This window comes from Nicotiana tabacum, chromosome 22 (genome assembly GCF_000715075.1).
Source record: "Nicotiana tabacum cultivar K326 chromosome 22, ASM71507v2, whole genome shotgun sequence".
Taxonomy (NCBI): Eukaryota; Viridiplantae; Streptophyta; class Magnoliopsida; order Solanales; family Solanaceae; genus Nicotiana; species Nicotiana tabacum.
The window spans coordinates 180,061,815-180,205,993 of record NC_134101.1 but is presented as its reverse complement, the minus strand read 5'-3'; the positions used below and the strand labels follow the sequence as shown (position 1 = coordinate 180,205,993).

Here is a 144,179-nt window from a genome sequence, read left to right as displayed (position 1 = left end):
GCCGAGGGAGGGGAGAAGTGGGCTCTCTCTGAACCCACCCAGCATGGACCACACTGATTTGGTGCGCGGCCGCGCTGGTCGACCCTCTGAACCCCACCACGCGGACCGCACAGAAAAGCACCGCGGCTGCGTGGCTGCCAGTGCGGACCGCGCGGAAATGGCCGCGACCGTGCTGGGCCTGCAACATCTGAACCTGTATATTTTTTTTCTAAGTCTAAGACCTCCCGGGCCCCATTCAAAACTCACCCGAGCTCTCGGGGTTCCAAACCCAACATGCACACAACCTTAAAAACATCTTACGGACTTACTCGTGCGATCAAATCGCCAAAATAACATCTTATACATAGGATCAAGCCTCAAACACATGATTTTCTTTCTTCAACTTTCATAACTCAAATTCTCCATTTTTAGTCCAAAACACGTCATATGACGTCCGTTTTTAGCCAAACTTTACAGATAGTGCTTAACACATGTTTAAGATTTGTACCGGGAGTCAGAACTCAGAACCAAAATACGAGCCCGATACCTATATTTTCTAACCCCTTTTTCATTTCAAATTTTCATATCAAATTTCAGAAAAACAATTTCTTTCAAAAATTCATTTCTCGGGCTTGGGACCTCAGAATTTGATTCTGGGCACACGCCCAAGTCCCATATTTTTCTACGGACCCTCCGAGACCATCGAATCACAGGTCCGGGTCCGTTTACCCAAAATGTTGACCGAAGTCAACATTATGCATATTAATACCAAAATTCATCAAATGTTTCACATAATTCACATATTCTAACATAAAAACTTTTTGGCTACGCGCCCGAACTGCGCACGCCAATCGAGGAAACTAAAAGCAAGGTTTTCAAGGCCTCGAAAGCGCGGAACAAGGAAGAACTACGGTGATGACCCTTCGGGTCGTCACATTCTCCACCTCTAAAACAACCGTTCGTCCTTGAACGGATAAAAGAAAGAAGTACCTGAGTCGGGAAATAAATGAGGATAACGGCTCCGCATATCGGACTCGGACTCCCAGGTCGATGCCTCAGGAGGCTGACCTCTCCACTGAACACGCACCGAAGGGAAACTCTTCGACCTCAACTGTCGAACCTGCCGGTCTAGAATAGCCACCGGCTCCTCCTCATATGACAGATCCTTGTCCAATTGGACAGTGCTGAAATCCAACACGTGCGATGGATCTCCGCGATACTTCCGGAGCATAGATACATGAAACACGGGATGCACAGCTGACAAGCTAGATGGCAAGGCAAGTCTATAAGCCACCTCTCCCACACGATCAAGAATCTCAAATGGACCGATGAACCTAGGGCTGAGCTTGCCCTTCTTCCCAAATCTCATCACGCCCTTCATAGGCAATACACGGAGCAATACCCGCTCACCAACCATGAAAGCAACATCTCTGACCTTGCGGTCTACATAACTCTTCTGTCTGGACTGAGCTGTACGAAGTCTATCCTGAATAATCCTGACCTTGTCCAAGGCTTCCTAAACCAGATCCGTACCCAAAAATCGAGCCTCTCCCGGCTCAAACCATCCAACTGTAGACCGACATCGCCTACCATACAACGCCTCATACGGAGCCATCTGAATGCTGGACTGGTAGCTGTTGTTGTAGGCGAACTCTGCTAAAGGCAAAAACTGGTCCCACGAGCCTCCAAAATCAATGACACAGGCTCGGAGCATGTCCTCAAGAATCTGAATAGTCCTCTCGGACTGACCGTCCGTCTGGGGATGAAATGTTGTACTCAACTCAACCTCGGTGCCCAACTCTCGCTGAACCGCTCTCCAGAAATGCAAGGTAAACTGCGTACCCCGATCCGAAATGATAGATAGCGGCACCCCATGAAGGCGAACAATCTCCCTAATATAAATCTCGGCTAACCTTTCGGACGAATAGGTGGCTGCAACAGGAACAAAATGCACTGACTTGGTCAGCCTATCAACAATGACCCAAACTACATCAAACTTTTTCCGAGTCATCGGGAGTCCAGTAACGAAATCCATCGTAATCCTCTCCCACTTCCACTCGGGAAGTGCAATCCTCTGAAATAGACCACCGGGTCTTTGATGCTCGTACTTAACCTGCTGACAATTCAAACACCGATCCACGTGCGCAACAATGTCTTTCTTCATCTTATGCCACCAATAGTGCTGCCTCAGATCCTGATACATCTTCGCGGCGCCCGGGTGAATAGAATACCGAGAACTGTGGGCCTCCACTAAGATCAACTCTCGAATCCCATCAACATTGGGCACACAAACTCGTCTCTGCCATCTCAATACACCATCATCATCTAAGGTTACTTTCTTAGCACCTCCACGCTGCACTGTGTCTCTCAAGACACACAAATGGGGATCCTCAAACTGTCGCTCGCGGATACGCTCTAATAGTGAGGAACGAGCAACCGTGCAAGCTAACACTCTGCTGGGCTCAGAAATATCCAACCTCACAAGACGATTGGCCAAGGCCTGAACATCCAAAGCAAGCAATCTCTGGCTGACTGGAATATAAGCAAGACTACCCATGCGGGCAGACTTCCTGCTCAATGCATCAGCCACCACATTGGCCTTCCCCGGGTGGTATAAGATAGTAACATCATAATCCTTTAGCAACTCTAACCACCTCCTCTGCCTCAAATTCAACTCTTTCTGCTTGAACAGATACTGAAGACTCTTGTGATCAGTGTAAACCTCACACGTCACGCCATATAAGTAATGCCTCCAGATCTTCAGGGCATGAACAATGGCTGCCAACTCGAGATCATGAACCGGATAATTCTTCTCGTGGATCTTCAACTGCCTCGAAGCATAAGCAATGACTTTGCCTTCCTGCATCAACACTGCACCAAGCCCAATACGAGACGCATCACAATAGACCGTATATGGCCCTGAACCTGTGGGCAAAACCAATACTGGTGCCGTAGTCAGAGCCGTCTTAAGCTTCTAAAAGCTAGCCTCACACTCGTCCGACCACCTGAACTGGGCACCCTTCTGGGTCAATCTGGTCATAGGGGCTGCAATGGATGAAAACCCCTCTACGAACCGACGGTAGTAACCTGCTAACCCCAGGAAACTCCGAATATCCGTAGCTGAAGTTGGTCGAGGCCAGTTCTTGACTGCCTCTATCTTCTTCGGGTCTACCTGAATACCTGCTGCTGATACGACATGACCCAGGAATGCGACCGAACTCAACCAAAACTCGCACTTTGAGAACTTAGCATACAACTGACTATCCTTTAGGGTTTGAAGGACCACTATGAGGTGCTGCTCATGCTCCACCTGACTGCGGGAGTATATAAGAATATCGTCAATAAAGACTATCACGAACAAGTCCAAATAAGGTCTGAACACTCGGTTCATCAACTCCATGAATGCTGCTGGGGCATTAGTCAATCCAAATGACATGACCAAAAACTCATAGTGCCCATACCGAGTGCGAAATGCTGTCTTGGGGACATCAGACGCCCTAATCCTCAATTGATGATAACCAGATCTTAAATCTATCTTCGAGAACACCCTCGCACCCTGAAGTTGGTCGAATAAATCATCAATCCTCGGCAGTGGATACTTATTCTTAATTGTAACCTTGTTCAATTGTCGGTAATCGATGCACATTCTCATCGAACCATCCTTTTTCTTAACAAACAACACTGGCGCACCCCAAGGTGAAACACTGGGTCTAATGAAACCTTTCTCAAGCAAATCCTGTAGCTGTTCCTTTAACTCTTTCAACTCCGGTGGGGCCATACGATATGGCGGGATAGAAATGGACTGAGTGCCCGGGGCCAAATCAATACAAAAGTCGATATCCCTATCGGGCGGCATACCCGACAAATTTGAAGGGAAAACCTCAGGAAACTCCCGAACAACGGGCACAAAATCAATAGAAGGGCCTCCGCGCTAGAATCGCGAACATACGCCAAGTAGGCCAAACATCCCTTCTCGACCATACGTCGTGCTTTCACATACGAGATAACACTGCGGGTACAATGAACAGAAGTCCCCCTCCACTCTAAACGGGGTAAATCCGATAAGGCTAAGGTTACGGTCTTGGCATGGCAATCCAAGATAGCATGGTACGGGGATAACCAGTCCATCCCCAATATAACATCGAAGTCGACCATGTCCAAAATCAACAAATCAACACGGGTCTCAAGACCCCCAAACACTACGATACAAGAACGATGAACTTGGTCAACCACAATAGAATCACCCACCGGTGTTGACACATAAACAGGAATACTCAACGAGTCACTAGGCATAACCAAATAGGGTGCAAAATAGGACGACACATATGAATACGTAGATTTGGGATCAAATAGCACAGAAGCATCCCTATTACAGACCAGAATAGTACCTGTAATCACAGCATCTGATGACTCAGCCTCTGGCCTGGCTGGCAAATCATAACAATGGGGCTGGGCCCCACCTCCCTGAATCATATCCCTGGGATGATCTGCTGCTGGTTGACCCCTACCTCTAGCGGTCTGAGCTCCACCTCTAAGACCTCTACCTCCACCTCTATGTCCTCTACCCCCACCTCTAGCTGGCTGGGCAAGCTGTGGGGCAACTGGTGCATGAATCATCGGGCGAGGACCCTGCTGCTACGAGCTACTTGAAGCTCGAGGGCAATATCTGGCAATGTGACTCACATCGCCGCAAGTATAACAAGCCATCGGCTGCTGAGAATAACGAAGTGGTGGTGCACTGATAGGTGCTGATGGTGAACTGAAGAGCTGCTGGTCAGAATACTGCGGCTGAGAACCACGACCACCTGGTGTACCATGAGAAGCCTGGAGAGCTGACTGAAAGGGCCTCGAAGGATGGCCTCTACCATAAGAATCCCTACCTCCAGACGAGGTACCACTGAATCTACCAGAATGACGGGGCCTCTTATCAGACCCATGACCACCTCCCTGAGCAAGTGCCATCTCTATCCGGCGGGCACCATCTGCCGCCTCCTGAAATGAAATCTCACTACCGGCACTCATGGCCATCTGAACACGGATCGGCTGGGCCAACCCATCAATAAACCTCTGCACCCTCTCTTTATCGGTGGGGAGTATCATAATGGCATGACGAGCAAGATCAATGAACCGGGTCCCATACTGGGTGACCGTCATAGGACCCTGCTGGAGACGCTCAAACTGCCTGCGAAGAGCATCTCGCTGAGTAACTGGAAGAAACTTCCCTAGAAATAACTCTGAAAAATGATCCCAGGTCAATGATGGCGACCCTGCTAGCTTGGCTAAACAGAAATCCCTCCACCAAGTCTTGGCGGATCCTGCCAGGCGAAAAGTGGCGAAGTCGACCCCATTGGTCTCTACAATGCCCATAGTCCGTAGAACCTCATGACATATGAATATGAAATCCTGAGCATCCTCTGAGGGGGTGCCACTATATGTGGTTGAGAAGAGCTTGGTGAAACGATCAAGACTCCACAATGTATCCGCGGACATAGCCGCACCATCGCTGGACTGAGCCGCAATACCTGGCTGGGCTGCCACAGCTGGCTGAACTGCCACGGCTGGCTAAACTGCTGGAACATGAGCTTGAGGAGCTACCGGCTCTGGAGTACGAGTATCGGGAGTCTGAACTCCTCCCCCAGCCTGAGATGTGGCTGGAGCTACGGGAAGAAAACCCGCTCTAGAAATGCCCTCCATAAAGCCTACCAGTCGGACCAAAGCGTCCTGAAGCACTGGAGTGGCTATGAAACCCTCTGGGACCTGAGCTGGGCCCACTGAAACAGCGGGGGCCGGAACCTCCTCCTCAAAATCGACCTGAGGCTCCGTCGCTGGAAATGCTGCTCGGGGCTGAGCTCTGCCCCGGCCTCGGCCTCGCCCTCTGCGAGAGAACAGAGTGGAAAGACAATCAGTACTTGAGAAACAGAATCGCATGACAAGAATGAACAAGGTGAAGTTTTCCTAACTCAGTAGCCTCTGCGGGATAAATACAGACGTCTCCGTACCAATCCCTCAGACTCTACTGAGCTTGTCCGTGAGTTGTGGGACCTGAGTAACCTAGTGCTCTAATACCAACTTGTCACGACCCGTATTTCCCACCATCGGGTGTTGTGATGGCGCCTACTATCGGAGCTAGGCAAGCCAAATATTTAAAACACCTTTCTTGCTTTCTTTCAAACAATATAATAAACGACACAAAATTTAAGCGGAAGACTTTAAATCTAAAGCAACTGAAAACCAAAAGTGCGGAAGTTTAATACACATCACTACCCAAGGTCTGGTGTCACTAGCTCACGGACTACTACAGAATACTACAAACAATGTCTGAAAGGAAATACATCATGTTTGTCTGATACAAGATGAACAAACGAAATACATGGAAAGGGACTTCGGCCTGCGAACGCCAGCTAGGCTACCTCGAGAGTCCCTGGACTAAAGACAGCTCCCAGAAATCCTACTGCTGAGGTCCGTAAGCTGCTCCCTGATCTGTGCACAAAAATGCACAGAGTGTAGCATCAGCACAACCGACCCCATGTGCTAGTAAGTGTCTGGCCTAACCCCGACGAAGTAGTGACGAGGCTAGACAGTACCTACCACAATTAACCTGTACAGATATATATACAACAAGTGCAAGAAAACAATAACAAGATAATAAAAAGTAAAACTGGGAGGGGACATGCTATCGGGGAGTAACAGATAAAAATCATAATATCATATATAAGTGGACGGCGTGCCACACGATCCCATAATATCATATATAAGTGGACGGCGTGCCACACGATCCCATAATATCATATATAAGTGGACGGCGTGCCACACGATCCCATAATATCATATATAAGTGGACGGCGTGCCACACGATCCCATAATATCATATATAAGTGGACGGCGTGCCACACGATCCCATAATATCATATATAAGTGGACGGCGTGCCACACGATCCCATAATATCATATATAAGTGGACGGCGTGCCACACGATCCCATAATATCATATATAAGTGGACGACGTGCCACACGATCCCATAATATCATATATAAGTGGACGGCGTGCCACACGATCCCATAATATCATATATAAGTGGACGGCGTGCCACACGATCCCATAATATCATATATAAGTGGACGGCGTGCCACACGATCCCATAATATCATATATAAGTGGACGGCGTGCCACACGATCCCATAATATCATATATAAGTGGACGGCATGCCACACGATCCCATAATATAGTTCATAATATCTGACTTCATATAGTAGACCCCTTCAGGGGAGAATAACAACTCAATACCTTTAACCCGGCAAGGGTACAACTAACAGCCCAAAATATCCCGACAAGGGAGAATATATATATCAGTCTACACATCCCAGCAAGGGAGTATTCACAACACATTCTCCTTTTTAAATCCATTCTTCCTCAACTAACACATTCATGTTCGAGCTAACGCTCCAAAAGTACACCAATCACAATTTTACCTCAACCGTTCACATTATATGAAACTCATCAAATAAACAAGGAGCTTGTGTCACATTATTCGAATTAAAAGCAATCAAGACTCACGGTCATGCTAGACTCCGGTGCATAGATAACCGTCACCATGTCTATACACCGTACTCCACATTAGCAAGTAGCAAATATCATCCTAATCCTATTCCCTCAAGCCAAAGTTAGAACAAACACTTACCTCGAATGCTCCAAACTCAACTCACGCTTCTAGTATAGCTTTACCTCTTGATTCCACCACCAATACGCTCGAATCTAGTCATAAGTTACTTAATCACATTAATAATTACTAAATGAATCATCCCCAATGCATGAAAATACATTTTTTCAAGGTTTTTCCCAAAAAGGTCAAAAATACCCCCGGACCCACGTGGTCGAAACTCGAGGTTCAGACCAAAACCCGGTTACTCATTTCCCCATGAATCCAAATATATGATTTGTTTTTAAATCTGACCCCAAATTGAGGTCCAACTTCTCAATTTGTAGAAAACCTAGGTTCTACCCAAAACACCCAATTTTCCCCATGAAAATCTTTGATTTGAAGTTGAAATTATTTTAAAAGATATTAAGGAATAAAGAAATTAAGTTAGAAATCACTTACCAATCGTTTTGAAGGAGAAAAGTTGTTTGGAAAATCGTCTCTTAGGTTTTGGGTTTTTGAAAAGTGGAAAAATGACTAAAAATCCTGAATTTATACATTTTTCTGGGGGCCGGCGCGGACCGCACAGAAATGCACCGCGGCCGCGCCGAGGGAGGGGAGAAGTGGGCTCTCTCTGAACCCACCCAGCGCGGACCGCACTGATTTGGTGCGCGGCCGCGCTGGTCGACCCTCTGAACCCCACCACGTGGACCGCACAGAAAAGCACCGCGGCCGCGTGGCTGCCAGCGTGGACCGCGCGGAAATGGCCATGGCCGCGCTGGGCCTGCAACATCTGAACCTGTATATTTTTTTTTCTAAGTCTAAGACCTCCCGGGCCCCATTCAAAACTCACCCGAGCCCTCGGGGCTCCAAACCCAACATCCACACAACCTTAAAAACATCTTACGGACTTACTCGTGCGATCAAATCGCCAAAATAACATCAAATACATAGGATCAAGCCTCAAACACATGATTTTCATTCTTCAACTTTCATAACTCAAATTCTCCATTTTTAGTCCGAAACACGTCATATGACGTCCGTTTTTAGCCAAACTTTACAGATAGTGCTTAACACATATTTAAGACTTGTACCATGCATCGGAACCAAAATACGAGCCCGATACATATATTTTCTTACCCCTTTTTCATTTCAAATTTTCATATCAAATTTCAGAAAAATAATTTCTTTCAAAAAATCATTTCTCGGGCTTGGGACCTCAGAATTTGATTCCAGGCACACGCCCAAGTCCCATATTTTTCTACGGACCCTCCGGGACCGTCGAATCACAGGTCCGGGTCCGTTTACCCAAAATGTTGACCGAAGTCAACATTATGCATATTAATACCAAAATTCATCAAATGTTTCACATAATTCACATATTCTAACATAAAAACTTTCCGGCTACGCGCCCAAACTGCGCACGCCAATCGAGGCAACTAAAAGCGAGGTTTTCAAGGCCTCGAAAGCGCGGAACAAGGAAGAACTACGGTGATGACCCTTCGGGTCGTCACAATTATAAATATGATTGTTTTAAATGTAGAGAGATTTTGCTACAGATACTCAGCTTCAAGTAAAAGTCGTATATAGATTTTAGAAAATGTCCCCCCCCCCCCAGAGTGTTCGGTCCCTTTTTATAGGGGACAATCTCCCTTCTTAATCTCAAAAGAAAAAGGTACAACTTAAAGAATATTCCAAAGGCATATTCCATTGTTTCCTATCATGCTAACATAACTACAAACGTCGAGCATTCACTAGCCACTATCGATCGTCGTTCATCAGGACGATCCTTAAGAAGTGACATCACTAGGACCTCGCTCTCTGCTACACTTGGTTTTGGTCATGGTCGTCTAAATTTTGACCCATACAGTTAGTCCTTCCGCTTGTCGAGGTCGCAGCTTGGGGCGTCCTTGATAAGCGGACGTCATCCACGCATACAAAAAAATAGAATCTGCAAACCATGTCGGTTTCGGTTGATGACGGAAGAATGAAGCATTTCGCCATACCTTGGGTGGTGTGTGCTATATTTGGAGTGACGTCACTTCCACGTGCGTCATCATGGCGCGTCTTCCCGAGGGACAATATGATGGCATGTTGCTTCGATTTCGCTGCCAGGGAAGTCTTTTCGCTTCGATTCTGGCGTCAACCAACCCTATAAATAGGGGAAGGGTTTGTTTTTTCAAAAAGTTTTGGCCATTTCTCTTCCGATCATTTCCTTTCATATTTCTAGCTCTGCTTCTGCGTTTTTCTTCATCTCCTCTTTCTCGTTCATTATTCTTGGTATTTCTTGTTGCATTAGCACATCTCCCTTCATAGACATGCCTAGAACACACCGATCACATGAGGGGGGTTTCTGACACCACCCCGCTATCCATGGCGCCCCCTCCCGGTGGCAAGGACTTGACGATGGAGGAAGGGGATAGCCTTCCCACCATGGATGAGCTACTGCCAAGACACCTTATGTCTCGAAGTAACTTTCTCAAAGATCCTCCTCTTACTCCCGTCCCAGTATTTTCTGAAACTAAGCAAGTCCACATCAATGCCCTCCGTGCAAAATATAACATTCTTGCTCATATTGAAATGGTTCCAGCGGGAAGAGACTTCGTAGAAGTCCATAGACCGGGGTATTGTGCTTTTTATGAGTACCCCTTTCTGATCGGTATTTCCTTCCCCCTTCTCCCATTAGCGGAAGAGTTTTGTCGATTTTATCAGGTTTGCCCGGCGCAACTTTCAACGTACATGCTCAAAATACTCCTGTTGTTAACGAAGTATGCAGAGTTGGCGGGGTGTGAAGTTACCATTCACCACCTCCTACATTTGTTTTCACCCAGCTTTCACAGGGGTACTATGGTGCATCTGAGGCACCGTGGGACAAAAGAGCTGGTGGTCGGAACTGATGATCGGGCGAGCCGCAAATTTTGGCATAAATACTTCTTTGTCAGAACTGACTGTCAAGCCCCCTTTTTTCCCTTCTTGATGGGGAAGTACAGGTTTCGACATTCCATGGGGTGTGATAACTCATTTCCTTTTGGGAATTGGGTATTTGAAGAGTCGCTACCTAACGAGTTTATGGTGCATTAGGGCACCTAGAGTTATTAACTCTTGGATTGGTTTGCGTTACCAGAGATTAGGGTAAGGGCTCAAAATAACCTCGAGAGGAAGGTGTTAGGAACCCCACTTGGTCCACAAATATGGGTCTCGGCTGAACTTATATTCACAAATTAGTCCTGTACAAATAAACAATTGAATCAAATAGGTTGCAAGTAAGGCACATTGGATAACTCAAATAATAATATAAAAGTTTTTGAACAAGTTGTAAGACAAAGGTTTTAAATAGAAAAAGGAAATTTGGTAAAGGAGGAGTCCTAGGTTGGTTAGCCTATAGTATCACCCCACACAATGTCCGGTAAACACTCCTCAATGAGGGGCTACACGTGACATTAGCGTGTAGTCATCATATCCCATATCTACCCTTCCCATCCCCTTAGTGGTCATGCAAAGCGAGTGTTTGGTCAGCGATCTCTATTGTGTGTTGTTACCCGCCCCTTATAGGTGGTTCTAGACAGACCCCTAAGGTTTTAAAGGTGAAAATTCTAAGGCGACAGGCAAAATAATTAGGACTTTTAGCACATAAGATAGAAGGGAGAAAATAAAGGCTCAAAGTTTCCTCCTCAAACAAGGCACATAAACAGCACGACTCAAGCACAATTAAGGGTTTTTTATTAAATAGTATCCTAAGGCAGGATATCTAGGTGAATATGCAGAAGACACACAATTTGTTTTTATAATCTCAGGAGTAATGACTTCAGTAGTTGCCTATTGGTTTCTTAAAGCCTGTTAGGATCAGAAAAAATTAATTCATAGAAACAGTTTCAAAATCGTAGTTTTGAAAACGCCCTATAGGTTTGCCTATACGCGGAATACTAATGACTACATTTTATAGTGAAACAAAGCAGATTTTGAAACGAACTTTTGAAAATCCTATGGGCATGCTGTCTAATAAAATATTAAGGTAGTTTTAAAAAACTTATTTTAGAAATATAAATTACTTATTTAAACCAATTCAGAAGCGAATCAAATGTTAACCGGATTGAGTTATTTAAACTAAACTTAGGCAAAATCCATAGGCAGGATTTGATATAGTTCTCTATAGGCATGATTTCTAAGTTTAACACTGATTTTAAAGATTTGCAGGTATGGAAACATACATAAACACTAATTAAAACAGAATTTGGATTAGATCATTGTGAGCACATGATTTTTACCTCACGAAAATTACTCCAAAAGAAATCGAAAAATAAAACAAATATCCTTCGGGTACAATTTCGAGAATTTGCATGACATCTTGGTAATTATTTTTGTCCGTCAGTATTTACCTTGTTGTAGTTAATTAAAAAAAATACAAAAAAGAATACATGTTGCATGCATATTTACGATTTAATTGTGCATTTAGAAATTGATTAAACCTTAATCTGATTTTAAAAGGAAAATCACAAAGTATGCATTTTTATTCTATTTTGTTGTCATGGTGTGATTTTATTTCAATTAAATGTTCTAAATTAAGTGTTAATTGTTGTGATGTGTTAATTAATAGTTTAATTTTGGTTACAATTTATTTTTAGAATTTTTGGTAACTAGGAATTAAAAAGGAAAGGGAAGAAAAAGAAGAAAAGAGTGAAAATACAGAAATTGGAGTTGGGCCACCCTAGTTGGACCCAAAATCAGGCCCAAAACAACCCCCCAAGATCCGGTCCAATTTGGTCAAACTTTGAGACGCCTCAAACAGCGTCATATTGGCCCCTTTTAATCGGAGCCGTTGGATTAAATCGATCCAACGGCCAGGATTTCATCTCCCTACCCATTCCAAACCCGACCCATTACCCGGTTCGAATCGACTCCCAACCAAAGCCAAACGACACCGTTCCCCTTAGGTGAATTGATCTGGGCCATTGATCTCACCAGATCGAACGGCCCAGGATCAATTCCCTCCCCACTATATAAGCCTAAAACACCTACCCAGCCCCCCATGCCAACCCCCCTTCTCTCACTCCATCGTCTCTCTCAAGCTTAGAGATCGACTCCCATGAAAACCCTAGCCGCCACCCCGCCCCTTCGCTTGAAAGCCGGCGGCAACAATGCCGTTGGACATGAAACCAACCCCCCTGAGCCTCCTAACCACCCTCATCACGAATCCAGGCTCCCTTTGCTTCGAATCTCAACGGAACGTTTCGAATATCAAATCAAAGAACCAGCCTGAAACCTTACCTCCTCCGATGACCACCAAAATCACACCCCTGAATCTCCTAACCACCCTCGTTACAAATCTGCTAGCCGCTTGTCTCGAATCAACCTCCAGCTTCTCGAATCTTCAATCGAAGATTCGAGTGAAACCCAAACCTACCCCAACCAGCCCCAAACTCACACCATGTCACCCCCTGACCTCCCTTATGCCCTAAACACACTTGGTTTGGTTCGAATCTAGGTAGAGACCTTCGAGCCCCAAATCGAGCCCTCAAGAACCATAGAAATCCAGAACCTGGTGGTCTGTCCAATTAAACGAAGGGTTGGAGTCTGTTCAACCTCAAAGAGGTCGAGTCCGGTTCGAGACTGGGTCATTTTTGTTCTTAAGATTCAGAGGTATGTTTTTCCTTTCCTTCGGTTCATGTGTTCTATTTGTATCTTTGTGCATGTTTTAGTAGTTGGTTTGATTTCTCTACTTTTCTTTTAATTAATTCTGTTCATATTCAGTAGACCTTTTACTTGGTCATTTTTCTACTGTTTGTTCATATCATGAGTTGTGTGTTCGACCATGTTAGAGTTGTCAAATAATTAGTTCATATAGGTCTGTTGTGCACAAAGGCGTCGAAATACTCCGATACCTATTTTGTCTATGCCTGTTTATCGATTGTTGGCTACCCGTTGTATTTTGTTAGTCAGTTGAATAAGTGTCGTCAACTGAACTCGCTTAAAAACTATAAAAAGCACGAGTTGCTCATTTCAGTGTGATTACTAGCCTGTTCCTCTTATCTATGTAAGACTTGTATCAACATGCCTGTTCATTACTGCTTTGATCTTAGCCTGTAATGGTTGTTGCCTGTTTGCATTTGGCTTTGAGTTGGTCAGGTTTGGCTCCCAATATGACCAACTCATTTCGTCTGATGACACCCCTTTATGATCTGATTTTGAGTTAAACTTAGGCTGAGAATTGGATATAGCTGTAGAAATCTAACAGGTCAACTTGAAATCAGTGTTGAGTTTAAGCTTATATAGTTAGTAATCAGTGATTAGCTAAATTTAGAGGGGTTTATATACTGGCTATTAAAAGTTAGGGTAATACAGTAATATGCAAGGGTTAAGGGTAATTTTGGCATTTGACAGAGTTTAATTAGGGATTAACTTAAGAACATGTCAAGTGGTATTTAAAATACTATTAATCTAATGACAATGGGGAACAAGACATAAGAGCATGGGAGTTTAAAATGAATACTTTAATAAACCCATAACTCTTGATTAGAGCAATAGGACAAGCATGGGGAGCAAAATAGTTTACATCAAGAAAAGGCACTTAGGCATGGGAAGTTAAGGGGCAGGGGCAGACTTAGGATCTGTTTTGTTCAAGGCAGACCTTAGAGGTCTCTTGTGGGTTATAAATAGGCTCATTTAGAACAAAAAAGGGGCTGGGATTAAGATTTCGGAGTTGGAAAAGGCAAAAAATAGTGCTGGCTTTTAATCTTCATAAGTCAGAGTATATCGAGTGTAAGATAGGTTTTTTTTCCTGAAAAGTTCAGTACTAAGAGAAAAACTGGCTGGTTTTGATCCTCAAAGCCAGAGAAAAACAAGGGTGTTTAAGGCTAAGGTTTACATCAAAGAGCTTCAGCTTGTCTTTTCTTTGAGTGTTTGACAAATCAGAAACTACTGTTTCTTGCATCTGTCTGTGTTTTGGTACTATGGGATTTCAGCTTGGTATTTCCTAGTTTTCTATTGGTTGAGCACTGTTCCATTGGGTTACTGCTTGGTTTGCTGCTTGGTTTTAAAAATCTGTCACTGGTTTTTGTTGCTGTTGATTGCTGGTTTTTGTTGCTGTTGACTGCTGGTTTCTGTTGTTGCTGTTGTTGTGAATGCTACTGCTGCACTGATCATTCCTTTTCTTCTTTTGGCTTTCCCAATACCAGGTACACAACTGATACACTGTCAATGTAAGCTGAAAGTTGAAACATGAATATAGAAATGAAGAGCTGAAGTTGCCTCTTTCGAATTTGCTTTGGTTGTATATTGAACATTAAGTTGTATATATAATAGTTCATGTCTTCTATTAGGATAATGAAGGTAGTTATCATGTATAACTAGACATCCACATATGGCAACTTAATGGCTCATTATCTATGTATGCCGGTAGCTAGAAAAGAAGTGATGGTGTAGTAAGCAATATCCTGATTATTTCAGTTGTGTCTGTTGAGTAGCATATCTTCCAAACGTACGTTAGGTACTAAACTGTCCATTGCTAGATAATCTCACCTCATTTAGCAGGCTGCCTCGTTATAACTTGCAACAATACCGTTAGAGTAGATAGCACAAGTTTACATTTCAGCCTTATAAATGTCGAGCCTGAGTCGAATGAACTAACCAGGCCCCTATTGGAAGAGAAGTGGCCCAGGTCCAGTCAATACTGTGTGCGTTGGACCTGGGCCCATAATATCCAAACGACTGCCCATATACGCGTTCATGTTTCGGCTTTTGCGAATCATATTCAGAACCCAACTATAACTAACTCGTAAGCATGTAAATAAAGTTGGACCCTTTTCTTCTTTCATTTTTAGAGATGAACTTAATAGAAAACATAGCCATTATAGGACGACCTTTAAAATAAAATGAGGCGCGCCTCGCCAAATAAATTACAAATCACGAGGGCCCTCAACAAACACATATAACCATTGGTTAGACTTTGGAGTTGGCCGTTTAGTGAATTTTAACGGCCTTTTTCTAAAATAGCAATACGCTAGTCTCTTTAGGACGCGTCTTAATTAATCTTACCTTCTTAAATACGGGTGTGCATTTATGTAACCCAAATCCAAATTCCAACGGAGTCTAGATGTGTCAACAACCACGGGTGTATTGATGTGACGTGGTTCGAGATGTGTTTTCACGATGTTGCAATTTTCATTGAAGAATAATAATAAAAATAATAAAAGCGGTAAAAAGTTAAAATTTGCACATAGGTTCAATATGAATTAAAATCAGATAAATGAGCCGAATATGACAGTTGAGCGACCATGCTAGAACCACGGAACTTGGGAATGCCTAACACCTTCTCCCAGGTTAACAGAATTCCTTATCCGGATTTCTGGTTCGCGGACTGTTAACAGAGTCATTCTTTTCCTCGATTCGGGATTAAACTGGTGACTTGGGACACCCTAAATCTCCCAAGTAGCGACTCTGAAATAAATAAACAAATCCCGTTTCGATTGTCCTTTAATTGGAAAAACTCCTTCACCCCTCGGGGGGGCGAAAAAAGGAGGTGTGACAATCATATAGGCATGACATCTATTTGTTATGCTGATTTTAAGACCTTGCAGACATGATTTTATTACGGAATTATTTGAAACCTATAGGCATGGTTTCTAGCATGGCGAGATGACAAGATGTAAAGCCCTATAAGCATAATTTCTACTTGGTAAAGCAATCAGATTAACATGTAAATTCCTATGAGCATGATTTCTACCGGTATTACCCCATAAACATGTAGCTACCTATCCCTTTCACTAGTTACCCCAATATTTATTTAAAAGTTATTACAGACCATATGAATGAATCACATAATTAAATAAGAAATACGAAGCTAGTCTATAGGGAGCCTTGAATTAGGCCCAGATTTCCAAAGCCTCCAATAGCCTCAAATGCCTCAATTCCATAGATAAAATCATAGTCTAGGTGCATCAAAGTTCCCTAAGGATCTCAAGGATCCCGAGCAATGCTTACACCTAGACTTGGTAACCAAAATTGAATAAGTGCAGTGTAGAAGGGCGAGCCTCGGTATGCTAGAGTTCAGAGGGTTCTCAAGAGGATCCCAAGACAGTACACATACTGGAGGGGGCAGAACTTATTGACTTAGGAGTAGAGTGAAAGTGCTTGACACAAGTTGAAAGGTTTTAATGAAAAACTGTATTAAAAAGGAAGTTTATTTGAAAATGATTAAGTAACACAACAGGGGCAGTTTGAAAGAGAGTGGAGTAGTCAGCAAAAGTCTAAACACAACACCTTTAAGGCAGGTTCATACACAGCCAGTAGTCACAGAACCAAAACAAGTTCAGTGGTCAAGCAGGGGTCAAGGGATTTGGGGATACATAATACACAAACAAAGGTCTAGGAATTGGTATAGACATGCTCAGAAACAGCTGACCATACATAGTCACAGAATCAGACATAAAAAACAAACTCACATACATGGGTGATAGGGATTTGGGGATACATGGAGCATATGGTGGTAAACATATAGAGATAATTGGTGCAGACATGTTCAGAAACAACACAGAGGGGTAATACATTGTTCTTAAGGAAGGGGAGTGCATAATAATGTAAACATCAACTACAAGTTTCACAACAAAATCATAAATAGAAGCAAACTAGAAACAGGATGAACTGAAACAATAAAAGAATTATATTGTTGTTGGAACTTTGAATTGAAACTAGAACATACCAGTAAAGAGGACAGTAAGCAATGAAAGAGCAGGAGAACACAATGGTTAGTCTTGCTTACAACCGGCTAACTTAGAGTAGTAGCAAGTAGCATAAAAGAGAGCAGAAAATTTTAAGTGTGAGAGAGAGAGTTTTGAACCAAGGGTGTTCATGTTTTTGTGCTAATAAGAGAATGTGTATATATAGTTTGAAAGCATGGAGCAAAATAAGATAAAAATCAAAGTCCATCAGTAATTGTGGAACTCAGAACCAGTCAGTGAGGAAATCAAGGTAAGTATTTCCTTTAATTGAGGAGTTAACTTCAAATGGTAATAGACATATAACAAATAAGGAAGGAAATCGTATAAGGCTGAACATGACAAATAAGGAAATATTTTTTGCATAATACAAGTACATAACATGTAATAGAGGCTAGGTTAAGCATATTTCAATCAAGGAAAGACTTAAGAAATAAATTAATAGCATAACTGACCATAGAATAAGGTCAGAAGACATTCTACAAGGTAAAAATCAGTAGAGATATCATGCGGAATCAGTGAAGGATCAATCACAAAGATTCAGAGATTCAAAAATAAAAGATAGTATTGATTTAGCACCACTTTATAAGAACAAACACATGGTAAGCAAAACCAGAACCCTAAGAGGTCGAGTAGGACAAGAATCATATATATAAAATTAGGGATTCATGTAGAGCATAGTCTTAATTAGTAAGCTAAGCATGATACAGGTAGGAGAAGTGAAGAATCAAAACATTGGTGAACAAAATAGTGCAAAATCATACAATAGGCAGGGATAACCACAATTAGGAACCCTAACAAGCAAACATAGGGCAAAAATCACAAAATCATAGAAACATACAGATTAACTGAACACGTTATCAAATAAAACTCAGAAATCCAAGATTGGAACTAAGAAATTAGGGTTTTCAACATAAGCGAGTTGAAAAGGAGTAAAATTATAGAATCAATCGAAATATGCAAGGGATAGAAGTTTAAACATAAAGAATCGGTTTAAACAAAGTGTAGAAGAAGTTCCGAAAACCCTAGTTTGAGAAGAAGGTAAAAATACTTAAAATTGATGATTTTTGTAAAAGAGATTCAAGAACAGTGTAAAACATCAAAAGAACAGACTCAAATTGTTTAAAAATCATACAGATCTAGGAGTTGTAAACAAAAATTAGGTTTTCAGAAGAAACCCAAGTAGAGATGGAAGAACCTGTTTAGAAACTCAAAGATCGTAACAAATACAGTGTGATTTTGCTCAAAATCACACCGGAGTAGCCATGAACAGCCAAATAGCAAACCCTAGATACAAGCCGGCATGGCTCAGGGCCCTTGAAAGTCTCAAAGAAGATGAGCTTGGCAATAGAGGAGTCATTGGAGGCTTAGGAGTTGAAGGTTGGTCAACAGAGAAGACCAGAGAAAGAGGCGGCAGTTGAAGGGAGCTAGGGTTAGGTTGGGCGGTTGAGAGAAGAGAGGATACAAAGGCGACGGTATTTGTAAATGAGGTAGGGTTAGGGTGTAGTTAGAATTAAAAAAAGGAAAGGAATTATGAGGGCCGTTGATCATTTAGATCAACGGCTAGGATTTAACGGGTCTTGGGCCGGGTGTTTTAATTTGAAATTGGGCTGGGGTTAGTGTTCGATTTGGGCTACAATTGAAATCCAATCTTGCTATATTTTAGATAGCCACTTTCCCCCTATATAATTTATAATTTCTGGAAAATAATTTTATGTACCAAAATGATTTAAAATAGGTATTTAACATTTTAAAAATATCGCATATAAAATGTAATTATACATTAAATGGGCAAATATTGCAATTATATGCAATTTAGCTTGAAAAAATATCAAATGCAATTATAAAAATGCATAAAAAATATATTAACCATATTTTGGCATAAATATAGAAATTAATGACTAAATCATCATAACAATAATTTGGGGAATAATTATTGGAGTTTTATGAATAAAAGGGAAGGAAATAAATCAATTTAAATCCTTAAAATTATGGAAACAATTATAAAAACCTTTTGCACACTTATATATGCATGTATATACTATTTTGAAAGGTATCTATGCATATTAAAAATATAGGAAAAAATTGGGTATCAACACTGACCACATGGTATCTGACCCCGCTAGATTTCCTGAGCGGTGGAATGAGAATCGTAAGTGCCACCACTTGTTGACTCTTTCTTTTCTCTTCATTCACCTTAGTATTTATTTGTGGTTTTCTTTTGCAGCTGTGAGGCATCCACCCCCATCCTATTGCAGCCATAAGGGATTGGGTAGCCCGTCTGCTTCCCCATGCAGCGAAGACTCGAGACTGGACCGCCTTCGTGAAATGCTTAGGGCCGAAAGTTTCATTTAGTGAGTGTTTTCCTCTATATCATTCTTCGTCCATATATCATTGTCTATTAATACAACTCTTTATGACGACAGGTCGTGGAGCTTCTAGGAGGGGGGCCCAGTCCCTGCATTTCGTAAGGTCGTCGCCTCTGCAAGGATGCAATTCACTTTGGGTGAGTCCGCCCGAGAGGGTCATGCCTAATCGTTACATGCTAGGGACTCCTCTCGAGACATGGTTATGAGGGAGGAGATCCCTTATTTACTAGTTCAACACCCCGTGGATGAGTTCTCTAATGGGGACGAGTCTTCATTGAGAAAGAAGATGAGGATGGAGCTTGGGAAGAGCGTGGTCGTTGAGACCGGCAAGAGCAGGATGGGTACATCGGAGACGGCACCGGTGCCTATGTTTATGGCCGACGCCATCTTGGGAAGAAGATCTCCCCAAATAGAAGGGGTTTATCAAGGAGGGGTGTCTACGCATTCCACCGAGGGCGGCGCATCATCTACTGTTGGCGGGTGTTTGCATGCTGAGGGTGACGGTTTGGGTTCAAACGTCGACCCTGAGGACGTTCGCAAATTTGTAGAGCGTCATACTCACGTGGAGGTCAGAATGGAGGGGTCTGATCGACACAAAGTCATTCCTAAGAATTACGACTTATTGTCGGATTGTGATCGGGTGGCATCTGTTTTTTCCCCTTTGTGTGCTGACCCTGAGAGCGAGGCACTTAAAGAGATGAGTGTTACTTCTCGAGCTAGACCCTCATAATGGAGATCGAGCGTGAGCAACAGGAAAGGAGAAGGACGACCCTTTATGGGAAGATGTTTTCCAAGTACCAAATATATAGCACCAAGCATCATATGATGGTCGACATCTACAATCAAGATCGTGATTTCCAACTGCTCCGTGAAGGGCTCAAGTAGCGGGAGGATCAACTGGCGCGTAAGGTTGAGGAGTTGAAGGAACGAGATGAGGACCTTATGAGGGCCATTGCCCGTAGTAGTGAGCTTGAGGCAGCCCTTAGAGCCAAGAAAGATGAGCTTGAGCTAAGTAGGGGAGTAGTGTCTGAAAATGCCAATCTTCAAGCGAAAGTAGCCAGTTTGTTGATGAACTGGACATGAAGACGACTGAGGTTGACAAGCTTAAGGGTGAATTGAGTGCGAATACTGATAAATTGGCCCATGCTGAGAGGGGGAGGGCAGCGGTCGTTTCTGAGGTGGCGATTTTAGAGGACGCTCTCCATGTTTGTAAGTTAGAGCGGACTATGGAGATGGAGGCGTCTGCGCTTAGGACGACGAAACTTGAGGGGTGTATTCAAGGGTTGGAGGTGGAACTGTCCGCACTGAGCAAGCAAGTGGATTCTTTGAAAGTGGAGGACGTACGACGACAGTCGCAGCCTTCTACATCTTATGCCCCAGCTAATCCTGTCGTGCCTCGACATTTATATGAGTTGTGGGTTCACTCCGAGGCTTAGCTCAATGTATACAAAGCCCTTCATGTTGATGGTAGGGCGTCTGAAGCAAAACTTCGGGATGTACGTGCTAGGGCTCATGCGACTCATGAGGCATGTGGGTACGATCCTCTCACGCCTGGTGGAGATGATATTAATTCTGATGATGCGAACAAACTTACCTCCGACTCTTGGTACGAAGATGTGTATGCCACCGAAAATGATATGTAGTACTTGTTTTGTGCTTTTTGCTTCGCGATTTTTGTAAAGGTGTTTTTGAACCCTTTGTAAGGATCAATATTTGTAATATATTTGCTGTAAATGAAGGTCGTTTTGGGCATGCACCTCTGAGTCATTTTCTTTCTTTGGTTTGTTTGACGACGACTTCTGCCGCAATCACGTCGCTCTTGGGCTTTATTGAAATGCTAAACTTATTGCATTTAGTTGAACTATATTTGTTAGCAACGGCCTTGGGCGTAGGGATATTGCTTTCGAGCTGGCGCTGAAGTAATATCCCGTCGTGGTTCGAATGATGTCTAACCCACTTTTTGTCGATGGCCTTAACCATTGGGATGATAATTTTGAGCTGGTGCCGAAGTAATATCCCATCATGGTTTGAGTGATGTCAAACCCATTCTTTTGTCGATGGCCTTAGCCATTGGGATGTTACGTTCGAGCTGGTGCTGAAGTAATATCCCGTCGTGGTTTGAGTGATGTCGAACCCATTCTTTTGTCGATGGCCTTAGCCATTGGGATGTTACTTTCGAGCTGGTGCCGAAGTAATATCCCGTAGTGGTTCGAGTGATGTCGAACCTATTCTTTTGTCAATGGCCTTAGCCATTGGGATGTTACTTTCAATCTAGTGCCGAAGTAATATCCCATCGTGGTTCGAGTGATGTCGAACCCATTCTTTTATCAATGGCCTTAGCCATTGGGATGTTACTTTCGATCTGGTGCCGAAGTAATATCCCGTTGTGATTTGAGTGATGTCGAACCCATTATTTTGGCGATGTCCTTAGCCATTGGGATGTTGTAGGTGTCGGTTTTATTCATGCATTGGAGACGCGTGTTGATTTCGTGTACATAGTGGAGTGATTTTATTCATATGTTGGGGATACATGTCAACTTTGCTCGTACAATGGCGATACATGTCGATTTTGTACATATAATGGAGATTCCTTATATCTAGTCCCTTCATTGTTTGGACTGGAGATTTAGTCAGCAGGCGGGGCAATGAACAATACCTCACACCTTGAGGCACCCTCCTTGTCACCTCATTAAAAACTTCCCCGAGAAAACCCGATTGGGATAAAACCCGGGTGGGGGAAGGCGTCTCTTTTTAGAAGTGGAAGTATTTTAGGTGGGGGACGTTCCAATTATTTTTTAGTAGCTTTCCTTCCATTGTTTCTTGTTGAAATGCTCCTTTGCTTGCTGTTGCTGTGATTTTGTATGGCCCGTCCCAGTTTGTTCCTAATTTCCCTTCATTCGAGTCTTTCGCTGCTTGCGTTTTGGCTTTTAGCACGTAGTCCCCAACTTTGAGTGGTCGTATTTTGGCCTTCTTGTTATAATATCTTCCTGCTTATTGTTTTTGGTCCACCATTCTTACGTGTGCCATATACCTTCATTCTTCGACCTCATCTAGGTCTAGTAACCTGCTCTCGTCGTTGCTTGATCCTCTCTCATTTGAGTATCTCAGGCTGGGTTCCCCGACCTCAACGAGTATGACTGAATCGGTGTCGTAGACTAGTGAATATGGCGTCTCGCCTGTGTTGGTCTTCACCGTTGTACGATAGGCCCATAGCACCTCCGGTAGTAGTTTTGGCCATATCCCTTTGGCATCTTCAAGCTTTTTCTTTAGTATGTTTAATATTGTTTTATTGGAGGATTCCGCTTGACCATTGCCGGCGGGATTATATGGCATGGAGAGTATCCGCTTGATGTGCCATTTTTTGAAGAATTAAGTCGTCTTCTTCCTGATGAACTAGGGTCCGTTGTCGCAACTGATTTCTTTGGGAATGCCGAAGTGGCATATGATGTTTTTCTAGATGAACATGATGACTTCTTGTTCGCTTATTTGAGCGAATGCACCTTCCTCCACCTATTTGGAAAAATAGTCAGTTAAAACCAAAAGGAAGCGTATCTTACCTCGCCCTGCTGGGAGGGGCCCGACGATGTCCATCCCCCATTTTATAAACGACCATGGAAAGGTGACGAAATGTAGGAGTTCTCCCGCTTGGTGTATCATAGGGGCATATTTCTGGCATTGCTCACATTTCTTGACGTACTCTATGGCCTCCTTCTTCATAGTGGGCCAGTAGTATCCTGCACGAATAAGACACCTGACGAGGCCCTAGTTACCCGTATGGGCACCGCAGTGACTTTCGTGTACCTCTTCGAGCACACACCTTGTCTGATTTGGTTCAAGGCATTTGGCTAAGAGGCCGCCGAACATCCTTTTGTAAAGGTCGTGGTTAATAAGGTTGTACCTCGCCGCTTGTATTTGGAGCTTTTTGGCTTCTTTTTTATCTTGCGGGAGTCTTCGTTCCTGTAGATATGATATGATGCGATTACGCCAGTTCCAAGTTAAATTTATAGAATGTACCTCGATTTGGTCTATTGATGAGTGGAGCAGGGTGACCACGTTCTCCTTCGTGATGTTTTTAGTTGTTGCTGCCATTTTGGCGAGACCATCCACTTCGATGTATTGCGCTCGGGGAATTTGGTCGAATCGGTATTCGTAGAATTCAGGTAGCAGTTTGTGGATTTCGGTCTGGTATTTCTGTAGCCTTTGTTCCTTTATCTAGAAAGTTCCAGTGACTTGATTTACAATGAGCTGTGAGTCGCAGCGGAGGATGATCCACCGAGCACCATACTTGAGATCCAACTTTAATCCTGCAATTACAACCTTATACTCGGCCTCATTGTTAGTCATTTTGGGGCATCGTACAGATTGACAAATCACTTCGCCCGTCGGGACTTCGAGTACGAGTCCTAGTCCCGATATCGAGGCATTAGATGCGCCATCGGTGTAGAGGACCGAGAGGTTAGATCGGTCATGTGAAGTGCGAAGTGCTTCTTGTTCGACTTCGGGCAATATTTCCTCACTGAAGTCAGCGACGAAGTCAGCAAGTACTTGCGACTTTATCGCGGTTCGAGGTTGATATGTTATATCATGCTCGCTTAATTCTATGGCCCACTTGGTCAACCTTCCCGATAGTTCGAGTTTATGTAGGATACTCCTGAGGGGAAATGTTGTTACTACCTTTATGGGGTGGCATTAGAAATACGGTCTAAACTTTCGTGAAGCTATGACTAATGCTAGGGCCAGTTTCTCGAGGTGGGGGTACCTCATTTCGACGTCAATTAAGGTTTTGTTGATATAGTAAATTGGAGATTGCGTACCTTTGTCTTCTCGGACTAGGACTACACTTACCGCGACTTCGAACACAGCCAGGTAGACTAGGAGGCATTCTCCTGGATCTGCCTTGGCGAGTAAGGGTGGTGAGGACAAGTATGCCTTTAGTTTCCTTAAGGCGTCAACATATTCCGAATTGTATTAAAGTCCATAGTCTTTCCTTAATACATTAAAGAATTTGTGGCATCTATCCGATGACCGTGAGATGAACCTTGATAAGGCGGCTATCCGCCCTGTCAGCTTCTGCACCTACATTTTGCTGGTCAGCATTTTGGGTATTCCTTTGATTGCCTTAATCTGTTCTGGGTTGACCTCAATGCCTCTTTGGGATACCAGGAAACCGAGGAACTTACCCGAACTTACACTGAAGGCGTATTTTTCGGGGTTTAGCTTCATGACGTACCGTGTTAGTATATCGAAGGCTTCCTTCAGATGATCAATATAATCTTCTTTCCTTTTCGACTTAACCAGCATATCATCGATGAATACTTATATTGTTCTACCCAGTTGGTTTTTGAACATTTTGGTGACCAATCTCTGATATGTCGCCCCCGCATTCTTTAGCCCGAACGACATCACTTTATAGCAATATGTTCCTTGGTGAGTGATGAAAGTGGTTTTCTCCTGGTCCTCTTCTTCCATGAGGATCTAATTGTAACCCGAATAGGCATCTAAGAAGCTTAGCAACTCGTGCCCTGTTGTTACGTCGATGAGCTGGTCGATATGTGGTAATGGAAAAGAGTCTTTCGGGCATGCCTTGTTTAGATCAGTGAAATCTACACACATCCACCACTTTTCGTTCTTCTTTTTCACCATGACCACATTGGCGACCCATTGAGGATATTTTGATTCCTGGACCGAACCATTCGCGAGCAGCTTATCGACCTCTTCGCTAATGGCTTCGTTAATAGCAACATTGAACTTCCTTCTCATTTGCTGCACCGCCGAGTAGAGGGGGTCCGCATTTAGCTTATGGGTGGCGATATCTTTTGGTATGCCCGTCATATCTACGTGGGAAAAGGCAAACAGATCGGCATGATCAGTCAAGAACTTATGAAACTTACCTGGTTCCCAGAGGTTGTGCCCGATATAAGCCTTTTTTGTGTTGTCGTTATCGTCTAGCAGGATGGGATCAAGATTTTCTATCGTTGATTCTGATGCTTCCACGATGTTGGGTTTCTTGATAATGTCTGTCCGCACATCAAGTCTGACTCTCCATTGTCACGCCCCCTTTTTTACGGGGAAGAAAGGTTCGGGTTTCGACATTCATGGGGGTAATAACTCATTTCCTTTTGGGAATTGGGTATTTTGAAGAGTCGTTACCTAATGGGTTATGGTGCGCTAGGGCACTTAGATCGATTAACTCTTGGATTGGTTTGCATTACCAGAGATTTAGGGTAAGGGCTCGAAATAACCTTTAGGAGAAGGTGTTAGGCACCCCTCTTGGTCCACAACTATGGGTCCCGACGAAACTTGTACTTATGAATTAGTCCTTTAACATGTAATTGAAATACATAATTGCAGATAAAGCATGTTGGACATTGTATGACTCAAATAATAAGACAAAGGATTTGAACAAGTTATATAGAAAAGTAGAGTTTTAGGCAATGGGAACTTGGGAAGGAAGGGTCCTAGGTTGGTTAGCCTATAGGATCACCCCACGCAATACCCGGTAAACACTTTTCAATGAGGGGCTACATGTGACATTAGCGCGTAGTCATAATATCCATATCTACCCATTCACACCCCTTGGTCATAGCCTAAAGTGTTCTAATTACCTTGATAGTGTCTTATGCGTGCACTACCCGTCCATTCATTATAGTCCTGAAGGTATTTTAGGACCTCTAAATCTGGGCAGTTCTAGACAACCTCTACGGTGTTTAAAATGAGGAAATTCTAGGCGACAGGCAAGAACACGTAGGATTCAACATATAAAGACAGGAAAGAAGCAGTTAAGAGGCCCATGTTTATCTCCACAAATGACGCACATAAGCAACACGTATCAAACACAAACAAGAGGCATTTTATTAGACAGGGTCCTACGGCATGATGTTTGAGTGAATATCATAACACATCAGATATGCAGCTTTGTTTTATAAACACAAAAGCAGGGGCTCTAATCAGTTTGCCTACTAATTTTTTAAAGACCGTTAATCATTAAGCAGTACACATAGAGACGCAGTATCTAGTTTTATAAGAAATTGAATTACCTAAGGCTTACCTAGGCGTAGGATAATGCACAATTATTACCAGAACCATTAGAACAATGAAGGAGTTATTTTACATAAAAAGCACATTGTTCTAATTATTATAAAATACAGGAATTATTACCAGTTTATTTTAAACAAGATAATCAAATGTGAAGCTATTTTTACATCTTCCATAATCAGTAGTTTACACTATGTGTGACTGAGCAAGTACGAATGAGATCCTAAAGCATGGTATCTAATATGCACGTATAAATGCAGAATGATTTATATGCAGAATTCCTAAAGCAGGATTTCTAAATGCACAGCAGATCCAACATGATTTCAAAATATGCATAAGTGACAGTTTTTTTAATGTTGTCGTTTATCCTAGAAACAAGATTTCTAAGTGATAATAAGGATGCCAAGAATGTCAAAATGAGATGCTAAAATAGTATATATCTAAGAGCATGGTCTCTAATACATGATATGATTTGTACATGTTGTTTCTAAACATGGATTCTATTGCGCATATAGGAAATATAAACCTAAAGCATGGTTTCTACCCCTTTGATGTCTATAACATGCATATATACCCTCCCATTTTCACTATCCAACCTCAATATTCGTTTACAAATTATTACATGTCAATATCGAATGAATTACATAAGTAGATAAGAAAAATAAGAAGTTACTCTATAGGGAGCCTACAAATAGGCCCAGATTTTCAAAGTTTCCAATGCCAGATTGCCTCACAACCTTTCATATAATTCGGGTGTGTCAGAGTTTCCTAAGGACCTCAAGGGATCCCGGGCAGTGCTCACACCCAGATTTCATAGTTATAGTTGAGTAAGTGCAGTATGGAAGGGCCAACTCTAATGTATCGGAGTTCAGAGGGATCTCATAGGGATCCCTAAGCAGTCACACATTAGAGGGTCAGAACTTAAAACATAAGAGTAGATGTAAAAGTGCTTGAAAAGATTTAAGCAGGGAAACAATTTGAAAAGGGACTTGTTTTAAATAGTTTTGTAAAAGACAACAGAGATAGTTTTGAAAAGAGAGTAGAGTAATAAGCAACAGTCCAAACACAACACCCTAAAACAGGTTCATACACAGCCAGAGAACATAGAACCAAGGTAGGTTCAGCAACCACAAACAGGGGTAAAGGGATTTGGGGACACATATATCATATAGGTAAACACATATTTATAGGAGCATAGCAGTCCTTGTGGAGGTTTATGGGATTAAGGAATAACTAGTGATATCAACACAGTATGGATTTCAGAAACAATCATAGAATCAAACATTTAAAGTGACAGATCAGTTTGCAAAGTAAATGCATATCAAAACTGGATAACAAGTAGACAAGTATTCAAAATAGGATAGAGTCATATTGAAACAGACTACCAGGGGAGTAGAACATGTTTTGAGATGCCCTAAGAGGGTTAGACTAGCATGCTAGATGAAACAATAATATAAACATGTCAATCACATGTTGAACAACAGAACCATAGATAGAAACAAATAGGAAACATGATAAACTGAAGCAGTAAAAGAAACATATTGATTTTGAGACTTGAATTGAAATAAGAACATACCAGTAAAGAGACAGTAAACACAAAGGGAAGAATAGGAGAGCACAATAGTTAGCCTTGGCTTGCATCCAGTTAACTTAGAACAGTAGTAAGTAATCATAGAAAGAGAGCAGAAAGTTTTGAGTGGGAGAGAAAGAGTTGAACCAATGTGCTCGTATGTGTAGTGAAAAGAGAAAAGAGTATATATAATAGTTTGAAAGCTAGGTAAATAAGGCAAGAATCCATTGTTCAACAATTATAGAACTACAAAATCAATTAAGAACGAAAATCAGCCAAGTCTCACATAATTAAGGGAGTAATTTACCAACGGTAGAAAGCAGGTAACAAATAAGGAAAGAATTCAAACAACACAGATACAGAGTATTTAATTAGGGATAGATACATAAGGATGTAATTAAGGAAATAACAGTAAGAATCAATTAATAATACAGTCAACCACATAATAAGGTAAAAAAAATTAAGGGTTATGAAAATAGGGGGAAAATAGCCGAAAATCGGTATAAGAGCATCAACACAGTAAATCAAGGATTCAAGAATCGAAAAATAGTACTAATATTAAGGGAAATAATATAGACTTCCATGAATAAACCAATAAATGGAGTACAAACAAGAAGAACCAAATCGGAAACCTTAATAAGATATTACTAGGGTGAAAATCATAAAATACTCTAATTAATCGAAGCATATTCATGAGAATCAAACATACAGACAAATCGAATGAACAAACAGTAAAGACGAATGCCAAAAGTTAGGGTTTTCAACATAACTAGTTAGGTTTAAAGAGAAAGCTTAACAAAACTCGATTAAACACTCAGGGATCAGAGAACACCACTTAGAAATCAAAATCGTCCTTAAAGAAAGTTTCAGAAACCCTAGTTATGAAGGAAAATTAAGTGACGCTTTGAAAATCAAAAGGTTTTCATAAAGCAAGCAAAAAAAATAGTTCAAATGTTCTCAGATCTGTTATAAATTTAAAGAGTTAAGAGAGGGAATTAGGGTTTCGAGAAAAATGACCCAGAGATGGAGAGATTCCGTCTTAGAAGCCATGGATCTAGCCGGAAAATAGAAAAATCTTACTCAAACAGGCCAAGGTGACCGGAAAACGACATAGAAACTATGGGAGGTGAGTGAACCGCCTTCTGGTTCCCTTGAGGGCCTCAAGGTAGCAAGGATCCGGCATGTGAGGGAGCCATGAAGGCTAGGGGTAGTGGTGGAACCACCATTGATACCGGCGAGCCAATGGCCGGTGAGTAGAAGCTTAGGTTTAGTAGAGGGCTTGAGAGAGAATGAGAAGCGTACCGGCGAAGTGAAAGAGAGGAAATGAGGGTTTTGGGGGGGGGTTAGGTCATTAGGTTAATTAAGGAAGGAATTAACCTGGACCGTTGATCAAAAATGATCAACGACCAGGATTTGGGCGGAACTAGGTCGGGTAGGATTTAGGTTTGGGCCTGGGTCTTTGGGCTAGTGTAATTAGGTGATTTGGGCCGGTTTCAATAGGTTATAACTGAAATAAAATGGGGCTATTTGTTAAATACCCAATCAAAATATAAAATAGCTACCAATTATAGAAAATGAATTTCATGCATAGAAACATTTTAAAAATGATTATTTAGTATTTAAAAATACAAATGATTAATTTTCAGTCAAAAAATAGTATAAAATCATATGATTGGGCTATAATTGTAAAGTTATTGCAATTATAGCCAAAAGATGCCAATTTGACTAATTATGAAATAATTTTGTTTAAATAGGACCATAAAATAATAAATTAAATCCAGAGATGCTTTTGAAATCATTTGTAATGCCATTTTGTAATTATTTATTGAAAATAAAATGTTGGGTAAATTAATAAAAAATTATAGAAAAATACCGATTGCTATTAATGCATGATTTTGAAGGTATATATGTAATTTTAAAATATTTTGGGGAAAAATTGGGTATCAACACCGACATCGCTGATTGCTATGCTTCCGCACTCGCTCTTTTGAGTTGTTTGGTATGTGCGCAATCTTGGGCAATGCGATAACAATCTTGTGTGGTGCGCTGCTACCCTCGAATGCTGAATATTCCCTATGGGGTTGGAAACTTGATCACTTGATAGAGACTGGAAGGGACCGCTCCATTCCTATGATGGCGTTGTAAGTTGTTTCCTGGTTCATGACGTGAAATGTCGTTTCCAGAGTGACTCTTCCGGCTAAGACGGGCATCACTATTTCTCCAGAAGTTCGTTCAACTGCATAATTAAAACCTGTTAGCGTTATATAGCGCGGTATTATTTTATCTTTAAGTCTCATCTGCACAAGGACTCGAGGATAGATAATACAAGCACCGCTCCCATCATCTACCATTATTCTTTTTACATCAGTATCTGTGATACGTAAATTGATAACAAGAGCATCATAGTGAGGGAAGGACAAACCGTCGGCATCTGACTTATTGAAGATGATATTGTCTTCGAGGTCATCATACCGTTCGTGGGTGATTGATCGTTTGAGTTTATGTGTGGTGGTGAATTTGACATGATTGATTACTGTGCCATCACCTCCTCCGATGATCATTTGTATAGTGAGAGTGGGAGAAGGAAGTTTTGGAGGTCCCTGGGGCTGTTCGCGTCTGCGGGCGAAGTTAGCCCGTCCTCGATCACTTAGAAACTCTTTCAGGTATCCCTGGCCCAGCATTCGCACTACCTCCTGTCGCAGTCTTATGCAATCTTCGGTTTTGTGACCCTTTCTTGGTGAAATTTGTAGAAAGCACTTGACTTCCAGGTGCTGGGATCCGAACTCATTTTTTGCGGCCATTGCACCTTTGGACCGAGTTTCTCTAGTGGGTACACTATTTCTGAAGGAGAAACACAAAAATTGTGAGCAGATAGGAGTGAAGGCATACCTTTCTCGTGTCGATATGGTGTTGTGTGTCGAGGGGGAGCATTTGTGTGTCATGGTGGAGGCGGGGCAGACGTCCTGATGTAAGGCTGATGTCTTTCTCGGTCGAGGCGGGTCCCCAACTGATCTCTTCGACCATCAATGCGATGATCGTTCCTTGCTTCAGCTTGAAGTGATGTAAACTATTGGGTCAGACCGTTGAGGTCATCCTTGTTGGCTCGTACCTCGACATAGTAAGCATTACAGATTTCTTCCCAAGTAGTTGGAGGGTATTTCATGAGCCTGCTTAGAAATTTTCTGGTCGCTCTCGACCCATTCCTGTTTAGCCCGTTCTGGAAGGCTGCTATTGCCATTCCTTATGACACATTCGGCAGGCTCATTCTTACCCGGTTGAACCGAGCTAAGAAGTCTCTGAGTCCCCCGTTGTGCATTTGCCTTATGAAAAATATATCATTTACCCTAGCTTGTGCCTTTTTGGCTCCTGCATGGGCGGTAATAAATATATCTGCCATTTCCTCGAACGTTGTTATCGAGCGTGCTGGCAGTTGAGAGTACTATGTCAAGGCTCCCCTATTAGGGTTTCGCCATACTTTTTCAATAATACCATTGGTACCTACTCTTTTGAAAGATCGCTACCTTTCATGGGTTTAACATAATGGATGATATGATCCTCTAGATCGGTAGTACCATCATATATCTTTAGGTAGGGTAGCCTTTTGAAGGTCTTTAGGATGGCGTAAGTGGCTGCTTCTTCACTGTATGGTTGCTCGATGAATCGACCAACATCGCACTTTGGCAACAACTTTGGAGCGCTTGATATTTTGTCCACCCTCTCTTGGTGTTCCTTCATTTGGTCGCGAAGTATTTTATTCTCATTTTCTATCTCCTCCATTTTCTTTAAAACAGCTGCAAGTGTGTCATTACCTGCGTCATTAGCGACATAAGTTTTACCTGTGTGGTGGGGCATCCTGCTCATCATCGTTTATCGTGATATCTGTGTGTGCAACATTCCTGTTATCCCTTTGGGCGGGTTTGTCAAGTATGGTGTTCAGAGTACTCGTTAGTCATTCTTCCAGCAATCTTCACACTACTGCTGGTGCCTCTCCTGTTGCAGATGTGGAGGCTTCCTTCTCGCGTGAAGCAGTTACACTTTCGTGCGGGGGAGGTGAATCGTCTCCCATGGGTGTGATGCCAGACGTTTTATTTTTGTTATCTTCCCTGCTATCTTCGTTGATGGTGTTCAGAAGGTTGGTTGTGACGCCTACTATCGCTTTCAGTCTTGCATCTCCTTTCCCTGCCATTGTTAGTTTACACAAAGCTAGGAAGATGTGGTTATCCCTTTCAAGAGTCTAGATGAGACTAAGATCTTAGCTAAAGAAATCCCCACAGACGACGCCAATTTGTTTGACCCAAAGATATTGAAACCTTTTTGATTAAATCAATTAAGAAAGTTGAAGGGGTAAATCTCAGTCTAGTATAATAAGATTTAGCTTGAAGGATGCTAAAGATGAACAAGATGAACAATATTTCTCTGTATTTCAGAGTTGAACGGCAAATTATAAATATGATTGCTTTGAATGTAGAGAGATTTTGCCATAGATACTCAGCTTCAAGTAAAAGTCGTATATAGATCTTAGAAAATGTTCCCCCTTTTACAGAGTGTTCGGTCCCCTTTTATAGGGGACAATCTCCCTTCTTAATCTCAAAAGAAAAAAGTACAACTTAAAGAATATTCCAAAGGCATATTCTCATTGCTTCCTATCATGCTAACACGATTGCAAACGTCGAGCATTCGCTAGCCACTGTCGATCGTCATTCATCACGACGATTTTTATGAAGCAACATCGTAAGGACCTCGCTCTGTGCTACACTTGGTTTCGGTCGTGGTCGTCCAAATTTCGACCCATACAAAACCTATTTTTCCTACTAAACCTATATTACAAAGGAAGATTCTATGTAGTTGGAGGTAGGCTCTGTTTACATAAATTAAATACAGTGTTCTTTCGTTAATCCATTTTTTCTTTTAAGTAAACCGAAAACTTTTAACTCATAGAGGAAGCTAAGCTTTGTTAAAGAAGTGGTAAAGAAGTCTAAGGCAGTCAACAAAGAACAAAAAGTGGAAGTTGAGTTATTTAAAACATAGGAATGAGCACAAAGCTTCTATTTTCAGATGTTAATTAATTAATTCAGTTGTAGGGCCTTTTTTTTTTTTTTTTTTTTGTGAGCTGTCCTCTTTGAAGAAAGTCACGAACATTATCAAGGTTAGATAATGGCAAGTTGGCACGTGCATCATGCACATGGCACGTGTGTGGCGATCACACGCATGAGTGCTCGATCCCAAATAGAGTAGGTAAAACATCACTTTGGAATGAAATGCTATATTTCTATCTCCTTCATTCATTAAAATTATGTGGTTGTGTGATGGAATAGTTAGAATATTTTGTTCCTAATCGGGAGTAGGGGTGTACAAAGGAAATCGATAAATTGCACCAATTCTATAATTCGAGAGAAAAAATTCGACTATGATTTGGTTTGATTTGGTTTGATTTGGTTTGGTGTTGAAAAAACAAAACCCGACCATAATTGGTTTGGTTTGGTTTGGTTTTAACTAAAGAAAGTCAAACCAAAACCAAACCAACCCGACATTACATATATAGAAATTTTAGATATATTTAATATATAAATATACTTATTGTGATGTAATTGATAAATATTTCTTAAATTTTTTCATAATTTTATGTTTTAAGATATTATTTCAAGGTTTGACTTAGAACTTTTGAATGCTCCAATAAGTTTTATAGCCATTAATATTAGTAAATTAAATAATGCTAACAAAAGCCCAAACCAAAATCAAATCAATACTAATGCTAACAAAAGACAATCAATTCAATATTACGAACGAGAACGTATTGAATATCTATTTTTTGTTTTGCAATAATTTAGATAAAAAATGTAAAACCTATTTTTATTTTTCTTTAGTGTTTAGTCATGTAATTAATATTCCCTTATTAGTCTATTTATTTTAGCACGACTTAATACTTTTAGATTATGTTTATTTTTATTATGGCTTTTTAATTAGCAATATTTATATTACATAATTTTATTGTTTTTATTGTTGAATATTTTAGGATAATGCCATGACACATCTCATATTTTGTATTATTTTTTTGAAAAATACTTTATATAGTTGTATCTTACTAGGATTAAAGAAATATTTTGAGCATACGTTATATGTTTTGTTCTACGAAGATTTTACCGGAAAAAACCTCGAAAAAATCGAAAACCCGAGATAAACCAAGATTGAAACCCCCGAGTTTTATTGGTTTGGTTTGGTCTTTAGATTTAAAAACCCGACACAATTAGTTTGGTTTAGTAATTGTGAAATCTGAACCAACCCGGCCTATGTACACCTCTATTCGGGAGTTTCAAATTGAATCCTCAGAATGGAGAACATTTAATAGAAATGCTTTACTCTTTTAAGTGGATCTTTCTAATGCACATATGGGTTAGCCGGACCAATAAAATTTGAATAATGAATTGGAAAAAGAGAGTATGTGCCTTATATAACAAAAAAAGAAAAAGAAAAAGGAGAAAGTGATTATTTGTTCCTAGTTGGTTACCCAGGCTTTCAACTAACATACATTTATATCACCTTTTATTTATTTTCAATTTCAGCCTAAGATGGTAGGTCTATTTTAATACTCCATTTAGTAGCATTTTCCTCTGGTGCTAGACAGAAAACTTTGAAAGTACCTTCTCAAATACGAACTTTCTTTCCTTATTTTCCTACTGCTAGGGAATCAGATATCAGCCTCTAGAAAAGGCAAAACCATTATCCACCATTAGATCCGTTGTGAAGTACTACTACACACTACACAGTGCCTGAAATGCCATTAAACAAATCTTTATTTTTGGTAAAAATAAGGGCATGGACGAGCCAGATTTTTAACGGTGAAGGTCATTTTTACAAAATAAGTAGACGGAGGGTATTTTTAAACTTGATCGAATAGGTTAGGGGCAATTTTAGCCCTTTTTCGAATGAATAAATAATATAAAATATGTAAAACTCGCATTTAAAAAAAAAAAGCCAACTTTGATATAAGGAGGAGAATAATAGTTGTTCAAAATTTGGGAGGATGAGTTTGATTTTTAAAGTAAATTTAAGGATGTAAATAATTTTTACCCCTTCGTTTTCTTATAGAATATTCTTTTTGTTTTTCATCAAGCGTCTTTGGGACCCGACTAATTTCAATTCGCGCCAAAAGTCTCACTTTAGAAGAAAACCGCTCTCTATTAAATACCACTTCATTTCAGTTCTTGACTTTTGACCAAAAATGAAGGAGTACTTATCATCCACCACATTAAAGGGTGGTATATTTTGTTAACTATGTAGAGAGTATGAGATTTCTCTATTCTAATTTGTTTAATATTTTTCGCTTATCGAGAGTTAATTTGATCAATTTTAACTTTATAAAAATGATTGACTAAACTGATTTACTTTTAGATTAAATTTTGGACATCCAAAAATTCAATAGCATAAGGTGCAACTTCATTAAATTAAATAAAATGGTAAGAATACGTTTTAAAATGTCAAAAAATCACATAGTTGAAATCATAAAAGAAGAATATGTCACATATACTTTGAAATGGAGTTGAGTAGAAAAAAGGAATTCCCATACCTGTTCGGTGAAAACGGAAAATTCTCCCATAATGTTGATGTCTAGGAAAAGAAAGTGTAACAACTGGGGTGCATTGGACCATCAACAAAGCCAATTTGCCTAGGTTGAATGAAAGTTCAGAATTTTAAAAAGCTAATTTTTTTTTTTTGAATAACTTTACTAATTAAAAGTTTTATAATACCAAAAACTTAAGGGAAAATAATTCGAGCAGGGATAACTGATCTACCACTCTACTGATATCGCGTTTCCTTTTCCCTTGAGGAAATAAGATTCTTTTTGGATCTTTTTCCAAAAAGATAAGAGGCTATAGATTAATCAAGGGCATTCTGGTCATCACAACATAAATATACAGAAGATAGCAACACCTTCCAAAGATTCAGATGGGTAAAACAGTCATTTTAACAATAGCTTAAGTACATATGGAGTACTGTTTATAATTATGGAAGAAGTTTCAACTCTCTTGTCTCTAATTCTCTCTCTATATTAACTCTTTGTTTCTTTCTCTATCTACTACCCCCCCCCCCCTCCCCCGGCAAGCTTAGGGAGGAGGCCCTTATAGCATCAGCACCACCCTCTCTACAAAACAAAGAAATAAACATAATGAGGAATATGAACAGTAGAAAGAAATAAAAACAAAAGGTGGTAGAGGTAGATAGATGCATGAGTGAGTAACAACAACAACAACTACTACAATTACAAACACAATCTCCACCTCTTTCTTTTCTCTTTCTTTTCCTACCACCCACAGCCTCTCTTCTCCCTTCACCACCACCTTCCCCACCTTCCCTTTCTTGTTGTATTAACCTTCTAGTCTTACCAAATTCTAGATTCCAAATTCTTGATTTTCCTCCTCGGTTCCCACGCTTGCTTCACCAACCACTTTCCTCTCTTCTTCTCCTTACAGTTGTTGTAGTTTTTAAGGTACTATCGCTCACAATACTGCTAACTGTTGACTAATTATAGTTTAACATGTGGGAAGTGGGAAAATTTGTTGTACTGAGATTTTGTGACTGCCTCGGTCATTGTGTTTTGGATGATAGATGACAAATGGTACTCTTTTACATGTGGGTGGTAGACTAGTACTTGAGGTTTTCTCATAGTTTCTTGTTCTAATTATGTTGATTGTTGGAAAGTTGGTTCTTGGGTTCTTTCTTCTGCTGTTTTCTCCACAAAAAAGGTGGTAGGTTGGTGAGAGTTGACTTGGTCTACAAGCACAGACATAACCTTATCTTCCAAAAGGGATTGTGTATTTCTGTATATTCTCATTCAAATCTATTGTTGCTTTATGGAAATATTATCTTCAATGCCTGCTAGATTAATCGGGAATCTTCACCTTTCTTCTTTTGTTCTGGGCTTGTGAAAGCTGCGAACTTGGGGGTTTCATGGTTTTTTTTTGTCTGTTGTCACCTTTGTTTTGTCGCTTGGATTCTTTATAAAATGTGAAATTTCCCCAGGGTCATAATATTGGTCCCTTGATTTCTGTACCGAATTAGTATTAAGCTTAGCCATAGGTATTGTCAGCTTTAGCAATATCTTCTCAGCCAGAGGCTGCTGACTTTGTTGTGGAAGTAATCATATGGATTATGTTAATAATGTATCAAGAATTGCGGTTCAGATTTCATTTTTTATTTGTGATATCAACAAATCCATCTTCTTTAAGTGTTTCTTCTACTTTGGCTTAAAAGTTGGCGTCCTTCTACTATGTTCAAATGGAATTGTGCCTCGACCTTTCTTCCCCCCCCCCCCCCAAACCCCCCAACCCCAAATCCCTCTTCTAAATTCCTTTTGTTGGAATTCCGCTTTCTCATTGCAGTATACATTTGATTATACAGTCTTCTTCTTTTAAATTGTGTTACTCTGCTGTAGGCATAAATTTTGCGAGCTATGGTGAGCATCCGAAGGCGTAAGCTGTTAGGACTTTGCTCTGGTATGGAAAGTGCATCATTTAAGTTGGATAGACCTGTAGTTTCTATAGTTTCTAAATATAGTTGTCAATTTTTCTATCTCTTCTCAACTAGAATGCCCTCACTCTCGGATGAATTTACTTAAGAAGTTTTGCAATATCTTTGGATCATTTTTATTTTTTGATATCCAAATGATTATGAAGGACGAAGCTCGTTCTTGGTTCCACTTCCAAAGTTTTCTGAGAATGGACACATTGCCGAAAATCGTTTCCTGAACAACAAACACACAAGTGTCCATCCAATGCCGTCAACTGATAATGATGAGTCAAAAGAGGTAAGAACAGTTTTATTGGTGCTAGTATGTTGTATAAGCATGAATGTCTAGATTTACCGGATTCTGTTTCTAGAATAAAGGCTTGTCAAAATCATTGACGACTAGAAGGATGTATTGGTTTAGACGCCAATGGCTAAATGAGATAGAAGCAATGTGGTGTCACCTTTAACAATTTTAAGACAGCCTTTATCCTAACTCCCACCCTGTTCTTTCTAATGTGTGATGAGGTTGAGTTCTTCTATAGGTCTTTCCACTGTAGTCAACTATGTCTCGAATCAGCAAATGAAGATTTTCTTCAGCCGAATGGTTTATTTACATAATGAAATTGAAGTAGCAGTTGGTGATGCCACTTCTCTAACCTACGATCCAAACGGAGACTCTCTGATCCATTTCCTTCTATTTTGTGAAAGATCGACTCGTTTCAATAACAGTAACTTAATCTGCTAGAATTCAACCTAATTCAAATGTTATTTTTTATTATACCTCCTACTTCATAGTCACTAGTTTGCATAGTCTGGATGTTCGGAAATTCTATGCTATTTACGTGGTGATTCTTATTATCTGAACTATGTAAAAACATTTCCCAGAATACTGATCAAATTAGTGGAAGTGGCTCTCCCAGAGTAGATAGTTATTTGGTTTCTTGGAAAGGAAAGATCAAGTGAAAGTTTTACCGCGTTTGGCAATCAGTATATGTCTGCATGATTCAGTTTGTGCATATGTTGGCAGGATTGGTTCAAGTAAAACTGTAAAAAATATGACAAGTGTTATTGTGCTGATATATCCTGTGAAGTATTTCTGTGTTTCAGCTTGTTCCTCAGATCCTTCCATGCAGAAAAAGAAACGGGTCCTCTAGATTCTGTGGAGAAAGTGCTTAATATGGAAAACGATATTTATGTCTGATGGATGCAAAATTCACATTCACTAGCTTTGCTGTGTTAATTAATACTGGCAATGGCACAAAAGGAGAAACAACAAATATGTCCACTGGAGGAGGTCTTTCAAAAAGTCCCGAAGCAATGAGATTTAAGTGGATACTCGACCATGTTTGTTGTTCCTTTAACACTTCCTATGGACTTACTTGCATCGTCTACTAGAACTGATAACATTCTGACTATCATAAAATATTGGTTAGTTGGAATAATGAGAAAAAAGCAGATGAAAGGGAAAGAAAGTTAGACGAATAAGTATCGAAGTGTTCATCCCCTTATTTCTATGCCTATGTAGCAGTTCCCTTTTACTGATTATCGAGAGGGGAGAACTGCAGCTTTCTTTTGTCGGCTTGGTAGTTTGGTTATCACCCTGTAATTGAAGTCAAATCTTTAAATTTTTAGGGTTCTGTCCAGGTTTGACTGAATTTGGACAATAATTCTCTCCAGATATTTTCTTCTGCTTCAGCTACAGCAATGGACAAGCAAAGAATAATCTGATTACTAATGAATTATGCTCAGCTAAAACTATTGTGGTATTGGCTATTAAGTAAAAGTTCATGGGAAAATTGAAAATCTAACCCAGACCTTATTCTTACCATCTATCTTATGGTTGATGAGCAGATCGACATGTATGGTCTCTTTCCAGTTGATTTAATGTTAATTCACAAAGGATCATCATGTGGAATCTTCTACCTGACCCATTGAATTAAATGTTCTTTTTTTCTTGTAAACACTAAATTATTTTTGCAGGCATTCTTTAAATCCTAATCTGTTGTTTCAAATGCTCTCCAGAAAACTGCTGTAAAGGTTGTTCCTGGATCATCAAATGGCCATGCCTCTGGCTCCTTGATTGAGCAAACCGCCCAACAATTTCCAGGTCTTTTCTTATACATTAATGATAATTTTAATTCACCTAGTTGTCTGTTCTTCTCTCTCATTATGTAATTATAGATTGTACCGATCTTTATAATACAGCAAAGTTAAATATGTCCATTCTGGTGTCTTCTACATGACTGCACATAATTGTTCAGCCCAGCATTTGGTTTAGCTGACTTTAAGATATTGTTGCTTCTGGAACAAAGTTTTTAGTTCATCTCAACTGATGGCCAATATGGTGCTTTATAAAGTCTTTTGAGAGCTGCTTGTTCATTAATGACAGGTCTAAAGGAGAAAGCTAGGGTACATAAGAATTACCTAAGGCAGAAACTTTGTTTGTGGAGGGGAGAGGTGGTTAAAATATTGATGAGGACAGACAGTAGCATCCTATAAAAGTACTTGAAGAATTTTCTGAAGTATATTTGAATGAAACATGATAAGTAAGTAAACAATGACATGAAGCGTCTGTTGCAGACAAAAGCTCAATGACATGAAGCACATACATATATGATATTCTTTTTCTACTTATATGTGTGATTTCTCTGCTTCTGTACTTGTAAAATGCAAAACAAAGAACCACCTTGAATAATTAAGCAGCTTCATCTGCTTCATCAAGCTTTTTCAAAAGCCATATGTTGCTATTATATCTAGTTCATATTCTTGTATAGCAAGTCGTGCCCATATTATTTCATGTTTGTGGGATATGTCGTTTGAAACATAGCTGCTTGCTATCATCAGCATATCATCGAAAAGTTCCATCAAATGATGAGTTGCTCCATTTTGCTCTTTACATGAATGAACTTGTGAATTAGCTGGATGGTATTTGGATACTCCTACTTTAACTAACAGGTCTCGACTTGTCCGGAAGATCCACAAATCCTAGTGCAAGAATATTTTAGTCGAGCATTTTGTGGGGAATCTCTTGTGTTTGTAGAAGTGCCACTTGTATTCTTTTTAAACAACAGTTGTGCATTTGTTATTCCAGAAGTTAAACGCAGAAAGCGACACAGGAGGAAGCACTTTGAAAACCAAGAACCATGTCTCATGAGAGGTGTCTACTTTAAGAATATGAAATGGCAAGCCGCAATAAAAGTTGATAAGAAACAAATCCACTTGGGTACAGTTGGGACTCAAGAAGAAGCTGCTAGACTGTATGACAGGTATCATACTGCTCCAAATTTATTTCTCTTGACCTTTGTTAATTTGCTCCTCCTACTATGTGATGTTAAAATATTTCCAAATGTGTGATAACCTCATACCTTACAGGATCCTTGTTTAGTTCTATTGCAATTTGATTCTTGGATGGAAACTTAATGTGGACGGAGTTTTTCTTTTTCCTTTTAAATTTGTAGGGCTGCTTTTATGTGTGGGAGGGAACCGAATTTTGAAATCTCAGAGGAGGAGAAGCAGGAACTAAGACAATTCAAATGGGATGAATTTTTAGCATTTACACGCTCCGCAATTACTAATAAGAGTAAAGTTCCAATACTTTCCTAGTCTTTGTAGCAGTTCTTAGTGGGCTATAGTACTAATCAGACAAAATATTTTTGCAGAAACTCGTAGAAGAAGTGGGGTTGGTGCACGGAGGAAATCTGAACCTTTAAGTTCAACACTGAATAGTGAGGAGGAGGAGGACGACGAAGAGGACGACGGAGGGGAGCCAGAAAGCAATAGTTTTTCAGCCTCTGAAGATATAGAACAAGACTTATCGCTCTCTTGATCCTGTCCCCCCTTCCTTTCTCTGATTAGGAAGAATGCTGAAAGAAATAGTGCTAATGGTATTGTTAAGCTGTTCAGCCACGTACTTACAACTCCATGGTTCTATCATTCGTATAGATTTATTTACACGCTAAGTATAGGTGCCCCTATTAGGGCAAGATGATGATATGTACTCTTCCTATTGTTTAAGGTAATTGAGTTTGATCACAAGTATGTTATTATGCATATCTTGAGATGTATTGTCATGCTTGATGAAGTGAACTTTGACAAATGGAAGCAACGTTGATTAGCATTTCTAACTTACGTATAAATGGAACACAGAAGGGAAATAAAGAAATTTTGGTCATATAAGTATGACGAGGGGATCGATTAAGTAGGTTGACAGTTAACATAAAACAATCAAGGCTTTGATGATCGATTTATAAGCATGACATCATTAAGATCTCCGTGAAATGATGAGATACAATCATACAAATGCTTCTTTTTTTTAAAAAAATGTTTGAATTTTGAAATGAAGGATAGAATTAAAAGATGTATGGAGGGAAGGCAGTTGCAATTTCCTTGGATAGCAATGTTAACATCATATGGGCCAGTTTCTGTTGGAATAGAAAATAGACAAAGCAAGGAATTTTCCACGTTATACTGCAATGACTTTGCCAATAAATTCTTGGATTGACCGCCCTCATCAACTGGTCTATCATTGAGCAATGACTACCTTTCACTCGCAACTTTAATTGTGAAAGTTTTTCTGATTGGACATTTATTTTCAGCCACTCAAGTCCTTGTGTCCAAAAAATCTTTCTTGCACTAAGTGGTACAATGTGAAAGTGTAATCACTTGACCGCAATTACAATTAATCTTTCGTAGAGAGGCTGTTAACGTATGCATGCAAGTATTTCATATCGTTTTAAATGGTTTCATCTTAAAAATCATATCGTTAGGCTGTTTTATTTGCACATATATTCGTGAAAACGAAATGGGTAGATTGCTTTAGACAAAGGTTGTTGTAAAGAAAAGAAATAATTATCCAAGATTATAAAAGATCTATAACCCTTTTGTCCTTTTCTTCTACATAGTTAGTAGGAGCGGAAAGAAAGTCTGAACTACACGGTAAGACAGTTTAATGGTGAGAGCTCTCTATTATTTGTTAATTATCTTACCTGATCTTCCATTGGAAATGGATGAAGAGTTATTAAAAAGATTGCTCAAATTTCGTTTTCATGCATGTGATACCACAACAACTAAACGTTGAGAACCAGTTTGGATGAGCTTGTTTTAAGTGACTTTTAAGCCAAAAATTGTAAATTAGAAATTCTAGCTTTTGGCTTATTTTTGTCATTTTAGCTTAAACACAAGTGCTTAAAAGCACTTAACACTTTATCCAAACACTACAAAATAGCTTAAAGGGGTTTTGGCATGGTATAACAACATACTCATATAATTGGCAGAAAATAGCCCTAGTTATAGATATTGGCATAAAAAAGCCAATAAATGTATATCACAATAATAATATGTATATCACAACTTTTTTTCTTCTTCTTTGTCTCTACCAACATGTATATTAAAATTTTATTTTCATTCTTTGTATATAAATAATATTATTCTTTGTATATCAATAATATAAAATTATATATATAGTTATTGCTGCATTTATATCAATGTATATTTCAATAAAAATATTATATTATTTGTATATCACAATGTATAGCACATCAGACATATGTATACCAAAATAGATATCATAAATTTATTTTTCTTCTTTGGGTACATCAAAAATTAATTTTCTTTATATACTAAAATATTATTTACTCCCACAATTATATTTATTATTTTTATATTTTAGAACTTGCTTAAACATGCTATATCAAATATAAAATTCCTTTTTTGATCAATAATTAATAATTATATTATTTATATATCACAGTGTATAACATAATAATAATGTGTTTATCAAAAAAAAAATTATTAAAATTTTATTTTCCTTCTTTGTATATATTTCAGATTGAAAACTCAAGTTCAAGACGACTCCACATGTGTATCCCCTATTGTAACCCATGTATATCTTCATGTACATCAGTGATATCTCATGTATTATGTGTATCTGTGTATATCCATGAAAATTTGTGTTATATATACGATATACAATGTGATATACATGGGCGTCCATGAAAGAATTATGTTGTATACCGATATACAAAGTGATATATACAGACGTCCTTAAAAATTTGTGTGTGATATACACTGATGTACACGATATATAACATGATATACACATGTCGCAGTTGGATTTTTAGGTCTGATTTTTTGCGTGAAACCAGTGTAAATCACTTCTAATCTTGCTCAAAATTTGTATATAGTCTCGTTTAGGTATTTTCAACCAATTTGAATCGCACTCACCCATTAAAATCCAACCAAAAAAAGGAAGAGAAAAGAAAAAAAAAGTTGAAATATATTTTTTCTCTCTTAGTTTTTGCTAATCTTGCTCAAATTTTGTATATAGCCTCGTTTAGGCATTTTCAATCAATTTCAATCACACTCACTCATTCAATCCAACAAAAAAAAGAAGAGAGAAGAAAAATAAAGTTGAAATATATTTTTTCTCTCTTAGTTTTTGCTTCTGATTTTCTCTGATGTGAGATCAACCTTACCTTTTCACCCCACTGATTTTTTTTTTTGCATAATTTGCAAGAATTTTTGTTAAACTATGAGAGCAAAAGAGAAGAGATAGAAGAAGTACAAGGAGAGAAAGGGGGAGGGAAGCCAAAATAAGCGTGTAGTTTTTTTTTTAGAGAGAATATAAAAGAGAGTAGGTTTTTAGGATTTGGCTATATAATACCAACTATTTGGGGGTATCGTTGCCAAACCTAATATAAGGCTAAAAAATTGCCAATTCCTATTATAAGTTGTTATAAGATGCCAATTTTTCTAGCTTAAAAGCACTTAAATTAAGTCAATCCAAACGTGCTCTGAGTTTGGACAAGGGGGAAATGTTATATCTTCTTATCACCTAACAAAACTGAGAAAATATATCATTCCTATTTTTTGTGTCTGATTTCACGCTGCACAGAAATGGGAAGCCCATGAAGAAGACAAGCCCAATAATTCTACAGTGCCAGGATTATAGGATCTTAATTAGGCCCAGTTCTTTTAGTCTAAAACAAAACTTTGTCAAACAGTCCACATCTCACATCGAATTCAAGTCCTCTACCAGAATTTTCAAAAGAAGCCATTGAATCACATGGCTTCTTCGGCTACGAATGACAAGCCAGTTGATGAAATTTCTTCTTCATTACTAAATTGGAAAGAAAGGATTCTTAATCCGACTCTACTAGCAGGTAAGTTTAGCAACTCCCTGATTTCAATCATATACCTTGTAGGAGTATTAAAATTTTTAGCATGGATTGTTATAAAACTAAAAGCAATTTACTATAAACTTGAACAAGATAATAGAGATAGAAAGAAGGAAGAGAATTTATTTCTTCTTCAATTGTGTGTATTTTCCTATCTATTACAAGGCATTTATAGGCATGAAAAGTGAAGAAAATATGTCATTGAGTATGTCATTAAACATAGAAAATATATCATTGAATATGTCATTAGGCATTTGTAAAAATCATGGAGGAGGAGTAGACATCCACCATAAGATTTATCTTATAACACTCCCCCTTGGATGTCCATAGATAATGTGCCTCGTTAAAACCTTATTAGGAAAAAACCCTATGGAAAAAAATCCTAATGAAGGAAAAAGAGTACACATGTTTAGAAATACGTCTTTTGGTTGCCTCGTTAAAAATCTTGCAAGGAAAACCAAGTGGGACAAAACCTTGTAAGGGAAAAAGAGTACAGCGCGTATTAACTCCCCCTGATGAGAGCATCAATTCACATCCTTGAGCCTTCGCATCCCAATCTTGTACACTAGTTTCTTGAAGGTTGATGTCGGTAGAGATTTGGTGAACAAATCAGCCATATTATCACTTGAACGAATCTGTTGCACATTAATATCACCATTCTTTTGAAGATCATGTGTGAAAAATAACTTTGGTGAAATATGTTTTGTCCTATCTCCTTTTACGAATCCCCCCTTCAATTGGGCTATGCATGTTGCATTGTCTTCATACAAAATTATGGGTAATTTGTCACAGTTCAAACCACATTTGTCCTGAATAAAATGTATTATATACCTTAACCATATACATTCTCGACTTGCTTCAAAAATAACAATTATCTCAGCATGATTAGATGAAGTAGCCACGATTGATTGCTTAGTCGATCGCCAAGATATGGCAGTGCCTCCACATGTAAACACATAGCCTATTTGAGATCGAGCCTTGAGTGGGTCAGATAAATACCCAGTATCGGCATAACCAACAAGATCAGGACTGCAATCATTGCCATAAAATAATCTCATATCGGTAGTCCCTTTTAGATACCGCAATATGTGTTTGATTCTATTCCAATGTCTCCTTGTAGGAGCAGAGCTATATCTTGCTAAGACATTAACTGAAAAAGTTACGTCATGCCTTGTAGAGTTAGCAAGATACATTAGTGCACCAATTGCACTAAGATATGGTACTTCAGGACCAAGAAGCTCTTCATTCTTTTCTTGAGGTCGGAACGGGTCCTTATTTACATCAAGTGATCAAACAATCATCGGAGTACTTAATGGATGTGCTTTATCCATGTAAAATCATTTTAATACCTTTTCTATGTAGGTATATTGATGAACAAAAGTCCCATTTGCCAAATGTTTAATTTGCAAACCAAGATATAATTTTGTCTTTCCGAGATCTTTCATCTCGAATTCCTTCTTTAAATAATCAATTGCCTTTTGGAGTTCTGTAGGAGTTCCAATAAAGTTTATGTCATCAACATATACAGCAAGTACAACAAACTCCGATGTTGTTTTCTTTATAAAAATACATAGACAAATGACATCATTTATATAACCTTCCTTTAATAAATACTCATTAAGGCGGTTATACCACATTCTTCCTGATTGCTTTAGACCATACAAAGATCTTTGCAATTTGATTGAAAACATTTTCCGGGACTTTGAATTATGTGTGTCAGGTATTTTAAATCCCTCGGAAATTTTCATGTATATCTCATTATCAAGTGAACCGTAAAGGTAGGTTGTAACCACATCAATTAAATGCATGTCAAGCTTTTCATGGACAGTAAAACTAATGAGATAACGGAATGTTATAGCATCCATAACAGGAGAATATGTCTCTTCATAATCGATACCGGTCCTTTGTAAAAATCCTTGTGCAACTAGATGTGCCTTATATCTTTGTACCTCATTTTTCTCATTCCTTTTACGTACAAAGACCCATTTATATGCAACAGGCTTAACACCATTAGGTGTTTGCACTACAGGTCCAAAAACTTCACGTTTCGCAAGTGAAGTTAATTCTGCCTGGATAACGTCTTTCCATTTTGGCCAATCATCTCTCTGTCTACATTCATCGACAGATTTTGGTTCAAGATCCTCGTCTTGTTGCATTATTTCAATAGCAACATTATAAGCAAAAACGTTATTAATAACAATATTATTTCGGTTCCATCTTTTCCACGTTGAGACATAACTTATTGAGATCTCTCCATCATCATCATTTTCAGGTACCTGAACCTCCCTTGAGGTCTTATCATTTGTTATGTCTATGTACTCTTCTTGAGCCACTACCTCCGTAGTATGATCACTTTGATTATTTACTCCTTTTCTTTTCTGAGGATTTTTATCTTTAGAACCGACTAGTCTACCACGTTTCAAGCGTGGTTTAAACTCATTTGCTTTAATTGATTGTCCTACCAGGATATCAACTCGAACTGGCGCATTAACAGCTGGAATATATGACTTAGTCACCCTTGGTAGGTCAGTGAACGCATCTGGCAGTTGATTTGCAATATTTTGCAATATTTTGCAAATAAATTATCTTTTGAACCTCTTGTTCACATTGATTTGTTCGAGGATCTAAATGAGATAGTGATAATACATTCCAATCTATCTCCTTTCTCAGCTGCTTATTTTCTCCCCCTAATGTTGGGTATATTGATTCATCAAAATGACAATCAGAAAATCTCGCTGTAAATAAATCTCCAGTCATAAGCTCCAGATATTTTATAATAGAAGGATATTCATACCCAACATATATCCCCAACCTTCTTTGGGGCCCCATCTTTGTGCGTTGTGGTGGAGCAATTGGTACATATACCGCACAACCAAAGATTCTAAGATGGGAAATATTTGGCTCCTGGCCAAAAGCCAATTACAATGAAGAGACTTTATGATAACTTATGGGCCTTATCCGCACAAGAGATGTCGCATGTAAAATAGCATGACCCCATACTAAAATGGGAAGTTTTATTCTCATAAGCATTGGTCTAACAATTAATTGGAGGCGTTTGATTAATGATTCTGCTAGACCATTTTGTGTATGAACATGAGCGACCAGATGCTCAATTATTATCCCAGTTGATATACAATAATCATTAAATGCTTGGGATGTAAATTCACCGGCATTATCAAGACGAATTGTCTTAATTGCATAATCTGGAAATTGTGCTCTTAGCTTTATTATTTGAGTCAACAATCTCGCAAATGCCATATTGCGAGTTGATAGTAAGCACACATGTGACCATCTTGTAGATGCATCTACCAAAATCATATAATATCTAAATGGTCCACATGGAGGGTGAATGAGCCCATATATATCACCTTGTATACATTCCAGAAATATAGGGGATTCCATCTTAACTTTAATCGTTGATGGTCTAATAATTAATTTGCCTTGAGAACATGCAGCACAAGAGAATTCCTTAAATTGAAGAATCTTTTGGTTCTTCATTGAATGTCCATGTGAATTCTCAATTATTTTATGCATCATACTAGAGTCAGGATGACCCAATCAGTCATGCCAAATAATAAAATTATCTTGATTAGTAAACTTCTCATTTACTATGGCATGTATTTCAATCCTGCTAATACTTGTGTAATATAAACCAGAGGAAAGAGCAGGTAACATTTCAAGCACATATTTCTTACCCGAATTTATTGTAGTAATATAAAGATATTCAATCTTTTCATTATTTGTACTCTCAATGTGATATCCATTTTGGCAAATATCTTTGAAGCTTAATAAGTTTCTTTGAAATTTACTACAATATAATGCTTCAACAATAGCCAAATTTATTTCTTCCTGGTAGTAATAAATTGGCTTTTCCAGAACCTTCAATTAATCTTGTACTACCGGATATTGCATTAACATTGGCTTCTTTCATTACCAAATAAGAGAAATATCTCTTATCTCTTAAAATAGTATGTGTTGTAGCACTATCCAGAAGACATATATCATCTTTATTAATCTTGAGTCCAACTGAAGATTGACAAATTTTCATATTCTTCAAAAAAAATCAAAAAGTATATTATAAGAAATATGAAAGACAAACAAAAAAAATATTAAAAATTACATTACGAAGGTAGAGACTAGCAACACATGATGCATTAGGAAACACACTCAAGAAAAATAAATTAGTTGCAAACATAAAAAATGAAAACTAGTAAGATGATTAGTTCTTCAGTCAATATCCTCAAAGAAGTCTCCGGCTTCTAAATGAGTAATATTTGTTAGGCCTCCAAAATTATCATCTTTATATGCAAGATGTGTCTCAGAATCATATTTGTTTGATGGGCATGCTTCTTCATCATTATTTTGAAAGGTCAAATGTGCCTTCATATTGTTTTCTTTCTTTCTAAGGGAGGCTTGATAAAGTTTGACAAAATGATTTAACGTACGACAAATGTGTGCCCAATGACCTCTCGTACCACACCTGTGACAATTATTAATTCTACCTTTTAAAGGATTATTTTGAGGATTCTTATTGTTCTCTTGTTTATTTCTACCATGACAACGATAATTATTTCGCCCCCTTCCATGTCCACGTCCACGCCTACGACTATGGCCACGACCACGACCACGACCACGATAATAATTTTGTTTTCTTTTAGACTTTTGGGTGGTTGTTACCATATTAACTTCAGAAAATAGTGCAGAACCAGTAGGACGTGCTTCATGATTTTTCATTAAAAGGGTATTATGTTGCTCAGCCACCAAGAGGCATGAGATTAATTCAGAATATTTCTTTAAACCCTTTTCACGGTCTTGTTGTTGCAATACCATATTTGATGCATGAAAGGTAGAAAGAGTCTTTTCTAGTAAATCCTCATCATTCACAATTTCCCCACATAATTTAAGTTGGGAAGTTATCCTAAATATAGCAGAATTATATTCACTTACAGTTTTAAAATATTGTAACCGCAAGTGAATCCATTCATATCTAGCTCTTGGTAATATCATTGCCTTAAAATGGTCATATCGTTCCTTCAAACTACTCCATAGTTCAAATGGATTCTTTAGGGTTAAGTATTCAGTTTTTAATCCTTCATCAAGAAGATGACGAAGAAAAATCATAGCCTTTGCTTTATCCTGGCTTGATGTTTCATTTCCTTGTATAATAGTATTTTCAAGAGCTTTTGCAGCAAGGCGAATTTCAGCATCAAGCACCCATGATAAGTAATTCTTTCTGGTAATGTCTAGTGCCACGAATTCAAGTTTTGACAAGTTTTACATATTGAAACTAATCACAAAATAAATGGGTTAGAAAGAATAAAAATAATTTTCAATGAAAATATACTTCTAGAAAAATCAGACAACTAATTAAGAAGTTGATCACTTCAAACATGTAGTATAAATAGAAATGTAAGTAACATACAATATATATGTCAAATAAATAAGAATTATATAATATATAAATAAACATAAACAAATATATTCAGTATGGTAAAAGAAAAGCAATTTATTATAAACAGAGACTTGAGGAATAATCATATATGGTGATAAGAGTGAATATATTCAAATATTACTTTCCACCAATTGTAAAGCAATTTAAACTAGTATTTACAATTATTATTTAGTCACCTTAGTTATCACTATTTTATTTTGTTAGTTTAACGCACTTAAGATCTATATCTTATATTTTCTTTAACAATAAGCAAGGTAAGAGAACTTCTGTAACATGATCTACTAAAATAAATGCTTAACAATATATGAATTTGTTAATAAATAGCATATTGGTGCATATATATTACCATAAACTAAAAGAATATATAGTGATATACCTGAAGGAGAATCGAACACAACTAGGATGTGATTGTGAAAAATAGAGGTGACAATCGTGCTGATAACGTGTTATAAAACTAAAAGTAATTTACTATAAACTTGAACAAGATAATAGAGATAGAAAGAAGGAAGAGAATTTATTTCTTCTTCAATTGTGTGTATTTTCCTATATATTACAAGGCCTTTATATAGACATGAAAAGTGAAGAAAATATGTCATTAAGCACAAAAAAAATGTCATTGAATATGTCATTAAGCATTTGTAAAAATCATCTTTTAAGTTAGGAGCCCGCCTGGAGAGCAGGGAATACATTTCAAGTTAGCAGTTAGGAGCCCGCCTGGAGAGCATGAGAATACATTTCAAGTTAGCAGTCAGGAGCCCACCTGGAGAACAAGGAAGTATAACTCAAGTTTTAGCTTTCAAGTTCTTATTGATATATGGTAATGTGGTTCGTTTTACACTTACATATGTGCCCAGATACCCAAATTGGGGCAGAAAAATTTTCTTTGTTTTTGTCTATTTTGTTGAAGTCAGGAGCCCGCCTGGAGAGCAGGGAATACATTTCAAGTTAGCAGTCAGGAGTCCGCCTGGAGAGCAGGGAATACATTTCAACTTAGCAGTCAGGAGCCCGCCTAGAGAGCAGGGAATACATTTCAAGTTAGCAGTCAGGAGCCCGCCTGGAGAGCATGAGAATACATTTCAAGTTAGCAGTCATGAGCCCGCCTGGAGAGCAGGGAATGCATTTCAAGTTTAGCAGTCAGGAGCCCGCCTAGAAAGCATGAGAATACATTTCAAGTTCAGCAATCAGGAGCCCGCCTGGAGAGCGTGGGAATACATTCAAGTTTAGCAGTCAGAAGCCCGCCTGGAGAGCATGGGAATACATTCAAGTTCAGAAATCAAGAGCCCGCCTGGAGAGCATGGGAATACATTTCAAGTTCAACAATCAGGAGCCCGCTTGGAGAGCATGTGAATACATTTCAAGTTCAGTAATCAGGAGCCCGCCTGGAGAGCAGGGAATACATTCAAGTTCAGCAGTCAGGCGTCCACCTGGAGAAAGGAAAAACATCTCAAAGTGTAGTTGGTAGTTAGGCATCCACCTGGAGAAAGGGAAAACATCTTAGATTACAAGTCAAGGCGGCAACAAAGGGATTTCACCGGGAGAATACGAGTCAACAAGGCAACAAGAACCACAAGAAGCAAGTTTGAAGATATAGATAGGATCTCTTGTAAACTCATAGATCATAGTCTAGTCTAGCTTCTTTTATTTTTGACATGGTGTAATAAGGGGGTTCAGTAAGCAGTAGCAGCAACGACAACAACAGTGAAGTCACAGCTTCTTGGTAGTCCCAGCTACCAAACATTCCTGAACTACACTGACATGATTCCTTTTTAGCCAAGGATATATAGGCAACCTCGGAAGTAGGGTGCAGTCAAATCTTTCAAAAGTGCTTCCCATGGAGTATTCAAACGGGCAAAAATTGCTCGTATCCGCTCACTTTATCTTTGCACAAAAACTCTTCGTGTTTTCGAACAAAGAGGGGCAGCTGTGAGCACGTGATTTTTGCCCTATATGAATTACTCCCATAGATTCAAGAAAATAAATTTCTTCCTTTTTATTATTTGCAATTTTGTGAATTTTGTGTTAATTATTTGCATTTGTCTATGCATTTTATTTTTGTTTAATTAATAAAAAATATCACAAATATGTGCATTTGCATTTAGGAGTTAATTTCGATATGTTAGGATTAAGTAAATAATTGAATTATTTTATAAAAAAGGGAAAATCAAAAAACAATATTGTTTAATTTGCATTTTTCAATTTTAACTTTTAGTAGTTCTTCTAATTAAATGTGTTAATTATCATTCAGGTTTAATTAGTATTTTGTTTAAGTTAATTAGGTTCTAAGAATTAATTTAGGAATTTATCTAATTTTGAAAAAAAGAAAGAAAAAGAAAAGAAGAAGAAAAGAATTTTGGGAATTAATTTTGAAAAAGGGAATGAAGAGATGGTGTCTTTGTTGAAAATCCAATTATTTGGGCCAGTCTTAGTTTTTCCCACCCCAACCCAGGTTAGGAATGCTCAAATTAGCCCAAATCGGCCCAAATCGCCCAGCCCCAAGCCCGAACCCGGTCTCACCCGTTAGTTAACCCAACGACCTCGTTTGATTTAGTGAGGATTAATCCTAGCCGTCTAGGTTAGATGATCTAACGGCTAGGAAGTGGGATATCACTCGTATAAAAGTGTCCGAAGACCCCTTACCCCCATCGTCTCTTTCACAATCTCAAAGACCCTAACCACTGAAAACTATAGAAGCCGCCATTAAATTCCCACCGCCATTAGTGGCGGCGCCACCTCCAATCCACACCAGATTTACACCATAGCACCCTCTTCCTCCCCTCATGTCGAATTCGTCATTTGTTTCATTCGAATCACCATGGAACTTGTCGAATCTTCAATCAAAGACTAGACTAAAAACCTAACCTTTCTCAAATCACCCTAAATTAACATTAGATAACCCTCATGGCTCATTCTTCCCTAATCCACAACGAGTTTCTCTCAAATCCTCACAGGGTTACTCGAATCTCAAATCAAATGAGAGACCCTAAAACCCCAAATCTCTTCACCTTCAGTTCTGAGCGTGCACTAGCCCAGGCTTCTTGGTTGTCACATTTCGAAGGATTGGTTCGACGCAAAATCGATGCAGTTCACTTGTTCTTTATTAAGAACAAGTGAATAGCATCAATTTCATTAAACCAAGAAATTCGGTTTGGTTTCGAATTTGCTTGGTGAGTTCTTCTTTCTATCCGTTTTATCTCTTGATCTTCTTCTTTTCTTTTCCCGTTTGCCTTGGCTAATTTTGTCTTCTGTGAATAGACTTAGGTTTAGTTTTCCCTCCTTTAGATTAATTTAGGCTTGGTATTTAATTCTGGTCGTTTTTAATTTTCTTTTTAACTCCTAAAACTTGGTCACTAACCTTGTTTGCCCGTTTGTTTAGTTTTAGAGTTAAGTCTCTGATTTTCTTCTTGTTAGTTCTTTAATTTAGGTTAATTAGTTTATGTTGATTTAGTAATTTAGTTAATCCCTTACCTAGTTGTGATTGAATTAGGATTGTTGTTGAAATTATTTCATGATATCTGCGTCTGTAGTATATTCTTTTCAATTGGATAAGTGCTCGCTTGGGCTTTGGGTTGTCTCCGATCCATTTGGCAAGGAGCAGGCCACCTGATTTAGTTTAGTATTGGGTCAAATTTTGACCCATCTTGGTCTGGTTCTCAAAGTAAAATTCAGGGGGTATTAAGGGTAAACTGGGAAAGTTACTGAGAGAATCTCTCAAGTAATCACTCATGAAGCTTCCTAGAAGCTGCATAGTACACTTACTTGGTTAACAAGTCAAAAAATCAGGACTAAAAAGCAAAAAAAAAAAAGAAGCTGAAAAGGTCTAAAATGAAAAAACCAAACTCTTAAAAGCTGCCCTAGTGACTTGCCTATAAAGGCATAGTTACTTGCAGCTGAATGAGATTGGAAAAAAGGGCTAAAAATCTAGAAAAGAGAGACGACTGAAAACTTGAATAGAATACTGTTCCATTGGTCTTTTATGCAGTCTTTGGGAGCTTTAATTTCCTAAACAAATCCCTGATTCTCTTTGGTGTTCAAGATGGAGTGAAATTGAGTGTTTTAATTGATTTTCGAAGCTGCTTTGGTGCTAGTTTAAGTGAAATTGTTATGTTGCTTCCCTACTCCTTGGTTTGAGCTGATTCTGTTGACCCTGCGTTACTGTTGCTGCCTCTTGATTTCTCATTTTCTCGTGGTTTTGTTTGTCAAATCAGGTATAGATTCCTGAAACTTGCAATGTGATGTTAAACTTGCAATCTAGTTAGTTATATGTCTGTTTTTATGTATCTTGCCTTTTTATATAACACATGTTCAGTTGAATATTTTTTGTGAGTTAATTCTGTGAGAGTTGGAATAATTTTGAATTTGCTAGGCACCATGTTAAAGTGTGTAAAGGTATTAAGCATTTAGACCAGCTTTTCATCATGTAAATTAACTACAAAGGGACTGTTTAAATGCCATTCTTGCTGGGTTAGAGTTCCTCTTCTTCATGAAGTAATTTTGGCGTGTGAATGAGTTTAACTAAAAATGGTAGAAAGTTGAAGGGTTTACACAGTATTTTCAGATGTTGAAAGTCAAGGACTGAGCATAATTATTTGAGCTTCATAGTTTTCGATAATTACAAATTTATGGTTTCTTCATTTGGCATCTGAATATGTTTTCTGAGTAAAATGGCTTAGAGAAATGCTCAATTGGTTTTAGTCAGCTTTTGATACCCAACAGTTTTGATCAATTAATTCGATGGTTTTGTCATTTACAAAGGTAATGATGCCTAGAATCGTTTGTTGCCATTTCTCAAATTTGATGATTTCTGCTGCTACACGGGTTCGACATGGCACCCAGAAATCTTTAGCTTATGCGTTGTGTGGCTCGATTCAGGTCTATTGGGCCTGAACGCAAAGAGCCGACATGGAATGGGGATAAGACATTAAGATCTTGAATCTCCACTTTGCCGCTCCATTGTGTACCAATTGGGCCTGTTTTCGAGTTTGGCCCAAATTATTTAAACTCGTGAGTTCTATAATTGCAGTACGTCATGGGGTTTAGCTTCAAGGGGAAACATATCATTGTTTATTTATTTCATTTTAAGTCTTAAATGTCAACATAAATGTCTGTTGAGGTTTTTTTTTCGAGCTTCCACTTTACTTAAGTTAGACTATTTCAAATAATTGAGGAGTGCCATCCTAGATAAGACATAGTCTATGGCCCTCCGAGCTTTTAGTTTAAATACCCTTCAAAATGGAATTGAGGTGCGCCGCGCCAAATAAGACCTTAAATGCGTGGCCCTCATTTAATTGTTTCTTCCAAAATACTTAGAACTCGAGGCATGTCATTTAGCAAATTTCCATGGCCTTCGCAAAGTTAAAACGCGTAGTTGCTTTAGGCGCGTATTTTAATAATATTACCTTCATAAACTCGCGTGTGCATTTTATGTGACCCAAATCAAAATCTTAAAACGTTGACTAAAATGTGTTTAGGATTGCGGGTGCATTTCATGTGGCGCGATCCAAAGGCACGTTTTAAAACGACGTTCAATCTTCTTTAAAAATTAATTAAAAGCGGTTAAAAGTTTAAAATGACATCATAGGTTAAAACGTGTTTCTAAAATCAGATAGTTAAGTCGAATATAACAGTTGAGCGACCGTGCTAGAATCACGGAACTCGGGAATGCCTAACACCTTCTCCCGGGTTAACAGAATTCCTTACCCGGATTTCTGTGTTCGCGGACTGTAATACTGAGTCAATCTTTTCCTCGATTCGGGATTTGAACCGGTGACTTGGGACACCATAAATCTCCCAAGTGGCGACTCTGAATCTTTTAATAAATAATCCCGTTTCAATTGTCCTTTAATTGGAAAAACTCCCTTATACACCCTTTCATATGCAATTTATTCTTTGGCATATATATATATATATATATATATATATATATATATATATATATATATATATATATACATACATACATACATACATACATACATACATACATATATATAATACATATATAAGGCAATATATAATTATATATATATAGTTATATATAAACAATTTATATTAGTATATACATATATAGTTTACAAAAAATTGCCTTAAATAAAAATATTTTTTTTAAAAAATAGCCCAGAACGAAAAAGCCCGTTTGGCCCGAGACCATGTGGACTTAGGACCATAGTGGGCCGATTTCACCCATTGGGACCATTAGGCCCGGCCCGTTTAGGCCTGGGCCCGGACCACAATACCGCCTTAGAAATGGCGGTAATGGGTTTATCTGAAAAAGTAGTGGCCTTTTATATAGCCGGACATGTGGTGGTTTTAATTAACTCTTGCTCTTATATCAATTCGGTTGTGAGGTGTTGTAGTCATCCTTCAATCCACGGGATATCTTCCAAATGCTTCTGTTCAATTGCTTTTCATTTGACAGCTTATCCTGCATCAAATTACTTCACATCATTTGTCATTTGTGCTTTCTAGATTGCTTCCTATTTTGTTGCAAGGACACTCAACCTAGTAACTTTTTAAAATTCTCAGCTTTAAACTACAATACTCATTGCATTTTTCTATTTCTACTATACATAAGTGACTAAGGTGGACGAACACTGCGTATGGAAGTGGTACAAACTGCTACTGTGGATTGTACTCCATTCAGTCAGAAAGACTCACCCTCTAATTCACACGTGTATTCCACTCAAAAAAATTCACCCTCATTCACACAGTTATGCTGCTTTCTCACTCTCTCTTGAACCTTCTTACCTATTTTCAATTTTCTTCGAATTTCTTTTGCATCTTTGTGGTCTTCACTAGATTTCTCTTCAAAGCTTTTCCATTTTGTGTATTTTCTTCAGAGATTCTTCCTTTTGGCTAATTTGTTATCGTCCCGGTTCGAAGTTCTGGAAAGTTTTTTGTTTAATTAATCTTTTGCTTATTACACTTGATTTATGGTAGATTTTTGCTAGATTTACATATATCAATAATTCTATCTAACCGGCACATGCATATCTTTCAATGTTTGTTCATTTTTGAAACTGCGATTCTTCTTCTCCTTCAGTGCTTTGCCATTGGAAGATTAAGTCTTGCAGTACGAGTAACCACATTTCACTATCAGTTGGCATACTTTCATGGTGTTCAATATGTGTGAATGTTATAGTTAGTGATAGTTTCTTTCCTAATGTCTAATTTTGGTTTTGCTTCCAATTTCCAGTTATCTAATATTTTTCATTCTTAATTTAGTTGACACGATGCAAATGACTCTAAGATGGTTGATGATATGCCTGAATAAACATTAATAATTTTATTAGTAAATAAAACCTTTTAGGTTCCTGCATTTGAAATTGGACATCGTAGAAGATCTGTAGTTGATAAGAATAGATTTTCACTGTTTAAATTCATCTCTACTGATGGTTTCCCTATCTATTACATTATTATAATCACAACTACAAAAGTAATCATGTCTTGTGCTTCGGTCAAAAATATTACTCCTAGGTATTGTGATTGCTTGGTCTTTACTGATTTCTCGCGAAAAATTACTTATTTCATTTCAATGCCATTAAATTTGTTATATGCACTTTTTCATGTTCACTATAGTTCCTATCAAAAATATTTGTATTATTTTGTTAAAAAAGTAATAAAACAAAGGTCATTGTGGAACTAAGATGTGGTTGAAATGTGCTGAACTCTTTTGCATCAACAGCTGATGTTCTCTGTTAGAATTTAATGAAAAAAACACCTTTTAAATTCTTGAGTTTTCATATAGAATAGTATAAGAAAATTAGATGCCAGCTACTTTTGCATCTATGATTGACATTCTCTGATAGAATTTAAGCGAAACGATAACCTTCTCTTACATTAAAAAGAAGTTGAATTTATTTTTTTGTTGGGATAAGGTATTGGTGAACTTGATTACTCAAAATGAAGGATATTTGCAATGCTCTACTTAGAATCCTGAATCATGATGCTTCTGAGTAAAAAAATAGATCGGAGAGGCTTTAGGTTTTCACTACATTAGTCCATCCATTCACAAAATCTTTTATGCATTTATGATCTATATAGTGATATGTCCTACACTATTTAAAAGATCAGAGAATGCAGCTTCACTCAAATAAAGTAAATCTTTTACTATTTAATAGTATCTAAATCCTCAATATATCTACATTAATCACATAAATGCTGCTAATATAACATTTTATGATGAAATGATCTACCTACTTTTCAGGATACAATATATGTTTCAATATCTTTGCAACCAACAAGGAATTCAGAACTCCAGTTTTAGCTGTATTACTTGAAGATGCAATAGAACTATCAGTGAGCACTTACAAGTCCAAGGAGCAATACAAAATTATATCCGGTGAAGAAAAAAAAATACTTAATACATAATTGGTGTGGCAAATGGCTTCTTATCCATTGATGCGAATGTGATGGTAAGGACTTGATGTCACTGTATGTAATTTTATTTTATCTTGATACTTGGGGTGGACACCTTTGAGTTATGGATGTATTGGGTGCGGATGTTGATGGAAAAATCAACGGTGTCATGTTCGTTTGTCTTTATGTCATTTTCTTTTGTCCTTTCTCAAGACTTTTCATGTTTCTTTATACCTTTTCTTAAGAGTCAAAGTTGGGGTTATGGAAGCGATGTCATTGAATTTCAATATTTGTTAAAATGAGAGGAAGAGTAATTGATTCAAGAAAGAGAATCATAATCTTCTTTAGGAGTCACGGACTCATGAAAGATGCAGCGAAAACCTGTCTAATCTGGCATTGACTCATTAAATCTTCCATTTTTTTCTGCTCAGTCTTTTTCTTGTGTGATAGTTAGCTTATCAGAGTATTTGGCAATATCACTATGTACTTTCGGGGCTTGCTAATATTGAAGCTCCTTGATGCCTTTGCCAATCCAAAATATTGGTGCCTATTATGTTTTAGTTATCAACTTTAACCATGTTTATTCAAGAGTTGATTATCCCTTTGAAACAATATGCAGCAACATTTTTAAGTTAACAATTGTTTATAGTTTTGTTGTAAGTGTTATCATCTTTCCTGCATTCATTTGAATTACAATATTGATGATGATAATGTTCTATAATGTTTCTTAACATAGTTCTTGCTGTGAGATTTATGTTATTTACCTTTTCTTTAGGGTTAATATAAAGTTTTTCCTCAACTACCTTTTCAGGATGATAAATGGGGTCGTATATTAAGATACAGTGTTGTTATGATCTTAATATTATAAGGTTATCAACAATATATGACAAGGTTAAATAGTTATAACAGATTATTTGTGTGAATATATAGAGGTATAAATTACTATTTGCATTTACTTTTTCAGTAGGTGAGTAACTTTATCCTTGGTGATCGCTCTCATAAAATGTGACAACCATAATCCACATATAGCTGAAGAAAGTTCTTATTCTATTCTATATATACCAGGTTCCTTACAATGTTTAAGTGTACATATTTTGCCGTGGTCTCTTTCTCTTTCCATGTTAGAGAAATTGGGTGTGATGTGGTATTCTTAAACGTGCTAAACAGTTAGCCACTTTAGCGCAACCAGGAGTGGAGATGGCGGTTGGAGGATGTTGCTCAATCCTGCAATTACAAGACTTAGATGTTGCTAAATCCTGCAATTACAAGACTTCATTCTACAACATGATACTTCCTCCCATTATACCAATTGATCTTACACATCTGTACATTTCTCTAACTGTAAATCTGATAGATATATGCTCTCTGGAGGTACTTATTTTACACTTCTGAAGGATAACATGTGGATTGTTAAGCTAGAAGCTGTGGTTTACAGTTATGGGCAATAATAGCCTTCGTTGTACTTGGAGATGGGGACAGTCTTCCATGTTAACTTTTTTGGTACCAAACAACCGGCCATGGTCTACAATATTATAAATCAAGTTCTAAACTCGTGTGAAGGTGTCTTGAAGATGGGGACAATCTTCCAAGTTAACTTTTTTAGTACCAAACAACCAGCCATGGTCCACAGTGTTGTAATTCAAGGTCTAAACTCATGTGAAGGTTCCATAGTCTATGTTTGATATTTGGCAATTCTTTAGCAGAACGTATTCAACTGGAACCAAGTCTTATGACCCATTTGCGTATGTGCAGAAATGCATGTTCTACATATGTATTTCAATTTGAAGGATGTCTGTGTGGCACATTATGAACTGAAAGACAAGTTAATACTTTAAATTGGATTATTACAGTAGTACCTTAAAACACTTATGGAATAGTTTGCCTATGTTGGGCCCGTGCTAAGCACGGGTTTTCCTTCTCTAGTAAAAAGAAAAGAATCCCATGGGTCAATTGTGGTCAACAAAGTGAAGGTAGCCAAGACACTAGATCTTCTGCTGCTCTGTCCATATAAGACTCTAACATATGCTTCTTTATTTGAACTTGAAACATTCTTTCTATATTCACTGCATTTAAGTAGAAAGGTGCCTTATGGTTGATGTTGTTGAAAAGAGTGAATACCGAGCTTAACATATATGCTCGTTTCTTTCTAAGGTAGGTGCTCGTGAGTTTGTAAGAGTAAGTAGAACTGGAAGGCCTGATGATTTGCTAAACTCAACAATAGGAGGTTTTGGCAGTGGTGCTATTCTTGGACGCCTGCAAGGTCAGATTTACAACTCTCTCTCTCTCTTTTCATGTGCCTCTATCTTAGTAGTTCCTGTGCAAAAGGGGGCTACTGTGAACATTAACTCAAGATCTGGTCCATTCTTTTCAAATCTCATATGATCATGTTTTTACCTATGAAAAAAGGAAAAAAATGTTCAGTTGTTAATTTGTCATTGTAATTGTAGTCTAATTGAAGTAGCCGGTGGTCTGATTTTCCATCGACATGGTTTTTGCTTGTTGAAGCCAAACAAGAGCAACTAAACTTGCATAAGTCGTAGTTACTTGATTCCCGACATTGTCCATTCGAGCGGAAGTTCCAAATCCAGGAGACCGTTTAACGAGAAGTGGTTCTTTGAAAAACAAGAGGTTTATGTTTTTTTTAAAGATGACCTCATTAGAGGTTATGGATACTTGTTCAATGGCTTTCATTTTCAACTACTTCAGGAATCCGCGCATCACTTTAAGTATGCTAAAGATGTTTTACTAGGCCCATTTAGGAAGTGGTCTGCTTACTCCCTATTTTCCTCGACTCTGTTCGTGACTAGTCCCAATAACTGAAGGACGCATTTCCATTTGCCCTAGTTTGTCTCTAAAACAGTTTCTCTATGCATCCTTCTCATGAAACAGTTGTTCTATGCAATCAGTGTTAAATCTTTGTAATATCACTTCAAATATTTGTGCTCCATGTGTATTCTTACCTAGGTTAGGTTCCTGCTTTAACTTAATGTGACGACCCGGCCAATCGTCTCATGAGTTACCGCTCCATTTCCCCATTTCAGCTTCTTTACGCTTCGTTATCCGTGTTTTATGTGATCGAATTTATTAGTTCGAGTTCGGAGAGGATTTGGTAAGAAATAAGACACTTAGTCTCTTTTAAGAAGGCTTAAGTTGGAAAAGTCAACCGGATGTTGACTTATATGTTAGAAGGCTCAGAAATGAGTTCCGATGGCTCGGTTAGCTTTGGGAGGTGATTTGTGACTTAGGAGCGCGATCGAAATGGGTTTTGGAGTTGTAGAGAAGATTTAGGCTTGAATTGACGAAATTGATATTTTGGCAAATTCCGGTTGATAGGCGAGATTTTGATATAGGGGTCGGAATGGAATTCCGAGAGTTGCAGTAGCTTCATTGTGTCATTTGGGATGTGTGCGCAAAATTTCAGGTCATTCGGACGAGATTTGATAGACCTTTTGATCGAAAGTATAATTTAAGAGTTCTTGGAGTTCTTAGGCCTGAATCCTATGTTAAATTGGTGATTTGATGTTGTTGTGAGCATTCCGAAGTTTTGAGCAAGTTTGAACGATGTCATGAGATGTGTTGGTACAATTGGTTTGAAGTTCTGGGAGTTCCGGGTAGGTTCCGGGATATTTTAGTGCAAAAATCATAGCTGTAGCAGGCCTACAGGGGTTGCAGGCCCCAGAACTCAACCATGTGGTCCGCACAAAAATGAGTGCGCCCGCGGTGAGTTCCGTGCGGACCGCACAAAGTCGGATGCGGCCGCGGTAGGTGTCATGCAGACCGCACAAAGTGGTGTGCGACCGCGGTGGGGAACGATCCGCTGGTCCTACTTCGGAAGCTCATATCTTTTGATCCACAAGGAATTTTGAGGTGATTCAAAAACGAAAGTTGTAGCCCTTCGTGTCTAGTTTCCAGAAAGGTAAAGATATCGCAATTTGGACATCTGTAGCAAAAGTTATGGCCAAAATACTAAAGCCTGTCACTGTAGAGGGAGGCCTGTGCGGCCGCACGTCGCCTTTGCGCGGACCGCACTGGCTTGCGCGGACCACGTGCGTTTTGGTGCGGCCCGCATGAGCTGAAACCTGAGGGGTACCTATAAATACGAGGTTTTGGGTTTTATTTAATATTTTGACCTAGAGAGCTCGGATTTTGGCGATTTTTCGAAGGTTTTTCAAGAAATTCATCGGGGTAAGTGATTTTAACTTAGATTTGGCTAGGATACATGAATCTATCACTGAAATCATCATTTAATTCGTGATTTGAGATGAAATTTGGGAAGAAAATTGTGAAACCTTTCAAAAATGTAAAATGATGATTTGAAGGACCAAATGGTATCAGAATTGGATAATTTTGGTATGGTTAGACTCGTGAGGGTATGGGGATTCTGAAAATGTAAATTTTACCCGATTCCGAGACGTGGGCCCGGGGCTCGGGTTTTGCTAATTTCGTGATTTTTGATATTTTTCGAATGTTTTCGCTTGGGCTTTGTTCCCTTAGCATATTGTGACGTATTCGTTCTGATTTTGGGTAGATTCGACGCGCGTGGAGGCCAATTCGAGGGGCAAAGGCGTCGCGAGCTTGAGAATTAGCCAGTTCGAGGTGAGTAATGGTTGTAAATGATGTCCTGAGGGTTTGAAACCCTGGATTGCACATCGTAGTGCTATATTGAGGCAAGATACGCGCTGGATGATGAGCGTGAGGTCTTTCATTACTGGGAATTGTGACTTGGTCCATCCCGATTGATGATTTTACCGAATATTTGACTGAAATTCATTCGTTACCATCATGATTTGGGCTGATTGCCATATTTGGGCTTCAGACCAACTATTTGAACCCTTCGGGGATTTTTATCACTGTTTCCTCACTACTTGGCTTATTATTTGAACTCAGTCCTGTTTATGTCTACTGTTTTACAAACTCAGCCACTTTTACTCAGATTTGAAATTTAAATGATATTTTTACATCATGTTTTGGGCTGAGAACTACTGTTTACTAATGCCCAAGGGGCTTATGATGATTTCTGGACTGAGTGAGGCCGAGGGCCATATGTGAGGATATGTTGAGTGATATGAGGCCGAGGGCCTGAGATACTATTTATGCCATGCGGTGGCTTGAGTGATGTGAGGATATGCTGAGTGATGATGCCACGAGGTGGCTTGATATAACGCTTGGGCCGTAAGGGGCCCCTCCGGAGTCTGCACACCCACAGTGAGCGCGAGTACCCATGTGATTTGAAAACAGTGGTAACAATGACACTGTATTAGGGGTGGGCGTTCGGTATTTCGGTTCGGTATGTAAGAATTTCGGTTCGGTATTTTGGTATTCGGTTTATCAATTGTGTATACCAAATACCATACCAAAATATTTCGGTACGGTTCAGTATTTCTTATTTTGGTTCGGTACGGTTTCGGTTTAACAATCAATGAATAATCAATGCTAACAGTGCACATGCACAATTGAAATTTTCACTCTAAAAGAATCTGTTTTTCGATATATAACAGTGCACAACTGCACATGGCTGAAACAAGAATAACATATTATATTCTGGCAATTCTGGCTGAAACTCCTGTGATAACCAATTCACATGGCTTAAGAATAAGTGAAAAGCAAAAGCTGAACAAGACAACAACTTCTTTACAATCTGGCAATCTGCAGTTGCACGCCAATATACTGTATGTCATATTATACAATATTACAATCTGCATTCTGCACGCCAGTATTAGTATACACTAATACAAGTGAAAAGCAAAAGCTGGCCAACTGCACAATGCACATTACACAACTATATTAAACAACTTAAACACAGTTGACAGTTCAATACTGCAATCAACTGGCCAACTGCACATTACACAACTTAACACTTAACACAGTACACAATTGAATCTGTACACAACTACACAACACATTACACAACTTAACACTTAACACTTAAACACTGTGCAATAAAAATACAGTCCAACAAAAACAGTCTTAACACTTAAACACAGTGCAACTGGCCAACTGCAACAGTCTTAACACTTAAACAGTTAAATATAGAGCAACAAAAACAGAGAGGGCATCCCTCAACAGTCAACAAACAGTCTTAATTCTTAAACATGAATTCCAGGAAGACGCGCAAAGTAACTTAAACAACTCTTTGGATTAACATTATATACTTGACCACAATGTTTGCACTCTACTTTGCGAACTTCTCCGTTATCTTCTTTCACCACAAAGTATTCCCAAATATCGGAGCGTTGAGCAGTAGCACGGGGCATGATTGCACTTGAACCTAAAAAAAATATAAATCATAAGTTAGAATATTATAGTTTGATGATAATAAAACAAAACTACAAAATATTAAGTATATCATTATCACCAAACAAATAGAGTATTAAACTTACCACTCAAGATGCAAGTTGCAACTATACATTAAACAATGCTAGTAGTGCTTCCATTATTTTCCATATCTAAAGATAATACGACCAAATATGTCATACAAATGAAAAAGCATGATATATTATTTTGAATTAAAATACACACAAAATAATAAAGCTTACCAAGCTCGAGTTCCTCAAGATACTTCAAGTCTTCTTCAACACTAATAGGATTCTTCTCTTCTCTAAGCCAATCTTGAACACAAATAAGAGCTTGCACACATTTAGGAGTCAATGAACTTCTAAATGAATCAAGAATACGGCCACCAGTGCTAAACACGCATTCCGACGCCACACTAGAAATTGGAATTGCCAACACATCACGAGCCAACTCCGAAAGAATAGGAAATTTAGGATGTGATTTCCACCAACTCAAGATATCAAATTCTTCACTAAAAGGCTCTTGTTCTTCACTAATGTATTTATCCAACTTCGATTTAGCACCCCAACTTCCATTGTCTTCCTTTTTTTTCTTCAAGCTAAGCTTAGTCCTTATTTTTGATGCACTTATAACACTTCCACTAGATGTATTAGATGTGTTGTTAGATGAAGTAGAACTAGATGGAGATTGAGGACAAGATTCGGTTGAATGCTTTTTTAGATACTCTCCAAACAAAGAATTCATATAAGCATACACCTCAACATTTATTTTCTTCCCTTTTTCCTCCCCAAAAAGTTCTTCAAGTGCTCCCTCAACATATTCAAATTTGTTACGTGGATCCAAGACGGAAGCAATAAAAATCATTTTATTCATCTTTTCAGGCTCACCCCAATACTTCTTGAACTTTTCTTGCATTTGCTGAGCCATTTTTCTCAAATGCTCATCCTCACTAGCTAAACACATTTTCAAATGACAATAAAGTTCAGATACATCCTCAAAATGAGAATTACAAGTGACATAACGTGAACCTGAAACTGTTTTAGTTAGCTCGTGAAATCTTGCAAGAAACTCTATCACATTCCTCACATTCACCCAATCATCAGATTCAAGAGGACCTGCATTTCCACCATCTTTACAAAGATGAGAACATTGATAAGCAGAAAATCCATCATAAAAAAGATGCAACTTGTCAAAGGCTTTTTCAAAGTGTTGTGCTGTATCCAACATCAAATAGGTGGAATTCCACCTGGTAGGAACATCCAAACACAACGTTTTGGTACATTCTACCTTTACATGTGCACAACACTAAACTTTAAGGTCATTGCAAGCGAAGATCTCACATACCTCACAATATTTCTAACACGTGTCATAGAAGCATCAAATTCTTTCAAACCATCTTGCACAATTAGATTTAGTATATGAGCCATGCATCTCACATGAAGATGTTTACCACTCATCATATTAGTTTTCCACATATCTAACTGTTTAGACAATTCTTTGACAGTGACATCATTTGAAGAAGCATTGTCCACAGTAATAGTGAAAACCTTGTCTAATTTCCATTCAAGCAAACAATTCCTAATAGCTTTAGTCATCTCTTCACCCTTATGACTAGTGATAGGGCAAAAATTAAGTATTCTTTTATGCAACTTCCAATCCCTATCGATGAAGTGGGCTGTCAAACACATATAATTTATTCTTTGTAATGAAGTCCAAGTGTCTGTTGTTAGGCAAATTTTTGGTTGTGCTTCTCTAAAAGAACTTCTTAGATTTTGCCTCAATTCACCGTAAACTTCATAACAATTCCTTGTTATTGTTCTACGAGAAGGAAGACGAAATAGTGGTTGAGTTTTTCTCATAAACTTCATAAAGCCTTCATTTTCTACAAAGCTAAATGGTAGTTCATCAGTAACTATCATCTCAATTAAGGCCCTCCTAACCACTTTTTGATCAAATTTCCAAATTGATCCTTCATCATTTTGGCAAGATTGAAAATTTATCTTTGTTTGACTATTATCTTCTGCAATTTTAAGTGGGTATTCTTTGCATCTAGGCAAATGATTCTTCAATCCTGTTGTTTCATTCTTAGATGAATTAGCAGCATAAGCTTGTTTACAATATCGACACCGTGCTTTCCCAACCCCATTAACCTCAAATTTATCAAAATGGTTCCAAACGTCAGACCTAGGTTGCATTGCTTTCCTTTTCTTGGAATCTTGAGTATCAATGGTGTTGGTGTTACTATATACCGTAATAGGTAAACTTTCACTAGAACCAACATCACTTACTTATGTTGAGTGATTGTGAGGTAGCCCAAGGGGTCGATACTGTACTGAGAGTGAGCCCCAGGGGCTGATACTATGCTGAGCGATTGATACTATGCCCGAGGGGCAGATTTCTACTTGTTAATTACCTGTTAAATTACCTATTTTACTTGTTTTAAAAAGGAATATCATTTGATTTCTTCACTGATTTACTGGTTTAAGTGATTTTACTGCTTGATATGGAATTGCTTTGTGCCTTTACGTGTTTTCATACTTTCAACCATTATTTGTAATTATTACTCACTGAGTCGGAGTATTCACATTACTCCCTGCACCATGTGTGCAAATTCAGGCATAGCAGAGTCCGCACCTGAGCGCTGATTCCTTCCAGGCTAGGCAGTGATTTGGAGTTACGAGGTAGCTGTTGACGTCCGCAGCCCCTTGTCTCTCTTATCCTCTATCATTTATGTTTTCTTCAGACTGTTGTATCGGATTCCGTACTTTGTAGACCTATAGCAGATTCTGTAGTAGCTCATGACTTGTGACACCCCGGTTTAGGCTGTGTCAGGATGGTTCATACTGTTATTATTGTTAAATTCCGCAATTTGTGAGCATTATATTATATGTTATTACCGTTATGATGATAAACTGTTTAAAAGAGGTGTTCCGTTTTGGTCTAGCTGGCCTTGTCTTCAAGAGAGGCGCCATCACGATCGACTTCAGGAATTGGGTCGTGACAAGTTGGTATCAGAGTCTAGGTTACTTAGGTCTCACGAGTCATGAGCAGGTTTAGTAGAGTCTCGCGGATCGGTACGGAGACGTCTATTTTTATCCTCGAGAGGCCGCAGAACCTTTAGGAAAAATTTCATATTCTTGAAACTCTTGTCGTGCGAACTTGTTGGTCCGAGTACTAAACTTCTGATATTCCATTCTCTCACAGATGGCGAGGACGCGAGCTACCGGACGAGGTGGACGACCACCAATGCCACCCACTGAAGCCACCAGAGGCCGTGGACGCGGTCGTGGACGTGGTATGGGCAGAGCAGCGAGGGCAACACCTGTTGATGCATCGACTGCGCCGGCTCCGAATCAGGCTCCCGCTATGGACGCTCCAGCAACACCAGTTCAGGCACCAGTTGTGCCTATCGTGGTTCCGGGTCTTCAGGGGGCCTTGGCACAGATCTTATCAGTTTGCACTGACTTGGCTCAGGCAGTTTCAGCCACTACAGCAGCAGCCACTTCACAAGCCGGGGGGAGGCAATCAGACCCCCGCTGCTCGCACACCTGAGCAGGTAGTGCTGGGACTACAGACATCGGGGGCACCTCCAACTCAGCCGGTTGCACCAACTCAGGAGTTTATTGTACCAGTTATGCCGGATGATGAGCATCGTCGTCTTGAGAGGTTTGGTAGACTCCAGCCTCCGTCATTCAGTGGTACCGAAGGCGAGGATGCTCAGGGTTTTCCTGATAAGTGTCAGCGGATGCTCCGTACAGCTGGGATTCTTGAGACTAGTGGTGTGGCATTTATCACCTTTCAGTTTACTGGGGCTGCCTTCACATGGTGGGAGGCGTATGAGAGGCGTAGGCCGGTTGGAGCAGCGCCCCTTGGCAGCAGTTCTCCACTCTCTTCTTGGAGAAGTATGTGCTGCAGTCCCGCAGAGAGGAGCTGCGTAGGCAGTTTGAGTGGTTGCGACAGGGGGATATGACTGTGTCACAGTATGATTCGAGGTTTTCTGAGTTGGCCCGTCATGCCATTTGGATGGTTCCGACAGATTGTGAGAGGATCAGGGGATTTGTTGATGGCCTTAACTATCACCTCCGTATTCTTATGACCCGAGAGAGGGTGTTGGGTGCTACGTTCGAGGAGGTGGTCGATATTGCTCGCGAGATTGAGACAGTTCGCCGTCAGGGTCGAGAGGAGACGGAGGCCAAGAAGCCTCGAGGATCTGGCAGTTATAGTGGTGCTTCTTTGAGGGGCCAGTTTCAGCATGGTAGAGGCCGTTCTTTCAGGCATGCTCAGTCAGCCCGCCCAGAGTATCGCGGGGCATCTTTGGGTCATGGTCATCATGGATCTCAGCGGGTCCAGTCATCACTCAGTGCCCTTCCAGCCCAGAGTTCATTTCATGCCCCGTCAGTTCAGGGTTCTTCTATGCCGAGTGCATCAGCTGGTCACTCCGGTGTAAGGGGTTCCCTTCAGTCCCCTTCTCCAGCACCTGGGAGTTGTTATGAGTGTGGAGAGTTTGGACATGTGTGGAGGCAATGTCCTCGTCGTATGGCTGGTTCATCTCAGCAGAGGGGTCAGCCCTCGACTACTACTCCAGTTACCTCACCACCCGCCCAGCCAGCTAGGGGTGGAGGTCATGCAGCTAGGGGTCTCCCTAGAGGGGGAGGTCGATCAGGGGGCGGTCAGGCCCGTTTCTATGCACTTCCTGGCAGGCCAGATGCTATTGTTTCAGATGTTGTCATTACAGGTATTGTTTCAGTCTGCCACAGAGATGCCTCTGTATTATTTGATCCCGGTTCCACCTTTTCTTATGTGTCATCATACTTTGCTCGTTATTTGGGTACGCCCCATGAGTTTCTTGCTTTACCTGTTCATGTATCTACCCCGGTGGGCGATACTGTTGTTGTAGACCGTGTGTACCGGTCATGTGTGGTGACTATTGGGGTCTGGAGACCCGAGTGGATCTATTGCTATTGAGCATGGTGGATTTTGATGTCATTTTGGACATGGATTGGCTATCTCAGTGTCGTGCTATTCTAGACTCCCATGCTAAGACAGTCACTTTGGCTATGCCAGGTGTACCGCGGATCGAGTGGCGTGGTGTGACTGATTATATCCCTAGTAGAGTGATCTATTTCTTGAAGGCCTAACGTATGGTTGGGAAGGGTTGCCTTTCATATCTAGCATTTGTGAGGGATGTTGGAGCTGAGACTCCTAGTATTGATTCTGTCCCAGTTGTGAGGGATTTTCCCGATGTTTTTCCTGCAGACCTGTCGGGCATGCCACCGGACAGGGATATTGATTTTGGTATTGACTTGGTGTTGGACACTCAACCCATTTCTATTCCGCCATATCGTATGGAACCAGCAGAGTTGAAGGAATTGAAAGAACAACTTCAGGAACTCCTAGATAAGGGGTTCATTCGGCCTAGTGTGTCCCCTTGGGGTGCACCGGTTTTGTTTGTGAAGAAGAAGGATGACACGATGAGAATGTGCATTGATTATAGACAATTGAACAAAGTAACAATCAAGAACAAATATCCTTTGTCTCGCATTGATGATTTATTTGATCAGCTTCAGGGAGCGAGGGTGTTCTCCAAGATTGATCTCCGTTCGGGTTATCACCAGTTGAAGATCAGAGATTCAGATATTCTTAAGACTGCTTTCAGGACCAGATATGGTCATTATGAGTTTCTTGTTATGTCTTTCGGGCTAACCAATGCCCCAGCAGCATTCATGCATCTGATGAACAGTGTATTTCGGCCTTATCTGGATTCGTTCGTTATTGTATTCACTGATGATATTCTGGTGTACTCGCGTAGTCAGGAGGAGCACGCAGCACATTTGAGAGTTGTGTTACAGAGACTGAGGGAGGAGAAGCTTTATGCAAAATTCTCCAAGTGTGAGTTTTGGCTCAGTTTAGTGGCTTTCTTGGGGCACGTGGTGTCCAACGAGGGTATACAGGTTGATCCGAAGAAGATAGAGGCGGTTCAGAGTTGGCCCAGACCGTCCTCAGCCACAAAGATTCGTAACTTTCTTGGGTTAACAGGCTATTATCGCCGGTTTGTTTAGAGATTTTCATCCATAGCATCGCCCTTGACCAAGTTGACTCAGAAGGGTGCTCCATTCGTATGGTCGGACGAGTGTGAGGAGAGCTTTCAGAAGCTCAAGACAGCCTTGATCACAACTCCAGTGTTGGTTTTGCCATCAGCCTCAGGTTCATATACTGTGTATTATGATGCTTCAAGAGTTGGGATTGGTTGTGTGTTGATGCAGGAGGGTAGAGTTATTGCTTATGCTTCTCGGCAGTTGAAGCCCCATGAGAAGAACTACCCCGTTCATGATTTGGAGTTGGCTGCCATAGTTCACGCATTGAAGATTTGGAGGCATTACTTGTATGGCGTATCTTGTGAGGTGTTCACTGATCATCGCAGTCTTCAGCATTTGTTCAAGCAAAAGGATCTTAATTTGAGGCAGCGGAGATGATTGGAGTTGCTTAAGGATTATGATATCACTATATTGTACCATCCGGGAAAGGCCAATGTGGTGACCGATGCTTTGAGCCGAAAGGCAGTGAGTATGGGGAGTTTGGCATATATTCCAGTTGGGGAGAGACCTCTTGCGGTTGTTGTTCAGGCCTTGGCCAATCGGTTCGTGAGGTTGGATATTTCGGAGCCCAGTCGAGTGTTGGCTTGTGTGGTTTCTCGGTCTTCTTTATATGATCGCATCAGAGAGCGCCAGTATGATGATCCGCATTTGGCTTGTCCTTAGGGACAGAGTCCAGCATGATGATGCCAGAGATGTGACCGTCGGTGATGATGGTATGTTGAGGATGCAGGGCCGAATTTGTGTGCTCAATGTGGATGGGCTTAGAGAGCTGATTCTGGAGGAGGCCCATAGCTCGCGGTATTCCATTCATCCGGGTGCCGCGAAGATGTATCAGGATTTGAGGCAGCACTATTGGTGGAGAAGAATGAAAGAAAGATATTGTGGGATTTATAGCTCGGTGTCTCAACTGTCAGCAGGTGAAGTATGAGCATCAGAGACTGGGTGGCTTGTTTCAGCAAATGGTTATTCCCGAGTGGAAGTGGGAGAGAATCACTATGGACTTTGTGGTTGGACTTCCTCGGACTTTGAAGAAGTTCGATGCTATTTGGGTGATTGTGGATCGGCTGACCAAGTCTGCGCACTTCATTCCTGTGTGTACTACCTATTCTTCAGAGCGGTTGGCAGGGATTTATATCCGGGAGATTGTTCGGTTGCATGGTGTTTCTGTTTCCATCATCTCAGATAGAGGTACTTAGTTTACTTCGCAGTTTTGGAGAGCCGTGCAGAGAGAGTTGGGTACTCAGGTAGAGTTGAGCACAACGTTCCATCCTCAGACGGACGGACAGTCCGAGCGTACTATTCAAATATTGGAGGACATGTTGCGTGCTTGTGTTATTGACTTTGGAGGTCCATGGATAAGTTTCTACCACTTGCAGAGTTTGCTTACAACAACAACTACCAGTCGAGTATTCAGATGGCTCCATATGAGGCTTTGTACGGGAGGCGGTGTAGATCTCCGGTTGGTTGGTTCGAGCCCGGTGAGGCTAGACTATTGGGGACAGATTTGGTTCAGGATGCCTTAGAGAAGGTGAAGGTGATTCAGGAGAGGCTTCGTACAATGCAGTCACGTCAGAAGAGTTATGCGGACCGGAAGGTTCGAGATGTGTCCTACATGGTCGGTGAGAAGGTCTTGCTGAAGGTTTCGCCCATGAAGGGTGTTATGAGATTTGGGAGAAAGGCAAGTTGAGTCCTCGATTCATTGGGCCTTTTGAGGTGCTTCGGAGGATTGAGGAGGTGGCTTATGAGCTTGCTTTGCCATCCAGCCTGTCGAGTGTGCATCCGGTATTTTATGTTTCTATGCTCCGAAAGTATATTGGGGATCCGTCTCATGTTTTGGACTTCAACACGGTTCAGTTGGATGACGATTTGACCTTTGATGTGGAGCCAGTAGCTATTTTGGGTCGCCAGGTTCGGAAGTTGAGGTCAAAGGATATAGCTTCAGTGAAGGTGCAGTGGAGAGGTCGGCCCGTAGAGGAGGCTACCTGGGAGACCGAGCGGGAGATACGGAGCAGATATCCTCATCTATTTGAGGCTTCAGGTATGTTTCTTGACTCGTTCGAGGACGAACGTTTGTTTAAGTTGGGGAAGATGTGACGACCCGGCCAGTCGTCTCATGAGTTACCGCTCCATTTCCCCATTTCAGCTTCTTTACGCTTCGTTATCCGTGTTTTATGTGATCGAGTTTATTAGTTCGAGTTCGGAGAGGATTTGGTAAGAAATGAGACACTTAGTCTCTTTTAAGAAGGCTTAAATTGGAAAAGTCAATCGGATGTTGACTTATGTGTTAGGAGGCTCGGAAGTGAGTTCTGAGGGTTTGGTTAGCTTCGGGAGGTGACTTGTGACTTAGGAGCGCGATCGGAATGGGTTTTGGAGTTGCAGAGAAGATTTAGGCTTGAATTGACGAAATTGATATTTTGGCAAATTTCGGTTGATAGGCGAGATTTTGATATAGGGGTCGGAATGGAATTTCGAGAGTTGCAGTAGCTTCATTGTGTCATTTGGGATGTGTGTGCAAAATTTTAGGTCATTCGGACGGGATTTGATAGACCTTTTGATCGAAAGCATAATTTAAGAGTTCTTGGAGTTCTTAGGCCTGAATCCTATATTAATTTGGTGATTTGATGTTGTTGTGAGCGTTCCTAAGTTTTGAGCAAGTTTGAACGATGTCATGAGATGCGTTGGTACAATTGGTTTGAAGTTCCGGGTAGGTTCTGGGATGTTTTAGTGCAAAAATTATAGTTGTAGCAGGCCCCAGAACTCAACCATGCGGTCCGCACAAAAATGAGTGCGCCCGCGGTGAGTTCCGTGCGGACCGCACAAAGTCGGATGCGGCCGCGGTAGGTGTCATGCGGACCGCACAAAGTGGTGTGCGGCCGCGGTGGGGAACGATCCGCTGGTCCTACTTCGGAAGCTCATATCTTTTGATCCACAAGGAATTTTGAGGTGATTCAAAAACGAAAGTTGTAGCCCTCGTGTCTAGTTTCCAAAAAGGTAAAGATATCGCAATTTGGACATCTGTAGAAAACGTTATGGCCAAAATACTAAAGCCTGTCACTGTAGAGGGAGGCCTGTGCTGCCGCTCGTCGCCTTTGCGCGGATCGCACTGGCTTGCGCGGACCACGTGCATTTTGGTGCGGCCCGCGTGAGCTGAAACCTGAGGGGTACCTATAAATACGAGGTTTTGGGTTTTATTTAATATTTTGACCTAGAGAACTCGGATTTTGGCGATTTTTCGAAGGTTTTTCAAGAAATTTATCGGGGTAAGTGATTTTAACTCAGATTTGGCTAGGATACATGAATCTATCACTGAAATCATCATTTAATTCGTGATTTGAGATGGAATTTGGGAAGAAAATTGTGAAACATTTCAAAAATGTAAAATGATGATTTGAAGGACCAAATGGTATCAGAATTGGATAATTTTGGTATGGTTAGACTCGTGAAGGTATGAGGATTCTGAAAATGTAAATTTTACCCGATTCTGAGACGTGGGCCCGGGGCTCGGGTTTTACTAATTTCGAGATTTTTGATATTTTTCGAATGTTTTCGCTTGGGCTTTGTTCCCTTAGCATATTGTGACGTATTCGTTCTGATTTTGGGTAGATTCGACGTGCGTGGAGGCCAATTCGAGGGGCAAAGGCGTCGCGAGCTAGATAATTAGCCATTTCGAGGTGAGTAATGGTTGTAAATGATGTCCTGAGGGTTTGAAACCCCGGATTGCACATCGTAGTGCTATATTGAGGCAAGATACACGCTGGATGATGAGCGTGGGGTCTTTCACTACTGGGGATTGTGACTTGGTCCATCTCGATTGATGATTTTACCGAATATTTGACTGAAATTCATTCGTTACCATCATGATTTGGGCTAATTGCCATATTTGGGCTTCGTGCCAACTATTTGAACCCTTCGGGGATTTTTATCACTGTTTCCTCATTACTTGACTTATTATTTGAACTCATTCCTGTTGATATCTACTGTTTTACAAACTCAGCCACTTTTATTCAGATTTGAAAGTTAAATGATATTTTTACATCATGTTTTTTGCTGAGAACTACTGTTTTACTAATGCCCAAGGGGCTTATGATGATTTCTGGACTGAGTGAGGCCGAGGGCCATATGTGAGGATATGCTGAGTGATATGAGGCCGAGGGCCTGAGATACTATTTATGCCATGCGGTGACTTGAGTGATGTGAGGATATGCTGAGTGATGATGCCACGAGGTGGCTTGATATAGAGCTTGGGCCGTAAGGGGCCCCTCCGGAGTCTGCACACCCACAGTGAGCGCGGTTACCTATGTGATTCGAAAATAGTGGTAACAATGACACTGTATGATGCAATTTGGTCAGGTAACAATGACTGACCATTATGTTGAGTGATTGTGAGGTAGCTCGAGGGGCCGATACTGTACTAAGAGTGAGCCTGATGGGCTGATACTATGTTGAGCGATTGATACTGTGCCCGAGGGGCGGATTTCTTCTTGTCAATTACCTGTTAAATTACATGTTTTACTTGTTTTAAAAAGGAATATCATTTGATTTCTTCACTGATTTACTGCTTTAAGTGATTTTACTGCTTGATATGGAATTGCTTTGTGCCTTTACGTGTTTTCATACTTTCAGCCATTATTTGTAATTATTACTCACTGAGTCGGAGTACTCACATTACTCCCTGCACCATGTGTGCTGATTCAGGTATATCAGAGTCCGCACTTGAGCGCTGATTCCTTCCAGGCTAGGCAGGGATTTGTAGTTACGAGGTAGCTGTTGACGTCCGCAGCCCCTTGTCTCTCTTATCCTCTATCATTTATGTTTTCTTCAGACTGTTGTATCAGATTCCGTACTTTGTAGACCTATAGCAGATTCTGTAGTAGCTCATGACTTGTGACACCCCGATTTGGGCTGTGTCGGGATGGTTCCTACTGTTATTATCGTTAAATTCCGCAATTTATGAGCATTATATTATATGTTATTACCGTTATGATGATAAACTGTTTAAAAGAGGTGTTCCATTTTGGTCTGGCTGGCCTTGTCTTCACGAGAGGCGCCATTACGATCCGGTTCGGGGATTGGGTCGTGACACTTAAGTACTAGGTTATTATGTAATGATGAAGGCGCTTATGCAAACAACCACATTGCTGGTGAAGTTGTTACTACCCAGTAAAAAGCTTCATTCATTTCGAGATTTGATATATGCTTGTGCAAAAAGACCATTGATATTAGAAGATTGGGCCCTAAAATCTTGAAAAGGCTATAATGGGTCATCTTTAGTATTTTTTGTTTCTCAATCATTGATCTTGAAGTGACAAAACTCAGTGCTGATCTGAAGCTTTGTGTATTTCCCTTTGACTCTCCAATTTTGTTCCAGATCGCCGCCCTTTCAATGTGAAAGTAAAAGTTCTGCTACCAATATCTGATTTCATTTTTCATCACTTCCATTTTTCCATGGTCATGCCGCTATTTAAAATCCTTTGTGTTTCGAAGCAATTTGAAAATGAGATGACCGCCTTTCATCTATGGGTTCTGATTTCTTAATCTAAGATATCCTATGCCTCTGTCTTAAAGCCATGCTATTCATCATGGTTGATGTTTATGAACCCGATAATTGCCTTACCTGTGCTTCTTGATGAAATTGTTAGGTGGTCAACTTGGTGCTGTTCGTTATTCAGTCATTTTTGCAGTTGCTGGAACGACAGTTGATTATGCTACCATCAAAATAAAACCAGCCTTGAGAAGTTTCTATGACTCTATTGTCAATAGGAAAGATGATTGGTTAAAATTGTCTGAGTGGTCGCCAATCAAAGTGCTTGATGAGGAAGCTCTTGCAGCAAAACGTGCCCGGGAAGAGCAACTATACAGAAGTGTCCACAATCTGAACAAGGAGGAGTCCTGATATTTAAGTACCTTTTTGCAAGAGGCGCTGCCAGAAGTTGAGAAGGAAAGGGTCTACTTCCATTTCCATGCCCTTCAGGTTAAAGACGAGCAGAAAATTCAAGCATTAGTATTCAACATTTCGTGTGCCTCCTGAATCTCATCGTGGCAAAGGGGTGAAACTTCTAATTCGTGTGTCCTGCATATTTACTGATGCTATGGATATGGCAATAATTCTTCGCTTATACCACAATTTGTTAGTAATACAATCGACATTTCATTTTCTTTTGAGTTATCAAACTCGACTAAACTTAGTAAATGAACGTTTTGAGTACAATGCTCAAGTTTTTGAGCAAGGGACCATTTTATTGTGATAGTTAAAAAATCATAATCGCTGTTGGATTATGCTGATGATCATGCATTAAGCTTCTGCGCTTCTTTCATGTGTCGCAAACCACATTACCATCAAAATTTATTTCATTTATTTCGTACTAATGATACTGGATAATTGATGTGTTTTGAATTGAGCTTTTAGAGAGAGGGGTTAGAGGGCAAGAATAATTGAGGAAACTTGAAACTCATTTCATTGTGTAATGCAATGATCATCTTTCATGTCAAAAGATACAAGTGTCACACCCTTTTTTTTTACTTCACTGACCCCTTTAAAATAATAAAAAGTGATTTTTTGAAGCTCAAACGGATTTTCAAATTCAAAGTGATAAAAAAATTGTGTTTCGAAGGATTTTTCAGAGTCGCCACCTGGCATTTGGATTCGATGTGCTAGGTCACCGTTTTAAAAATAGTTTTCCTTCAAAACATGTTTGACTCTAAAACTGACTGCACCGGAGATTCTAGATAAAGGGGTTCATTTGACTCGGGGAGAAGGTGTTAGACATTCCGCGAGTCCCGCACAAAGTCTACGGGGCATTCCCTAGATAAAATAATGAACTAAAGGGAACAACCTCTTGTCTCAAAGCTCAAACAAAATCCAAAGGCTTGCCTACCCAAGTGATAACGGCCTAAACATAATCCTAGCGATTAAAAATAATAAGAATAAAATAAAATGATATTAAGTTTGATTCACAGTTTATGACCAAGAGCCATTTTTTATTTTCATAGATTATTTCCCCGACCCAACCCTTCAAAATGTCGCCATTTTCATTCAAAATTCTTTCTATGTCTTCATTCTAAAAATGTATAGAACAGATCTTATAAAACATAATTCAGTGAAGCTAACCAAGATCAAAATCATAACAGATTAATTCAATCATTCAAAGAACAAATTAAGCAAAGTAATAGTGAAGCAACTTGTTGCTCCCAAATGCACACGCAAGTATATATGGTCGATAAGTAATATAGGATTGTAAGTCCAGATATCGTACCCACAGAGACTTGTAATTAACTATCAACTAAATTAAACCAAACAATTAATCTATTCAAGCGAATCCTAACGTATGGATATTTAACTAAAATTACTCTAGAGTAATAAATTAAGAGATTAAAGAAAACAAGTTGGCGAATCATAGAGACGAATTCAATGTGAGTGAATATTCTAGAGCTATGGGTTAGCTAACAATCTCGTTGAGTTTTTCACTTAAATCGTCTAATTAATTATCTGGTTTATTGGTTGACAAGGTTAATATTGTTCGTAACCTTCTCCTGAAGTACAACTCGCCTATTTAAGCTAACCTAACGCATATATTCCTATGGAATTAGGATTAACGAGAACACATTTATAATTCCCGTATAATAACCAAGCAACGCGATTATGTATATTCCTATCCTAACCGCTAATCCGCCCCTACTCAGAGTTAAGATGTTGCTCTACTCAATCTTATATGTAATCTTGAATTCCCTCTCCCGAGTTCAATCCTAGATTCGTAGATGGTATTCAATTGGTGATCAAGCAATCAAATAATTAAGCGCAAGATTGAATAAATAAACAATATGATAAAATAATAAGAACATTTCAAGCTTTAAACCACAACGCTCATGTTGCACCCCACAACTCTAGAACTAAACTATGAAACTAAAAGAAGAGAAGAGAAGAAACACTAGTTAGAAGCCTCCTCCAAGCGTGGTGTGTGTTCCTCCACATGAGTTCTCCTTCAAAGTAAGTTTGATCTCCTCCAAATTAGGTTTATAACTCTTTATATACGAGTTGGGAGGGTCTTGGGCTGAAATAACCTTGTCCTGAATGAAATAGGAAAAATTCCGTCACACACAGCGTCCAGGGTAGCGCCTAGCGTTGGACCTGGCGCTGAAACCAGTAAGTTTTACATTACTTGCTTGGATGCGTCACTTTCATCCATATATTGCATTCTAAATGCAATTTGTTAGAAAATAATAAAAGAAGAAGAAGTGTATTACAGAGAAACGTAGGAGAGAGAATTCTTATTGATTTGGGATCAATTACAATGAAATAGAACCCTATATTTATAGGGGAAAAGTGACTTAGCCACCAAGTAACAAGCCCTAAATCTCTCTAACTATAGACATTCACCATAAATAAAATTCTATTTATAACGCTTCCCCTTGAATGTCTATTCAACAGATAATGTGCCTCGTTAAAACCTTAACTAAATAAAATCCAGTGGGAAAAAAATTCTAGAGAAGGAAAAAGAGTACACATATCTAACAATACGCCTTTTGGTTGCCTCGTTAAAAACACATTGGAAGGAAAACCCAGTGGGACAAAACCTTGTAAGGGAAAAAGAGTATAACGCGTATTAACTCCCCCTAATGAGAGCATCAATTCACATCTTTAAGCTTTTGCATTCCAATCTTGTGCACCATCTTCAAAAGATCGTTGGTAGAGATTTGATAAACAAATCAGCCATATTAACTTCAATGAATATATTGCATCTTGAAATCATCCTTCTCGATAGATATATAATGTCTTCATATAATATTGTGGAATGACTTTTCAATATCTCCATAGAGGTAAAAATTCCCGCTATCACATTGTCATGCTTATAGTTATAGCAAGATACATATGTGCATAAATTACACTTATCATATGGTGCTTCGGGACCAAAAATTGTATATGCTTCAAGCGATTTAAATCCTTCAAGGATTGTCATATAAGTTAAGTCATATAAGTCATATGAATGGACTTTAATTAGATGCATATCAAGTTTTCATGTCATGTTAGACAAATAAGATGTCGAAAACTTATTGCACATATCATTGACTTTATACTTTCAAGTGTTTGAACTACATGTTCAAATCGACATGTCTTTCATATGAAACCAATTCTATTCAAATTGTTTCTCCAGACTTAAGATCCTCATATATTTAGCGTTATCATAGATGTCGTCGACGAACATTTTATATCGGTTCCAATATTCTTTTCATAAAGACATAACATGGAGATCTCTTCATTCATGTTTTCAGGCACCTGAATCTCTCCTGAGATTTTATGTAGTTTTATGTCATGTGATCTTCTAGATCACTTGCCTCCTTTATTATGATCATTTTCTCATCTTCTTTATCAAGAAGTTTATTTGAAACCGATCTGTCTATACGCATTAAGCGTATCATAGACTTTGTCATTCTAGGACTTAATATGAGCATTTGCAATGAGAATATAATTACTTTCTTTGGGTCAGCAAATACGTCTGACATGCTTTGCAATATATTGCAAATGAATTATCCTTTTATGAACTTCAAGTTCATATTATTTCATTCGAGGATTTAGATGTACACATGATAATTCATTCCACGTAACGTTTTCTCAACTGTTTATCATGTCTCCCCCTCATGTTAGAAAAACTAACTTTCTTCTTCAATTTTGGAAACTCACCTTTGTGTGTTATGGTTTTAATCAAAATATGCACCGCACATCAATAATAATAAGATGAAATTATTTGGTTCCTGACCCTGAACCACTTGTGAGGGGAGAATGTAATATACTTTCGTATATAACCTATATCAAACTGATATAGATAACTTTGTTCTCATAAGCAATAATTTAGCTATCAAGTGGATGCACTCAATAAATTATTTTGCTAAACCAACTGTGATGTAAACCAACTTATCAAGATGACCTTTTTGAATAGAAATTCTGAAAATTATGCTCGAAATTAAATTATTGAGAAAGTTACCTCGCAAAACACCATGTTGCAGGTTAATAACACATGTAACCATCTCATAGATGCATCTTATGTGGTATACATGGCAGGTGAATGGGCCCATATTCACCTTTGATATTTCCAGCATTCATGGGATTCAATCCTAATTTTAGTTGGTCAATTAATTAATGAGAACAAGCAATGTAAGAGAATTTGTAAAGAACTTTCTAGTTCTTTAATATTTACCCATGTGAATTCTCTTTTATTTTTTGCACATCATACTTAAATTAACATGGCTAAACCAATTATGCCAACTGAATAAATTATCAGTATTGATAAACTTCACGTTTACATCATGGCGTGTGCAAGTATGAATAAACTCTAAGTTTATTATGATATGAGGTTTTATATTAATAAACTTCTACTTTATTGTGGCATTCTTTTGTTTGTGTAGTAAAAATTGGAGAATAAAACGGGTAGCTTTTCACATACATATTACCCGCTGCAAGTTGTAGTAATAGAAGATATTAAATCTTTCCTTTATTTATAGTCTCAGTATGACCAACCGCTTTCGCGAATACTTTAGAAACTCAATTAAGTTTCTTTGAGACTTACTACAACATAATGCCTTATTGATAATCAATTTTATTCCTCCAAAATAATAATAATTGGCTCTTCCAGAGCTCTCAATTAATTTGGTACTATCACATATTCATCAACATCCATATGGTGAATATCTCTTTTAAAGAGAAAGTTATACCACTATGGTCATGGTCAGAATTTTATACAAGATCTGTTCCTTGCATTATTGTTGCCCTTTAATAATCACATCGCCAAAATATTTTGGCGTACAATAGGTATGTGACCAATGACCATTCATACCATTGTAATGACATTATTTTCTTATATCCCCTAAAACCTCATTCTAGAGGTGAGTGTAGTATATTCACTACCACTAGCACGTTCACTTCCAAGAATGAATATGTATTCATAAATCACATGTTGTCACATTCACATCATGAATGGACCATAATCATCTATATGTGCTTTACAACATCTCATGCCAAATTGATGAAAAATATTACTTTCACAAAGTGAAAAATTATTTTGAGAATCCTTATTGTTCTTATTACCACAATGAGACGATTATAATTTCGTCTATTGCCACATCCACATCCATTTATACATTCATAGTAATAATTTTGTCTTCTTTCAGACTTATCACATATTGCTATCATATTCTCCTAAGGAAATGAGAATGAAGCAAATTCAATGGGACATGTTTTCAATTCTTTGCCCACAATCATACATGAATTTGATCATGGCAAGACATAGAAATTTTTACCACTTTGGGTGGTTATAATTTCTTTCAAACTTCATTAGAGTTACAATCAAAATTTATCGTCTTTGCTTGTGTTTAAAATCAAGTTATAGAATTTCAAGAATTTAAAAGAGAAAATAAAGTAAAATACTTACCTTAAATCCAAAATTTAATTATCAAGGAAGTTCATGGAACAATTGACATCATTATACTCAATTCCAAAACTTCTACTCAATTGGTTAGAGTCTCGTGCTGATAACGTATTATAAAATAATAAAAGAAGAAGAAGAGTATTGCGGAGAAAAGTAGGGAGAGAGAATTCTTATTGATTTGGGATCAATTACAATGGAATAAAACCCTCTATTTATAGGAAAAAGTGACTTAGCCACCAAGTAACAAGTCCTAAAATCTCTCTAAATAAAGACATTCACCATAAATAAAATTCTATTTATAACACAATTCAATTATATATCATTTTTTCTTGTCTTCCACTTGGGGGACAAAACCCAAAGGGTGTCCCCCTATTTTAATTTTTTTTCTTCCGTGTTTTTTTAATTTTGCTCCAAAATCTCTTTATTTTTATACCGCTTTATTCCTACAAAGTTAAAATAAAATATTAAGCACAAAGTACTATAATTAAGACTCAAAAGACGATTAAAAGGTGCTATAATATGATGCAATAATGGTTAAATATATGTATTTTTGGCCGAACATCACTAACCAAGATTAAAATCATAGCAGGTTCAAACTTACGAATACATGAAGTATATCTATGGATTAATGAAATAAAGGAAAAGAGATGGACCTTTTAATGACCTCGAAGGACCGGGAATGAAAATGCCAATGGAAACTACGACTTTCAACCTCGAACGACACCTCGACTGAACGAACTCAAATAGACTTCAATCTTGATCAAAATTCATGGTTTGAAACCGAAAACCAAAGTGGAAGTAACTAAGATATATTTTTGATAATTCTTCTCCTTAAACTCAAACACTAACTCTTACTTTGAAATTAAAAATTAAAAGAAGAAACAAAATATTTTTGCATATTTTCTGAAAGCCAATCAGAAATCTAATTCATCCTAAAACAGAGACGTTTTTTTATGTATTTCTCTTCTTTTGAAATCCAAAAGAGAACAAAAACTTTGAAGGGAGTTTGGAAAACTTCTCTAAATTTCGAAGCCACGGATGAAACCCAAAACCTTTATAGAAAATCTAGCTTTCAACCCAATTACTCTGTCTAAACTCCTCTCTATTTCTTGGACTCCATCTATGGAAAAAGAGTTAATCCTTCTAAAATTCTAACCCTTATTTCCCGTTATTTTCTCTTTGCCCGTCCCTTTTTTTGTGTGTGTGTTGCGGCTGGGTCTGGAGAGTTGGGTGCTTGGAGCTGCTTTTCACGAGGAAGAAGATGAAAGAGTCCGAGTCCCTCTTTTTTTGGGTGATTTGCAGCTGAAGCTCTCCTAGTTTTTCGTTTCTGTTTGGAGTGGAGGCTGAAGGCCGCTGAAAGCTTGGTCAGTTGTGAAGTCTGGCGACTGGAATTGGAGGAGGGTCGCTAGGTATGGGTGGCGGCTGGAATTGGAGGAGGGTCGCTGGGTTCGAATATGGATTTAGGGTTTGATGTATATTAAAATTTTATGTGGTTAGGAGAATTGACATAGGCCATTGGATCAAAGTATATTAATGGATATGATTAAGGAAGGGGTTTGATGGGTCAGAAAAGGGTTTGGGTTAAAAGGGATTTGGAAGAATGGGCCTTTGTCTTGCTGGGCAATGAGTTCCCAATTGGCCCAAATTCAATTCTTTATCATTGAACAAAAATAAAAATAAAAATACCACCAAAATATACTAATTAATCTTTTAATAAGAATAAACTATTAAAGTGAACTATATATTAAAATGAACATATTTTTGGTATCTTTTTAAATGTTATAAAAAGGTAAAGAAAACTATGCTAAAGTAATGGTAAAATTAAATTATTATCATTATAAAATACTAATAAGCTTAAATAAATAAAAAATATAAATAAAATGATATATAATAAGAGAAGAAATATTATAAAACTATTTTTGTATTTTTAAACGTATGTTAGAAAATTAAAAAATAAAGTTGACTGAAATCCTATTAAAATGAAAATAAGTAAATATTTTTAAATTACTACTTTTAAAAGTTATGTGGGTCAAAAATTACGTGCTTACAACTGCCTCTCTTTGCTTGAAAACACAAAGAGTTTTCGTAGCAAAGAACAATAAGCAACGTAATTGATTTATGACTCGACGCTTATTCAAAACGAAACAAAGATGGGCAAAAGATTATGACCGAGCCCTAGTATCTGAGCTGCCTACATATCCTTGGCTATAAAAAAAAATTAGATGACAGGTAGCTCAGAAGTGAATGAAGTGATGGAGTATATGGAGAGGATAAAAGAGTCAAGCGAGGTACCGTTCGAGGCTCCGGTCTGCGGTTCCTGTCATTACATCAAAATTAAAAGCAAAATTTACAGCCAAAAAAAATAATTCAAAATCCTATCTATTCCTTGTCTTGCATCTTCCTTGAGTCTCCACTTGATCCTTTAACATGAAACTGAAAATCAACCCTATTCTTTATATGGGCTCCTGCTGACTTGAACTTGAAGAAAATTGAGAGTTGACCCTATTCTTCAGGCAGGCATCCTGCTGCTAGCACATGAAATTAACTTGAACTTGGAGTGGACTTGAGCTTGCAAACCTTGTTCTTCAAGCAGCTCGTGCTACTTCTGATTTGAATTGAAAAAATTGGAGGTTAACCCTATTCTTCAGGAGGGATCCTCCTGCCTTTGACTTGAACTTGAAAACTGAAAATTGACATTGTTCTTCAGGCGGGCTCCTGATGCTCCTCTAACTTTAACTTTAAAACTTAAAGTTGACCCTGTTCTTTAGGCGGGCTCCTGGTGCCTCTGACTCGAACTTGAAAAATGAAAGTTGACCTTGTTCTTCAGGCGAGATCCTCCTGCTTGATCTTGAAAGAAACTGAAAGTTGACCCTGCTCTTCAAGCGGGCTCCTGGCATTTCTCTGATTTGAACCTGAAACTTATTTCTGAAACATTGACCCTCGTTCTCCAAGTGGGTGCCTGCAATCAAAACAAGTAAGACGAACAAAATTTTCTGCCACAGTTTGCATTAGGAGGATTTGTGAGTTGTTAGCAAAACTGTAAATCACCTATGCTATTGATGCAATGATGAGAGTAAAACTAAAGATTCGACTAGGATATGCGTCTCATGCGAGTAAAACCAAGAAAATTTTGACTAGCAAATGCGTCTGCTAAAAATAAAACCTGAATGACCCAAACTAGGAAGTGTGTCTCCTAGGGATGAACTCAAACGACCCAAAACTAGGAAGTGCATCTCCTAGGAGTGAAATCTCAATTTAGGTAGTGTGTCTCCTAAAATAATAACCTGAAAGACCCAGATTAGGAAGTGCATCTCCTACGGGTGAAATTTGAATGAACCAAACTAGGAAATGCGTCTCCTAGGGGTTAAATCTCAATTTAGGAAGTGCGTCTCCTAAAGGTATATCCTGAAAGACCCACACTAGGAAGTGCATCTCCTAGGTGTGAAACTTTAATGACTCAAACTAGGAAGTATGTCTCCGAGGGATGAACTTAAATGACCCAAACTAGGAAGTGCATCTCCTAGGAGTGAAATCTCAATTTAGGAAGTGCGTCTCCTAAAAGAATAACCTGAACGACCCAAATTAGGAAGTACGTCTCCTATGGGTGAAACATTAATAAACCAAACTAGGAAGTGCATCTCCTAGGGGTGAAATCTCAATTTTGGCAGTGCGTCTCCTAAAAGTATATCCTGAAAGACCCAGACTAGGAAGTGCGTCTCCTAGGTGTGAGACTGAGCTTGAGGAAAACTATAAACTAAGCTTGATTAAAGTAAAAACTGACCCTATTCTCCAGGCGGGACCCCTGAACTCGAGAAAAACTAGAGATTAAAACTTAAGGAAACTAAAACTGACCCTATTCTCCAGGCGGGACACCTGAAATCAATAAAAACTAAAGACTAACAACTTAAGAAAACTAAAAGCTAATCCTATTTTCCAATCGGGACCCCTGAACTGTCACGACCCTAAAAACGACCCAGTCGTGATGGCGCCTATCGTGAAACTAGGCCAGCCGACACAATTCCCAAATCAAACTATTATTCTATGAAAGTCATTTTTAAGCCATTAATTAACAAAATCTCATAATATGAGTCTAAAGAACCAGTGCAAAAATATAACACAAGTCCGACATCGAGGTGTCACAAGTCACGAGCATCTACTAAGGCCTGAATACAACGAAGAGTCTAAAAATATACTAAAACAGTCTAAGGAAGATAAGAGGGAGAACAGCAGGGCTGGGAACGCCGGGCAGCTACCTTGCTAACATCGATGACCCTGCCACTGAGTAATCAACACCCGCCACCGGGTTCAGAAATACCTGAATCTGCACACAAGGTGCAGGGAGTAAGGTGAGTACACCAACTCAGTAAATAATAAAAGTAAATAAAGACTGAGCAGTAAGAAATCACGTAAACAATGTCATAGCACCACAGTGAGTACAGTATGTTTCCCAAATAGCATACAAATCAAATCATCTTGTTAAATTCCAATTTCAGTAAAAATCCTTTGAAAAATGTCTTTCTAACCATTTCAGTAGAGGTTCAATGTAATTTATAGTGAAAGTGATGAAAATCATAATCGGCCCCTAGGCAAAACATAGTTCGTATATAGTTCTCAGGCAAACATAAATCATAAACAGCCCCTCGGGCAAACCTCTCAGGTACTCATATACATCTCATAACATGAAAATCTCAGTGGAAATAACAAAATCAAATCAATAATTAAATTCCGAACATCTCGTAAAAACTGCAGTTTAAATGAAAGTTGTTCAAAATATTTGTTTAACATTTTCAATAGAGGCTCAATATAAAGATGAGTGAAATCAGTAATTTAATCAACATATTCAATAGAGACTCACTTTAAGGAGGAGTGAAAATAGTAATTTCATAACAAGCCTCTCAAGCAAAGCATCACTCGCATATATGTATATATAGCCCATCGGCAAGTCTCTCGGTCACTCATGACTCAACTCCCATTAATCAACGCTCACACTCAACACTCACGCTCAATAGGTACCTTATAATAACCGTTGCGGCGTGCAACCCAATCCATATATATATAGTCGACTGTGCTCACTGGGGTGTGCAGATTCCAGAGGGGCTCCTACAGCCCAAGCGCTATATCGCTGCGGCGTGCAGCCCGATCCATAAATAGGGCATTCACCCCAAAATATCATTTATAGCATCAAAACTAGGTAAATAAGGCTCATTTATGAAATCAGTAAAACACAGCATGATTGAGTACAAATATTAAGTCAAAACAATAAGGAATAGTAGTAAAAAGCCCCTAAGGGTCCAAACAGTTGGCACGAGGCCCAAATATGCCTAATAATACTTTTCAAAACACAATAGTATCAATAGTTTTCAATCAAATACGTGACTTAATAGTCATACGGGACGGACCAAGTCACAATCCCCAATGGTGCACGCCCCCACGCTCGTCATTTAGCATGTGCATCACCTCAAAGTTGCACAACGATGTGAAATTCGGGGTTTCATACCCTCAGGTCAACATTTACAATCATTACTTACCTCGAACCTGACGAAAAATCAACTTCGCAATGCCCTTACCGCTCGACTCGGCCATAAATCGCCCCGAATCTATCCAAAATCAATATTATAGCATCAATAGAAGCTAAAGGGACAAAGCTCACGCGAAAATTATCAAATTAAACTCAAAATCTCGAAATTGGCCAAACCCGTCCCCCGGGCCCATGTCTCGAAATCTGACAAAAATCACAAAAATAGAAAACACATTCACTCACAAGTCTATACATACAAAATTCATCAAAACCCGACATCAAATGGTCCCTCAAATCTTCAAATCAAACTCTTTAATTCTCTTCCATTTTCTCCCAATTTTACACCCCAATTTCCAATTTAGATGATGAAAATCAAGACATAATCATGGAATTTAACCAAAAACAAGTGAAAATCACTTACCTCAACCACCTCTCTAAAATTTCCTTAAACAATCGCCCAATTTCGTGGTCTCTAGCCCAAAATATGATAAATGGGTTCAAACCCTCGATTTTAATATTTAACACAACTGCCCAGATTTAACCCTTTGCGAACGCGGTAGCTCCCTCGCGTTCGCGAAGCAAAATTGCCTCTGACCCAGAAATCCTTCTACGTGAACGCGATAACCCACTCGCGAACGTGATGTATACTCAGATCAACCTTCGCGAACACGAAGAATAAAATTTACCATCTCATAAAACACTTTTTGCGAACGCGAGGCCCTTCCGCGAACGCGATGAACAACCTTTCTGCAATAGAAAACCAGCAAAATCTCCTAACACTCAAAACCAAGAATTGGTCCGTTAACCACCCGAAACTCACCCGAGGCCCTTGGGACCTCAACCAAACATGCCGACATATCCCATAACATCATTCAAACTTGTTCCAACCTTCGGAATGCTCAAAACAACATCAAAATATCAAATCACCCTCGGATTCAAGCCTAAGGATTTCAAAACTTCCGAATTCGATCAAAAAGTCTATCAAACCTCATCCGAATGACCTGAAATTTTGCACACACGTCCCAAATGACACAACAGACCTACTCTAATTTTTGGAATTCCATTCCAATCCCGATATCAAGATTTCCACTGCCGACCGAAAAATGCCAAATTTCCAACTTCGTCAATTCAAGCTTAATTCTTCCACGGACCTCCAAAATACATTCCGGATGCGCTCCCAAGTCCAAAATCACCTAACGGAGCTAACCAAATCATAAAAATTCAAATCAGAGATCAAATACTAAAAAGTCAAGACTTGGTCAAACCTTTCAAATTTAAAACTTCAAGCTAACAATTGTTCTTCCAAATCTATTCCGATTATCCTGAAAACCAAAATCAACAATTTATATAAGTCATAATACATCATACGGGGCTATTCATGCCTCAGCACTGGCGAGCGAAGTGCAAATGTTCAAAATGACCAGTTGGGTCGTTACACGAACTTAAGGAAAGCTAAAAAGAACTAAAAACTGACCCTATTTTCCAAGAGGGACCCTTGAACTCAAGGAAAGCTAAAGGTTAAAAACTTAAGGAAACTAAAATTGACCCTATTCTCCAGGTGGGACCCCTGAACTTAAGGAAAACTAAAGATTAACGACTTAAGAAAACTAAAAACTGGCCTTATTTTCAGGTGGGACCCCTGAACTTAAGGAAAACTAAAGATTAACGACTTAAGGAACTATAAACTAACCCTATTTTCCAGATGGGACCCCTGAACTCAAGAAAAACTAAAGACTAACAACTTAAGAAAAAAACTGACCCTATTTTCCAGGTGGGACCCTTGAACTTAAGGAAAACTAAAGACTCTTCCGACTAGGGAGAATGCCTAGGAGGTACGGTTCTTCTCCACTAGGAAAAATGCCTAGAAGGTAATGGCCTTTTCAAATAAGGAAAATTATTGAGAGGTAATGATCTTCTCAAATAGGGGAATACCTAGCAAGTAAAAACCTTCTCAAACAGCCTTTGTGCTAACAAAATTTGGGCACGACACCTAAAAAAATTCAAGCTTCCAAACTTTGATTCGGACATAGTCTTCGTACCTGTTTCAAACAAAGAAAACTTGTGAGTTTAAAACATGGTAGTTGGCTTGTGGCCTGGATCTTGAGGGCGATTTCTCCTTCACTTGCCATGATAACTTTGATTTCAACTTGGAAGATCTTGCTTGTTATTGGCTAACCACTTTTCTGTCAACCCTTATCATAGAAAACATTTTTGATCCGTTTAAGCCCAATACGCTCTATCTGTTGCATTGTGTGACATTTACCGAACCTTTGCATTTTGCATGAATTCCAAAGCACGTCAATTGTTACTAACTCAGTTCGCATACTACTTTTCTCTAACTTATGCCACTTTGATGTGCTAGTCAGACTTCACTTTATTGGAAAGCTGATAGCAAATTTTGAAGTCATTTCTCACTTGTTCTGACCAAACAGACTCAAAAAGTGGACTTAAACAAAGCAAGATGAGCCTAGTAAGGGGACAATGGAAAGAGATGATATCTAACAAGAAAATTACGAAGTGGAACTTATCAAATGTGGATATCAACTCTAATGACCATGACATGCATTTTTGGATTAAGTGGCCTAATTTGTCAAGTAAGTCTAATGTTCAACTCTTGTTATACCTCCAAGCTGTGAGACTAGGCTTCAATGCTCCACCTATCCTATCTGATTCACGATCCTTATTCGACTTGTAGTGCCCGAAAATATTTTCAACATCAAGACTCTCCTTGTTCTTTCTCTCAACTCACCGTCGCCTTATGGTGCCCATGAGCGTTTTCACCATTAAGACTCTCTTATTTTGTTCTTTTCTTCTTTTTTCCTCTGATTCTGCAGATGACAAGGCATTAACCATGGTAGAAATATCATATACTCCTGGCATGTCTAACTCAGTACTTTCAAAGATTATCTGGAAGTCTTTTTTGGATTGTAATGTGGCTTTTGGACAGGGTTAGAAAGAAAGGATATCATAAAGGCTCAAAATAACTAAGACAACAAGGTTAATTTATTTACAACTTTTGGAATCTAATTTAAAACTCTACCCCATTTTCTAAAACAAGAGAATTTGATTCTGTATTTTTAGATGGAATTTCTAAGAAACATTGCCCCACTCTTGACTTCGTGGGGTTATGAAATATTTTATTTGGTGCGACCGAACCGTAAGGCAGCCTACGTATCTTGTGGTGACAAGAATCAGGTTGAACATAGTTCAAAGGAATATTATTTGTTTTTGCTATTTTTTATTTTTCTTCTTTTTTTCTTTTTCGTCTTTTTTTCTTTTTGACTTCTTTTATCTCTTTTGCTTTTCTTTTCATTTTTTTCTATTTTTCTTTTGTGGTAAACCTTCTAAAACAAACCTTATGGGAACATGATTTTTTTTAAAAATGACTCTAACTTAATTTCGAAAGAGGGGAGGTCAAAGAAATCAACAGAGGCTCAAAAGGGTACCGAAGGGTATAAAGTGTTTGGATAGCTGAAAGAGGACCTCCCAATCTCTGAAAATGCCAAGTATAACACATGCAACTTGAAGATGAAAAATGAAGATCATGCATAACATTTCTTTTGCAGCATCGACATCGATATCACAGATATGCCTTCCACCTTTTATTTAGTGCCTTGTCAAGTACAGAGCTATTGTTGGGTGATTTCTTCTTCACAATGGATGTCCTCTGTCAGTTTGGGACAAACTCCCTTGGCTTTATCTTGTAACTTGAGATGTACTTAAACTCAAAGTTGCTTGCTTCAAATTGTCTGGGAAGCGCTCTCTTGTAACAAATTCTTGTCGTCCTATTAACTTCACAAAATATTTGGCCCAGTTTCACACAATTCGGGCTTTAAATAATCACAAAATGTCCAAATCTTTATTTATTTCCTCCAAATGTCCCTGTCATGTTCAAACCTCGTTTCATTGTTTCATGATTAGACTAACTTTTAAGACCAGAATAAGAATTTCACGTGCATGTCATGTCACTAGAGTTACAGTGAAAAGAACTGTAAAAAGGAAAAAAGAACTAAACAAAAACTGACTAGAAATAATAGAAAACAGGAGATTGCATTAGACAGATGGTGAAGGAGTTTGAAAAACAAAACAAGAAAAATAAACTTCGGTTACAACCCTGGAACAATTCTAGATAACACTAGACGAGTTATTACGACTAAACGAACTAGGCAAAATAAAAGAAAGAAGGATTTGAGCCACAAGACAATATCCGGATTTAAACCCTGAAATAATCCGGACAACAAAAATGATAATAAAATAAACCACCAAAACTCCTCCCTAGCTAGCAAAGAATGAATGTCTTTCCAATTACTAAGCTCGACATCTTAGCCACTAAGTCGCACATCGACATTACCAGGACCTTCGCAAGTCTCCATCACATCGACCTTAGCAAATAGTTTTTGGGTCCCTTTTGCCAACTCATTGTTAAGATCAACTTCTGGAATCGAGACTGATAGCGCTGAAAACTTTGCGACAAGTGTCCCTCCATGGAACTCAGAAGAGTTCTCATATTCCTTTTCAACACAAATCATGCCCACCATATGTGTCTCATGATAAACAAGCAATGAACGTTGGCTAGTATTCGTCGCATCTGGATTTTGCATGATAATATCACCTGCATCAATAAGTTTCTGGACTGCTCTTTTCAAATTCCAACATCCTTCTATGCTATGCCCTGTGGCATTAGAACAATATGCGCACCTTTGAGAATAATTAAAATTCTTTGGAGGTGGGTTCGATATTTTTATCTGAATCGGCTTCAACATGTCTGATTGCCTCAACTTTTGGAACAAACTAGCATATGATTCTCCAATAGGAGTGAAGACTTTTCCTTTTGTACGCGGACCTCGGTTGGAACCTCTTGCGGGTAGGTAGTTGATATGCTTGTAGAGGTGGGTAAGAATTTATGGAAGTGGTACAGGCCATTGCGGGTCTTGATGAGATGGAGCATATGGTGGTGCATTATGGACAGAGTACTAGGAAGGTGATGTATAACTTTGGGGATTCTTTGGAGAGAAATAGCATTGGGGAGGATTATCTGGAGTACGAGGATATTCATGGAGTCGATATTGAGGCTGAAAGCGTTGAGTAAGAATGCCCACTGGATCTTGTTGTTTTTGGGGCTCAACAACGTCTTTCTATTTCTCTTTCTTCCCCCCAAAATTTACTAAGATGTTCTGAATGTCTTTCGCAGTATCTTTCAATGCAGAATAGCTCATGATTTTTCCTGACTTGATTCCTTCTTCTACCATCTCCCCCATTTTTACTACATCATTGAAAGGTTTACGTAAAACTGGGATCAAATAACTGAAGTAGGTGGGTCCCTAAGCTTGTAGGAAAAGCTTAACCATCTCTTCTTCATCAATCGGGGGACTGACCCGAGCAGCTTGTTCCCTCCATCTGAGCCCAAACTCCCTAAAAACTTTCCTCGGGTTTCTTTTCCATCTTAGATAGGGAGGAGCGGTCTGGGATAATGTCTATATTGTACTGAGTGTCGAACAAAATTTTGAGCCATGTCATCTTATACATATCACTTACTGATATTTTGACGAGTATACCATTCTAAGGTTGTCCCACTCAAGCTCTCACTGAAATACGCCATCAACAACTCATCTTTCCTACCAACACTTCTCATTCACTGTAATAACCCCTCAGATGGAGTTACTAGAGAGGTTAAGAAAGTTATGATAAGCAGGGAAATCTGGAGAATATGGTGGATCATCTGACACTACAACCGGAGCTTGGGTGTGGTAGCATCTAGGAAGCTAGGTGGTGGCGGGGGTGGTGCCTTACCAGTCATCCAAGACTGATACATGTCCACCATGTGTTGTCTTAACATCCTTACCTCTTCAACCAACCAAGTTTCTCGTTCAACCAATTGCTTTTGGGCACCAATATCAACCAACTCAATTCCGTTGTCTTCTGCCATTGCTTTTCGACTTTATGTTGTAGGGAAGAGTTACCAGTTTAAGAACCGCAAACCAACCACCATTCTGCTGTAATGAAAATAACAAAGAAGAACAAAATGAAGTCATCGCGTTAGCGTTAGGGAATTTAATAGCAAATAATATCATATTATATGCAATGCACCTAATCACAATTATCGATTCTAAAATGACTTCGAGGATACGAAAGTCATCTTGGCATCATCCCAATTTTACTCTCCTTGCCCTTTTCCTCTTTATTTTCCTTTTTAGCATTCCTTGATTTTTTATTTTCTTTCCTCTCTTTTTCTTTCTGATTATTACTCTTTCCTTTCCTCTCATTTCTTACATCCCACAACTTCATTCTTTTTTGTTTTAATTTTAAAAATGATTCGATCGAACCCAATGTAGGTTGTCTACGTATCATGTTCCACATGAATCAGACCAAGCGTAGTTCTGGAAAAGTAATGAACAAAATAAACTAAAAACAAAATCTTTTTGGATTTTTCATTTATAACTTTTTTTTTAATTTTCAAATACAAAACAGGAATAACGAGAGACTCGACAATCTCAACTATACTACGACAAAATCTGACACCAACTAAAAGCAAGAATACTACTAGACAAGACTAGAAAGTAAAAAGAAAAACACCACAAAAGTAGACTCCAAACACGAAAAGTTTCCTCAAACAAGCTCCCAAATGCGATGGTCCTCGGGTATCTGTCATGTTCGAGCTCTGGTAAATGAATCCATACCTGAATGAAAAAAATAAAACCAAATAGATTAGTGACTCGAGACACTATGTGAGACCACAACACCTCCTATTAGACACATGCAAGACATGATCGGGCTATTTTTGCAAAATGGCTTACGTGGCCAAGGGTGGATATTAGTGCAAACTCAACAAAGGTGACCTCAAAGATATAGAAATACCTCACTAAGGCTTATATGGCTTCAAACTGCCAATAATTATGGCCCTATAAATTAATTCGCAAAAATGACCCATTTCACAAAAATGGCCGATAAGGCCAAACGCGACTAGAGATGCATATTCAACAAGGACGAGCCTTAAAGTAATATTATACCTAGTTTAGGACTCAAGATTCTATGACATGAGTTACTGAACCACTTTCACGAAAATGACCCCCATTTTGCAAGCATGACCGATGTGGCCAAAAGTGGCTAGACATGCAAATTCAATAGGGATGGACCTTAAAACTGAGTGGACACCTTGTTGTGGACTTATGGCTCTAAGACATGGGATAACAAGCCACTTTGAGAAAATATCCCTATTTTGCAAAATGACCAATGTGGCCAAATGCGGCTAGACATGCAAGATTTGGCAACGACACCCGAAGCCAAGAACTTAAGACTTACTAGGAAGATCGGACCCTATATGAGCTGCCTATGTATTTCCCCCGAAAGACGAGAATCAGGTTTGCGTAGTTCGGGAAGATTGGCCAAAATTGAAAAGACTTATAAAATGGTCAATTATATTTGAAAAATGAGTTGCTTCTTTATTAATTTTTTTTGTAAAAATGGTGTGAAGATGTAAAATCTTTTTGGAAATTTTCTTTAATTTTTCATTTTTTTTTTGAAAAAATTGTGAAAGAAAAACAAAATGGGCCCTACTTGCTTCATTTTTATACTTGACCCTCTTTTCTTCTCATTCGTACCCAACAAACATTGGTCTGACAAATGATCTTTTTCCCTTTAAAGAATGCAGCATGTAACACATAGGGATGATTAAATGTCTTTTTGGGTCACGGGTTCGCTTTGACGTAATTTGGATAGGCCTCATACAAAGGGACACGATACCTCGGACCGAGCCCTGCAAGGTCTAAATGATATGATGCAAATAAGAATAACCTAAAGACTGACCTAAATTTGGGGTTCATTAGACAATGCAATTCGGGGCGGCACGTGGTCAATGGCGGCTGCTCTAGCTGTCTGCCCACTTCACGCTCCCACGTAGGGGTGTTCAAAACCAAACCGAAACCGAAAACCGAACCGAAATCGAAGCTTAATGGCTTGTTGGTATCAGGTTAACGGTTTAACGAAAGGGGAACGGATTGAAATTTTTTCATTTACGACTTATCGGTTTAGGGGTGGATTATTCAATTTTCTTAACGGATAATCCGTTAACCCGTTAAGAATATATATATATATATATATATATATATATTAAATATCAAAAACCCTTCCACTTCAGTCTTCCACTCTTCCAGTACTCTATCTCTAAGTTCTAACGCCTAATTCCTAAATAATCAGAATTATGAAAAATATGTAACATAATCCTTGGTAATTGCTTTACAAAAGGCAAAAAGTTCATATATAACGCAATTAGTAAATTTGTGTTTTACAAAGTAGTTACCGGATGAAGCACTGGTGCCTCCAGTAAGTGGACACCCCCTACTCTGCCAAAGAGTTCATTGCGTAAAGTTCAATGTCAAATTTATGGTAAATGACAAAGTGAAAACCGACATGGAAAGTTATATAGGTACAATATTCATATTAGTAACTGCTTAATTTATAAATTTATATGCATCTAAAAGAAGCAGAACTAAGTTGAGACACAGTGGTATAAAACGAAAATTCAACATATGAAGTGCATGGAAAGGCTTCTGCTTAAGTGCTATAACAACACAATATATTCTTAAAAGTCATATATAAAAGTGCTTCGTGTGTATATTGAATTAGGCCAATAAATTACCCAATAACCGCCCAATAAGAGCTAAATCGATACCAATCCGCCCGATATCTTATCGGATGGCTAGCGCATTAATACATTTAAAAGTCGATAACCGATAAGCCAAACTATTAACAGTAAATAACCGCTCAATCCGCTCGATAAGCAGCCCTACTCCCACGCCACCCCCTAAAGACACGGGTGACTCACGAAAAGGCTGTGTACACTCAAATGTACTCCGGAAGACTTGTACAGAAAGAAGACCCATGTTTGTGCAAATGATGACAGTTATAAAGCAGTAAACATATAAGGAAAAGCGATAAACAAATAAACAACAAAAACAGGAAAAAAAACAAACAAACCAAACAAAGAAAATAAAAAAAAAACAAACACCTCAACCGAATATCCTAAAAAGCCAACAAGATCAAGTATCAGCTCGGACCTGCAACTCCCCAGCAGAGTCGCCAAAGTTGTCACACCCCCCCCCCCCCCCTTTTTACTTCACTAACCCCTTTAAAATAATAAAAAGTGATTTTCTGAAGCTCAAAAGGATTTTCAAATTCAAAGTGACAAAAGATTGCGTTTCGAAGAATTTTTTAGAGTCGCCACATGACATTTGGTTTCAGCGTGCCAGGTTACCGTTTTAAAAATAGTTTTCCTTCAAAACATGTTTGACTCTAAAACTGACTGCACCAGAGATTCTAGATAAGGGGGTTTATTTGACTCGGGGAGAAGGTATTAGTCATTCCTCGAGTCCCGTAACTAGTACGGTTGCATATATGATCAAATCTGCTTTTAGGAATACTCTAATTGAGGCAAAAGCACACAAAATCAAGATAAATATACAAGAGGCTCGAGGTTGTCCCCTCCTACATAAAAGAAAAAAAATAAGAAGAAAATACTAATTGTCTACACTACGCTCATTCCATGATGCCTGTCATGGCCTCCAATTACATTCACTATATATATATATATATATTCTACGGGACATTCTCCGGATAAAATAATAAACTAAAGGGAATAACCTCTTATCTCAAAACTCAAACAAAATCCTAAAGCTTGCCTACCCAAGTGATAACAGCCTAAACATACTCCTAGAGAATAAAAATAATAAGAATAAAATAAAATGATATTAAATTTGATTCACAGTTTATGACCAAGAGCCAGTTTCGATTTTCATAGATTATTTCCCCGACCCAACCCTTCAAAGTATCGCCATTTCCATTCAAAATTCTTTCATGTCTTCATTCTCAAATGTATAAAACAGATCTTACAAAACATAATTCAGTGAAGCTAACCAAGATCAAAATCATAACAGATTAATTCAACCATTCAAAAAATAAATTAAACAAAGTAATAGTGAAGCTAACCAAAATTAAAATCATAGCAGGTTAAAACTTACGGAAACAAGTATATCTATGGATTAATGAAAGAGAGGAGAAGAGATGGACCTTTTGATGACCTCGACAGACCAGGAATGAAAACGCCAAGGGAAACTGCGACTTTCAACCTCGAACGACAGCTCGACTAAACGAACTCAAATAGACTTCAATCTTGATCGCAATTCTTGGTTTGAAACCGAAAACGAAAGGGGAAGAAACTAAGATATATTTTTGGTATTTCTTCTCCTTAAACTCCAACACTAACTCTTACTTTGAAATTAAAAATTAAAAGAAGAAACTAAATATTTTTGCATATTTACTGAAAGCCAATCTGAAATCTAACTCATCCTAAAATAGAGACGTCTTTTTGTGTATTTCTCTTCTTTTGAAATCCAAAAGAGAACTGAAACTTTGAACATAGTTTGGACAACTTCTCCAAATTTCGAAGCCAAGGATTGAACCCAAAACCTTTTTCAGAAAATCTAGCTTTTCAACCCAATTTCTCTGTCTAAACTCCTCTCCGTTTCTTGGACTCCATCTATAAAAAAAAGTTAATCCCTCTCAATCTCTATCCCCCCTTTCCCGTTCTTTACTCTCTGCCTGTCCCATTGTGTGTGTGTGTGTGTGTGTGTGTGTTTGTGGTTGGGTCTGGAGAGTTGGGTGTTTGGGGCTGCTTTTCGCGAGGAAGAAGAGGAAAGAGTCAGAGTCCCTCTTTTTTGCGTGATCTGCGGCTGAAGCTCTCCCTATTTTTCGTTTCTGTTTGGAGTGGCGGCTAAAGTTCGCTGAAGGCTTGGTCAATTGTGAGGTCGGCGGCTGGAATTGGAGGAGGGTCGCTAGGTTCGAAGATGGATTTAGGGTTTGAGGTAGGTTAAAATTTTATGTGGTTAGGAGAATTGACATGGGCCATTGGATCAAAATAGATCAATGGCTACGATTAAGGGAGGGGTTTGATGGGTGAGAAAAGGATTTGAGCTAAAAGAGATTGGGAAGAATGGACCTTTATCTTGCTAGGCCACTAAAATCCGAAAACGAGTTCCCAATTGGTTCAAATTCAATTCTTTCTCATTGAACAAAAATAAAAATAAAAATACTACCAAAATATATTAATTAATCTTAGTTAATAAGAATAAACTATTAAAGTGAACTATATATTAAAATGAATGTGTCTTTTCAAATGTTAAAAAATGTATAGAATACTATGTTACAGTAATGGTAAAAATTAAAATATTATCATTATAAAATACTAATAAGCTTAAATAAATAAAAAGATATATAATAAGAGAAGAAATATCATAAAACTATTTTTGTATTATTAAACTTATGTTAGAAAATTAAAATTAAAAGTTGACTGAAATCCTATTAAAAATGAAAATAAGTAAAAAAAAATTAAAATACTACTTTTAAAAGTTGTGCGTGTCAAAAATTACGTGCTTACAACAAGAAGTGTGTTGCATCAGTAAATTAGACCTAAAAACAGCAGTAACCACAAGTACATGTCATCGACAAATTTGATCTCCAGTATCGAAATTCACAGCGATGTTTCAGGACCCATATTTCACACCCTACTTAAAGCTAAATTACAACTAAATGATTAAAATTCTTATAAGCTCTCATGAAAGTAGTGAGACAAGAGAAACAAACTCCAAAGTCACCCGTCCCTTGGACCGCGTATTGATGACAAAATGCTCCGGGTATTTTCTTAAAAGCATCAGCAATCCATACCATGGCTTTGATTTGGCTTCAGGGCTAGGATAGTCCTCAGATGTTAAGTATCTCCTCACACGACTATGATGCCAGGTATTGCCAAAGTGTTCCACCAACTGCAAAAGCATAAGCTTGTCATTAGCCAAAAATCCAACTCTAACTTAAAAAATCTACAGTCTAACAAAAAGCTGAGCAGGAGCAAAAATTTCCCACAACTACCATGAACATGAAGCAGGAAATGATATTTGATACATGATGGAAAGACAAAATATAATACTCTATGGGATCTGTTTAGAGAGAAGACAAAATGCAATCAAATTGTCAACAAAGTAGAACAGCAACTTCAACCATAATTAAGCAAAACCTCGTCAAGGTTATAAAGAATGAGGGAAAGCATACAACTATAAATCTGCTCTTTTCTTTTCCAAATAAAAAGCTGTACCAGAAGTTCACCACTGCATGCCTAACACGCAAAGAAACCATAACATTATTAATCGTCAGACTCTTGACTAGGTATAAGATCTTCATATGTGTTTAATCAAAGCCCAATTAGGTAAATGGCTTTAACAGCTTAATAATCAAGTAGGGAATATGGAGTAAGGTCAATATATGAAGACTTGGTGTGTAGTTCTATCAATGGTGGTCGGGATTCAGGAGAATGGTCTTGATGATTGCACCATGTACAGGGGAATCAGAAAAGGTTTCAACATTTTTGCAAATATTGCTGCTTTAGAAAGGGAAGGGATTCACGGGAAACAGAATCTACTTTTGACCGTGATAATGGCCTTTGAGATTGAGCTTCCTGCTAATATAATTTTGATGGATAGAGATGTTACTTGTGAGTGGGAAAACATCATTTTCAACCCTATTTGTAGAAAGGGCTTGCAGGTTGAGGAGGTGGTACCTATGCTGAATCTCTTGTACGCAGACCTTACCTTTACCCCGAGGGCAGAGAGATTGTTTCCAGGAGACCCTCAGCTCAAAAAGACGACAAGATATGATATATTAGTACCATCAATAGAGTCATAATAAAATAACAGCAATATAGAAAATACGTAATAGATGGAAAGTACAATAGTAACCAGTAGATAAAGCCATGCATCAGTAGATAACCACTAGCATCCTAAAACTAAATCCTAACTGTCTAGTCCTACTCGGGTGCGTCGTAGAAATATTAGCAACTTCCTCCTAACCTACAACCTTAATATTCGACCTCCACATACTCTCGAATCCTAAATTTATGTGATGAAGAATCCGACCTATAAATCCGCACCCCTATCGAATATGATGTCATTACATCCATTAGAGGCGGAAGAGTTCCACCTCTTGACAGAATCAAAGTGCAAACAAACAATATAGTCTTCACTTAATAACAAATTGGCATTTCTGTGACAAAAGATGTATAATATTGAAGTTACCTCAGTATGAAGCTTCTCCATTGGCATCCATTCTCCCGGCCCACAGAGGTCCGAAAGCACATTTGCCACAGATGATACAACATCCTTTTCTTCTAACTGCATGAGCTGTTGATTGTCAGCATCTCGGTCAACACGTGATCTTCCCTCAATCTTCTTATCTGCAAGAAGTTTTTGGCCAAACAAGTTCCATATTCAGATACTAAGTTCCATTTAATGGGTATAAGCTTTACATCTACATTTATCTACTAAGAAAATCATAGAAGCATGAAAATCTAGCAGAGGACAACTGTATAAAATAGAATGGAAATAGCTTTTGGTTTGACATCGCCTGAAACAAATCTCCTGCTTTGATAAGAAATATCTGAGTAAAGACAGCTGAGTAATATCCGATTTCTAGGGTTAGCTTTGCATTATCATGAAAACCGACTCCTCTCCAAAGAATGATAGAAGGAACAGCCCATCCAGAATGAGCTTTCTCGAACAATAAAGAAAAGAGTTACATGAATACTATTATCAGATCGTGTAATTCAAGGAAATAGATTGCTTCCTCTTATTAATTCAAACTTTCCAAGTGCTCATCCTATATTGCATCCTCATATAGCATTAAATGTTTCAACTATTCATTGTTCTTTTTGTTATGGCGGTATATTTATCCATACATATTAGCTATAATGATAGTGAGTGCATGTCAAGTGTCCTTAGAAGTTTAATGCCTCATAGCAAAGGATGGGATGTGAGGAGGAGCTGACAGGGCTAGGGGCGAGGGAGAGGGTCGTAAGCGGGCACAGATAGAGATGAAAGGGGCGGCATGACGTCTACTCATCTGGATGCTAAAGACAGCCTTTAAACAAAAAATATTACGAGAGTTGAATCGAAAATAGAAGTTGATACAAAAAAACTCAGTGACAGAGGTTGACATCAGGGAGGTCTACATGGTGACATAATTTGGCAGAACGTTCCAAGTATTTTATTTTTCTAAACTGAACGGGAGGTTCATTTAGTTTTGGTAAATCAGATTGGAGTTCTAAGTAAGATGCTGCTTTTCAAATATACAAATTCTGAGCCAACCTTGCTGCAATCTTCTATTAAGTATATATATAAGATTTAAGATGGTTGAGGATTCTGAGTTTCCGAGTTCAAATATCAGGTCAACAGGAAAGAAGAAACCTCAAACCTGGATTTGATATAAGTTATGATGCAAAACCCATATGCTAGAAAGGAGAGCTTTTGAAAACCAATAAAAAAATTTCCCCCTATGGTGGTGTACGGGCTAACTTGCACACACCTCGACCAATAAAAAAAAACCATAGTGTTTTTTGTCTTTGTTGAGATTTGAGCCTTGATCTCCAATGTATGCACCCACTTTATTGACCGTTAGGCCACTCCATTGGGTGCAATCAAAGCCAATAGAGATGGAATTAAGTTCATAAACTGAGAAACTAAGATTTCACTCATGATAGGGAATATATTTGGTAACTTTCACCCCAATAAAACACTTAAATCAGACAAGTGAAGATGACCCAACCAAGAATTGGTATGTTCAAGTTGACAAGGGGGCAGAGTGGAGCAAGTGCTACTGTTGACTTTTTGACAAAGGGTTATCACTGGATGGGAGGGTTCAGGGGGTTCGAGTCTAACAATATCAAAAAAGAAAATAAGAAATAACACCAAATCAAAACCAGTTAGCAGGGAGGTTCTTTGAAATAGAAGGCAAAGAGAAAAATGTCTTTTACGGTATATGATCATTGATGGAGCTTTGATTCCTGAAAAAGCCTGAATAGCGTAGGATATAATGGATTTTCATACGCGTTATACCAATCCTATCAAGTTGCTTTCCCTATCATGATCACATAATTCCACTAGCGTACTCACAACACTAAAGACCAAATTTCATGAACAAAGTCATTAATAACACCAGCAAACTTATAAGTCTGTCTATTTCATCTGTAAGCACAAAAAAAGTCTAAAACCTAATCCCTACAGCTCTTTGCTCCACTCCGGGTACTATTACCAAGGGTCTACTCTAAAAATTGAGTATATTTACATACATTAAAACTCCATCTGCAGTAACTAAATCCATAGAACTAACCATCACCATATAGACTGAAAGAAAATCTCTTCTGCATCTAATCAATAAGACTATAGTAATTCAACAAACAAAAACACCTCCTATACACAAAATCTCTTCTCGGGAAACACAGTTCACCTAACAGCAGAAATTCTCAAATAGCCACTTATAGAGCCAATAAAGATGAGTTACTAGCTACTTACATCCAATAAAGATGAGTCTTTAACATGTTAATCCTTCACAAGCAACACAAATCCTTTGTGGCAATTCTCAATCATAGTTAACAAATAAAGCATTCATATATATATATATATATCGTCTAAGTTGATAAATTAACAATCAAGAACGTATTTTTATTGAAAATAAACACCATGAAACTGATAAAACTACTTACCTAAATGCCCAGAAATAGTAGCCTTCCCACCGGAACCATACCCATAACCACCACCACCCTCAATGCCATCCCCTCTCCTCATCTTCTTAGCTCCAGAACCATCTTCCCCGCCGTCATCGTCATCATACTCCTCCTCATAATACTCCCTCCCTCTTAACAAACCCTTTTTCCCTACCCCACCACCATAACCCACAGCCGGCGGCAAAGGCACATGTTGCTGCTGATGAGGATGATGGGGGCCCACAATAGGAGAGCCCCCAACTGGATAATTCACACTGACATGATGTCTGCTAGGCCCAATCGGCCCACCTAAGATACTCCGAATTGGAAGAAGAAAATAAAACTCCTTATCTCCGATCTGAAGTAAATCCTGCGAATCGAGTTTTACCGGAGGGTTACCGGGAAGATGAAGCACACCTTCAACGAAACAGCCGTTTTTACCTAACACTTCGAGGGCAAAGCGACGCCGTTGGAAGTCATAGAAGATGCGTGCGTGGTGGCGGGAGATGTTCATTCCGCCGCCGAGGGAAGATAAGTCAACGTCAACCGTTGACTTCTTGGAGTTACGGCCGAGGATTATGGAGTATGTCTGCATGTAATACTCGAAATCTTCGCCTTGTAGCTTCGCGAATCCTGCTTCCACATCGCTTCCGCTGCTACTTCCCATTTCATAGGACAATACGGGTGTGCAATTAAAGGGAGTTCGATTATGTGGTTATTCTATTTGTGCAATATCAAGGAGAGTGGAATGGGAAGAAGAAGGAGAATCGGACAAGTGTGAAGTGGAGTTCTGAGCATTGCTGACTCGAGAGGGAAAGAGGACAGGTGAGAGTGTATTTACGACTTGGGATTTCCTATTCCGAATATGTTAAACCTGGGAGCAATTGCCAATTGCATATTTTTGGCATCAATTGTTATTTAGTCATTGAGAGCATGTTTGGAAAGCCACCTTGGAATTAGATTTAGGTATAATTACACACTTTGATATATTTATCTCATCAATTAATTACTTGGTTAGCCTAAAATTGAGTGTAATTAAGAGACTTGTAATTACACTTGGAATTAGATTTGGATATAATTACACAGTTTGATATGTTTATTTGACCAATTAATTACTTAGTCAGCATAAAATTGGATGAATGTAGTTACACCCTTCAATTCTTAAAGGGATTATTTGACCAAAAATATAGATCTTGGTTCAACCAATTAAATTAGTATAAATGAGGGTCAATCTTAGCTAACAATGATATCTTAAAGATGGAGTTCTCAAAAGTGTAATAAATACCACGTAAGAATATTTTGATAGCAGCAGCAACATATAATCAATATTCAAGAAATCAAAGGCAATAATATAACATTAAATATTGAGGAACAACAATAAATGACATTTTATGTAAATAATGCAAAGAAGCCACCCAAGACCAGATGAAAGTAATTGAATATTCTTTCTGACAATGATGAGTGATAGATAATCATTTGAATATCTGAGTTATTCTTGGATATGGTGGAAAAGTGTAGACAAGTATATTAGTGAAAAGGTAATGTTAGTATGCTTGCAATGAAATCTGATTCTCTCTTTAGAGTCAATGTATATTTTTACAAATGAATATCACATGTCCCCCATCATTGTGTCTCTTCTTTTTATAGGGAACATGTTCCTAGAAACCCTAACAGTACACCTGTCGAGAATATTCATTAGAAGATTCTCTTTTATTTCCTATTTCGAACATAGTCGTTATAACTCTATCAAAGGTGCTCGACCTCGGCCTCGATGACAACTCCTCGACTTCGATCATGCTGACTCTTCGACCACGGCCTTTGATGCTAATTAGATTACTTCGACACGTGGTGCCTTAGGAATTTCTTACTAAAATCATTTCGACTAAAGACGTACTTTGACCTGTACAGTTAGTCCCTCTATTTATCGAGGTCGTTCCCGCGGACGAGGTCGGTGAGCGGACAATGTCGTTCATGATACAATTCTATGGAGTTGGTTGAGGCCGTGGTTGCGGAGATAGGGCTACATGGCCTTTTGAGGTCCGCATATTTTGAATTTTTTGAATTACCCGGGAAGTCTATTGGAGCCATCTGGTCAAAGAGAAAAAATGACGTCATGAAGTCATAATGATTCACGACGCGTTGCATCGATTTAGGTGTGACCCTTGATGGGTTCTCTTGTTTCGATTTTTATGATAATCATGATCCATCGTTTTGATTTTGTTGCCTCTCAAACCTTATAAATAGAGGATGGTTTGTCTACTTCGAGACTTTTTCCAAACTCTTTCCTCTCTTTAGGAAATAACTTCTTTTTCATCTTCTTTGCAGAATTCTTTCTACTATTTGTTTCAGCGACTTACACTGTTCCTCATTCCCTCTTGCTTATTATTCTTTTTTTTTTTTACATTAAACCATGTCTAAGGTACCTTCTGAGGTTGGCGAGGGGAGTCGTGTTGCTCCTTTGGCAGTGACTTTCCCCTTATTTGAGGAGAGTGTTCCTGCCAATGTTGTGGATGGAATCTTCCTGTTGGTAGAGGATATAATCCCATACAACCCTGATTCCAGGTCCGATTTCACCAAATCACCGGAGGTAAACCTGGAGCTTTTCGATCAGCAATGACGGTGAAGGAATTAGCGGAGCTTAGGGATAAATTCAGCCTCCCTGATCATATCGAGTCGACCCCGGATGAGTGGGATACAGTACAGGTCCATCGTCCTAGGTATTGCGCCCTCTACGCCTACCCCTTCCAAGTCAGTTACTCTTTCCCCCTCCTTCTACTGGTGTAGGAGTTCTGTCGTTACTACGACGTTTGCCCTGCTCAGCTCGCGTCATACGTCTATAAAGCATAAATATGCTCCCCAAGTTTGCTGAGTTGGCTGGGATCGAATTGACACTGTGACATTTAATTCATCTATTCGCCCCTAGTTTTTATAGAGGGACAATGCTGAACCTTCGCCATCGAGGGGGAAAATACCTGGTGGTGAACATGGATGACAAGGCCAATCGTTAATTTTGGTTCAACTTCTTTTATGTTGGAACCGAGGACGCTGTGACCAATGTCGATGGCTTTCCTGAGGCTTAGAACTATACTTGTAAGTGCTTTGATCTTTCCTCCGTGTTCGATCTTGAATTTTGACTTCTCGTCTTCTTCTTTTGCAGCCAAGACCTCGCCTCCTCTTTTGGACGCCCATGTTTCTGACTGGGTCGAGCGGCTCCTCCCTCACATCGTAGGGATTTGTGAATGGCCAAGTTTTTTCAAGAATTTCGGGCATGTTCTCCCTTCGACTAGTAATTTCCTTTTTACCATCCGCATCTTAACTCTTTCTTTTTGTTTTCCTTCACTGATTTCCCTTTCCTTATTTTTTCTTAGCTTCATCCACGCCTATGAGAAGGTCAAAAGCCTCCGCACCCTCGTCCCGGAAGAGAAAGGCTATTATGCCCTCGGTTTCCACCCCTGCTTCGACTATAGCTAATCCTATTTTTTGTCCCAGCTCCTCCTGTTGTTGCGCTCGACTCTATTTCCACTTCGTCCGTGGAGATTTTGGCCTCTCCTCTATATTATCTTATCGACGAGGATGATGGAATTTTGCTTGGTGATGGAGATCTTCAACCTCGAAAGAGGAGGTTCGTAGACGCTGGTGAAGGAGTCACCCAAGCCATTGACGCGACAGAAGGGGACTTTTCGCTGCGTGAGACAGTGACTATTATCATGGAGAATGATGTCGAGCTGAGTCCTGAGGCTCCAAGGTTAGTGGGAGCCGATGTTGATATGCCTCTTCCCTCTACTGTGATGGAGACCGGAGAGCCGACTACTGATGTTCTTGATACTTCTTGGCGAGAGGAGGTATCGAATTCTCCAACAACTGTGGATACCTCATTGCCAGCTGTGAGCACATGATTTTTTCCCTATGAGAATTACTCCAAAAAAAAAAATTCAAAATAAAATGGTTTGGTGTTGTTTGTGATTTATTTGTATCTTTTGTCTGTGCATGTTTATTTCTACTTTAATTTAGAAAAATACAAAAAATATGCGTTGCATGTGCATTTAGGATTTAATTTTACAATTTAGTAATTAATTAAACAAACAAGTTTGTTTTACAAAATGAAAAATCACAAAAAAATAATTTACTTTGCATTTTTAGCATTTAATATCAAATTGTGTGATTTTATTTCTAATTGATATTCAATTGTGTGTGATAATTATTATTAAGGGTTGATTAGTATTTTGTAGGATAATTTTGGCTTTATAATTTATTTTAGAATTTTTGTTTTGGGAATTAAAAAAGAAAATAGAAAAAAAAGAAGAAAACAAGAGAAAAATCGGACTGGGCCAATTTTAAAAGAGAGTTCAGGCCCAGTCCAAATACCCTCTTGCCCGGTCCAACCCAGCCAGCCTTGAGGGCGGATGGAACGATGCCGTTTAGGCATGAAAAATCTGGGCCGTTGATCTCACTCGATCGAATGGTCCAGTCAATCCCCAGATATATCCAAACGACATTGTATATAGTTGATAGATCCAGGCCACCCGTTTCAATTGATCCAACTCCTCAGAACAATCCCCATAACCCGACCCACTTGCCCCCGGATCGACCCCGCCCCAGTACTACCCCAAAACGACACTATCTCCTTTAAATGAACTGATCCAGGCCATTGATCGTGCCTGATCCAACAGCCAGGATTAGACCACCCCCTCCGTATATAAACCCAACCTCTCACCTCACACCCCGCTAAGCCACACCCCTGTTCATCGTCTCCTTCAGAGACAAACCAAACAACCCTCCAAACCCTAGCCGCCCTAAAACCCCTTCGCCTGAAAGCCGGCGACAACGACGCCGATGACCATGAAACTAACACCCCTAGAGCACCTAACCACCCTCTCCACGAATCCCTTAACCGTTTTGCCCGAATTAGACTGTAGCTTCTCGAATCTTCAATCGAAGATTCGAGCAAACTTGAAACCCACCCCAACCAGTCCCAAACTCATACCAAGGCACCCCCTGACCACCCTCGTTATGGATCTGTTAACCGTTTGCCTCGAATCAACCTCCAACTTCTCGAATCTTCAATCGAAGATTCGAGCAAAACTCGAACATACCCCCAACCAAGCCCAAATTCACACCCTGGCATCCCATGACCTCCATCGTGCCCAAACCACCTTTGGTTTGAATCGAATCTGGCTAGAAACACTCGAACCCCAAATCGAAGCGTAAGAACCTTAGAAAACCAAAACTAGTTTCTGTCCGAAGTTTAAAGGAATTTGGGTGTTTAACTGACCTTAGGCGGAGTGTTCTCAGAACACTCGATTAAGGTCCGTTCGACCTCAAACAGTTCGAGTTTGAGTTTGAATCAGGGTCGTCCAGGTCCCGAGGTCTTGAGGTATTTTCCCCCTTTCCCGTTTGTTCCATTTTTGTGTTTGTTTATTCTATTTAATTTAGTTTAGTTTTATTGACTTTTCATTTTTCTTTTGTCGATTGATTCTGTCCGTCTTCAATGACCCTTTGTTTGGTCGAACTTTTTCTGGTCATGGTTAATGAATGTGATAAAACTATATAATCAATTTGAATAAGTATCGTCGATTAGTTAAGTTTTGTTATGAATCCCTGTTTTCTATCAATACGATTCGAATCACCTGTGTGCCTGTTCGATTCTTATTTGCTATTGATTGTATGAGTTGTAATTCGTGTAGTCGATTGAATAAGTGTCGTCGATTAGTTTTACATGCTTCAATTCTGATTAAATAACCTGATAACAATGTGATTCGTACTACTTCAATTCTAATTGAATCATTGTTTGAATTGGATTGTGAATTGGTTATAGTTGTAGTACTTTAGTGATCAGTTAAAAAATTAGTTGTTAGGTTTGTAACTTAGAAAACAGATCGATTGAAGTTTAGGGCATGACAGTAATACACAGGGGTTAAGGGGGTAGTTTGGGGATTGAAAAGTTCAGAAAATTGGCTAGTTTAAGTGGGCTGACAGTAGGGTACTAAAATACCATTAAAGTAATACAATTGTTAGTGCTAATGGGGAACAAGCCATAATGATGGGGGAAAGGTTTAAAGAAAATGGATTAAGAAATAGGTGCTCATACCTATTTGACTTTAAATAAAGAAAAGACAAGTGTAGTGGGGAACAAAACATATACTAGTGGAATTAAAAGGAGATGATGGGCAGAATTAGTGGGAAAATTCTTCCCAAAGTGCTTCTGAAAGTTGAGGGGCAAGGTTAGTGTTTGGTTATAAATATAGTCACTTAGGACAGATTTAGGGGTCATAGTTTTGACAAAGGATTAATTCTAAAAAAATCTGGAGAGAGACATGGGGGGGGGGACCTTTTTTTTGAATGGGCAGTAAGGGTTGAAGTCAAAAACAAGTAGAAAAAGTCCAAAGATTGGCACACACTGCCCGACTTTGAAAAAGATTGAGAAAACCTACTGTTGCATTAGTTTCCTGAAGTCAAATTAGAATTCCATTTGATGAGTTGCATGTTTCTAGCTTGATTTCTGATTGTGAGAGTCTCAGAGGTTCCCTGGTTGGTTTTCTAGTGAATTTGGGTTTATTCAGGCTGGTTTTGAGTCAGTTCTGGTAATTCTGTTGGGTTTTAAACACTTCTGGATTTCTGGTTTATCGCTTGGGTCTGTTGCGTATGTCACTAGCTGTTGGTACCTGCTGTTTGGTACTCGTAGTGTTTGTTTGATGTTCTGCTGTGTTGTATTGCTACTGCTGCTGATCCTCTTCTCCTTCTTCTTGTCCTGTTTTTCTAATCCAGGTACACTTTTCGAATCGCCTTGATGTAGCTCCTTGAAGTTGAAAAATGGAAATATTCACAGATTTGTGTTCATTTGTAGGCTGCCTATTGTTTACAATTGGATTAGTTGTTAGTTAATTATATCTAGTCGATATTGATTATGTGTTTAGTATTATGTGAATAGTGGATACACATGGATTGTAATTAAGAGCTACTGAACCGCTATGTTCCTGTTGACATGCTGTTAGTTTAAAAATTTGAGCTGCTAGGTTGTCAGTTGCTTTACCATAACAATTAGTACTAGATGAAGTTATTTGAACTCTTGATTCGTTCTGCTATAAGGGATTCATGTCAAAGTGGGCAACTAGTTAGGGACAATAATTTAATTAGAAACGGAAGCATCAGAATGTTCGAATGTGCGCTGGTTTGATTTGGGACTACTTGAATTCATGGTTATCTAGCAACCGCTTTAGTATAGATAGTGCTCACTTTAGTATAGCACTATTCTGTTGAAAAATCAAATTCAGAAACATGATTGGGGTTGCAAATGTATGATGGGTCATCAAGTTTGATTTCGAGTTAAACCTAATATCAGTAGGCATCAACAGTTTAGGCTAGTAATATCAGTAGGCATCATCAGTAACTTGTTCAAAATAATCAGGCACTGTTAGCACTGACTAAACAAATTGGTCATAATAATTGGATATGAATAAGTAGTTAATTTGAACGAGCGTACGTCGTAGTATTTTATTACTATTTGGTAAACACACTCTGGAGAGTTGGAGTAATTGTGGTGTGCAAATGCTTATCCCGCGATCTTCTCGGCTTGATCCTGTTCATTTGAACTAGGTTAGTCCTAGGCCCACCTTGGGCCACTGAAAATTCACGGTTGGCCTGCACGAATTTTATGGCTTGGGCTCTTTGGGCCCAAGACTGATATGGCATGTTGGCACTTAAGGATGGACTGAGCTTTTAAATTGGGTAGTGGATTCACATTAAAAGGTTCGTCCTTTCGTTTGGATCCGGACTTGAACTATGAGGCCCGATTTTGTAATGTTAATTAATTAGGACTTTTCCAATAAGAATGAGATGAGCCTCGCCGAATAAAAAAATAAAAAAAATAATACAAAATTGCGGGGCCCTCAATAAATATTTTTTTTAAAATACTTAGACTTAGAGACGTGCCGTTTAGCGAATTTCACGGCCTTCCCCAAAAGATAATAACGCGCAAGTCACTTCCGGCACGCTTTAAATAATTTAATCTCTTAAGCTCGGGTGAACATTTATGTGACCCAAATCCAAGTCTCAACGAAGTCGAAATATGTCGCTAATCACGGGTACATTGATTGTGACGTGGTTCGAGATGCATTTCCACGATGTTGCAAATTCCTTTAAAAAATAATGAATGAGACGAGCCTCGACAAACAAAAATACACCAGCTGCGGGGCCCTCTATACGTATTGGTAAAATTACTTAGACTTCGGGATGGACCATTTAGCAAAATTTCACGGCCCTACCCAAAATAATGATACGCTAGTCGCTTTACGCGCGTACTTAATAATGCTATCTTCTTAAACTCGGGTGCACATTTATGTGACCCAAATCCAATTCTCAACAGAGTTGAAGTGTGTCAATAACCACGGGTGTATTGATGTGACGTGGTTCGAGATATATTTTCACGATGTTGCAATTCCAGGTAAAAATGATAATAATAAAAGCGGTACACAGTTAAAATTTGCACACAGGTTCAGCATGTATTAAAATCAGATAAATAAGCCGAATATGACAGTTGAGCGACCGTGCTAGAACCACAGAACTCGGGAATGCCTAACACCTTCTCCCGGGTTAACAGAATTCCTTACTCGTATTTCTGATTAGCGGACTGTTATACAGAGTCAATCTTTTCCTCGATTCGGAATCCAACCGGTGACTTGGGACACCATAAATCTCCTAAGTGGCGACTCTGAATTAAATAATAAATCCCGTTTCGATTGTCCTTTAATTGGAAAAACTCCCTTTACGCCCCTTCACGAGGGGTGTAGGTAAAAAAGAGGTGTGATAGCTCTGGCAACTCTACTGGGGATCATAACCCAGAATCTCTAGTTCAGGGTTCAGAATTTGAGCTTAGATAAATTGTTATATTCGGTTTTATGTGATTTTTACATGTTTGGGCTTAATGTGCTAAATGATGCTTTTACCGCTTTGATATTATCTGAACTGTATATAAACTGTGCCGAAACTTTTCTCTTCTTACCCCCAGGGAGGAGCTTGCTGGTCGAGACTCCCTATTCTGTTAGTGTCAATACCTGAAATAAGAAAGAGACCGGACAAGTTACTAAGCCGGATGGCCTTTTGGTTCCCGGTACGTAGCCCCCTCCTCGACTCGAGTTGTCCGCTCGGGTACACAGTCTAGAACAAATACCCAGGTTATGAACCTAGAATAACTCAGCTTCATGTCGGATCCCTAGTAGGAACGTTTGTTTGCATCACGTGCATTTGACTTTGGAGGCTCAATACAGAGGTTGGGTCTGTCTAGGACAGGTGTACCAAAAAATGGAAATGACCATCCTGATGCATCTTACTTGCTACCTGTGCATTTATTTGCTTCGGACTTGCATGCTGACCGACTTTTTGAGGAAAGCGAAATAGCAGTATGAGGGTTAAGGAGAGTTAATCGCCTGTTTTTGAAAAAAACCAATGTCCAAATAGTGTCGAAACTCTGCCGATTTTTTTTTAGAAAATGGAAAAAAAAAGAAAAAGGAAAAAGAAAAAATATAAGTTTTATTTGCCAATGAAAAGAGTCTTGTTTTCAAAAGAAGTTTGTTTTATCTACCCGAACTACGTGGGTTTGATTCTCACAGGGTGCGGGATACGTAGGTAACCCTCATCGGGTCCAACCTCCCCTTTTACAAAAATAGCCAAAAATGTCAAATTTTAATTGTCAACATAAATAAGTCGGGTGATGCCGTTTTTGGCAAGAATAGCCGAATGTTACCGAAAGGGACGCCGGAAGGCTGACTTTGCATAAACGGCCACTTTTAGTCATTTTTGGATTTTTAACCGGTTGACTCACCCAGCTTTAAAATCTTCGTTCCCTAAGTGCTGAAAAGCCGTGTGCGGAGCCGGATCTTCCTTTTAATCTGTGAAAAATTAAAAATAGTCAATTTGTTGAGTCAAATAAATTTTGCTTCTTAATCACCTTAATAAATGTGCAGGATGAGCACGATGCAAAATAAACCTTTTTCAATAATGACTAAAATCCCTTTCAAGTTGCGGCTATGGTGGGATGATTTAGGTGGTGAAGGGCAAGATGAGGTCAAGAAATATCTAAAAGGTCTTACGGGTTTATTGGAAATCCAGCCACGGGGGGATATCATAAGAGCTTTGGTCACCTGTTGGGACCCGACACATAATGTCTTCCACTTCTCTGATTTCGAACTCACTCCGACTTTGGAGGAAATAGCCGGGTACATCGGAAATGCTGAAGTTTCGTTGAGGCAAAAATACCTGGTTGCTCCAAGAGCTGTCACTGTGTATCGGTTTTTAGATTCGTTAAAGATACCCAGGATGGTCCATAACCCAGATTTGGCCGCATGTTTTTGTAATCCGCGCTTCATATACGACAGATACGGTCATGTCGGAGGATTCAACAACCCGGGTAACAAGTTATGCAGCAAAAGTAACCGTCAGAAATGAGACGAGCATAGACGAGTGGCTTTTATGATAACCTTTTTGGGCCTTTTTGGTTCCAAGGAAAGACGGAAACATTGATCTGAAAATAGCCGGGGTCGTCAGTACCTTGCTCACTCAAGATAAAAGCACTCTCGCGCCTATGATAGTATCTGATATCTTCCGAGCTCTCACAGCCTGCAAAGCCGGAGGGAACTTTTTCGAGGGGTGTAACTTGTTGCTACAAATATGGATGACTGAGCATCTCTGCCACCGTTCCCAGCTCTTGAGTTATGGTTCCTCGAAGAAAACTTGCATAGAAGAGTTCTACACAAGAATCAAGGTGGTCAGTCTGCCCGAGGGAGTTACGGCGTGGACATCATTCTTTCGGACCCTCACCGCCAGCCAAATGCAGTGGACACTAGGATGGTTGCCTGTGGATAAAATCATATATATGCCAGCCACTGGACCCCATTTCCTTTTGATGGGACTCCGGAGTATTCAGCCCTATGCCCCTTATCGAGTTTTGAGACAGTTGGGGAGATGCCAAATAGTTCCAAAAGATGAAGATCTTAGTGGCCAAGTAGTCGAGATCGGGCCCAACGGACAGTTTCCTGAAGCAGCAGTTCGACAAATTTGGAGCGAGTGTCAATACTTAACAGCCAATACATGTGTACGTGATCGGTCCAAAGGTGAAGTTTCGCCGGGATACCTTGCTTGGTTTAGGAAAGAAATCGAGTTTGGGAGACCGGCCAAGAGGCCCCATCTCCAGGAGTTCGTCCAAGCGTCGCAAGAACAGTGGGATTGGTTGGCTAAAGAAGAGAGTTACAGGGCAGAAATAGGCAAGCTGAGGGAACAGATTAGAGACCTGGAATTTGAAAATAGTCTGCAAGTTGATGCCGATAGGGGAGAAAAGAGCAAATTGGCCCAAGAAAATGAGGTGCTGAAAGCCCAAATCCGACAGATGAGAAGAGATGCTGGTGAACAACAAAGAAGTCGGTCGGATGAGCGGTTAATAAAAGGTTTGAAAAAGGAAATCGGTGAGTGCCGGGATGATTTGAAGAAATCTGAGGATACCATAGCACAACTCCGGACACAATGGGCAAAAAGAACGAAAGAGCGCACACAACACTTACAACAGGCAAGGAAAGATCATGAAAAGACCCTTGTCAGTCTAAAAAGGAAGGTGACCACCCTAGAGAGTGAGGCGGCTAAGCGAGCCAAGGCTTTTGAAACCGAGAGTAAACACTGCCATAATCTGATGGCCTCGATGGAAGAGGAAATACAACAGTTACGGAAACAACGTCTGCATGATTCTCAGGTTTTGAAGGCTAGAGGAGATCAGATAGGACGCTTACTCCTAAAGAAAGACCGAACCAGGAACAAGATTCTGACTATTGCTCGTGCTATTACCAGGAGATGTCAGGAGTGTGAAAACATGAAGCGCACTACCTTCTTCTCGGCGGTGATGATATTTGTGAAGCAAACCATGTATGAATTGGAACAGCTGGAAAGGAACCTCACACCTAAACCCGCGGCGAGGCCGAATGACGCCCCGCAGGCACCCAAATTTAAAACTTTAATGTGTTCATAGTTTGAAACTGCATTTTTTCTTTCTTTCCTAGAGTCTGTTGTCTGTTAGAGTCTGTCTTTCTTTCGCATCAGAGTTTGTCAGTAGTCCTCGAGATTCGTACTTGGTTTGGTTTCGAGTCTGTTATTTTCCTTTCCAAAAAACGTCTGGTTTGTAATAGGATGTTTATTAATGAAAAATCAAAAATTTCCAAAAAAATATCTCTTTGCTTTTCGCACTTATAGGGCAGAACTACGCCCAGTCTGATTCATGCGGGGACATGATACGTAGGCAATCCATATAAGATTCGACCACCACTAAAAAGAGAAAAAGAGAAAGGCAAAGTGAATAAAAGAAAGGAAAAGAAGGAAATAAAAAGAGAGATAAAGAAAGTTTTAGAAACACTTAAACGAGGCACAAACAAAGTAAGCCGGAATGACGCATGCGGTCGAAGCAAAGACATTTTAGAAATGGTTAAACTGCCTAGGAACATTGCATCACCCAACGTGAAATTGCAATATGTGTTAAACTCTTAACGCTAACAAGTTTGTTGTCCTTCCAGAGATTTCGAACCAGTTAGTCTGTTAGAACGTTCTGGCAGATTACCATTACCAAACAAGATCCAAAGGGCCTGTACTAAAAAGCATGACTAGTTTAGACCAAAGTGTCGAGGATGAAAGGACGGAGAATCAAATGTTGAAGGAGGAAATGGATAAGATAAGACAGGAGATGAAAGAAATGTAGCTGGCCTTAGCTAGGGTACAAAAAGTGCCTAACCCTCCCGTTATTCCCACTCTCCCACCAGGACACACGCCGGAATACCCTCCCCCCGGCCCTTCGACAAGCTTCCCCAGTCACCAATACTATCAGGGAAGAAATGCCTTTGATCCCCAAGCTTCACAACCCAATCAAAACCCTCCTCCACCAAATGTTCCTGTTTTCGTGGCACCCCCACCAGCCACGCTGCAAAGATCATCCAGCGAGCCATTGTTTCAGGCTCACGATAACCAATATTACCCCCCTGAACCAACCTTCAAAGCACCCGAGCCTCATACTTATAATACTCACTTTGAGATACCGGTAGAGACTGAAAAGCCGGCTAAGAGCCTAGAGCAAGACGAAGTGCTTCGAAAGTTTAAAAGTCTGGAGCAGTCCTTCAGGAATATCCATGGGTTAGGCAACCAAGTCAGTGTGGCCTACAAAGATCTGTGCCCATTCCCCGACATTCAATTGCCGGCAGGGTTCAAGATGCCAAAGTTTGATCTATACGAGGGGCACGATGATCCAATGGCACATCTGCGTGGTTTTTGCAGCAAGATGAGAGGAGCAGGTGGTAAAGATGAGCTGCTAATAGCTTACTTTGGTCAAAGTCTAAGTGAGTCTGCACTGGAATGGTACACAAGACAAGATCCGAGCAGGTGGTACACCTGAGACGATCTAGCACAAGCATTCGCAGGTCACTTCCAGTATAACCTTGAGATCGTCCCTGACCGTCTCACATTGCTAAAACTTGAGAAGAAGCCAGGAGAGAGCTTTAGAGAATTTGGGTTCCGGTGCAGAGAACAGGCAGCAAGAGTTGATCCTCCGATGAGAGAGGGGGAAATGGTGGACTACTTTCTACAGACTCTAGAGCCAACTTACTTTGGTTACTTGGTGACGTCAGTTGGCAAATCTTTCAACGAAGTAGTAAAAATGGGCGGTATGATTGAAGAGGGACTTAAGTCCAATAGAATCTTGAGCTATTTGGCGATTAAAGCAACCACTCAGGCCATCCAGAGCGGCACGGAAGGTGCGCTCGGAAAGAAGAAAAAGGAAGAAGTCGCTGTCACACCTCCTTTTTCCGCACCCGAGGGGGTGCAAGGGAGTTTTTTCCAATTAAAGGACAATCGAAACGGGATTTGGTTATTTATTTCAGAGTCGCCACTTGGGAGATTTAGGGTGTCCCAAGTCACCAATTTTAATCCCGAATCGAGGAAAATAATGACTCTATATTACAGTCTGCGTACCAAAAATCCGGATAAGGAATTCTGTTAACCCGGGAGAAGGTGTTAAGCATTCCCGAGTTCCGTGGTTCTAGCACGGTCGCTCAACTGTTATATTCGGCTTATTTATCTGATTTTAAATACAATATGAACTTATGTGCAAAGTTTATCCTTCAACCGCTTTTATCATTTACTGTTATTTTTATCAAGAATTGCAACGTTATAAAAATGTATCTCGAACCGCGTTACAATCAATGTACCCGTGGTCGTCGACACACTTTGACTCCGTTGAGATTTGGATTTGGGTCACATCAATGTGTACCCGAGTTTAAGGAAATTAAATTATTAAAGGCGCGCCTAAAGCGACTAGCGTATTTATTTTGGGTAGGACCGTGGAATTTTACTAAACGGTCCATCCTGTAATCTAAACAATTTTTAAAGCAAATATTTACTGAGGGCCCCGCAATTTGTATTTTTATTTGGTGAGGCTCATCTCATTCTTATTTTAAAATGAATTTGCAACGTCATGGACACGCATCTCGAACCACGTCACAATCAATGTACCCGTGATTAGAAACACATTTCGACTCTGTTGAGAATTGGATTTGGGTCACATAAATGTGCACCCGGGTTTAAGAAGGTAAGATTTATTAAGGCGCGTCCTAAAGAGTCCAACGTATTGTTATTTTAAGAGGGTTGTGAGATTTGCTAAACGACCCGTCCTGGAAACTAAGTGCTTCGATAATATACGTTTAACGAGGGCCCCGCATCTTGTGCGTTTTTGTTTGTCGAAGCTCATCTCATCTTTATTTTAACAGGATATCCTATAGCAACTACGTTTCTTGTCGCATTTGTCTCTACTAGTTGAGGATAAAAATGCCCCTATTCAATTACATGCTTGCAGGTTATTATAACGGAATTCCGAGTGCCTTTGCAGAATAAGAAAACATGGCCATGCTCATGGGCAGCTAATCGAGCATCGTGGGCCCAAACCCAGCCCACACGGTATCGGCTGGACCTGGGCCAATGCCTTTCTGATGAAAGGCTGCTGGGTTCGTTTGATTCGGGCTCGACCTTCGTGAGGTTGAGAAGTGCAGACTTGCGCCGTTTATTTTAAGGCAATAGTTTGCCAATTGTAAGGAGACAGTTTATCAAAAGGACATGAAATTAACTAACATGGATAGTTCTATGTTTTTAAGGACATGCTAACCATAAAAAAACCTAAGATACAACCTACTGCATTGGAGACCCTTTTATCTATCAACCTACATATACAAACTAGCATTCAATCACCACATATTGACATCTACTGGGCACACAGGCTACCTTCAGTATCTAAACAAGAATGCAAACTATTACATATTACATGAATATTTAATGTAACAATCTATGTATAAAGACATTTTTCATTTATATTCATGCTCAAATTTCCCAATTACATTTTGACAGTGCATTGGTTGTGTACCTGGTATAGAAGACAAAGAAGAAAGCAATGATCAGCCGGGCAATATGCAGTAAACACAGCAACAACAGATACACAACAACAACACAACAACAAATCAACAAACCAAGTGTTTTCCACAGCCCACAGACAACCAACAATATTTCACAGAACAAAGAGAACCAGCAAATAGTCGAGCACCAAATGAGCAATCCCAGGAAAGAATAATGAAACAACAGCAATAACTGAGTGTTCAATGCAGCAAAACCACCAGTTCAACAACCACAAACAGCTCAGTCAATGCAAACAATAGAACTTGGCCAAGACAGCTTGACCTATATGCACTCTTATACAACTTTCAGGCAGTGTTTTGTTACAATGTTTATTGGAAACTACCTTATGCTTTTCAGTTTTCTTTAAACTCACTAGACCTCTCTTCAGACTAAAAGTTCCAGCCTCAAGACTAAAAATTCCAGCCCTCTTATATGTCCTGAAACAGCTTATTTATAAGCTAATAACCCAGTGCAGTCAAGCTGCCTGCATCCTGCAACTTGCAGTCTGCCCATACCTATTAAACCCATCCTTAAGCATCTTTTGATGCCAGCCATTTGCTCCCCACGCCTGGTTTTTCTTTAATCAAGAGTTATGGGCTCATTTTAGTATTCATTTTAAACTCCCATGCTCTTATGTCTTGTTCCCCATTGGCATTAGTTTAATCTTAATTAGTACCCTACTTGTCAGTTCATTCAAACTAATCTTTTCTGTCCTTTTCAAACCTCAGAATACCCTTGTTAGCCCTTGATTATTACTGCCCTGCCCATTGCAGTATCAGGGCATTTTTGAACTTCTGAAAGTTCAATTTCAGAATTGCCCTAGCCTGATCCTTTTAATTGTTTTTTTTACAATGTAGTTACACACTAGCATTCCCAGATAATGTCCAATATTCATTTCACAATACAGGTCCATTCAGTCAAGTGAGGTTGTACATATCAGAACATTTGAACATTCAGTCGTAGGAAGTTAATCGACGACATTTATCAGGTCGACTATACTAATTATAACAAGTAATAATCAGTCGCTCATATAAACAATACGTTCAGGGACCTAAAGGGCTTCGGACAACTTTGGTCAATCACTGGGAACCTATATAAGTTAACTTATTTGACGATTAATCTAATCGACGAACATGTATATCACAGAGTACATTCAGAACACACACATAGAAAATCAATCGACCAAATAAAAGGTCTTTGCTAGAGATGGAAGAAAACAGAAAAAGTAACAGACAATAACAAATACTCACAACAAAGCATGTTAACAACTCAATCAAAACTAAAACAAAGAGCAGGAAAACTTACGGAAAAAGTTTAAACCAAACTGTCCCAAATCCGACTTAGCTTTGATCATTTGAGGCCGAACAAATTTTAACCAGGGTGTTCTCACATGAGAACACCTTGGTTAAGATCCATTAAACCTCAAACCCCTTTCAAGACCGGCCGGATTCCCCAGGTGCATGTGTTCTAGGTTTTGGATCTTCAGATCTGATTTTTTGGGAGTTGTGGGTAGATTCGGACCAAACCAAGCTTGGTTTGGTCACGAGGAGGGTCAGGGGAGTGTCTGGTATGAAGATGGGGTAATTTGGTATAGGTCCGGGTTCGACTCAAATCTTCAAATGAAGATTCGAGACGAAGGAAAGTGATTCGAGGCAAATGGATAGCAGATCCATGTTCAGGAGAGTGAGGGGGTCTGAGGGTGTTCAGGAGGTGATCACCGGCGTTCGTGCCGCCAGTTTTAATGGCAAGGGAGACTAGGGCGGCGTTAGGGTTTGGGGGTTTCCGAGCTTGGGGAAGGAGATGCCTGAAGGGGGGGGGGGGGGGTTCGGATAGGGGGCGTGGGGTGAAGGGTTGAGTTTATATACGGGGAGGCTGATTCAATCCTGGCCGTTGGATTGATTAAAATTGATGGCCAGGATTGGGGAGGCTTGACCATACGGTGCCGTTTGGTTAAGCAAGGGGTCGGTCAAAAATGGGACTGGGTCGGGTCATGAGGGCCAATAAAGGCTATCGGATCAATGGAAATGAACGGCTCAGATTAACCGTCCCTGAAACGACGTCGTTTCGGGAGTTTCCTGGGCAGGCCTGGTCTGGACCGGACTTGTGCTGGTTTGGGCCCATCTTTTTGTTTTATTTCCTGGGCCTAACCCGATTTTCAATCCCTCTTTTGTTTTCTATTTTATTTTTTCTTTTAAAACAAAAATGAAATAACAAATAATAAAATAATGAAATTAAAACCAACAACAGTGCAACATTTTAACACAATTATCACAAAAAATATTTCGGTAAGTTAACTAAAAGCCTAGAACGAACGATGCACATATATTTTTTTGAATTTTCTTTTACTGACCGAATTATGGTTTAATCACCCTGACATGCATATTTTGTATTTTGTTTGTTAATGATTAAATGCGAAATGGACAGATCCACAAATGACTAACACCACATGTCACGAAAAACTCGAACAATTGTACAGCGAAATCATTTGTCACTATTTTTATTTTCTTTTGGAGCGATTGCTCGTGAAGCAAAAATCACGTGCTTACAGCTGCCCCTCTTTGCACGAAGACACGAAAGGTTTTCGCGCAAAGATAAAGCGGGCGATTTTTGCTCGTCCGAGTACTCCGTGTGAAGCATTTTTTGAAAAAGATTTGACCGAACCTTTGCTTCAAAGGTTTTCTACATATCCTGGGCTGAACAGGAATCAGGTCAATGTAGTTCGGGAAATTTTGGTAGCTGGGACTACCGTGTGACTGTAGTGCTTGCTGCTGTTGTGCGCTGTTGCATGCTGCTGTAGGATGTTACCGCTCATTGATCTCCTTGTTACATTGATCTTGAAAGGAAAGAAGAAAGAAGCTAAGCTAGAGTAGGAGATCTCATCTATCTCCGACTTGTTCTTGTTGTCTTGCTTTCTTGTCGGCTAACGCTTTCCTCTGACGCCTTTATTTTGTGAACTTGGCAGATTATGCTGGTCCTTCGCCTTTTCTGAATGCCAGTTTTCATCACTTTGCTTGATTTGCTGGGAACATGGCTTTCTTATTTAAATATTTCAATGGTTTCTTCAGTGGTATGTTTCTTCATCAACATTGCTATACTGGGCATGCTACAACGTTTCCAAACTGCTTCTTCTGAGACGCGTTCCTTCTTCCTTTTGAATGTGCGCTTGCTTTGGCAGCCTTCTGCTTCTTGGCGCTGGGGATTTTATTGTTTCCTGCTTGGGGATCTCTGTTGTAACCTTCCGTCTTCAGGCGGGGCTACTGATTCCAAAATCTAGAGCTAAATGTATTCCCGCATTATACTGGTGGGCGACCTAGAACTTAAATGTATTCCCGCATTATACTGGTGGGCGACCTAGAACTTAAATGTATTCCCGCATTATACTGGTGGGCGACCTAGAACTTAAATGTATTCCCGCATTATACTGGTGGGCGACCTAGAACTTAAAAGTATTCCCGCATTATACTGGTGGGCGACCTAGAACTTAAATGTATTCCCGCATTATACTGGTGGGCGACCTAGAACTTAATGTATTCCCGCATTATACTGGTGGGCGACCTAGAACTTAAATGTATTCCCGCATTATACTGGTGGGCGACCTAGAACTTAAATGTATTCCCGCATTATACTGGTGGGCGACCTAGAACTTAAATGTATTCCCGTATTATACTGGTGGGCGACCTAGAACTTAAATGTATTCCCGCATTATACTGGTGGGCGACCTAGAACTTAAATGTATTCCCGCATTATACTGGTGGGCGACCTAGAACTTAAATGTATTCCCGCATTATACTGGTGGGCGACCTAGAACTTAAATGTATTCCCACATTATACTGGTGGGCGACCTAGAACTTAAATGTATTCCCGCATTATACTGGTGGGCGACCTAGAACTTAAATGTATTCCCGCATTATACTGGTGGGCGACCTAGAACTTAAATGTATTCCCGCGTTATACTGGTGGGCGACCTAGAACTTAAATGTATTCCCGCATTATACTGGTGGGCGACCTAGAACTTAAATGTATTCCCGCATTATACTGGTGGGCGACCTAGAACTTAATGTATTCCCGCATTATACTGGTGGGCGACCTAGAACTTAAATGTATTCCCGCATTATACTGGTGGGCGACCTAGAACTTAAATGTATTCCCGCATTATACTGGTGGGCGACCTAGAACTTAAATGTATTTGAAATTGTTCCCCCGTTCTTACGAGAAAATTTTGACAATTCGGCAGAAAATTTTCTGCCCCGGTTTTGGTGACTTCCCTGGCGTTGCATCTTGCTGCCATCATCAATCCTTTGTTTTCCTGCAGCAAACAAAAGGATTTAATCAGTTTTTATCGTGGTGGTAGAGGGTGCCTTTCTGGCGGATGATTTTTCCTTTCTTCTCTTTTCTTGCTCTATGTCCCATAATTGATTAGTGGGCAGAGTTGCCTGCTGGGGGTCTCTAGCCTGCTGGGGATTGGCTTTCAATTAATCCCCTTTTCTGCTTTCTCTTTAAGCACATGCTGTGGGAGTCTGCTTTTAACTTCCGACACCACTCCCTTTAGGAGCTTACTTCCTCAAAATTGTCGGGCACGATCACTGCATTGCCTGGGATCGGCCTCTAAGACTGTTTGCATTATCCTGCATTGGATGAATTCCCCTCCGGTTTCTAGTAGTAAGCTTAAAAAAAATCCTTTTCAAGACAAATTTTAGGAAGAGAAATAAAAGCTAGAAAAGGAGAAAATCTTTCTGAACCCATATTTGGTGGGGAGAAGAAACTCAGAAGAACTTATCTGGAGGACATGACTGGTCCCCGTGATCATGACGTGCACCATAGATTCCCGACCCAGTCTATTTGTATCAATCGATTTGCCCGATGGTCTGACTTGCTGGGGATGATAAAGGAGTGTTCATTTCGTTTCGAATGTGGTAGCTTTGTTGATCTGTCTTGTCGCCTCATAGTGCCCTTCGAGGGGTTTTCACTAATGAGACTCTCTCTTTTCTCTCATCTCCCGGCGCCTTATGGTGCCTGTGAAGGTTTTCACCAATAAGACTCTCTCATTTCATATCCCTCATCTTACATCGCCTCTCGGTGCCTGTGAAGGTTTTCACCGATAAGACTCTCTCATTTTATTTCTTTCGAGGAATCGGGGTGTTGTAGATACGACCCTCCTTTCTGGAGATTCCTTTGACCATCAACTCATTCCTAGTCTTACGATCCTCTTCTTTGCTGGGTATCGGTGTATTAGTCTCGGCTTTATTTGCCTGACTTGGCATCTCTTGGACATTGATCGGGAGGTCTTTTGGATGTTGATGTTGGTTTTGGGGTGGGATTAAAGAAAAGCTACAAAAATGAAGATAATTTGATGGGTGATGTGTTACAACTTTTGGAATCAAACCTTTGTTGGAACTTAAAACATACCCCCTGCCCCAGTTTTCTTGCTTGGGGAATTTATTATTTTTTACACTTATGTTGCGCTATGTGTGTTACGCATACTGTGCCTATTATGCACACTATGTACATTATGCATCCTATATTCACTATGATGCATACTATGACCGAGCCGTGAGGCGCCTACGTATCCTCTTTGAGGAATCAGGTCAAACGTAGTTCCCACGGTTTTGTATTTCTTGTGATTTTATCTTCTTCTTCTTTTTTCTTTTCCTTCTTTTCATTTTTTTTCTTTTTCTTTTCTTTCTTTTCATTTTTTCTCTTTTCTTCTTCTCTTTTTTTTTTCATGTCTTTTCCATTATTGATTCCACAAGAGGGGTATGAAAGAATTACTTAAGGCTCAAAGGGGGAAGCAAAGGTTAAAGTGTTTGGATAGAAGAAAGAATTGCCTCCGTCATCTCATTATCCAATAAATGCAAAATACAAACAAATAAACCAAAAATTGCCATAATTAAAGAAATTACGCGTAATATCTCTTGGCTGCATCAGAATTGATAGCCATGTCGACACATCTACCTTCGACATCTGTCAAACACAAAGCACCGTTGGATAATACTCTGGTCACGATATAAGGCCCTTGCCAATTTGGGGCGAATTTGCCTTTTGCCTCGACCTGATGTGGGAGGATCTTCTTCAATACCTGTTGCCCTACTTCAAACTTCCTGGGGCGCACCCTCTTATTATATGTTCTTGCCATTCTCTTCTGGTACAGCTGACCATGGCACACTGCTGCCAATCTTTTCTCATCTATCAGGCTCAACTGTTCCAATCGAGCTTTGACCCATTCATCATCATTAATCCCGGCTTCAGCGACAATTCGGAGGGACGAAATTTCGACCTCCGCTGGTATTACGGCCTCAGTTCCATACACCAACAAATAAGGAGTTGTGCCTATGGAAGTTCGGACGGTAGTGCGGTAACCCAACAAAGCAAAGGGTAATCTCTCGTGCCATTGTCTGGACCCTTCCACCATTTTTCGCAGTATCTTCTTGATATTCTTATTGGCTGTTTCGATTGCTCCATTCGCCTTGGGACGATATGGGGTGGAATTGCGGTGTGTAATCTTGAATTGTTGGCATACCTCTCTCATCAAGCTGCTATTAAGATTCGCACCGTTATCCGTGATGATCACTTTTGGGATCCCAAATCTGCAGATGATATGGGAGTGAACAAAGTCCACCACTGCCTTCTTGGTTACTGATTTGAAGGTTTTAGCCTCAACCCATTTGGTGAAGTAATCAATGGTCACTAGGATGAACCTATGACCGTTGGATGCTGCTGGCTCGATGGGCCCAATGACATCCATGCCCCATGCCACAAACGGCCAGGGTGCTGACATCGTATGTAACTCTGTTGGCGGAGAATGAATCAAATCTCCATGTATCTGGCACTGATGGCATTTCCTCATAAAAGTGATGCAATCGTGTTCCATGGTGAGCCAATAACACCCTGTTCGAAGGATCTTTCTTGCCAATACATATCCGCTCATGTGTGGCCCGCAAACTCCAGCATGTACCTCTGCCATAACCGTCGTTGCTTGACTGGCATCTATGCATCTCAACAATCCCAAATCCGGGGTTCTTTTGTACAATACTCCTCCACTGAGGAAGAAACCATTCGACAAACGCCGAAGGGCTCTTTTTGGTCTCTAGAGGCATGTTCTGGATATATCCCCATTCTGAGGTATTCCTTGATATCATGAAACCAGGGTTCACTATCTGCTTCTTCTTCTATGGCATTGCAGTAGGCGTGCTGATCACAGACCTGGATGTGTAGAGGATCGACATACATTTTGTCAGGGTGGTGCAGCATTGATGCTAAGGTGGCCAAGGCATCCGCCACCTCATTGTGAACTCTCGGGATGTGTTTGAACTTCACCGATCGAAATTGCTTGCTCAGATCATGCAAGCATTGTCGGTATGGTATGAGCTTTAGATCTCGTGTTTCCCATTCACCCTGAATTTGATGTACCAAGAGGTCCGAGTCTCCCAAGACCAAGACGTCTCGGACATCCATGTCAGTAGCGCAGACCCAGAATGCAAGCCTCATACTCGGCCATATTGTTGGTGCAATAGAAGCGTAGTTGAGCTGTAACAGGATAATGCCGTCCTGTTTCAGAAATGAGTACTGCTCCTATTCCGACCCCTTTCGCATTTGCAGCTCCATCGAAGAAAAGCTTCCAACCCGGTTCCTCAGTCAATTCCAACTCATTTGTATGCATTACCTCTTCGTCAGGAAAATACGTTCTTAAGGGCTCGTATTTTTCATCAACGGGATTTTCTGCCAAATGGTCTGCCAGCGCCTGGGCTTTCATGGCCGTCCTCGTTACATAGACGATATCAAACTCTGTGAGCAGAATTTGCCATTTTGCCAACCTTCCCGTGGGCATAGGTTTCTGAAAGATATATTTCAATGGGTCCAAACGGGATATGAGATAAGTAGTATATGAAGACAGGTAGTGCTTCAACTTCTGAGCTACCCAAGTTAGGGCGCAGCATGTTTTCTCGAGTTGAGTGTACTTGACCTCATGCACTGTGAATTTCTTGCTAAGATAGTAGATGGCCTGCTCTTTCCTTCCTGTGTCATCATGTTGCCCCAGTACACAACCAAATGAATTTTCCAATACCGTCAGGTAAAGAATTAAGGGCTTCCCGGGCTTAGGCGGGACCAATACGGGTGGATTAGACAGATACCCTTTGATTTGGTCGAAAGCCTCCTGACACTCTGCCGTCCAACCAACCGCAGCATCCTTTCTCAGCAGCCGAAATATGGGCTCACAAGTCGCTGTGAGTTGAGCGATGAACCTGCTGATGTAATTGAGTCTACCCAGCAAACTCATTACCTCTGTTTTGTTCCTTGGCGGTGGCAAATCTCGGATGGACTCAATTTTGGATGGGTCTAACTCAATCCCCCGTCGACTGACGATGAATCCTAGCAACTTTCCTGATGGAACCCCGAATGCGCATTTGGCCGGGTTAAGCTTGATATCATACCTCCGGAGTCTTTGGAAAAATCTCCTTAGGTCTGCCACATGGTCCTCCTGACGCCAAGATTTGATGATCACATCATCGACGTACACCTCGATTTCTTTGTGTATCATGTCATGAAACACAGCAGTCATTGCTCGCATGTACGTTGCCCCGGCGTTCTTTAACCCGAATGGCATTACCCGATAGCAGTAGGTTCCCCATGGCATAATAAACGCTGTCTTCTCAGCATCCTCCTCGTCCATTAGGATCTGATGATAACCCGCATAGCAATCCACAAAGGATCCGATCTCGCGCCCAGCGCAATTATCGATCAGGATATGAATGTTGGGTAACGGAAAATTGTCCTTGGGACTTGCTTTGTTGAGGTTGCGGTAGTCGACGCACACCCTGATTTTTCCATCCTTCTTTGGGACTGGTACCACATTGGCCAACCACTCGGGATATCGAGTGACCCGAATGACCTTTGCCTGCAACTGCTTAATCACCTCTTCTTTGATTTTTACACTCATTTCTGTTTTAAATTTCCTTAGTTTTTGCTTGACCGGAGGGTATGCCGGGTCAGTGGGCAATTTGTGAACCACTAAATTGGTGCTTAATCCAGGCATATCGTCATATGACCATGCAAAAACATCTTTGAATTCCATGAGGGTTTTGATCAATTCTTCTCTGACATTCGGCTCAATGTGGATACTAATTTTGGTCTCTTGGACGTTATCAGCGTCTCCTAGGTTCACAGCCTCAGTGTCATTCAGGTTAGGCTTGGGTTTCTCTTCAAATTGGCACAGTTCTCGGTTTATCTCTTCGAAGGCTTCACCTTCATCATATTCAGATTCATCATCACAAACGACCTCTTGAATCATTGAGTCAGATTCGGATTGATTTATTAGACTAGGTCGAAGATCCGCTATGCATGCCATGTCATTAGAACCAGTAAAAGAGAACTGTTCAGAAAGAAAAAGAACAAAACAGAATTAAAATGGGAAAAAAGAAAAGAACTTTATTAAACTTGCGGGATAAAAGGGTTCACACTTTTACAAAAACAAAAGTAAAATTTGGATTACACACTTGAATAATCCGAACAAAACAAAACACACAAAACATAAATCAAAGCCTACTACCAAGACTCCCCTCGGACAGGAAGAGGAGTAACCGTCCAATTGTTGGTCTTGGCCTCAGGCCCCACAAATTGTATCTCTGCTCTGCTGGAACCTTCTCCAGCTTCCACCATACTGACATCCGCGAATAGTCTCTCAAAACTCTGATTCAGGTCTTCATTTATACCGATCAAAGGTCCTCGAATCTTTGGGACCGGCGACCCCTTGGTACTTGCTTTGACAAAAGACTTTGGGAGGCGTGGCACTGGTTTAGGCAGAAACCAGACCCTCTTCTTCATTTTTCGCGCTTGCTTCCTGTCTGCTGCGGTTGGTTTGAACCCCAATCCGAAAGTTTCTAGATTTTTAGGAAGGGAGACCGGTTGGACTATCCCTTGAAGCTCGACTCCCAGGCCTTTTCCTGGCACAAATCCATTACCCAGCATTTCTGAGACCATCATGACTGTTGCGGCAGCTACCCTAGGGTGCAGGATGATTTCTCCTTCAGAAATTTTGTTGGCCGACCCTGTATCGAAGATCTGGTAGACCCAAGGCCCTTTGTCATCAGCGGTCTCTATGAAAGGTACAATGGTTCCGCCCATGGTGCACGTTGTATCCTCGTCGTGTAACACGACCTCTTGTCTTTCCCACTCGAACTTCAACGTCTGATGTAGGGTGGAAGGCACCGCTTTGGCTGCATGAATCCAGGGTCGTCCTAACAGCAGGTTATAAGAAACTGTGGCATCTAACACCTGGAATTCCATGGTGAACAGGACTGGACCAATGGTCAGTTCAAGTACAACATCCCCTACAGTGGCTGTTCCGTTTCCGTCAAACCCCCGGACACAGATGCTATTCTTCCGGATTCTTCCGCGGTCGATCTTTAACTGGTCCAGAGTGGATAATGGACAAATATTGGCGCTTGAGCCGTTATCCACCAACACTCGAGTTATCACCGAGTCTTCACATTTGACGGCTAGGTATAGAGCTTTATTGTGCTCCGTACCTTCCACCGGCAGGTCATCATCTGAGAATGTTACCCTGTTCACCTCGAAAATCTTGCTGGCAATGGTTTCCAGGTGGTTTACAGAAATCTCACTGGGCACATGAGCTTCGTTCAATATCTTCAGCAGGGCCCGACGATGCTCCTCAGAGTGGATCAGTAACGACAACAGTGAGATCTGGGCCGGTCGACCACAGAATAGTCTTGTACTTTCATCTTTCTCAGGAACTCTTCAGCCTCTTCTTCGGACACAGGTTTCTTGGTTGCAACTGGGTTGGCTCTTCTTAGCTCCGCCGGAGAAAAACATCGACCTGATCGAGTCAACCCTTGCGCTTCACAACTGACTTCTTCCACCTGTTTTCCTTGGTACATCACCACCGCCTTTTCATATTTCCAAGGTACAGCCCTGCCGTCAATCATCGGCAGTTGGACCACAGGTTTTATGGTGACCAGTTCTTTATGTGCCCCCTTTACCACAACGGCAGGTGCGAGTGGAACCCCTGATATTACCAACTTGTTTGGCTCGGGTTTGCTTGTTATGGCGGACGGACTCTTTCCCAATATCACTACTGGCTTAACGCTTTCTCCCTGTGACTGTACACTCGTTCCTCCACTGGTTGAGACCTCTTTCGGGGCGGCTTGGATCATCATCACCGTTTGTGAGGGCTTTCTCAATTCTCCTCCCTCACACACCAACTCAATCATGTGAGTTTCATGGTGTGCTGGCAGTGGGTTTTGGTTGATGTTAGGAGCCTCCGGTGTCTGGACCTCGATCTTATTGGTGTCAATAAGATCCTGTATGGCATGCCTTAATTTCCAGCACTTCTCGGTATCATGCCCGAGCATTCCTGAGCAGTATTCACAACTGATGGATCGATCCAAATTCTGAGGTGGGGGATTTGGTTCTCGAGTCTGGACAGGACTAACCAAACCCAATTGCCTCAGCTTGTGGAACAAAGCGGTGTAGGTTTCTCCCAACTCCGTGAAAGTTCTCTGCTTCCGCAACCTGTCATTCCTAGCATCTGGATTTCCCCGGAAGCCTGCCCCTGAAGGGTTTCTATACGCCCTCGGTGGAGGATACGTGTTTTGTGGTGGTGCATATATGTTTTGGGGGGCCGGCGCGCGCCATTGCGGGCGAACCAGAGGCTGAGTGTATGCTTGGGCCTGGTGTACGGAACAATGTGGTTCTCGAGGCGGATAGAAATTTTGTGGTGGGTTGTATGGGTAGTTTGACCTGTGAGGTCTGGGTTGGTTGTAGTGCGGCCGGCCAGCCCTGGACCAACTGCCTGCCTCGATCGTGGCAACCTCTTCTTTCTTTCTTCTCAGCGCACCTCCCGTGCCGCTTTGAATAGCCTGGGTTGTGGCCTTGAGTGCCGAATAATTCAAGATCTTGTCAGACCTCAGACCCTCTTCTATCATGACCCCTATCTTGACCACCTCGTTGAAAGATTTTCCAACCGTTGTCACCAAGTGACCAAAGTAGGTTGGATCCAATGTCTGCAAAAAATAGTCCACCATCTCTCCCTCTCTCATGGGAGGATCGACTCTAGCTGCTTGCTCTCTCCAGCGGAACCCGAACTCGCGAAAACTTTCCCCGGGTTTTTTCCCAGTTCTCAATAACGTGAGGCGGTCAGGGACTATCTCTAGATTGTACTGGAAATGACCTGCGAAAGCCTGCGCCAGATCATCCCATGTGTACCACCTGCTGAAATCCTGCCTGGTATACCATTCCAGTGCAGATCCGCTCAGACTTTGGCCGAAATAAGCTATCAACAGCTCATCCTTGCCGCCTGCCCCTCTTATTTTGCTACAGAATCCCCGCAAATGTGCCATGGGATCACCGTGCCCTTCATATAAATCAAACTTAGGCATCTTAAAACCGGCCGGGAGTTGGACGTCTGGGAAAGGACACAGATCTTTGTATGCTACGCTAATTTGATTGCCCAATCCGTGCAAGTTCCTGAAGGACTGCTCTAGGCTTTTGAACTTTCTCAACACTTCATCCTGTTCAGGAGCCTTAACTGGCTTCTCAATCTCTGCCGGCACTTCTAAATGTAGATTGTAAGCTTGAGGCTCGGGTGCATGGAATGTAGGCTCAGGGGGATAGTATTGTGTATCGTGAGCCTGAAAAAATGGCTCACTGGTCGTTCTCTGCAAAGGGGCTGATGTAGGTCCCACAAAAATGGGAATATTGGGTGTTGGGAGAGGTTGGTGGGGTGGTGGAGCTTGGGAATCATGAGGGCTTCTTTCTTGATGATAGAGGGGATTTGGGCGGCTTGTGGAAGGGCCAGAGTGAGGGTATTCCGGCATGTGTCCCAGTGTTTCAGGGCTCTTTTGTGTTTTGGCTAGGGCTAGTTGCATTGCATTCATCTCTAGTCCCATCCTTTCAATCTTTTCCATCGCTTCTTTCAACAACTGGCTCATCAGCCTTTCTTCCTCATTGCTATTCTCCGAAGTAGTCATGCTTGTTGCTACCGGTCCTTTGGATCTGGTTTGGTATGAGTGTGTTGCCAGAATTCTTTAACAACTAACTGTCTGGTATCAGACGACAACAAACTTTGTTAGCGTTAGAGCTTAACAGATTTGATCATAGCACATAGAGGATGTAATGCACCTAGGCAGTTAACCGTTTCTACATGCCTTGCTTCAAACAACATGCGTCATCCCGGTTTGCTCATTCGTCCCTTTAAAGTATTTTGGAAAACCCTGCGTTTTATTTTATTTGTATTTTCTTTTCTTTATTTATTAAAAGCGGTCGAATCTTATGGGGATTGCCTACGTATCACGTCCCCGCGTGAATCAGACCAGGCGTAGTTCTGCCTCGAAGTAAAGACACATAGAAATTCTTCCGGAGTTGCTTAATTTCATTATCAAAATTTGCTATTACACATTGCTTTAAACAAAATAGCAATAGTACAGACTCCACGGTTTTAAACTTGGTTTGAGGAAAAGAAAACAACATATGGGGAAACAACAAACAAAACGACCAGGACTCGATCAACAACTAATTTTCCAACTTAGGGACCCACGAGGCATCTTTCGGCCCTTTCGCGGCCCTAGGTGTAAGGTCTCTTTGCAAGCTCTTCAACTCGTTCATAATCCGGTGGACGCAGCCCATGATAGAAGCAATGAGGGTCTCCCGAGGTGTTCGCTCGCATGCCAAGCATTTTAGGTAGATATAATGCCCGATTTCGTCAATTCTTGCTCGAATGTTGTCCCTTTTTGCGAACAGCTGCCTTATCTGTCGGCTTTTTAATCCTAGCGCTTGTGCATTGGTGGCGAGCTGATCCTGGAACATATCCATTTGCCTTTCCATCCTTGTCATTGCATTGTAATAGCGTCTCCGGTCGGCTTGGGCATCTTGTGTTTGCTTGAAGATCCGTTCTTGTAGAGCGGAATTTGTTTCCTTTGCTACTTTGACGCTTAGTTCACAATTCCTCATGACTTGCTGTGGGCGCTTCCTCCGGGCCATTGTACCTTCTGCCCATTTGACCCTCATCCTTGCTATGCAAGCCTCTGATTGGTCTAATTCTACTTGGCTCTGGATGACCTGATTTCTCAAACTGGCTATCAATCTTTCGTCGGAGCAACGCTTCTGTCGGTCGATGTTATTCTTACTAGCTTGGCGAAGGCGGGCCTTCAGGGTTTTGTTCGCTTGGGCTAGCTTGTCTTTTTCAGCCTGCTCTTAGGTGACTTGCACGTTGTTTTCGAATACAATCCTTTCAACTTGCCGCTTCAGCTTCCTGATTTCAACCAGGTAACCTTCCTCTTTTGCGAGCCAGTCCCATTGTTCTTGCGATGACTCAACAAAATCTTGGAGGTGAGGCCGTTTGGTTGACCGTTTCACAATGTTCTTCTTGTTATGCCAAGCGAGATAGGCCGGCGAGACTTCACCCCTAGACACATCACCTACCCGAGTATTTGCTGTCAGGTACTGGCATTCACTCCATATGCAACGAACTGTCTTTTCAGGAAATTGGCTGTCACTGCTGACCTCGACTGCATAAGTGCTGAGATCTTCGTCCGGGTGTAGTACTTGACATCTTCCTAACTGTCTCATTACCCTGTAAGGGGCATAAGGTTGAATACCTCTAAGTCTCATCAAGAGGAAGTGAGGACCAGTGGCGGGCATGTTATGATTTCTTCCACAGAAAGCCAACCCAAAGTCCAGTTTATTTGGTCTGCGGTGATGACCCGGAGATAGGATATCCATTCTTCAAACCCTCCCGGTGATCGGAAACCTGAAACCCTTAGGTTATAACCCTCGATGCAGCCCCCATTTGTAGACATGTAGCGCATATACTGAGGATAGTGACACAAGTGTTCGATCATCCACATCTATAACAACAAGTTGCACCCCTCGAAGAAGTCTTCTCCGGCCTTACAAGCCGTGAGGGCTCGGTATATTTCTGACATTATCATAGGGGCAAGGATGCTTTTATCGTTGGTAATCAGGATTTTGACGATTCCAGCCACTTTCAGGTCGATATTTCTATCTTTTCGGGGAAACACCACAAGGCCCAAAAATGCCACCATGAAAGCGAACCGCCTATGCTCATTCCATTTTACCAAATTTCCCCTGCTGCAAATACCACTTTCTGGATCATTAAATCCTCCTTTGCTCCCGTACCTCTGGTATATGAATTGTAGGGTGGAAAAACCTCTATCCAGTTCAGCGTATGGGACTCCTTTGCTTATCTTCAACAGATCCATGAATTTGTGTGAATTCACAGCTCTTGGAGCGATCAGGTATTTGTGTCTCAAACCTTCAGTGATGTCCATGTAACCCGCCATTTTTTCTAAGGTTGGGGTGAGTTCAAAATCTGAGAAATGGAACACGTTGTGGGCCGGATCCCAAAATGTAACCAAAGCCTTTATGATGTCGCACCGAGGCCTGACGTTCAACAAATCAACCAAACCTCCCAGGTGCAGTTTGACCTTGTCTTGCTCTGACTTTTCCAAATCCTCCCACCATAATCGCACTTCCAGGGGGATTTTGCTTCTAACTGTTACCGGCAAACTTGGACTTATGCTCATTCTGCATGTTTATTGGGGTGGTTAAGCAAAGATCCAGACTCATTGGACTCAAATACCAAATTGACACGCCTTTTTTCTAGAAAACGAAATTTTGGTTGTTTCCGAAAAGTACGATGTCACCTTAAAAACTTTCGTTATTTGGATTGTACCTATATTTTGAAAAACAAGTTGAGCCCGATGGGGGTTGCCTACGTATCTTGCACCCTGCGAGATTTAAACTGACGTAGTTCAGGCATAAGCCGAATTTTGGAGACACACTATTTTTCTCTTAGAAATGAATCAAAGACCCTTACTAAAACAAATTAATAAGACACACATTTTTCTTTTTCTTTTTCAAAATTCTGGCAGAGTTTTAACCATTTTTTGACTTTTCAAGAATAAATAATTAACCCCTTAACCGTTGTTCCTCTTCCCTTTTTTTTTCAAACATTCCCGATATTCAGAAACCGGTCAGCATGCAAGCCTTGAAACAAGTAAATGCATAAAGCAAACAGGATGTAGCAGGATGGTCTTTATTCTCAGGTTGCTTGTCCTAGTCGGACCCAACCCCTGTGTTGAGTCCCCTAAGTCAAATGCACATGATGCAAATAAACGTTCCTACTAGGGATCCGGTATGTGGCTTTGTTATACTAAGTTCATAACCTGGGTATTTGTTCTAGACCTGGCTTACCCGAGCGGACAACTCGAGCCAAGGATGGGAGCTGTGTACCGGTAACCAAAAGGCCATCCGATTTTGCAACTCCTCCGAATCCTCGTTCTATTTTGGCATATGACACTAACAGAAAGAAGCCACGACCAGCGTGCGCTCCTCAAGAGAGAAGAGAAGGGTTTCGGCACAGTTTATATGTACAGTTCAAACAATATCAAAGCAGTAAAAGCAGCATTTAGCACATTAGGCTCAAAACATGTAATAAAATCAGCTAATAAATAAAGCCAAATAATAAAAATTACACTAAGCTCGAATTCTTAACCCTGAACCAGTGGTTCTGGGTTATGATTCCCCAGCAGAGTCGCCAGAGCTGCACACCTCCTTTTTCCGCACCCGAGGGGGTGCAAGGGAGTTTTTTCCAATTAAAGGACAATCGAAACGGGATTTGTTTATTTATTTCAGAGTCGCCACTTGGGAGATTTAGGGTGTCCCAAGTCACCAATTTTAATCCCGAATCGAGGAAAATAATGACTCTATATTACAGTCTGCGTACCAGAAATCCGGATAAGGAATTCTGTTAACCCGGGAGAAGGTGTTAAGCATTCCCGAGTTCCGTGGTTCTAGCACGGTCGCTCAACTGTTATATTCGGCTTATTTATCTGATTTTAAATACAATATGAACTTATGTGCAAAGTTTATCCTTCAACCGCTTTTATCATTTACTGTTATTTTTATCAAGAATTGCAACGTTATAAAAATGTATCTCGAACCGCGTTACAATCAATGTACCCGTGGTCGTCGACACACTTTGACTCCGTTGAGATTTGAATTTGGGTCACATCAATGTGTACCCGAGTTTAAGGAAATTAAATTATTAAAGGCGCGCCTAAAGCGACTAGCGTATTTATTTTGGGTAGGACCGTGGAATTTTACTAAACGGTCCATCCTGAAATCTAAACAATTTTTAAAGCAAATATTTACTGAGGGCCCCGCAATTTGTATTTTTATTTGGTGAGGCTCATCTCATTCTTATTTTAAAATGAATTTGCAACGTCATGGACACGCATCTCGAACCACGTCACAATCAATGTACCCGTGATTAGAAACACATTTCGACTCTGTTGAGAATTGGATTTGGGTCACATAAATGTGCACCCGGGTTTAAGAAGGTAAGATTTATTAAGGCGCGTCCTAAAGAGTCCAACGTATTGTTATTTTAAGAGGGTTGTGAGATTTTCTAAACGACCCGTCCTGGAAACTAAATGCTTCGATAATATACGTTTAACGAGGGCCCCGCATCTTGTGCGTTTTTGTTTGTCGAAGCTCATCTCGTCTTTATTTTAACAGGATATCCTATAGCAACTACGTTTCTTGTCGCATTTGTCTCTACTAGTTGAGGATAAAAATGACCCTATTCAATTACATGCTTGCAGGTTATTATAACGGAATTCCGAGTGCCTTTGCAGAATAAGAAAACATGGCCATGCCCATGGGCAGCTAATCGAGCATCGTGGGCCCAAACCCAGCCCACACGGTATCGGCTGGACCTGGGCCAATGCCTTTCTGATGAAAGGCTGCTGGGTTCGTTTGATTCGGGCTCGACCTTCGTGAGGTTGAGAAGTGCAGACTTGCGCCGTTTATTTTAAGGCAATGGTTTGCCAATTGTAAGGAGACAGTTTATCAAAAGGACATGAAATTAACTAACATGGATAGTTCTATGTTTTTAAGGACATGCTAACCATAAAAAAACCTAAGATACAACCTACTGCATTGGAGACCCTTTTATCTATCAACCTACATATACAAACTAGCATTCAATCACCACATATTGACATCTACTGGGCACACAGGCTACCTTCAGTATCTAAACAAGAATGCAAACTATTACATATTACATGAATATTTAATGTAACAATCTATGTATAAAGACATTCTTCAGGACTTTCATTTATATTCATGCTCAAATTTCCCAATTACATTTTGACAGTGCATTGGTTGTGTACCTGGTATAGAAGACAAAGAAGAAAGGAATGATCAGCCGTGCAGTATGCAGTAAATACAGCAGCAGCAGACACACAGCAACAACACAGCAACAACCAACTAAACCAAGTGTTTTCCACAGCCACAGATAACCAACAAGGTCTCCCAGAATACAAGGAGAACCAGCAAATAGTCGAGCACCAAATGAGCAATCCCAGGAAAGAATAATGAAACAACAACAATAACTGAGTGTTCAATGCAGCAAAACCACCAGTTCAACAACCACAAACAGCTCAGTCAATGCAAACAATAGAACTTGGCCAAGACAGCTTGACCAATATGCACTCTTATACAACTTTCAGGCAGTGTTTTGTTACAATGTTTATTGGAAACTACCTTATGCTTTTCAGTTTTCTTTAAACTCACTAGACCTCTCTTCAGACTAAAAGTTCCAGCCTCAAGACTAAAAATTCCAGCCCTCTTGTATGTCCTGAAACAACTTATTTATAAGCTAATAACCCAGTGCAGTCAAGCTGCCTGCATCCTGCAACTTGCAGTCTGCCCATACCTATTAAACCCATCCTTAAGCATCTTTTGATGCCAGCCATTTGCTCCCCATGCCTGGTTTTTCTTTAATCAAGAGTTATGGGCTCATTTTAGTATTCATTTTAAACTCCCATGCTCTTATGTCTTGTTCCCCATTGGCATTAGTTTAATCTTAATTAGTACCCTACTTGTCAGTTCATTCAAACTAATCTTTTCTGTCCTTTTCAAACCCCAGAATACCCTTGTTAGCCCTTGATTATTACTGCCTTGCCCATTGCAGTATCAGGGCATTTTTGAACTTCTGAAAGTTCAATTTCAGAATTGCCCTAGCTTGATCCTTTTAATTGTTTTTTTTACAATGTAGTTACACACTAGCATTCCCAGATAATGTCCAATATTCATTTCACAATACAGGTCCATTCAGTCAAGTGAGGTTGTACATATCAGAACATTTGAACATTCAGTCGTAGGAAGTTAATCGACGACATTTATCAGGTCGACTATACTAATTGTAACAAGTAATAATCAGTCGCTCAAAACTAAAACAAAGAGCAGGAAAACTTACGGAAAAAGTTTAAACCAAACTGTCCCCAAATCCGACTTAGCTTTGATCATTTGAGGCCGAACAAATTTTAACCAGGGTGTTCTCACATGAGAACACCTTGGTTAAGATCCATTAAACCTCAAACCCCTTTCAAGACCGGCCGGATTCCCCAGGTGCATGTGTTCTAGGTTTTGGATCTTCAGATTTGATTTTTTGGGAGTTGTGGGTAGATTCGGACCAAACCAAGCTTGGTTTGGTCACGAGGAGGGTCAGGGGAGTGTCTGGTATGAAGATCGGGTAATTTGGTATAGGTCCGGGTTCGACTCAAATCTTCAAATGAAGATTCGAGATGAAGGAAAGTGATTCGAGGCAAATGGATAGCAGATCCATGTTCAGGAGAGTGAGGGGGTCTGAGGGTGTTCAGGAGGTGATCACCGGCGTTCGTGCCGCCGGTTTTAATGGCGAGGGAGACTAGGGCGGCGTTAGGGTTTGGGGGTTTCCGAGCTTGGGGAAGGAGATGCCTGAAGGGGGGGTTCGTATAGGGGGCGTGGGGTGAAGGGTTGAGTTTATATACGGGGAGGCTGATTCAATCCTGGCCGTTGGATTGATTAAAATTGATGGCCAGGATTGGGGAGGCTTGACCATACGGTGCCGTTTGGTTAAGCAAGGGGTCGGTCAAAAATGGGACTGGGTCGGGTCATGAGGGCCAATAAAGGCCATCGGATCAATGGAAATGAACGGCTCAGATTAACCGTCCCTGAAACGACGTCGTTTCGGGAGTTGCCTGGGCAGGCCTGGTCTGGACCGGACTTGTGCTGGTTTGGGCCCATCTTTTTGTTTTATTTCCTGGGCCTAACCCGATTTTCAATCCCTCTTTTTGTTTTCTATTTTATTTTTTCTTTTAAAACAAAAATGAAATAACAAATAATAAAATAATGAAATTAAAACCAACAACAATGCAACATTTTAACACAATTATCACAAAAAATATTTCGGTAAGTTAACTAAAAGCCTAGAACGAACGATGCACATATATTTTTTTGAATTTTCTTTTACTGACCGAATTATGGTTTAATCACCCTGACATGCATATTTTGTATTTTGTTTATTAATGATTAAATGCGAAATGGACAGATCCACAAATGACTAACAACACATGTCACGAAAAACTCGAACAATTGTACAGCGAAATCATTTGTCACTATTTTTATTTTCTTTTGGAGCGATTGCTCGTGAAGCAAAAATCACGTTCTTACAGTCGCAACAGTCGAGGCAGGTACTTGGTCAAGTTCCAGAAGTCCCCCCCACTACCAACCTAGACCCCATCACTCAAATTACCCACACATTCTATACGACCCTCTACAGCCCTACTACCCACCACAAGAGCCACACTTCTCTGTCCATCACGCCCAAACTTACACCCAGCCTCCGGCTCTCCCGCAATGGCGTGCGCTGGCTCCCCAGAATACATATCCACTCCACAAAATACATATCCACCTCCACAAAACACATATCCACCACCAAGGGCCTACAGGAATCCTTCGGGACCAGGTTTCTGTGGGAATCAGACTTTCAGGAACGAAAGGGTGCAGAGGCCGAGAACATTCACTCCGCTGGGAGAAACCTATACTACTCTGTTCCACAAATTGAGGCAGTTAGGCCTATTGAGTCCTGTGGATCCCAAATTGCCAAATCCCCTTCCCAAAAATCTGGACCACTCGGTAAGCTGTGAATATTGTTCGGGGGCTCCCGGGCATGATACTGAGAAGTTTGGAAGTTGAAGACTGCCGTACAAGATCTCATTGACACAAATAGGATCGAGGTCCAGGAGCCAGAGGAACCAAACATCAATCAGAACCCGTTGTCGGCACACCATTAAGCCCACATGATCAAACTAGTGCACGAACGAGGGAAGCTCAAGAAGCCCTCACAAATGGTAATGATGATCCGTGCCAGTCCGAAAGAAAAGTTAATCAGTGGAAAAGCGGTAGTACAGTCGGAAAGGGTAGAAGGCAAGCTAGTGGTGGTGATAGGGAAGAGTTCGTCTGATGTTGCCAAGAATTCAGAGCCGATCAAAGTAACGGTGCAAGGGATATCAAGCAAGCCAGTAGCCGTGAAGGGGGCATGTATAGGACCAGTTGTTATCAGGCCAGTAATACAGTTGCCGATAATCAGCGAGAAAGCTGTGCCATGGAGCTACAGTCAGGTAATGGTAATGCATAAGGGGAAGGATGTTGTGGAAGAAATATGTGAGGCACAGAGGTTAACTCGTTCGGGAAGGTGTTTTGCCCTCGCAGAGTTAAGAAGGGCCAATCCAGTAGCGACAAAGAATCCAGTTACCGAGGAAGAGGCGGAAGAATTTTTAAAGAAAATGAAGGCGCAAGATTACTCCATTGTGGAGCAGTTGAGGAAGACCCCAGCATAGATCTCATTGTTATCGTTGTTGATCCATTAAGATGAGCATCGCCAGGTATTGATGAAAATTCTGAACGAAGCCCATGTTCCGGATAAGATCTCTGTGAATCATCTGGAGAAAATAGCAAACAAGATTTTCGAGGTCAACAGGGTCACTTTTTCAGACGATGAGTTGCCCGTAGAAGGTACAGAACATAATAGAGCCCTTTATTTGACTGTGAAGTGCGAAGACTCGGTAGTCACTCGAGTACTGATTGATAATGGGTCCAGTGCCAATATCTGTCCTTTGGCCACATTGAACAAACTGAAGGTCGATGGTGACAGGATTCACAAGAACAACATCTATGTTCGAGGGTTTGATGGTGGTGGTACAGACACATTGGGTGACATCATACTTGAATTAATAATTGGTCCAGTCGAGTTCACTATGGAGTTTCAAGTGTTAGATGTGGCAGTGTCATATAATCTTCTGTTGGGGCGACCCTGGATCCACGCCGCCAAAGCAGTACCTTCTACATTACATCAGATGGTCAAATTCGAGTGGGATAGGCAAAAGATCATAGTACATGGGGAAGACAATGTAAGCGCCATAAGTGATGCCATCGTGCCCTTCATAGAGACTGATGATGATAAGGGACCGTGGGTTTACCAGATTTCCGATACGGTTTCAGTGGATAAAATTTCTGAAGGCGAGGACCTTCCACTTCCCAGGATCGCAGCTGCGACTGTCATGGTAGCCTCGGAGATGTTGAAGAACGGGTTTGTGCCAGGCAAAGGTTTAGGGGCTGATCTTTAGGGTATTGTTCAGCCGGTTTCTTTGTACAAAAATCTGGACACCTTTGGGTTGGGGTTCAAGCCTACAACGGTGGATGTGAGACGGGCCCGCAAGTTGAAGAAAAGAGTCTGGGTCCTTCCTAAGCCAATCCCGCACCTATCCAGATCATTTGTCAGAGCAGGTATCCGAAAGTTCTCGGACCACTGATTGGGCCAAATGGAGATTTGAATGAGGGTTTTGAAAGGCTGTTCGCCGATGTCAACATAATAGAAGCTGGAAAGGGTCCAGTAAGTTAGATGTACAGTTTGTGGGGCCTAGGGAAAATCTCAACAATTGGATGGCTACTCCCCTTCCGACGCGGAGGGAGTCTTGGTAGTGGGCTCTGATTTCTCTTTCTTATTTTTGGATTATTCCAGGGTTGTAATCCAGTTTTGTTTTGTGTTCGGCAAAGTGTGAAACTCTGTTATCCCGTATTTTATTAAAGTGAAAGTTTTTGTTTTTCTTATTTTGTTCTAATTTTGTTTTCTTCTTTTCTCTTTCCGAACAGTTCTCTTTATATTGGTTCTAATGACATGGCATGCACAACAGATCTTCAACCCAGTCTAAAAAATCAATCTGATTCCGAACTAATTGTACAAGAGGTCGATTATGATGATGAATCGGAATACGATGAGGATGAAGCCTTCGAAGAGATAAACAGAGAGTTAAGCCAGTTTGAGGAGAAATCCAAACCCAACTAAAATGACACAGAAGCCATCAATTTAGGGGATGCAGATGATATCAGGGAAACTAAAATAAGCATCCACATTGCACCAAATATCATGGAAGAACTAATCAAAGCACTTATTGAGTTCAAAGACGTTTTTGCATGGTCGTATGATAACATGTCGGGGTTAAGCACGGATTTAGTAGTTCACAAATTGCCCATTAACCCGGCATGCCCTCCCGTCAAGCAGAAATTGAGGAAGTTCAAAACAGACATGAGTGTGAAGATTAAAGAGGAAGTAACCAAGCAGCTGCAAGCAAAGGTTATTCGGGTCACTCGATATCTTGATTGGTTGGCTAATATGGTGCCAGTGCCAAAGAAAGATGGGAAGATCAGGGTGTGTGTCGATTACCGCAATCTGAACAGGGCAAGCCCAAAGGATAACTTTCCATTACCCAACATACATATCTTAATCGATAATTGTGTCGGACGTGAGATAGGATCTTTTGTGGATTGCTATGCTGGGTATCATCAGATTCTGATGGATGAAGAAGATGTGGAAAAGACGGCTTTCATTACACTATAGGGGACTTATTGCTACCTAGTAATGCCATTTGGTTTGAAGAATGTTGGGGCAACGTACATGAGAGCAATGATTACTGTGTTTCATGACATGATACACAAAGAGATTGAGGTATACGTGGACGATGTGATCATAAAATCCAAGCATCAGGGAGACCACGTAGCAGACCTAAGGAAGTTTTTCCAAAGACTTCGGAGGTACGATATTAAGATCAACTCGGCCAAATGTGCATTTGGTGTTCCATCTGGAAAGTTGTTGGGATTCATCATCAGTCGGCGAGGTATTGAGTTGGACCCGTCAAAGATCAAATCCATCCAAGTTTTGCCACCGGCGAAGAACAAGACATAAGTAATGAGTCTGTTAGGAAGGTTGAATCATATCAGCAGGTTTATTGCTCAACTCACAACAACTTGTAAACCCATTTTTCGGCTACTGAAGAAAGATGCTGCGGTAGAATGGACGGCAGAATGTCAGGAAGAATTTGACAAAATCAAAGGATATTTATCAAATCCACATGTGTTGGTTCCACCTGAGCCGGGAAGACCGTTAATTCTTTATCTAACGGTCCTGGAGAATTCGTTTGGCTGCTTACTGGGGCAGCACGACATTACGGGAAGGAAGGAGCAAGCCATCTATTATCTCAGTAAGAAGTTTACAGGCTATGAGGTTAAGTACACTCAACTCGAGAAGACATGTTGCGCCCTAACTTGGGTGGCCCAGAAATTGAAGCATTATCTGTCATCATATACTACTTATCTCATTTCACGCTTGGATCCACTGAAGTATATTTTTCAGAAGCCTATGCCCACAGGGAGATTGGCGAAATGGCAGATATTACTCACAAAATTCGACATCGTCTATGTGACGAGGACGGCCATGAAGGCCCAAGCATTGGCTGATCACTTGGCCGAGAATCCTGTTGATGAAGAATACGAGCCCTTGAGGACGTATTTTCCTGATGAAGAAGCGATGCATGTAGATGAATTGGAATTATCTGAGGAACCAGGTTGGAAGCTCTTCTTTGATAGAGCCGCAAATGCGAAAGGAGTGAGAATAGGAGCGGTACTTATTTCTAAAACAGGACATCATTATCCTATTACGGCACAACTACGTTTCTATTGTAACAATAATATGTCTGAATATGAGGCATGCATTTTAGGTTTACGATTAGCTGCAGACATGGATGTCCAGGACGTCTTGGTATTGGGAGACTCGGACCTCCTGGTGCATCAGATTCAGGGTGAATGGGAAACAAGGGATTTGAAGCTTATACCATA

The 144,179-nt window shown here is 40.0% G+C and overlaps 4 protein-coding genes and 1 long non-coding RNA gene across 19 annotated transcripts; 2 read left to right on the top strand and 3 right to left on the bottom strand.

The window, feature by feature from the left end:
* The first annotated feature begins 36,306 nt into the window (after nucleotides 1-36,306).
* On the top strand, nucleotides 36,307-41,855 carry LOC107784636 (ethylene-responsive transcription factor-like protein At4g13040). 4 transcript variants are annotated; one of them, XM_016605794.2, is made up of 7 exons: nucleotides 36,307-36,786; nucleotides 37,732-37,792; nucleotides 37,973-38,103; nucleotides 39,828-39,912; nucleotides 40,897-41,071; nucleotides 41,264-41,385; nucleotides 41,465-41,855. In XM_016605794.2, the coding sequence occupies exons 2-7, from the start codon at nucleotides 37,750-37,752 to the stop codon at nucleotides 41,629-41,631; spliced, it is 723 nt and encodes a 240-aa protein (XP_016461280.2). In that variant the 5' UTR covers nucleotides 36,307-36,786; nucleotides 37,732-37,749; the 3' UTR covers nucleotides 41,632-41,855. The 4 variants fall into 4 exon arrangements, with proteins under 4 accessions (XP_016461280.2, XP_075101304.1, XP_075101306.1 ...); XM_075245203.1 differs by lacking the exon at nucleotides 36,307-36,786 and adding an exon at nucleotides 36,808-37,119; XM_075245205.1 differs by lacking the exon at nucleotides 36,307-36,786 and adding an exon at nucleotides 36,809-36,929.
* Nucleotides 41,856-56,740: 14,885 nt separating this feature from the next.
* Nucleotides 56,741-77,450, top strand: LOC107778711 (uncharacterized). 12 transcript variants are annotated; one of them, XM_075243709.1, is made up of 5 exons: nucleotides 56,741-57,138; nucleotides 58,636-58,843; nucleotides 60,943-61,047; nucleotides 68,286-69,816; nucleotides 76,816-77,450. In XM_075243709.1, exons 4-5 carry the CDS (start codon nucleotides 69,048-69,050, stop codon nucleotides 77,067-77,069), a joined length of 1,023 nt encoding a protein of 340 aa, XP_075099810.1. In that variant the 5' UTR covers nucleotides 56,741-57,138; nucleotides 58,636-58,843; nucleotides 60,943-61,047; nucleotides 68,286-69,047; the 3' UTR covers nucleotides 77,070-77,450. The 12 variants fall into 12 exon arrangements, 4 of the variants coding, with proteins under 4 accessions (XP_075099810.1, XP_075099811.1, XP_075099809.1 ...); XR_012704877.1 differs by lacking the exons at nucleotides 56,741-57,138; nucleotides 68,286-69,816 and adding exons at nucleotides 63,316-63,383; nucleotides 75,872-75,936 and having other exon boundaries at nucleotides 57,145-58,843; nucleotides 76,816-76,955; XR_012704883.1 differs by lacking the exons at nucleotides 56,741-57,138; nucleotides 68,286-69,816 and adding exons at nucleotides 63,316-63,383; nucleotides 75,872-75,936 and having other exon boundaries at nucleotides 57,145-58,843; nucleotides 60,939-61,047; nucleotides 76,816-76,955.
* LOC142176363 (zinc finger BED domain-containing protein RICESLEEPER 2-like) lies at nucleotides 63,390-67,685 on the bottom strand. The gene is made up of 2 exons (XM_075243706.1): nucleotides 65,168-67,685; nucleotides 63,390-65,055 (listed from the first exon to the last, which is right to left on the bottom strand). The coding sequence occupies exon 1, from the start codon at nucleotides 66,306-66,308 to the stop codon at nucleotides 65,196-65,198; it is 1,113 nt and encodes a 370-aa protein (XP_075099807.1). The 5' UTR covers nucleotides 66,309-67,685; the 3' UTR covers nucleotides 63,390-65,055; nucleotides 65,168-65,195.
* Nucleotides 77,451-94,514: 17,064 nt separating the features above from the next.
* On the bottom strand, nucleotides 94,515-99,169 carry LOC107778710 (uncharacterized). The gene is made up of 2 exons (XR_001646437.2): nucleotides 98,174-99,169; nucleotides 94,515-94,788 (listed from the first exon to the last, which is right to left on the bottom strand). It is a non-coding gene; the product is annotated as an uncharacterized LOC107778710 (long non-coding RNA).
* A 312-nt stretch (nucleotides 99,170-99,481) lies between these two features.
* Nucleotides 99,482-104,529, bottom strand: LOC107778709 (FHA domain-containing protein FHA2). Its single transcript, XM_016598997.2, has 3 exons — nucleotides 103,689-104,529; nucleotides 101,227-101,384; nucleotides 99,482-99,924 (listed from the first exon to the last, which is right to left on the bottom strand). Exons 1-3 carry the CDS (start codon nucleotides 104,353-104,355, stop codon nucleotides 99,715-99,717), a joined length of 1,035 nt encoding a protein of 344 aa, XP_016454483.1. The 5' UTR covers nucleotides 104,356-104,529; the 3' UTR covers nucleotides 99,482-99,714.
* Nucleotides 104,530-144,179: the final 39,650 nt, after the last annotated feature.

Bases quoted from the DNA above. Each gene is read 5' to 3' on its own strand.
- LOC107784636 (XM_016605794.2), top strand. From the start codon at position 37,750: ATGGTGAGCATCCGAAGGCGTAAGCTGTTAGGACTTTGCTCTG. The intron at 39,913-40,896 runs GTCTTTTCTTAT...TTGTTATTCCAG, and splicing joins AACCGCCCAACAATTTCCAG to AAGTTAAACGCAGAAAGCGA. The intron at 41,072-41,263 runs GTATCATACTGC...TTAAATTTGTAG, and splicing joins GCTGCTAGACTGTATGACAG to GGCTGCTTTTATGTGTGGGA.
- LOC142176363 (XM_075243706.1), bottom strand. From the start codon at position 66,308: ATGTTGGATACAGCACAACACTTTGAAAAAGCCTTTGACAAGTTGCAT.
- LOC107778711 (XM_075243709.1), top strand. From the start codon at position 69,048: ATGACTGTGTCACAGTATGATTCGAGGTTTTCTGAGTTGGCCCGTCAT. The intron at 69,817-76,815 runs GTATTGTTTCAG...TGAAATTGTTAG, and splicing joins TTCAGATGTTGTCATTACAG to GTGGTCAACTTGGTGCTGTT.
- LOC107778709 (XM_016598997.2), bottom strand. From the start codon at position 104,355: ATGGGAAGTAGCAGCGGAAGCGATGTGGAAGCAGGATTCGCGAAGCTA. The intron at 101,385-103,688 runs GTAAGTAGTTTT...AACTTCTTGCAG, and splicing joins TACTATTTCTGGGCATTTAG to ATAAGAAGATTGAGGGAAGA. The intron at 99,925-101,226 runs GTAACTTCAATA...ATGCTTTTGCAG, and splicing joins TGGAGAAGCTTCATACTGAG to TTGGTGGAACACTTTGGCAA.